The sequence below is a fragment of the Neomonachus schauinslandi genome, chromosome 3, assembly GCF_002201575.2.
Source record: "Neomonachus schauinslandi chromosome 3, ASM220157v2, whole genome shotgun sequence".
Lineage (NCBI taxonomy): Eukaryota > Metazoa > Chordata > Mammalia > Carnivora > Phocidae > Neomonachus > Neomonachus schauinslandi.
In genome coordinates, this window is record NC_058405.1 from 186,177,115 (window position 1) to 186,304,367 (window position 127,253).

Here is a 127,253-nt window from a genome sequence, read left to right on the forward strand (position 1 = left end):
TGGAAGGTTCCCTCGGAGGGGGCCCCCAAGCGGAGCTTTAAAAATGTCCTTAAACAGGTAGAAGGACCCATCCTCTGCTAAGGCTGGGGTGGTACATGGGCAGTTTTGGGGGGCTGGGCTACCCACACTGGCACTGTTGATTGGAACCCATGCTTGGGCCACACACGAGAAGGCAGATGCCCACATCACACATCACAGAGTCTCCTAATGTGGGAACACTTCTGACTGGGGTCCTCCACAAGGCCAGGGCGTAGGTCAGAAGTCCCCGTCCTGGGGCTCTTTTCAGGTACCTGCATCCTGGTGGCTTTGGGCTCCAGTGTGACATCCCGCCTCACCCACCCACCCACCCTACCCTTCGGTTCCTCCCCTCCCGGTGGCCCCACACAGCAACCAAACGGCTTGTTTCCTCCTTGGGTCAACTTGGGAAAGATGTCAGCCTCCCAGTCCACATCGTGCATGTACCCCAGGCTGGTTCAGGAGACTCTAGGGTACCCCCGACCCACAGCCTCACCGCTGCCTACACCTGCTTCTCCTCCTGCCTCTGTCCCTCCTCTTCACCCCACTGCTACCTCCCAGGGGTCTCCATCCCGCCTGCCTTCTTGCTGAGGCATCCTGAAGCCTGACGGATCTTTCTAGAATGCCTGTTTGATCCTGGCATCCCCCTCTTTATCTGGTCGACTCCCTGCTGTTAACATGAAATAAGCCCAAGCTCCTCAGCTCCCAGGCGCCCCCTCACTCCTGCTTCACGTGCTGCCCCCACAGCACCTGAGAGGTCTTTACGCCCTCCTGCTCCCTGATCCTCCACGCACCTCTGTCACCTGACAGCACCCTCTCTGTACCCTCTTTAATCCCCGCAAAGCACCCTGACAGAGGCTCCCTTCCCTCTACCCTCAGCGCCCCCATGGTGATTGTGTCCCTCACAGACATTGTCTGGTCAGATATCCACCACCCCGCTCTCGCTGCTGCCCGAGAGGGTGGGGTCTTCCTGCATCTGCGGCACCCAGCCCTGGTCTAACTTTGAGTCCATCATCACTACAAGTCTGAACTGAGCATTTGCTGTGGCTCTGGAACCCGAGAGTGCCCTTGAGCACCTGCTGTGATTTCCGGTCATTTGTTCTGGAACTTTCTGAATGGAGATAGAGTCCATCCTGTTGGGCAACATGGCGCCCAGAGGCTTGCACAAGGGGTCTCTTGGCATTGGATGGGAAGGAGGGGGGCAGCCTGGAGTGGTGTATGGCCTCTTTATCAGGCCCCTCCGTGTTGGTGTCAGCGTGAGAAAGAGCCTTAGGTAGTGCACACAGAAAGCTCCTCCCTGTGCTTGCACGGATGCGGCCTACACTGCTGAGGTTCGGGTTCTCCCCGCGTGCAGAGCCTGACACAGACGTGCCCTGAGCCGGACCAGCAGGGCAGCTGGGAGCCAGCAATCCCTCGCTGCAGCAGGAAGAGGGGGACAGGGCTGGAACTCAGGATCTGTGCCTGTCATTTGCTGAGCTATCCTCCGACAACCCGCAGGACACTCCAGGGGGCTCCCCTGCTGGGAGACCCTGTCCAGATGGAGGGCAGGCCTTGTGTGCCACCTACTGGGGGGAAGCCTGCGGTGGGGAGTGGGGTGCATTTGGACCCGGTTCCTGGTCCCATCACCACTTTTGTGTCAGCCTGGCCCACCCCCCCCGCATGATGCTGGGGTATGCAAGGGAGGGGAAAGAAGGGAAGGGAAGCAGGGGGTGTGGGGCACACTTGGGGTCCAGCTCTCTCCTGGGGTGCGGTATGATTGCGGGGAGACAGGGACAGAAGTGAACCCCGCATGCTGGAGAGGGTGGACGTGTGGTTCCTTCCTACTATCTTGAACATGAAAAGCAGAAATTCAAATGTGACTAATAAGAACACCTGTAGTCCTGTTTGCTCAGGCACGCCCCTCATCTGGGCTGGCAGCCTCCCCCCAGCTGTCCCCCGGTGGGCAGCTCTAACCCTGTGCCCTTCTCTGTGCAGCTGAAGCCCATCATCTCTGACCCCGAGTACCTGCTAGACCAGCACATCCTGATTAGCATTAAATCCTCCGACAGCGACGAATCCTATGGTAAGCGTCCCAGGACACGTGCTGCCGGCACCTCACCTGCTCTTAGCTGGTGGCCTATGATGTAAGGGAGGCGGCAGCATCTGCATCGAGGGAAGCCCACCATCCTGCTCTCGTGCCACTCCTCTCCCGCTCCCAGGGCTGCCAGAGGGACAAATAACTGGTAAACCATCCTTCCTGCCCCGTCGGGCTTCTGGGAGGAAGAGCCAGCAGCCACAACCCCTCTCGTTTATTGGGTCTTTCCTCTGTCAGATTCTGTGCCAGGTGCTTTGCAGGAATTATTTAATCCTAACAAGATCTTATAAAGCAGATACTATTCTCCCAATCAGTAGGTGAGTAAACTGAGGCTCAGAGAGGTTAAGGGACTGTGCCCAAGCCACAGGGAGTAACTGACTGAGCCCTAATTTGAACCCAGGTCTGTCTGGCATTGCTCAGGGCCCCTACTGGGCAGACACCAGCCATCCTACTAGGGAGACATCATCTTCTGTGACATTGTCTTCAGCCAGTCCGTGGCTCCAGCCCAATGTCAGGTTCACCCTGGACCGTGATACATTCAGTGTGGCTAGAACGCAAGGGAGAGGGGCAGGTGGCCAGAGAGAGTTGGAGGCAGGAGCCAGATCAAGCAGCTCCTTTTCATGAGACAGGCAAGAATGTGATCTGGGTCCGGGGAGGGTGTTTGTTTTCAGTGGAAGGAATCTGAAGGTGCTTAATGCTGATCCAGGGAAGCCAGGACAGGCTGTAGACACAAAAAGTGTCTGTGTGTGTCGACTGCCCACTGTTCAGGCTCTGCCAAAAGCCCTGGGATACACGTATAATTGCTACACTCATTGCACAGGCGAGGAAATGAAGTGACTTGTCCGAGGTCACATGGCCACTGAGGTGGCCTTGGACTGGAACCCAGGCAACCCAGCTCCAGAATCCTGCCCTCCACCCTCTCCTAGTCAGCACCAGAAAGAGGGTCTCTGAGCCCGGGCAGGGGTGGCCAGAGCCTAAGGATGGCGCTGACCTTGGATGGGGAGGTCCTGTCCGTTGTGCTGGGCAAAACAGAGGGATCCGTGTGGAGTCACAGTGTTTGGAGCTTCGGTGGTAGGCCACAGACACACAGGAAGGACGGTTCTGTGTTCTTGTTCAAATACTGCCTTCTTCCTCTGTTTCTTCGTCCTGGTATTCATACAAACAGCATTTCACAATAATAACAGGAAAAAAAGTCAACCCACAGTCTCATCCCCTACTTACAGCCACCATTTTTATTTCGGTCTCATACTTCCTCATACAAGGCATACATAGATTTCTGTATTTATAACCATCTTAGGGATACCATTTTCTATGCTGCTTCCTTCACCCAGTGAGAGACAGGTTAGGTGAGACACATTTTCCAGGATCTTCCTCCCACACAGCCTCCATGATTACTGCATTTAATGGCTCCCTAATATCCCATGGGTTTCCTTCTAGTTGTTTCTGTTCATGTTATCAATAATGCTGAGATGGATCTCTTCGTGAACATTCTTTATCTTCCTTTAGCTACATCTTTTATTCTTTTGGATCATCTCTTGATAAGTTCCCATGTGTGCTGGGTCAAAGGGTATAAATAGGTCGGTGATTCTTGACACTCGGTATCCAACTGATTGCCATAAAGGCTGTGTCCTGCCATGGTGACCTTGCCACGTCCAAGTGAGCAGGTGTCCCCAGATCCTTGCTGGCACCGGGTATCCTTTTCCTTCCTTCCATTTTGTGCTAATTTCCTATCTGTGAGAGAGTCCCTTAGTGCTGCCTTAATTTGCATTTTTGATGGCTAGGAAGACTGAACTAGTTTCCATGTATTGAAATCAACCAGCTACAGTTCTTTTTGTGTGAAATATCTGCTTGGGTTACCTGCCCAGTCATCTGCTGGGATTTGATTTTGAGGCGTTCCTCATGGGGTTCAGGTAAAATACCCTCTTTGTGAAGCCATCAGTCTCTCCCATTTTCCTTTTATCCTCTGTGCAGAAGTTTTAAGCTTTTATATCCTCTTATCTGTCAGTCTGTTTTGTCATTTCTTACATTGCTCCAGACCCTGGGAAGTTATCATTCCCTCTTGCAATCAGATTAGTATTTAAGTCTAGCTTTTCTGCTGGATTTTCTATGATTTAAATTTTTTTTTTGTATCAACTAATCCACATGAAGTTCATTTCACTGTAAGGTTTGAAATGTTTTCCCCAAGTTGTTCCAAAAGGTTTATTCGATAATCCCTGCCTTGGACATTGTTTCGAAGGATCATCTTTGGGCGGTGGAGCTAGATCTGCAGGCTGAATGCAGTTTCTCCTGTGAAATGGCAGGCTCTTGACATGACTCTTGTCCCCACCCTCCCCAGGCGAGGGCTGCATTGCTCTACGGTTAGAAGCCACGGAAACTCAGCTCCCCATCTACACACCTCTCACCCACCATGGAGAAATGACGGGCCACTTCCGGGGGGAGATTAAGCTGCAGACCTCCCAAGGCAAGATGAGGGAGAAGCTCTACGGTAAGTGGGTGCGACTACTCCCTTGCCCCCTTTTCAGTGCTGCTGGGAGAGGGACACGAATGAGGTGTCTCTCAGCCCAGCCATTGACTATTCTCTCTGCTGTGGCCTCCGAACAGAAATCTAGCATCAGAAGGGCTATGAGAGGGGCGCCTGGGTAGCTCAGTCGTTAAGCGTCTGCCTTTGGTCATGGTCCAGGGTCGTGGGATCGAGCCCCACACCGGGCTCCCTGCTCAGCGGGAAGCCTGCTTCTCCCTCTCCCACTCCGCCTGCTTGTGTTCCCTCTCTCACTGTGTCTCTCTCTGTCAAATAAATAAATAAAGTCTTAAAAAAAAAAAAGGATAGGAGAGGCAGTCTGGCCCAATTCTGAGTTGATTCCAGAATTTCCCTATAGAACCCACGATTTGCACATCATCCTTCCCTGACCCCAGTCACCTTCCATCTGTTAGGATGTGAAGCTTGTGAATGTTCCAGGTGCTCTGTTCTTGTCTTAGATTAGGCTCTTAGGCCTTGTCACTCCCTGTTAGCACCTCCACTAGAAGGACCAAGATGACACAAGAAACCTGCCTAATCCTGAACAGCTCTTTCTAGGCTACAGGTGAAGGCACTGGCTGCAGCCGAGATTTAGAATTTCCCAAATTTCCCGCGTGACCTGTTCTTCCTTGTGGCCAAGTGGTGTGCAGCTCACACACACACACACATACACACACACACATGTGTCCACACCCTGCCCTCATGGCTCATGGTGCCTCCCAGGGCTTCTGGGCCTTCTAGGCTGTTTCACACACCATACACACCAATAAGCCCCCGTCCTCGTTCTTGGCACATCCCTTTGGCTTTTCGCTACCGTCCAAAATGGCAGCATTTTGGGGTCTTCTCTTCCCTGGCAGGGTCCCCCAGTACCTCTTCCAGCTTGACCTCAGACCTTTGTGTCCTGAAAAACAACACCTGCTTCCTTCTGCTGGCTGTTGGGAGGAGGCATCTGTCGTGGCTCTCAGGAATGACACCAGTGTAGCCATGCTTGGGAACAAACACTCATTGGAGGTGTTTCCTTACCCCTGTGCATTCCCAGCCTTGGGGAGTCATCTCCTGTCTGCCCCCAAAGGAGACCCTGCTGATTCCCAGTAGGCAACTGTAGACGTCTTATCTCTTAGATAAGACCCGTCGCTGCCCCTCTGGGAAATACTAAAACACTGCCCAGAGACCATGCTAATAGGGAACACGAGGAGGTGTCTAGACTCTAATTTTCTTAGAATCCTGTCTAAAATTTTAAAACTTGGAAATGAACGTGTCGTCTTCAATAGTATCCATGACATTAAAGCCTCTCTGCTTGAGGGCCGCCTGGGTGGCGCAGCTGGTTAAGCATCTGACTCTCGGTTTCAGCTCAGGTCACGATCTCAGGGTTGTCGTGGGATCAAGCCCTGTGTTAGGCTTCGTGCTCTGCGAGGAGTCTGCTCAAGATTCTTCCCCCTGCCTTTAAACTAGGTGGGCTTTGGTATCCAATGCTCTTATGGAGCCACCTTGTTCTATTGGTTTTATTTGGATCTGCCAAGAAATATTTGCCTGTCCCTTGTGACACCAACAAGCTGAAAATGTCCCATGAAATGATAACTCTGGGTCACACATGCCAACTCTTCCTCCCTCTGCAACCATGGCAGACATAACAAGTCAATCACTGAACGTGTGTGAAGCATCAGAATCTTGCTTAGCCCACCGCCCAGCCAGCCATTAGTCACTGTCCAGCTTCGGCTGCCATCTTGCCCAGACTGGGCACCAGGCCTCACGTGCTCTTCCCTGGCTCTTTCCTTGCAGACTTTGTGAAGACTGAGCGAGATGAGTCCAGTGGGCCCAAGTCCCTGAAGAGCCTCACCAGCCACGACCCCATGAAGCAGTGGGAACCTGCCAACAGGTAGAGCAGGGGGTGCTGCCAGGGTTTCCCTACAAACTAGCGTGGTTTTGCAGACCCAGGACCCAGGAGAGGGTGAGTGGAGCACAGAGAAACCAAGGACAGGGAGGAAACAGAAGCTCAGCCCCAGGACCGGCGCTGTCCTGCTGCCCACTCCGGGGAGGCGGGTGTGCCCGTGCAAGGCCTGGGGGGCGCCTGCGTGTCAGAAAGCAGCTCAAGGGGCACCTGCGTGGCTCAGTCGGTTGAGCGTCTGACTCTTGATTTCAGCTCACGTCGTGATCTCAGGGTCAGGATATCGAGCCCTGCGTTGGGCTCTGTGCTAGGTGCGGAGCCTGCTTACGATTCTCTCTCTCCCTCTGCCTCTCCCCTGTCTCACTCTCTCTTAAAAAAAAAAAAGTTCAATTCACTGACATTGGCTGAGCATTTGGTGTGTGTCAGATTCTAGAGAAACCAAGGCAAAGTTGGTGCAGCCCCTGACTTAGGAACTCTCAGCCTAGCAGAAAGACGCGGTCCAGGGGGAAGCCGCTGCAGGGAGGGAATGGCTCCCGTGTCTCCTGGGGACCAGGGACAGCAGCAGGCATGGCACGGTGGTCAAGGAGCCCCATCCTGTTACTAAAGGGGAAAAAAAATCATTGAGGAAAATGCACACAGGTCGCTCTTGGCAGAGCCTGGAGTGGGAATAATGCAGACATTAGTCTCTATGACTAGGGGGCAGCAGTCCCCAATAGTCACCTTGGCTCACTGATGTGATCCCAAGTCCTAGAATCAAGCCAGGTGGCGGGGTCACGGTCTCCATGCCAGCTTGCCTGCTGAGGGGGCAGAGTGGTGCCGGTTCACCGAAGTGAAATCCCAAACGCTGCTGTAGAGCCCAGCTTCCTCCCCTCCTTTGGGTCCTCAGACGACCTGTCTGGCCAGCCTTCGCCCTCACGCCTGCCCCACCCCTCGCACCCAACTCCTGCCACCTCAGCCAGGGCCAGGCCATCCCCTCCACAGTGTTGGGTTAACCGCCCCCCCAACATTCAAGGGTCTAGCCTTGACTTCTGTGACCTCCCACTCACCTTTCCAAGTGCCTGCATGGCCGTCTCCAGTTTGATGCCTCACACAGACGTGCAAGCCGACATATCCCAGATGGAGCCCTTCATTCCTCATTCAGCCTGGCCTCACCAGCCTCTTATCCATTCTCCCCGCTTGCTCGTAGGCCTTCAGACTCTCCTGAAGCAGGTCAAGCCCCTCCTAACAGGGCCTTTGCCCATTCTCACCCATCTCCCTTCCCTTCCTTATCTGCCTCCTCAGGTAGGCCTTCTCTGGCCACCCTGTGCCCCATGGGTCCCAGCCCTCCTGCTGGTCTGTCTCTGCCTCCTTGGTTACTTTCAGACTTCAGCACTGTGTGAGCACCATGTTTCCTAGTCACTGTGCTTGCTTGTTTTCTCTCCTGTCTGATGTGGGTCCTATGAGAACAGAGACGGGGCCACCTTGTTCACGCCCACATTCCCTTCTGGCCCAAGGCCTGGGGCTTACTAGGCACCCAGTAGCTATTTTGTTGTATCAATCAATCAATCAGTCAATCAATCCACTGTCCAAAAAGTGAAGGAGTAGCAGAGGGCCTGGGGGGCCCCAGGGGACCTCAAAGGACACTGTCCTCGTGTGGTGCTGACCTGGAAGAGGGAAGGGAGCCTTGGGGTGTGACTTAGGGTGCCTCTCCCCTGCAGGGTCCTTCCATGTGGCAGCTCCAGCATCACTGAAATAATCAACCCCAACTACATGGGGGTGGTGCCCTTTGGGCACATGAAGCAGTCCCTGTCCCCTGACCAGCAGCCCACAGCCTGGAGCTATGACCAGCCGCTCAAGGACTCCTCCCTGGGGCCCGGAAGGGGAGAGAGTCCCCCAACACCACCCTCCCAGCCACCCGTATCCCCGAAGAAGTTTTCATCCTCGATAGCAACGCGGGGCCCCTGCCCCAGGACGCAGGAGTCAAGGTGAGTGTCCTCTTCATCAAGCCCTCTCCCTTCTCTGGGTTTTCACCACCAGGGAACCCGACCCTAGAATAGAAGCTGCATGAGCGTAGTAGGGTTGTGTGTCCACTGTGACCGTCGACTCCTCCTCGGGGCCTGGAACACAGCAGGCACTCGAGAAATGCCTATGGAATCTCCACGTCCTACCCCTTCGGTATAAGTTTGATAAAAAATAGAAGATTTCGGGCGCCTGGGTGGCTCAGTCGTTAAGCGTCTGCCTTCGGCTCAGGTCATGATCCCAGGGTCCTGGGATCGAGCCCCGCATCGGGCTCCCTGCTCCGCGGGAAGCCTGCTTCTCCCTCTCCCACTCCCCCTGCTTGTGTTCCCTCTCTCGCTGTGTCTCTCTCTGTCAGATAAATAAATAAAATCTTTAAAAAAAAAAAAAATAGAAGATTTCTGGAGCGCCTGGGTGGCTCAGTCGTTAAGTGTCTGCCTTCAGCTCAGGTCATGATTCCAGGGTCCTGGAATCGAGCCCTGCATCTGGCTCCCTGCTCCACGGGGAGCCTGCTTCTCCCTCTCCAACTCCCCCCTGCTTGTGTTCCCTCTCTCGCTGTGTCTCTGTCAAAATAAATAAATAAAATTCTTTAAAAAAAATAAAATAAAAATTAGAAGATATTAAAGATACTGCCCCCCCACCAAAAACAACTTCCCGTAAAAACTACATTTATTGGAAAATACGTTTCTATAACTGGTGAACCTTCACGCAATCTCTCAAGGAACACGTGGGGATTTCCTCCTTCCCCAGCTCTGAGTTCCGCTGCCTTTTCAGCCACAAGGTTCCCGTTCCCATCCACAGCCTTTCCGTCCCCCCTTGGGAGGCCAGTCAGAAGATGCAGTAGCCATGGGGGAGTGCGAAGGGCAGGAGAGCAGGTGGCCTGCAGGAGGAGGGGTTTGGCCGAGAAACTTGGGGAAAGGCCAGGAGCCCAGAGAAAGCCGCCCTGCATCTAGAACCGGTCAGGGCAGGACGGAGCCGGGAGGGGCCCAGGCCGGGCAGCCAAAGCCACAGCCCCTTCTCACGGGGTGCCGCATCCCAAGTGAACCCATCCGTGAGCACCTTGCGGAAAGGCCACGTAGGGAGCCCTGTGAATTTTCCAGTAAGCACAGCGTGACCAGGAAATTAAAAGTGCAGATCCCAATGAACAGTGATTGGACATATAGCAAATATAATGAGCATCGTCTTTCCTTGGTGGCGGTCTTTGGAATGACTGCAGGGGGGCTGCTCTGGACCTCGCTTCCCATCTGTGAGGTCACTGTGTTCCTCAGTGCTGGTGTCCGTCTTGTCGGAGGGGCCAGGGAAGGGAGCACAGTCAAATGTCATTTTTTTTTTTTTTTTTAGATTTCTTAATTTATTTGCGAGCGAGAGAGAGAACATGAGCAGGGTGAGGGTCAGAGGGAGAAGCAGGCTCCCGGCTGAGCGGGGACCCCGGGATCATGACCTAAGCTGAAGGCAGACGCTTCACCGACTGAGCCACCCAGGCATCATTCTTCTCTCATGCCGCCTTTGGCCTCTGTGCACCTGGCCTGGCTGAAGTTTCCTGTGGACTGAGGGGCACAGACGAATGGAGGGGAGGAGGATGCGTAGAACAGGGTTGATGACGAGGCCTGCCCGAGCCTCCGCCTGTCTGTCTCGGTGCCTCTAGCTTTCAGAGTTGTTGATAATGGTTTTGTACTCCGGTCGCTCCGAAAGAAGCTTGGCAGAAGGGGAAACAGCCTCCATTTCCTCCCCTGGGAAAATGAGGACAAAAACCACCGTGCGGAGGGTGCTGAGGTGCCTCTTCGGCAGCCCTGGGAAACGGAGCTGTAAACAACCTCAAAGAACAAGGAGATTCTTGAAGTGAAATGCTTGTAACTTCCCAGAGTCAGCGTATCTCTGTGCTGAACAACTTGCACACAGCACATGGCGTGGACCTGAGTGGGACTCTGGTTCCACAGGTGACAGCCTCAGAGCGGGGACATTCGTAGGCAAGAGGCCCCCAGGGTGAGATTCGAAGCTGTAGAAAGGAAGACTGGAATCTGAGAAGGGAGGTTATTTTACCAGAGGAATTACCTCCGTGCCCTGGATACTGGTGCACTCATTCCACAACCATGGCCTCCTATGGCACTTGGTTTCTTGTTACCTGTGGTCAGGGGCTTTTTAAATTTTGCGTGGTTTTCCCCGGTCTCCCCCACCCCCACCAAGACTTCCCCTCTCTAGGAGTGACAGGATTTCCCTCTCAGAAGAGATAACTTGCTTCCATCTCCCTGCTCTTTTCCCAGAGAAGGAGCTTTGGAATCACCAAAATGCTTGGACCCAGGGGCCTCTTCCTGGCGCTGCCCCAAATCCTCCTGTCTCAGTCACGGAGCTGCCAGGAATCAGGCCATGCATTTTTCTTTCCTACTTCTCACTCTTCATTAGAAACTTCTGGTCAATGCCGCTTGGACCTACTTGCACCTTCCTCCTTGCACTAATTCATAGCAAAGATCTTTGAGGATCCAGACAGGGGTGCGGAGGGTGGCCTGAGGTGGAGGGGCAGCTTTCCAAAGTCTTTGTTCAAGGCCCCAACATTTCTGGTTATACAGCTGCTTCTAGGTCTTTCCAAAGAGTAATGAGCAAAAAGGCGAGTCTACAGTCAAGCCCCCTTTGGCATGTCCCCGAGGCTCGCCTCCCCTCCCCTGAGCCCACGCCTATTCCCTAAAGAGTCGATTAGCCTCGGCAGGCTGGCAACTTTGGAAGAGTGTTTCAGCACACATTCCATCAGTAAGAGGCGTCACAACCTGAACACTTCAGTGGGTTCCAAGGGACCTGCTTCCCTTTTTTTCTGTAGAAAGCAGAAGCCAGAACACTCCCCCAGGAGATTGCGCTGTTGGCCAGAAAGTAAAACGTGTTCCCATTCCTGGTTATAATTCGCTCAGCAGGAAATCACCTCACCTCCGAGCAGCAGTAATTCAGGAACCACAAAAATAAAGGCAGGTCTCATGTCCTGTGAGTTGCAGCGTGAAGTCCCTGCGCTGCCCAGCGTCAGGCCTGTTGGCTCACCACTGGCTTCTCTCCCTGGCTCACATCTCTCCAGGCTCCCTCAGATTTTCAGCATGACCACCATTTTTTCTTTCCCACTCCAAGCGAGGACCTGAAGGAACGCACGCTCACCAGGAGCTCTCCAGGGAGAGGACTGTGTGAAGAATACCGTGTGAATTGGGAGTATGGGGCCCCTGAGCACAGATTTTGTCTGGTTCGTGGCCCCCTCATGTGCCTGGGACAGCATCTCACACATATAGAGGGGCTCCTACATGTCTGTTAAATGGGGCTCCTTGGGCTGGGGCCCTCACAGAGCACATGGTCACTGAGGGGGTCTGGTCCCCTGCAGGCTTCTGTTCTCCTGAGAGTCAGGATAGAATTTGCTAGAAACAATATAGAGGCTGCGGATTCCTTCGAGGGGAGTCCAGGAGAGGAGGTCTTTTGGGCAGCTGCGAGGGGGCAGGGGCAATGGAGGGCAGGCTTCTCTGACAAGGACTGAAGAGGTGATTTTGGTACTGGGCATGCCATGTAAGTGAGCTCCTTATTCCCTTTCTCCTACGAGTCCTTCAGTGAAGTCCCCCTTGCTCACTAGTGCTCTGGTGTGAACAGTTTTTATGGTGGAAACGGTCCAGGCAAGGAGTGGGCTTACCTGTGAGATCATCATTTGAGCAACACAGTACTTGCTCCTCCCATCCTCTATTTTTGTTTAGTTGAAGTGAAATTCCCATAACAAAATTGAAGGAAATCTTTTATATGAAACTCCAGGAAAATCACTATTAGATGCTTCCCCCCCCCCCCACTTTTTAATTTAAATACTAGTTAGTTAACAGTGTAATTTTGGTTTCAGGAGTCGTTATTTAGTGATTCATCACTTATCTTAACACAAGTGCCCTCCTTAATACTCATCACCCTTCTTGCCCATCCCCCTGCTCCAAAATTAACCATTTTAAAGTGAAGTTAAGTGGCACTCGGTACAATCACAAAGTTGGGCAACCCCCACCTCCATCTGGCTCCGCACGTTCTGATCACCCCAAAAGAAAACCCCCTCGGGATTAAGCAGCCATTCGTCAAATGTGCTTCTTTGTGTCTCCTCTCTGCCACCCTCAGGCCCTGCGACTTGGGCAAGAACTCCGCAGAACCTTCCCCTCAAGAGGATGCGCAGCTGACCAAGCCCGAGATGTTTGAGAACCCGCTTTATGGGTCTGTGAGTTCTTTCCCTAAGCTGCTTCCCAGGAAAGAGCAGGAATCGCCCAAAATGCTGAGGAAGGAGCCTCTGCCCTGCCCGGACCCAGGAATCTTGTCGCCCAGCATCCTGCTCCCCAAAGCCCAGGAGGCCGAGGGCACCAAGGGGACAGGCAAGCCGGCGCCCACGCCCTTCCTCAGCCCCACGCCCCGGCTCCGCTCCTTCACCTGCTCGTCCTCCGCCGAGGGCCGGCCGGCGGGCGGGGACAAGAGCCAGGGGAAGGCCAAGGGCGCCGCCAGCCTCCAAGCCCAGGTGCCCGCCAAGAGGCCCGTCAAGCCCTCCAGGTCCGAACTGAGCCAGCAGGCCCCGCCCCCGCCCCCTGCGGCGCAGCGGCCGCCCCTCCCGGTCAAGAGCCCCGCCGTCCTGCACCTGCAGCACTCCAAGGGCCGTGACTACCGCGAGAACGCAGAGCTGCCCCACCACGGCAAGCACCGGCCGGAGGACGCGCCGCTCAGCCGGGCGGCCATGCAGGTGCGCTGGGGGCACGTGCGCGTGAGCCCCGCTGGCCCGGGGGGGGGGGGGTACATGCGCGTGCGCATGCGCGTGGCACCCCGTTCGCCCTGGGGCTTACACTGGGCGCGTGCGTGCGTGTGATAACGACAGCCGGTCCCGTTCAGATCCCAGGATTTGAACCCACGCCTGTCTGTCCCCGAAGGCCCTGCTCCTACACTGAAAGGATTAAATGAGGCGCTGGGGATAAACTCCGAGCCCTCCTGTGTCTGCCCTGTAGGAACTCCGGGCTCCGTAAATAAAAAGAGCCCAGATCGTTTACATTGCGTTATCATCATCATCAGTGTTAGTACTTAAAATTTTCCCGGTGTTTTAGAGACTTCAGACACACTGTCCCCTTCCTTCCTATAAAATAGATTTCTTTTTGAGCAAAACTAAGAGTGCTTACGAACTGCCTCTGGCACCAGACTGTCTTGGGTTTGAATCCCAGCTCTCCCACCTCCTGGCTCTGTGCCTTGAGCCTTTGTTTACTCATCTGTAAAAAGGGGACTATTAATGGAATCTGCCTCATAGGTTTATAGGGAGGATGCAATTTTATTGTATATTATTACTATGTTATAACCTACATATAAACTATATGTTCTACATTGTTTATTTCCCATACACTGTAATTACCACATATGCATATGACCTATGTGCATATATATTGGAATGTATGGTAAATACTTAGAACAGTGTGTTGGCTCTTTTCACCACCGTGTTGAAGGAAGCCTGATCTAGCCCACGGCGTGTAGGGACGTTGGCACCTTTAGTTAGATCTGGCCTCGTGGAGAATTCAGCACTGACGGTCTTCTGTTCTTGTCCCACAGTAAAGCCCCTGGTGAGCTGCCACCAAGACAGGAGCCCAGAGGAGCAGCATGAAGCCACTCGGACCTTCTCCCAGGACCCTCTGCTGGCTCCTCCTACCTAGCTTTCTGCGCAGGGCTTCCTGTTTTTCAGGAGAGCGCCTAGTTTCTGTGTGGTCAGCAGAGTGCCCTGACTGCGAAACTTGGCACCAAGTGCTAAGGGTGGAAGAGAAAGTGTACCTGGGCCCCCAGCTTGATCTTGGTACTTGGGACCCATGAGCCTCGTTCCGGTCATCATTTTGAAGAAAGGAACTAAAGCGCTGATTTGCAGGTGGAGATATAAAATAATAATAATAATATTAATAATAATAATTGCTGCATGTATGGAGCACTCACCACATGCCAGGTCCTGTGCTAAGTGCTTTACAAACATGAGTTAAGTCTTCTTCAGCTGACCAAAACCACATTCCAGACGCCCAGTTCGGAACATGTGTGCCCTGAGCGGTTTGGACAAAGCATTAAAAATTAAGGCCAGTGCCTTGCTGGAGTGAGACAGGGCTTGGGCTTTAGGGAGCTGAAGAGTGAGTGGTTCACTTAGGGTACAACAAACCTGGCTTTGTCTAGCTTCAGTGATGCCAACTGCTTTAGCTAAAGCCCCGGGCTGCAGCAGAGCTGGCCCAGAGAAGGGATCTCTCTCTGTCTTCTCAGTTCTTTAGTCGGAAGGAGAAGGAAAATCAGCTCCTACTCCAGGGTAGAGATCTGGCTTCAACTCATGCTAGAGGTGCCCGGGCCCCCCTCTAGGTGGGTAGCCATCACCAGGCCACGGTTGGAGCCGAACCCCCCGACACTTATCTCATTGTGCTCATAGAAGAGTCTCTGCTGTCGCTCCTGAAAGCCAAGCTCCCCTGCCTGGCTGCCAGGGAGGTGAGCCTCTCGGTTCCGGCTCTCAGAATAGTGCAGGCATTTCTCTCTGACCTCCGTGGCTTTTGGCCCTGCTTCCTTGGTTACTAGGAGAGTAGATTGGCGATGTCTTTTCTTGTGTTGCTTTTTGACATACAGAATTAGCATAGGAAACCAAATCCAGAAGTGTGAGTGCAGGAGAATGGGTACGCACCCCACGTCCCCGTGTGTGTCCGTCTGCGTGACCAATAAATTGTGCCTTTCTCACTCAGCTCGCAGCTGTGTGGCAGTTTTTTCCTGACGTTCAGCCGCAGACGACGCTTCTAGGCTGTTGGGGCTGCAGAGCTGCAGGAGGGGAGGAGGGGTTGTTGACTTTTGTGGTGGTGTTGGGCCGACTGGTCCCCTGACTAGAGGGGACTTCGTGGAACCGGTTACAAGTTGGCATAGCCCAGGAACAGCAGTAAATGGCCACCCGGCTTCATGGACTCCAGGCACCTTGTGGCCAGCCAACTTCAGCCGATGTCATCACCCCCCCCCCACGCACACGCCACCCCCACCACCTGCTGGCCTGCAGCCGCACGTTCCTCCTGGCTTTTCTAAGTGTTCGTCGCTAAGCTCCAGAGACAATGAACACCTGTAAACAACACCCACGTTGTGGGCCTCCAGCTCCCGGCACTCAGGAGCCACACGTACTGCCCGAAGGCCCGGGAGCGGCCCGCACCCGGACGGCCAGTGTGGGGGCTGCTGGGCCCCACTTCCAGGGCACTTCGGCCCAGGCTGCTGTTCCCACCAGCTCAGGCAGCTTAGCTTCTGCCCCGCTTCACGGGCACCAGGCCTGCACTGTGGGCAGAGCTTGAGGGACTGGTGTGTTTAGCAGCCACGGAGCGAACCACTCACTGCCCTGCAGCGGTGTGGCTTGTGGACACGCAGGGGTGAGGCTGAAAGCCCACTGTGACCACAGCTCCTCACCGCACTCAGGCGGGCCCCCCTCACCCTGCAGGCGCACTTCCTGCTCCTCACACAGGAACACCCGAGTCCCCAGGTACCAGCCTTCTGCCTCGCTGGGCCAGGGGCCAGGGGGGAAGGACAGCTGGAGACACCCAGACATCCTCTTGGGCACCCCCCCCCATAGCCATCACCGCACGGCTGAAGACCTGGGCACGATACCTGGGGCTCCTGGGGAGCCCACTGGCTGCCAGCATGGGGTGGCCTCCTGGGTGCTACTGTAACAGCCCCCACCCAGAATGGACATCCAGACCCTCCCCACCATTTCTGAGGGTTCCCAGGAGAACTGAGTTGAGGACCAGCACTGTGAGGTGCACCTTGGGCTCTGCATCATCTTTTGCTCTGAGTTCTAGTGGTCGGAGCAAGTACAGTGCCCCTCATGGGTTTCCTCCAAGCCCAACCCCGGGCTGTGTGAGCACCAACCGGGCTGTCAGATGATGGGTCACAGCCCCACCAGGTTGTCTGGAACTGGAAACTGAAATGTAAGAGCCTTGTCCTCTCAGCTGCTCAGCCCCACACCCCCCTTCCCCCCTCGAGGTCCCTGACCCCCTTCCCCCGGGCTCCGGCCTGCCACCACTCTTGGGGTGAGCTCTCTCTGCTGCGTCTGCCGTGCTTGCAATCCTGCCTCCCAAACAGCCGCCCCCCTCCTACGGGAGGATGACATGGGGACCCAGAAACCCCCACCTCTTTATCACTTAGGTAATTTTCCTTTGCTTTGTGTCAGCTAGTCTTCCCCAGGCTCCCTAAGCGAGAAGGCGGATCGATTAACACGCTTTCCTACAAAAGTGCCCCCCTGGGCGCCTGGGTGGCTCAGTTGGTTAAGCGACTGCCTTCGGCTCAGGTCATGATCCTGGAGTCCCTGGATCGAGTCCCGCATCGGGCTCCCTGCTCGGCGGGGAGCCCGCTTCTCCCTCTGACCTTCCCCCCTCTCATGTGCTCTCTCTCTCATTCTCTCTGCCTCAAATAAATAAATAAATAAATCTTTAAAAAAAAAAAGTGCCCCCTGCCCCGAAGATGAATTCCGTCACCCTCTGAGATGGCAGAAGCTGCTGCAGCCCCTTTTTCTAAGTAAATTTTTCCTCCTTTGCATGGTTACATGAACGCTGGTTGAATGCAGCAGATTTGATGCTGACGGGAAGGTGTAATCTCGGTGGATGTTCCCTAAGGGCGGGTCACCCCCAGCACAGGCGGGGGGCCGGGGGCACCTGCTGTCGCTGCTCCATCCCATTCCCCCAGGGAGGGGGTCAGCCCTGCTGCTCCTCCTTTTCCCTGGGTTTCCGGTTTTCTTGCCATGCCATTTGTTTCCCCACCTCGATAGGAGGGAACTTAGTGAGTCATTCAGAAAAGCTCTCTCCCACTGCTACCTTCCCTAACCGCAGCCTACAAGTTCTCATCTTCGCTTGTGCTCAAAATAGCTCCTTTCTCCTTGCAAACTAATTTCCATGGAGATCCAGCCATCCGAAGGCCTCGAAGCTTTCTGCAAGGCAGCAGAGAGCAGCTCCCAGCCAGCACTCCAGTGGAAAGAGACCTTTATAATGCAAATGCCTGGTCTCACCCCCACAGACGCCCCCACCCACCGTCCAAGAAGGACATCTCCCACCCAAAAAGGTCCCATTTTGGGAAATCCGCGCTGTTCCAGAACAGCGCTGGCAGGTTGTTTCCTGTTCTCTGATTAGGTGGCTGGTCTGCGCTGACCGCCTCTCTCAGGTCACTGCAGACCAGTCCCTGGGTGTGCCCAGCTCAGTCCTTCCCTCAGCCACATAGGTGTTGATGGCATGTGCCGGGCCTTGGGAGCCAGCACGCTTATGAAGGTGGACGTCAAGGGGGAGGGGTGGCCTATCCTGGGCTGTGGGGTCAGACGGAATGGAGTTTAAGTGTCTTGTCTCTCATTTCCTAAAAGTATAATCTCATACTGGGCACTTAGCTTTTCTGAACATCGGTCTCCTTGTCTCTAAAATGGGGAGAAGGACGCCTTCTGCGTGGTGGGGTGGTTGAGCAGATTCGTGAGCTCACCTCGCAGAGACTCAGGGCGTGGTCCAGTGTAGGCTTCCCTAAACATTAGCAGGAGCCTCTCCCTCTCTCTGGGAGGCCAGACAGTGTGGGAGGGCCCTGGGGAGATCACCCTGAGAAAGCTGGAGGGAAAAGGCCCAGGTCGGGATGAGGGAAGGTGCTGAGTTGGGCCTTCTGGGACTGTAGGAATGTCCTGGAGGGTGGTGGGTAAAAAGCTCCCCAGCTGTGGGCAAGAGAATGACTGAACGAGACCTAGGAATGAGGGGCAGGTGGTGGATGGGAAAGCCTTGCCAACAGGGGCCTGGCTGCAGGCAGCTGGGCTAGATGAAGCCAAGGAAGGGCTAGTTGAGGCCAGGGGGACTGGTGGAGTCCGGGGGGAGGGGGAACTAGTTGAGGCAGAGAAACTAGTGGAGGCTGGGGGGAATTAGTTGAGGCCAGCGATCCAGCTGGGTTGCTTGAGCTACACGGCCCAGAGCTGCTCAGACTGCCTAAGGCAGTGGAGCAGGCCTCAAGGACAAGAGGAAGTCCTTGTGCCGGCAGCCGGCCAAAGCTCCCAGGGCAGCGCTGGCCAGCCCCCCTTTCCATCTGGGACCTGTCGGCAGTCCCAGTCACCACAGAGCAGCCTGGGCCCCACAGCAGTTCTGGATCGCCCTGTCCAATGTAAGACTCAGCTCCAGCACTTCTGTTTCTTCCCCAATTGGCTTCTTCCTCCTTCTCTAACCAAGGAAAATGACTCACAGCCCCTGCTTCCTTCTGCAGGCCCGGGCGTGGGGGAGGGGGCAAGGACTGAAGCAGACAGTGACATGCTCGTGTTTTTAGGCAGGTCAAGAATACAGGGGGGCAAGTGAGGTGCCGGGGAGCAAAGGGTGAGGGGCATTCGCTCTCAGGAGCCCACCTGAACTTGCACCACCTTGAATGTAGTCCCCCCCATGCCTCCCTCGCCTCTCCTGGGCCCCAGCCTGCAGAGCAGGTGGTGCAGGGACGGGGGGGCAGGTTGTGAGCACTGCCACTAGATGCCAGGAGGAGTGAGAGTCAGCCACGCTCCCAACCGTCGCGCTGGCAGGGACCCCGGGAAGGAGAGGGAAGGGGTAGTGGGGCAGGCAGGAGAGGCCGTCCTTGGAATTCTGTGGAGTCATGTTTCAGTACGTGACATGTCAATAGAATTTTCCTGTCTCGTTTGAGCATATCCCCAGACAGGGTTTGTCATGCTTCAGTTATTTTAAAATAGTATTCAGTATGGGTAGTAGCTAAGAGCCCAGACTCTGGAGCCACAGTGCCGAGATGGGCCCAAAATGGGCCAGGCTGTGAGGCCCCCTGAAGAATAAGGTAATGCTCCCAGCTTCGAGAAGAGGCACACACGCGGCTGCATTGCCGTCGGGGAACACGTGCATGAACCACAGGCCCGTGCGATGAATCTCCTTCAGGAGTTAGCTGGGGAGACCTTGTATGACAGCATTTAGAAAGGCCATAACCATGGCGGTGAGGATCTTGGGCTCTGGGGTCAGACCGCTTGGGTTTAGCCCCCAGTCCCTCCCAGCTGACCCACCATATGACCTTGGCTAAGCCCTTCACCTGGCATTGCCTCAGTTTCCCCATCTGTAAAAAGAGGAGAATAATGGCATGAGCCTCAGGGGGTGCCCGTGAGGACTGAAAGACCCACAGGGGTATGTAACCTTGGCTATGCACACACCCTCAACAAATGTCCGTAGCAGCCAAGGTGAGGATCTGACAAAAACACGTAGTTCATGTTTCCATTTCAACCTCCCTTTCTCCCGGGTGACTCCTTCATGCCCGGGTTCTGGGGCCGGGTCCTGGCTCCGGATCTGACAACCTGCACGGCTTTGGCCTGGTCGCTCCCGCGGGCCGCACCCGTGACAGCCGGGACAGGAGGACAGTGGCCCGTGCCCATCAGGAGTAGCCGCTCCAGCGCCCGGGGCCCGCGAGGCTCCATCCACAACAGCCTCTCTCGTTCTCCTCCGGTCCTCCTCCGCTCTCTCCTTCAGCCATGGATGGCGCAGACAAAGCAAGATCAGCCCTGGCCCGAGCAAGCCCCCACTTGCAGGTTACCTCCTGGGGAAACTAACCCAGAAAGAACCAGAAAGAAACACAAAGGCTGCTCACCAGAAGGCGGTTTCTCAGCCTTGACACTATTGACATTTGGGGGCCGAGTCATTCTTTGTTGTGGGGCCATCCTGTGCGTTGTAGGATGGTTAGCAGCATCCCTGGCCTCTGCCCACCAGATGCCAGGGCTCCCCGCCCCCCAACACCACCAAATGTCCTGGGGAGGGGAGTGGGAGGGGTGAAATCATCCCCGGAAGTGAAAAACTGCCATCCCACACTTCCCCAGAGAAAGAGGCTCTCCCCACAAATCTGTCAAAATATCACCAGGCCAGTCAGGCTCCTTCCGTTTCAAGGGACAAAGAGGTGGGTGTCACCTCGGAATGGTGTCTATCATCAAGTGCTTGGCAAGTAAGGAAGATTCACAGCTGTGCCTTGGGGGAATGGGAAGAGTAGCCCCTCAGCAGTCGGGTACAAGCCCCACGTGAGCCCGGGTTCAGTCCTGGGGCCCCATGAGATGCCAGCCACCACGCTCACCACCCCGCTGCTTCTTGTCTCTACTTGGTCCACAGTCCTAGCCCTTCGCTCAGTATGCCCTACATTTAAAACTTCCAGGGAGCTCAATTTGGGGTCAGCTTATCTCCACCTGTCTTATTACTTTGGGTTCCCCAGAAACAGGCTCTGGGACAAAGTCAGGAATTGAGAAGAGAAGGAAGCCAATAAAGGATGCTCTAAGAGTAGGTAGCCCCTGGGGCCAACTGGGGCTTAAACTGTCTCCAAAGAGGTGAGAGCTGGGTGCTGACACACCAGTTCGCATGAGCCACGGTGAAGGGCAGCCTCTGGGGTGTGTTAATTCCTCAGCTCCTCTGGCCCATCAGCAAAGACAACTCCATTGGCCAGAGACAGCGTGACATGGGGGGGGGGGGCACCAACGTGCCCATTCCACCAGACTGTAGGGTCAGCACCGCCGGGCAAAGTGCCAGAACCCAGCCAGCCCAGTGGCCACTGGTCTCTCCCATTTCTACTCTGCGCTTTTGGACTGACATTCCTGGGTGCTCAGAGAGACATCTCTGAAGAGATACTTAGTGTAAGTATGTCCCAAATAATATAATGAGAGACTGCAAATACAGACAGTGGTCAGACCATATATAGAAGTAGAACTCTGACCCACAGCCTGCCAGGAAACCAAGCCCTCATCCATAGTAACCGGCCCAGGAAGGCAGCCTGCTGTCTTCTTCTGACCGTCCAGGCAGCCAGACGACAACCTCCGTAACAACTGGCCCCAAAGAGCCAGGACTTGATTAATGATTGGCAGCTTCCCTAATTTTTGTCCCTGCTTCCAACTTAGGACCAACCAGAGAGAGTCAAATATGTCCCCCCACCCAGTCACATAGACATCCCACTTCTAGGTGGCCCTCTTCCAGCTTCCCCAGGACCCAGGCTCCCATCAGGGCACACCCGAAGCCTCCCCATTTCCCCCCCAAGCTCCCCTACTCCTCTGCCTGCCTCGGAGGTTCTGCTATAAAGCAAATGACAGTTATCACAAGCTCTGAATAGATAACCCTGCCTTTTCTCATTCACTCTGTCTTCACTTATATCTACAGTAAGTCGTCTCAAATAATTTACACTAAAAATTTATGGGTTTTTAAAAACTGATATTAAAATTTAACAGGGTGTCTTGAATTTTTTCTGGCAATGGTAAAGCTGTTCCATCTATCCAGGGACCCAGGTCAAGACTCCATCCCCCAGAGCTGGAGAACTACCGTGCTCCCACAGCTGGAAGGAGGCATCTCAAATCTCTACGGTACAAGCCTGTAACAAGCAAAGAGCAGTAACAACAAATAACACTCATTGCAGACTGGACTGTAAGTTCTGGTTTCCCATCTCTTTGATGGGAAATCCCAAATCAAAGTTAAGGGAGTGCTTGTTTTAGGGTAGAAGTTTTAAGCATAGACGAAAATTTAGAGAAGTGGGATGCCTGGGTGGCTCAGTCGGTTAAGCGTCTGCCTTTGGCTCAGGTCATGATCCCTGGGTCCTGGGATCGAGCCCCACATCAGGCTCCTTGGTCAGCGGGGAGCCTGCTTCTCCCTCTCCCTCTGCATGCTGCTCCCCCTGCTTGTGTTCTCTCTCTCTCTCAAATAAATAAATAAATCTTTAAAAAATTTAGAGAAGTAAATATCCCCTGTCAAAGTTATATTTCGCTCTTAAGGTATCTAAAGCTAGCTACCTGTTAGCTGGATTACCTTGGCCAAGCTATTCAACACCTCAGGAGGGACAGAATTGCAATGTTAGTTTACCCACACCACCTGCCCCCAAAACAAACTGACTAACCCGAACAGTCCCACTCCTCAGAGGAACAGAATAGAATTCTTAGAATCCACAGTTTATTGCTTAGATTACCAGGATACGTCATTCACAATGTTCAGGACCCTTTTCAAAATTACTTTATATAAAGGAATCTGCAAAATGTGACCCATCTCAAAAGAAAAGATAAGCAGCAGAGGTCAATCCCATTCCATATGTTAGAATTAGCAAAGATGTTAAAGCAGCGAGGATACTACACCCCAGGACCTTAAGAAAAATACTCCTGAAGTATAGATATAGATAGAGATAGATAATATCTCTAAAGTATATATTTATTACATATACCTGCAGAATATGTATACACTTTAGGATATAAATATCTTTATATATATATATCTATCTTTATATAGTATCTTTATAAAGTGTATATATATAATATATATATTTAGGAGTATTATACATCTCTATCTCTATCTATCTATCTATCTATGTATCTATCATCTATCTATCATCTATAATCTCAGCAGAGAAATAGACATTTTAAAAAGCCAACCCCAGAATTCTAGTCCTGGTCAAAAGAGCCTTCAAAAATTAGGTGAAATAAAGACATTTTCAGATAAAAGAAAACTTCGTTCTAAGATCTCCTACAAAAAAAATGCTAAGGGAATTTCTTGAGGCCGATGGGTTATGACAACAGGTAGAAACTCAGATCTTTAGGAGGGAATGAAAAGCATTGGAAGTGATAAATATGTGGATAAATAGAAAAGACCCTTCTTTTCTTTTAATTTCTTTAAAATATGACTATGTAAAGCAATAATCATAACATTCTGTTGTAGTGGTTGTAATGGATGTAGAGGAAAGACTTATGACCACAAATCATAAAGGATAGGCGAGGGTAGGAAACAGCTATATAACTGCGAATTTTAGACATTTTACTTGAAGTGGGGCAATACTAACCCTAAATAGACTGTGAGGCGTTAAAGAAGTGTATTTTCATCTCTAGAGTAACCACCAAAGAAGGGGATTCTTGGGGAGCTTCTTCCAGTGGCCTACGGTCCCACCTCCATATTTCCTACATATTTCCTGTCTTTTGACCCTTTTCTGTCCCATGCTGGACCCTGCCCTGATTCTTTCACTCCACCAAACAGCACCAACGGAAGTCCTCATGTAAGACCGACTTCGGGGAAAATGTGGGGCAATGAATGATTGCTCCAGCACAGAATGTCACGGCCAAAAACTTACAAATAACTATTAAACACGTTTGTTCTTAAAATTCTTCAGTCACCTAGCCAGTTTTTCTGTGATCTACTTTCTCTGGGACCCCCTGCCCTCCACACTTGCCCTCACTCTCCATGATCTTCTCGCTTTGTCCTACTGGACAATGTGGCCCTGCATCTCCTTCAAAGCCCATCCTAGCCGTGCCTTGGGGGTCAGCTCCCAATAGCCATGATCCTCCAAAATGTTCTGCTACAAAAAGATAGTTTTCTCTCTGAAAAATTCCACTACTAGCTTTTAAACCCATTTTCCCTCCTTCCTACATATAGATAACACCGTGGAGACGTCTCCTGCCTCCCTTCTCTAGTAAACTGAGCAAATGAGCTCCAACGCAAATTTGCATCTTCCACTCATCCAGGTTCTGAGCCAAACAAGTGCCTTAGAAGCATCAAAACCCACCCTTAATGGCTATTGTTACTGAAGTATCCCCCCTGGGATCCCACTCCCCATCTGGCTTATTTGCTTATCCAAAATATAAATTTCTGAAGCACCTCCTACGTGCTAGGCACCCAGCGCTTGTCATGTTACATATACAACTCTCCCTAAGAAGGGTTTTTCAGAAAGCTCCTTAGAGGATAAAAAAAATTCTAGTGTTTGGTATTTCTCTGTACCATCTCCTTGTCACTGGTAAACATAGGGCCACCTGAAGGCCAGCTTAATCCACGCAAGTCTAACCGTAAAAGCTTTGTGCCAGGGGTGCCTGGGTGGTGAAGTCAGTTAAGCATCCGACTCTTGGTTTCGGCTCAGGTCCTGAACTCAGGGTCGTGAGATCGAGCCCCTCGTTGGGTTAAGTGCTCAGTGTGGAGTCTGCTTAAAGCTGTCTCTCCCTCTGCCCCTCACTACCGCCGCAAATAAATCAATCTTTTTTTAAAAACCCAAAAAACAAAACAAAACAAAAAACCTTTGTGCCAGCCATCTATTGCTGCATAACAAACCACCCCAAAACTTAGTGGCTTTAAACAACAATACTCATTTTACTCACAGATAGGCAATTTGGGGGAGCTTGTTGGAAACAGCTTGTCCCGGCTTCCACCACCATTACTGGGTAAGCTTGAAGGCCGGGCTGGGGGCTGGGACCATTGCAGTATCATTCGTTCACAGGCCTGGTGGCTGATGCTGGCTGTCAGCTGGCACCTCAGTGGTGGCAGGAACACCTATGGTCCAGCCTCTGGAGCCCTGAAGAATCACTGTGCTGCGTTCCGTTCTCAGTAAGCCCACATTCCAGGAGAAGAGAATTAGACTCCACCTTTTGTGTTTTTTTTTTAAATAAAGATTTTATTTTTTTATTTGACCCAGAGAGAAAAAGGAAGAGAGCAAGCACAAGCAGGGGGAGCAGCAGGCAGGGGAGAAGCAGGCTTCCCGCTGAGCAGGGAGCCCAATGCGGGGCTCGATCCCAGGACCCTGGGATCACGACCTGAGCCGAAGGCAGACGCTTAACGACTGAGCCACCCAGGCGCCCCTAGACTCCACCTTTTGATGGGAAGTGTCCAAGAACTCACAGGCATGTTTTAAAACCCCATGGCCTTGAAGAGAAATGTTGCTCATAATTGAGCCTCATAATCCACAGGAAGCTTCCTCAACATCCTCCTTGCCAGTTTTCTCCAAAGATCGGGGCATCCTGCTGCTTATCTCTCCCTCCCCTCCTCCCTCCCCCTTCTCCCTCCCCCTCTTCCCTTCCCCTCCACCGTCCCCCTTCCTCCACCCAGACAGATGTCCGGTCTTCCTCACTCTGCTCACTTGGTTCTGGCACCTGCAGTCCCTTTTACATCAAGTTACACTTAGACGCTCATGTGTTCCCTTCCCCTGTGCTCCATTTCTGTCAGTTTCCTCAATGGAACCAACAAAGTCTTCCCACTCAGGGAAGGTGGGGGACGGGTCGGTTGTCCCTCTTTAATATTTCTCATGCTGACCCCTGAACTGCGTGGGTCCGCTTAAACGTGGATTTTCTTTTTCTAAATACAGTAGAGTACCGTAAACGTATTTTGTTTCTTACGATTTTTAGTATCATTTTCTTTTCTCTAGCTGACTTTACTGCAAGAAGACAGTATGTAACACATGTAACATGCAAAATAGGTGTTAATCGATTGTTTATGTAAGGCTTCCGCTCAACAGTTTTGAGGGGAGCCAAAAGTTACCCGTGGCTTTTCTTTTTCAAGATTTTATTTATTTATTTATTTGAGAGAGAGAGAGAGAGAACAAGTGGGGAGGAGGGGCAGAGGGAGAGGGAGAAGCAGACTCCCCTCTGAGCAGGGAGCCTGATGTGGGGCTCGACCCCAGGACCCTGAGATCATGACCTGAGCCGAAGGTAGACACTTAACTGAGCCACCCAGGCGCCCCGACCTGTGGACTTCTGAATGCGTGAGGGGTTTTGGCGCCTCCAACCCCTGCGTTGTTCGAGGGTTAGCTGTATATATATGTGTGTGTATATATATATATACAACACATTTATATATTTGAAAATAAACCCAAGAGTTCACACAGTAATTATATTTGCAAGTTGAGCCAGTATTCTGGATAGACTAGACATCTTTGTACACACACAACCCGTGAATGTAAATAAATGCACTTGAACGTAAGGGAAAGGGCACACCCAAGGGAGACCTTAATGAAGACCCTGTTTACAGAGGCGCAGGCAGAGTGGAGAGAACCAGCGAAGGATGTTGAGACACCCAGGGACCAGTCACAGCAAGAAGCCACCACCTCCCTGAGCTCACTTGTTATCTAAGGCAGTGAGAGTTGGAGCCAGAAAGGGGGGCCCCTGCTAGACACTGCGGCCATAAAAGGAACCAGGAACAGCAGAGAAGGGCAGGGCTTAAAGGCGCCTCTACCTCCCTTGTCTCCTCTTTTCTTCCCTGCTAATTCTCCCATTGCCCAAACCAAGCAGAGGCCAGAGGGCAAGGGAGGCCCTTGGCCCAGGAGGCGGCAATGTCCATAGGGGTCAGCTTCCAGACATGGGGCACACCGAGAAGGGCAGAGAACGGAGGGGCAAGAGAGTGGGCAAAGCAGCAAAATCAATACAATTGGTTACAAAAATGAATAAGATCACTTTTTGACGGCAACTCGTTCACACTATACATACATCGGGAGTAAAAGATGGGGGGCCACATATGCAAACAAGTAAGAAAAATAGACATTGACAGTCATGGGCTGACAGCCGCTCTTAATTACATGAGCTAATGGAGTGGGATTCCTGGCATGACTTACTCCAAAGTAATTTATATTTGGCTTGGAAAACAGAATGGTTTTTATAACAGATTTTTCTAATTATGTTTTGCTTATGTTAATATGAGGATTTGATTCCTCAAGTAAATACCACCTGATCACAAAGCAGGACGGCTCAAAAGCTCACTGAGCGCCAGGTGGAAGACAGGCTGGGATTTCACAATTTGCTGCAAACGATGCAAAAGTAAATGGAAGGTTTTGCTTTGGTTTCCTGGGGTCTGCGCTCTCCAGCTGGCGTGTAGAGGCATGAAGGGCAGCTCCTGTATCTCATGCTTCCTCTGGATTCATCAAAAATAATAGCACTCAAACTGCTATGGATAAGGATCGCCTGTAGAAGCTGCGAGAATGCATATTCATATGCCTGCCGGAGCACCGGGTTCCCTTGGTCGGGATGGTGCCTGGGAATCGGAATTTCAGCAAACATTCCAGATCAACGTGATGCCAGTGGTCGAGACATCACATCTGGGGAAACGCTGTTCAAAGTGTGGGACATGTTCATGCATAAAGGAAGCAAAGTGGGGAATGGTTTGGGGTCAGAGCTGGGTTCAAATCTCAACTTTGCTGTTCGTTAGTTGAGGCCAGTTTCCTTCTCCATCATTTGCAAGGAGGCTATTAAATATACATAAGGGTACGCTTGGAAATCATAAACGAAAAGTGAAGATCATGACTGATTCATAGTGGCACTCACTATTTGTACCCAGAAGCTTCTTGATTGAGCCTTTCTCAAGATAATTGGGTTTTGGGAGTCCTAGTTTAGAAGACCCAGGAACACAGCACCCATGAGGTGTGCTGGGTCGGATGCCCAGCTCTGGGTCCTTGTGCTCACTGAGCACTGCCCTGAGATAGTAGATTTCATACATTCCATGGTTTTCAAGGCGCTCTCTCTCCTTGTTTCTTTTTTTTTTTTTTTAAAGATTTTATTTATTTATTTGAGAGAGAGAGAATGAGAGACAGAGAGCATGAGAGGGAGGAGAGTCAGAGGGAGAAGCAGACTCCCCGCCGAGCAGGGAGCCCGATGCGGGACCCGATCCCGGGACTCCAGGGTCATGACCTGAGCCGAAGGCAGTCGCTTAACCAACTGAGCCACCCAGGCGCCCTCTCTCCTTGTTTCCACCCAGGAAATTATTATTCATCCTGCAGCATATGGACAACAGGTTTTTACCCATTCTCTCTTGCTGCTGGCATTACGCCATCCAACAATATGGTGTTAACAAAAAATATTAAAACTAGCCATCTTAAATTTTTGGTTCTGGTTCATAATGTAACACAATGAAAGGGAAAATCTTTCGCACAGTCCCAGTGGTGCAGAAACATTTAGAAAAGATTCTAAATATAGACTCCCAGATGACAGAGGGGTTGTTTTATGTCATTCTGTGATTTCTTTTTCACAGCATGTTCTATGTGCTGGCATAAAAAATTTTAATGAAGTCAGAATGCTAAATTTAAGTGAACTTTTGCTCTCGTTCATTGCAAAATACAACTCATTGCCATTTAATTGGCTGTGCATCTTGGCATCAGACCAGCAAGCAGCAAAACAAAAATCAGACCTCATAATGCAACAATCTTGATTATGCCCTGATTCTAACTACCACTGTGGGTCTTTCCTAATCTTTTATGTAATTGACCTTCAGTGAATACATGCAAAAAGTGTTTTCAATTGTTCCTCTTAAATCACCCTAATTGGACAGGAGTATGTGAAAATATATGACTTGAGGAATAGTTTACATAATCTAATTACTAATCCTTATTGATATGTGATAAGCTCCAATTATTTTTTGGTCAATAAATAGCCTATGAATACTGCTTATTATGGGGAATAAATTTATACCGCAAGCTGTTCTAAGCAAGCCATTCAAGATGTTCACGTATAACTTAGGTATGAAATCTACAGTAACCTGTTAGTGACTATACAATCCGAAGTAACTCTACTAGAACTATGCTTCTCAAACTTCGGGGTACATAAGGACGCCTGGGTGGCTCAGTTGATTAAGTGTCATGATCCCAGAGTCCTGGGATCGAGTCCCACATCCGGCCCCTTGCTCAGCGGGGAGCCTGCTACTCCCCTTGCTTGTGTGTGCTCTCTCTCTCTCTCTGACAAATAAATAAATAAAATCTTAAAAAAAAAAAAAACTTAAGGATACAAAAAGATCACCTGAGGAAACCCCTTCAAAATGCAGGCCCTGGGGCCAACCACAGAGAATCTAGCGCAAGGGAGAGATGAAAACAGAAACATGCGGTTCAATCAACTTCCCAGGTTGATAGCCGGTTTGTAGCCAGTTGAGGACCTGCCCGTTTTCCTGGAGGACCTGCCCATTCCCTCACCTATGGGCAGACTCCCAACCTTGGCATCCTCCCCTGGCTGGAAGCAGGCGTGTGTCTAGGATTAAGGAAAGTTCTTTCAGCTCTTGGACTTCTCTTGGCCTGACCCCATGACAGTCCAATCACAAACTGGGTAAGTTCATGAAAATCCAGCAGGTTACCTATCTCAAGGATTGCTCAGAGAGGTTAATCCTAGATGCCTTCAGGGCCAAATAAAAATGCACTGTTATATGTGTTCTTTGCTTGATCCTCACTACTCCATAGAGTGAGTCTTACCCATATTTTATAGAGAAAGAAACTGAGGTTCAAGGGAAGGCAGGGCACTTGGCAAAGCTCACAGAAGACAGGTGGAAAACCGAGTCTCCGAGCCGTGTCTCCAGTCTTCAAATGCTTTCTTTCCAGCTCCTTGCCAGGAGTTCGGTTGTATTGCCAGGATATGTGGAGGTGGGTTAAGCATTTTACATAAGAAATAAACTAATTACCTCTCGGAATTAATTTTCTATGTGAGAGGAGATTTCTCTGCATTCACAGAACAGCAGCTACACAGGAAATGATTAAAATTCTAAGAAAACTTTTCCTCCGTCTCTATCTTCAGACCTTTTACAATGCTTCCATCTTTTGGTTAGGTGTGAAAATAGAAAAGCAAGTTGAGTCCTGAGTTACCTCTGATTTTCAAGCCCTCTATCAAGGGCCCAGAGTCCCCTGGCTTGGCTCCCTGGAGCTGGGCAGAGTTGCTGCGGGAACTGTTCCCCAACAGATCAGAAGAGTGATCCTCACAAACCTAACCCTAGAATTTCCTTTTGACTTTTGCAGTTTGGATGGTTTTGTAATTTTGATGGTCTGCTCAGGCTGTCATAAGAAAATACCATACCGTTCAGTTTCCGGCGAGAGCCCACTTCCTGGTTCGCAGAGAGCCGTTTTCTGGGTGTCTTCACATGCACGGCAGAGAGGGGGAAAGAGGTCTCTCTCCTCTTCCTCTTTTTATAAGGCCGATATTCCTATCGGATTAGGGCCCCACACTGATGACCCCATTTAACTTTGTCTCCTAAAAGCCCTTCTCCACTTAGTCACTTAATCCCTTGGGGCTTAGGCATTCAACACATGAATTTTGGGGGGGACACAATTCAGTTGATAGGAGATGGAGTCAGTAATTTTCCAGGAAAGCAACTTTGGAAAGAGGCAAGTGGGCAGTTTTCCTAACTGAAGACAGAAAGTTCTGTGTGAGAAGGTACCCTCCTGACCCTTTGGTGGAGAAAGGGATGGTATATCAAGAAGTCAACGTGTAGGGTTACCGGCCCTTAGGCAGGGCACGAGAAATACTATGGCTCTGAATCTCGTTCCATAGTGTCTCAGGCAGAGTTTTAGGTCAATATGTCTGTATTTGTACATTTCCTGGGGAGGTTTGCTTTAGCCACAATGGCTTCCCTGCTGGTTTTCAGACAAATCAGGCAAGTTCTGGCCTTAGGGCTGCCTTAGGCTGGGTTTCCTAGAAGCAGAGGCTGAGACTGGGATTCTCATGCAAGGGGTTTATCGAGGAAATACTCCAAGCATCAGGAGAGGTGTTGAGGGAATCAGGATAGGTCAGAGGAAGAAGTTAGGCAACTGCAGTTTTAGAGGAAGTCTAGCCTAAGCCTGTCCCATGGGGAGCTTGGGAAGGAACGTACGTTGCATCATGGTGATTGTCCTGCGCGAGGTTAGGGGACTGGGCACCTATGCCCGCTCCTATCAGTCAGTCATTGACCACCTCCCAGGCATCTCTAAGAAGGGAGGTTGGCCTAGGGTCCAGAGAAGGGGACATGTGTGAACCTTTAGGAGCCAACACCCGCTACAACGGGGGGCTCGGTGCACTGGCCACTCCAGAGCATTGGGTGGGCTCCAACTGGACCTGCTACAGAGCCCGCTCTAGCTGAGCCCTCTGCCCGAACGCTCTCCCCCGCAAATAACCTCTTAGCTAACTCTCACCTCCTTCTGGTCTTTGCTAAAATCTCACCTTCTCAATGAGGTCCTCCAGCCACCCTATCGATGTGCAAACTGCACCCAAACCCCCTCACCATCGCCCTTACTCTGGTCCACTTTTTCGTTCCATCCATAGCTCTCGTCGCCCACACACATACATAATTTGCTTCTTTAGTATGCTCAGTCTTTTTGGCTTGTCTCTCCCCATTAGAATGGAAACTCTTTAAGGATAGAAATACTGGTCTAGCCTTAGCACTTGGAATAATGCCTGGCATATGTTAGGCATTTAATAAATGCTTGCTGAATTAATTAAGTCTCAAAGGGGTCCTGACACAAAGAAGAGAGGAGGTCAAGAGCCTAAAGAAACAGATGATATCCAAGGGTTCTAGCCAATCCTTTGGGCATGTAGGCCCTATACCTCTACATCCCTATACCCACTGGGTCCTACAGGAGGGGTACCCTTACCTCCAGGAATACATGGATGATACCATTTTGGGATCCAAATGAATGTAAAGTCATCATTACAATGTGCTCTGTGTCCCACCCAACACAGCTGCTGTGCTGGAGGACTTAAACTTCTACTTGCCCTTCTGAAATAACTTGGTCTTTACTCTCCCTCAGGAGTCTCAACTTCGGAAAACCGTGCCCCACCCCCCACCCCCCCATGATTATACCTTACTTAGCAGAGCTTCTCATTCAGAGATACGTACTGCATCATAAACAGGAAGTGAGGCATTGTCACAGCTTCCTGGGAGGATGCTTCCTAATGCATGCACTCAGAAGTGGAGTGACCAGGTCATCGATACCCACATTCTATCTGCCTGACAAAAAAGGTATCTTGGACAAATCCCGAAAAACATATTTTTTAAAAAATCAAGGCTTCCTAGCCATCCCCCCAAACAACACATAGGAAATTGTTTACTCCTCGCCTGGACAAAATGGACAAAGAATGTAGACAGATAGAGTACCCAAAGAGAATGGATGATGAACACACAAAGAGATGAGAAAATGTTCAATTTTACCAAAGAAATGCAAAGTAAAACAACAGTCAGATACGATGATCATCTATCAAACTAGTGAACTTTTTTTTTCCTATTGTACTACCCAAACTGGTGAAGATATGGTCACAAAGAACATTCTCCACACAAGGAACATTCTACAGCGCGGGTGGAAGGTACGGGGTGACGGCTGATGGAAAGTGTGTGGCCAGCTCTTTTCAGAGACTTTGCTATCTCCATCATCTTTGACCTGCTAGAGTTAGAATTCTACAGAACCCCGTCCTACCAAAATAACCTGAAATTCAGGGAAGGGAGGTCTTTTGAAACCAGCCCTATGGGGTTTTTGTTTTTTAATATTTAGCAGGAACCCTGCTTACAAGGTTGCCGGCCGTTTCCAGTTTTTGAAGGTGGTGCTTCTGTAGCAGAGGCCTTCCCTTATTACCCCATAAAAACATCCACCCAGACTTCATTTGCTTTGGAAAAATTAACCGAAATGTGCTGTTTAGTCACCGGAAGGTAAAGCAAATCCCTACCTATGCATTGATCTCAAGGATACTGTGAAATCACCACAAATGGGAATACAGGATCGCTGAGGGGAGAGGTGGAGCAGGTTCCACCCACTCACTCCCATGCAGGAGACCTGCCCTCTTGGCCTTGCCTGAGAGGTCACCCTGGGGTGTGGCCCAGAGGGCAGGCAGCGCCCCCACACTGCGGCGTGATGGGCTGTCACCTCCGCGGTCATGAGTCAGGGCCTGAGAAAGGGCGCAGAGAGGGTCCTTTCCCTCTGCCAGTAGTCCTCGCCACACACTCACCACCATCTAGGACCGGGAGTAGCACTCTGCGCTTCTTCCAGGACACACAGTGGCTCGTTTCTTCAGATCCTGGCAAAGGTGAGCAGGACGGGGCGGGCATTTTCTGCTCTCAGTCTCTGTAATGGAATGACATCTAAGGGGTTTTCCTGCTCTAAAGTTCTAAATTTCCATTTTAGTCAAGGCTCTCTGCTTACAAGAAGAGAAACTAGCTGAGGAAGAAGAGACCCTGGCACTGGGGAACAGGGCTGTCAGGGGGAGGGCAGCTCCATCCTGGGCCCTGCTCTCTCTGGACACTTCCTCTACCCACCTCTTCCTTGTTCCTGTCCACAGATGGCTCTTCTGCCCATTCCTGGCCTCCCTGGCTTCTCCCTCAGCTCCAGACGCTGAGGTCCAGCTCCCCACACCCAAACCCCTGGAAATGGAATATGGCCCCTCTTGGGTCAAGTGTGCATGGCTGGTCCAAAGAGTGGAGTGGTAGAAGGGTCCAGTGATGTGGTAGAATCATAGCCACCAGACCCCTGATCTTATCAGAGGGAAAGAGAAGTGGACTTGGGGAGGGGAAGGACCCCTCAAATGTCTCCAGCGGAGTTGGCGGCTCCTTCCTTCCCCAGCCTTCTCCTGATACTTGGGTTCCCCTCCTGGTTCCCTGAACAGCACAAGACAAGGAGGACTAGACATGAGAAATGTATTGAGGGAGAGGCCTGTAGGGGAAGATGGGAGGGGCGCTGGACAAGGCTGGTCCTTTCAGGGCCAACGGGTGTCTATCTTCGTCATCTCGGGCTGCAATAACAGGATACCATAGACTGGGGGGGAGGGGGCTTAAATAGTAGTCATTTATTTCTTGTAGCTCTGGAGCCTGGGAAGTCTAAGATCAAGGTTCCAGAGATTCTATGTCTGGCAAGAGCCTTCTTCCTGGTTTGCAGACAGCCATGGGGAGAGAGAGATCATCTCTCAGGTGTCCCTTCCTTTTTTTTTTTTTTCCCAATTTTTTTTTAAGTTTTATTTAAGTAATCTCTACACCCTATGTAGGGCTCAAACTCACGACCTCGAGATTAAGAGTCGCATGCTCCTCTGACTGAGCCTGCCAGGCGCCCCCCTCAGGTGTCCCTTCTTAAAGGGCAGTAATCACACTCAAGAGGGGTCCACCCTCATGATCTTCCAAAGGCCCCGCCACCAAATACCATCACAATGGGGGTTAGGGCTTTAACGCACGAATTTCAGGAGTACGCATTCAGTCCATGACAGCACCCTGGAAGCAAAGTCAGAAGAGGAGTCTCCCGTGTCTCAGGAGCTCCCCTGCGGTGCTCGGTCACTGGCTGGGGCGTCTGAGGGTGGCATGGACACTTTGGATGTGGTGGTGGATTGGGAGCACAGCTGCTGGGGTTGTAAGTCGATTACTCTTCCCCAGTAGGAGAGCTGAGAGGCACAAGTTCAAAGGCCAACACCCAACCACTTCTTTAGTTTAAAAATGCAAAAATTCCTTTGCTTGAAGGCTGTACAAAAACAGAAGGCAAGCTAGGTTTGGCGGGTAGGCCATATTTTGCCGATCCCTGGTTTAAATTGCAGGTTAAGTTTTCTGTTGCTTGCAGTTGAAATCCTCCTAACTTCCACAAGAGGCAAGTATGGTTGACTCCAGAATGCTGACTTAAGGTTGCTTGTCCTTCTAATTCCCAGTGTAAATTAGGACTTGATGCTCAGGCTTACAAATCTGCAGACCATACTTTACTTCTTGCGTGTATAAGCTGGTAACTTAAGGATAAAGTAGCAGGTGTGGAGTGAGGGCAGGGCTTCTGTAATAGACCTGCAAGGACAAAGATACCCTTATAGTTTAACAAGTCACAGGAGAGTCCCTAGCAAGAATCAAAGATCTGTCTGTGAGGTACTTCCCCACTACCCCAGTCCCCAGCACAGCGGAGGGGTCCCTTACTCTTGCCTCCAACACACATACACTCCTAAGTGAGGAGATGGAGCTGAGAATGGTTGAAAAACAACCTTCACGGAGGTGGAGATCAAGTTGGACTCAAGGAGATGGGGCTTTGAGAAAAAAAGAGGTAAAGAGAATTAAAGAAACTGGTAGGAGGGAGGGAGAGTAAGAGACAGAGACAGAGGGAGGGAGTGACACAGAGAGAGAGACACTGTGGACGAGACGGTGTGGGCCACCCCCAAGGTCTAGGGCAGGGCCCAGGGCCCACGGGAGATCTCAGAGACAAGTTGGAAAGACCAGAGGAGACCTTTCCGAATCTCCAGCTCCCGGAAGACTCTGCACGAGCTGAACTAGATCACTGGACCCTGCAGGGAAGGACAACGGAACATTTTCCACGATCCTGCATGGCTTTCCCAAGCTCAATTGTTCTGCCCTGGACTGGACTGCCCCACACCTCCTGGGGAGCAAGGGTGATGCTGGGGTTACCCAGGTGGTTGGAGAAGCCATTTGTCCACATGCAGTCTTTGACAAGACTAAGGGAGCTCTGCAATTTACTTGTGGAAAAGCTTAAGAGCTCGAGGTCCAGTGCACATGATGGGATAGAAAAATTTCCTTATTGGAAAGAAGAGGTGCAGGACAAAATGCTGGAATGCATGTGAGTCACACACCACAGAGTGGCCAGTCCTGCGCCCTGTCCCTGTTGGACTCTGTGTTCCTGGCTGGTTCCTCCTTATTTGGGGATCTGCCTCCCAGAGGAAGTGTCTGGACCCTGGGATTTGCAGAACAGACTGCTATTTCGACTTTAGGTCTTTTTAAAGACAAACGGTCCACTTGCTACCTCAGCAAAGATCCGTATCTCATGACATGTGATATTTACTGATTTACTTTGTCAGAATCCTACTCCGCCGTGCGTTCTCTGTGGTTCTACTGCATGAGAAGGTAGTGTTGGGAGGGGCTCTGCACAGCTATTAATACCCCGTGAGTCACTCCAACGGTGCCATTTGAAATGGTGTCCCTTCACTTTCTGTTGAGGGGGAAGAGAAAATAGTTCTAACATATGGCAACCGTATTTTCCCATATTCCAGGTCTATTCTAATATTTCCAATGGTAACTTTTGGGTTAGGAACATTTTCTCTCACAGACAAATACTATCATTTAGAACAGAGATTAACTCACTCAGAAGCTCAGGAGATTTCTGATCGAGACACTTTTCCCTGAAAGTCTGGAAACGGGGTGCTGATTAACACCAGAAGTGCATGGTGAGAAAAGCAGTGTATTTGTCAAGATTGTAAAGGGGAAAGCCCTGGATTCGTGCCCATCTGTGGGGGCCCTAATCTGGTTTTGCCCACCCAGCCCTAATCTTTTCTTGGGCTTGTCTGATGTATTAATCAGGGTTCTTGGATGACAAGCGGAAATAAAAACCCAATGTAGGGGGCACCTGGGTGGCTCAGTCGTTAAGCGTCTGCCTTCGGCTCAGGTCATGATTCCAGGTCCTGGGATCAAGCCCCGCATCGGGTTCCCTGCTCGGCAGGAAGCCTGCTTCTCCCTCTCCCACTCCCCCTGCTTGTGTTCCCTCTCTTGCTGTGTCTCTCTGTCAAATAAATAAATAAAATCTTTAAAAAAAAACAAAACAAAACAATGTAGGGGCACCTGGGTGGCTCAGTCAGTTAAGCATCCAATTCTTGATATCGGCTCAGGTCAAAATGATCTTGGGGTCATGAGGTCGAGCCCCTAATTGGGCTCTGCACTGGGCATGGAGCCTGCTTGGGATTCTCTCTCTCCCTCTCCCTCTGCCTCCCTGCTTGCACACTCCCTCTCTCTCTCTCTCTCTCTCTGGAAAAAAAAAATTAAAAACAAAACAAAACAAAACAATGTAAGCCAGCTTTAGTGAAATGTAGTAATGTATTGGTTCAAGTAACCAGACTGGGAGGAGAATAGGGCCGGGTTAGTTTCAGGAATGGCTGGAACTAGGGACTCCAACACCATCAAGACCCTCGGTTTCTCATCTCTTCTTCTCCTTGTGTGATTGCCCCGTTTTCTTTTCAGACCAAACTTTTCATGAGACATGGGAGGGGACATGGCGACCAGTGGAACCCGATGCATATCCTCAGACCTCCTACCCGAAGGACAAAAGAGCCCCTCCCCTTTCTTCCAGACCCAGTTTAAAAGTTCCTGTGCAGAACAGTGATTGGCAAGGGTTTCTATGCCCCTTCCTGGGGCCAATTTGTGGCATGAAGGGACAGGGAAATGCCATGAATGTAGTCAGGAGGGCAGAATCTGTTCATAAAAGAATAGGGGGCTGGGCTGTCTGAACAGAAGTTGTGTCCTATGTCTCCCTTCTTCTGAGAACTGTCCCTTCCCTTCCATCTTGGGGGAACCATCCTGGAAGGCTGATGCTGCCCCTTTGCCCCATCGATTGTTGGACATGGGCATCTGCTAGCCCACCAGCGCCTGCTCCCAGGAGTTTAGAACTGGGGCTCGGAGGTGCCAGAGCAGTCTGTGGCTTGCTTGTACTAACAGGCCCTTAGAGGGGCCACGTCTTCACCATCTGGGTGGGAGGACTGAGAAACAAAAGAAGCCCAGCCGCCAGACAAGAGGAAAAGGAAGCAGAAACTTATGGAGGGAAGTAGATGCCAAGGGCTGAGCATTCTGATGGGATTTGCATCCTGGTTCCACTGATTCCTGGTGTCCAGCCACATCCCCACCCACTGCCAGCTCTATGCAATGCCCTGGATCTGCATATTCCCCCCCTCCCTTAAGGAAGCTCAAATTGCACTTTTATTTATTTATTTATTTATTTATTTATTTATTTATTTATTGACAGAGAGAGACAGCGAGAGAGGGAACACAAGCAGGGGGGAGTGGGAGAGGGAGAAGCAGGCTTCCCGTGGAGCAGGGAGCCCAATATGGGGCTCAATCCCAGGACCCTGGGATCATGACCTGAGCTGAAGGCAGACGCTTAACGACTGAGCCACCCAGGTGCCCCCAAATTGCATTTCTATTGCTTGTCATTAAAAGCATTCTGGGGTACCTGGGTGGCTCAGTCGGTTAAGCGTCCGACTCTTGGTTTCGGCTCAGGTCGTGATCTCAGAGTCCTTGAATCAAGCCCCGCATTGGACTCCACGCTCAGCAGGGAGCCTGCTTGAGGATTCTCTCTCCCTTTTTCCTCTGCCCCTCCCCTCCTCTAAAATACATAAATAAATCTTTAAAAAAAAAAGTCTTCTGATACTCTATTCATCCTAAAAAAACAGCCACAACCCTAATGTGCTGAAACGCAGCAGGGCAGCATGGTTAAATGGCGGGGGGGTGGGAGCTGTTTGTTCTGGTGTTAAGGTGTCCGTTTTCCTCGAACGAATCCGAGCTCTGCCTCTTCCTAACTCCATGACATGCACAAGCTACTTGACCTCTGTATGTCAGTTTCAAACCTGTAAAAGGAAAGATTAACAGCACCTGCTTCGTGTAGGGTGAGAAAGAAAGAAGTTAAACCAGGTAGAGCCCAGTCCCTGGTATGTAGAAATCACTCAATAAAGTTTGGCTGTTATTCACAGCAGGAGATGGCAGGAGTGTCTGGAAGAAATTTAAACGTCTGGGTGGCTCAGTGTTAAGTGTCTGCCTTCGGCTCAGGTCATGATCCCAGGGTCCTGGGATCAAGCCCTGCATTGGGCTCCCTGCTCTGCCGGGAGTCTGCTTCTCCCTCTCCGACTCCCCCTGCTTGTGTTTCCTCTCTCGCTGTGTCTCTCTCTGTCAAATAAATAAATAAAATCTTAAAAAAAAAAAAGATCAAAGAAGCAAACCAAGGGAGCTAACTCCCCACAACTCTGGGAGAGTTACCTGGGAGCTAACTCTCCAGCCAGGGCTCATACTCCCAGCTTGTTAGATGTGCCATGCCGAACCCTCCAGCCACCATTCCAGTACTTGGCTGCCAATATAGAGGAGGCATAACAAGGACTTCCTCTAGGAAAATAGAGCTTTGCTATAAAGCTTGTGTTGGGCTACAAGGCTAATACCTACCTCAAACACTGTCGTTGTTAAAATATGAAATCTCATTTTTACTTTATATTCCTTAAATAATGCACATTCAGATCTCCCTTCCTGAAAAGTGAGCTCTGTGATCAGGATCCAAGCATGGGCCATCTGTCTTCCACATAGGGCTCACCCCTGTGCCAGACCCACACTAGGACCCAACTGTTTACACTTGCTGATTGAAAGATAAAGGGAATCAGAAAGACCTAAAGGGGAAGGACCAGAGTAAACAGGACAGTTGTCTGAAAGTTGGACTTGGAGTCCACCGAATTGGAGCATGTTATGTTAAATCTGGTTATACTTTGTTTCTGTGATACTAAACTTTGCACGAAGAAAGTTCTTTATTGAGTGATGCTTCTTGCATTCCTCTGTGAGCAAATCTGCACTGCTTAACACACTATTACAAGAATGTTGGGATATTTTACTTACACCTTACATCCATCAGAGGCAGTCAGAATCCATTTCATAGATGTTGCTTTCCAGCAAAGCATGCTGAATCCTTTAAACACTCATTACTAACCAGAGCAAAACCAGAAACTTTTCTCTTAAGCCTCATTATCTGTCTCCAGAATAGTCAGACAACCTCATTTCCTCCTCCTTCCTATTACTCATCCCCATCCAGCCATTCCCGTCAAGGTCCTGGGAGTACACCTGAGGCCTCCACATCAGACGTTGCTCTTCACCAGGATGCCTTCCCTTTTGTCTAATTTAGGAATTAACTACATATCATTTCAAATTATTCTCTGTTTTAAGTATTCTAGTAGAGCCAAACTGTAGTATCAGCTGGAAGAGACCTGACGATGGAATACAGTGGGTAAGGGCTGCTAGAGTCAGGAGCCTGTGTGTGAGCCCAGGTCTTGCCACCAACTAGCTAGGTGTCCTCAAACAAGTTATTTAGCCTCTCCGTGCTTCAGGTTCTTTATCTGTAAATAAGGATGAAGATGGTAACAGTAGCTAACAATAACCTTACCAAGTAGGGTTGTTAGGATGAAAAGAATTACAATGTGTGAGGTAGTCAGAAGAGTTCATGGGCTAGAACACTCTGGAAGTTTTTGTGCTTATTAGTTATCTTCCACAGAGCTCAGCACCCAGATGAATAAATGGTTTTATAAGTACATGTTCTTTTTTAAAAATATTTTATTTATTTGGCAGAGAGAGACACAGTGAGAGAGGGAACACAAGCAGAAGGAGTGGGAGAGGGAGAAGCAGGCTTTCCGCAGAGCAGGGAGCCCGATGCGGACTCTATCCCAGGACCCTGGGATCATGACCCGAGCCGAAGGCAGACACTTAATAACTGAGCCACCCAGGCGCCCCAGTACATGTTCATTTTTATAACTTTTTCTTGCATATGTAGTACAAATGTAATGGGTAATAATTAGAAAACATATAAGATATAGAAAAAACATAATAAAATATAAACATGAGTCAACTATACTCAAATTAAAACAAAAACACATCAGCAATGCCACTGCCCAGAGTTAATACTATCAGTATTTTCATATATTCCATTCACTGATTAAACAGCATTTACTGGGGCACTTGGGTGGCTCAGTCGGTTGAGCATCCAACTCGGTTTTGGCTCAGGTCATGATCTCAGAGTCCTGGGATCAAGCCCCGTGTCGGGCTCTGTGCTCTGCAGAGTCTGCTTCAGATTCTCTCCCCCTCTCCCTCTCATTCATTCTCTCAAATAAATAAATAAGTAAATAAATAAAATCTTTAAAAAAAGTAAACAGCATTTCCTGAGCACCTAATATACAACAAGCTTCATGCTCTCACTGGCTATGATGTTGAGCAAAAAGAGACACAGCTCCTGCCTCACAGAGTTTACCATCTGGTGTGGGGAGACACACCTTCATCAAGTAATGATATAAGTACGCAAAGCCGCAACCGTGATTACTGCTATGTAGGAGAGGTACATGTGTAGGAGGGAGACCTGACCTAGTTGTGAAGGTCTTTTATTGAAGATTGTGAGGCAGTGATTACTGAGTTGAGAATTAATGCATAGGAATGAACTCGAAGTCAGAAGGGAAGAATGTGCACAGCAGAAGCACAATAAATCCAAACGTCCTCCTGTGGGAGGGAGTATAGAGGGTGGAAGGGAGTAAAAGGGTCCGAGGTGGCTGCAGCATACTAGATAAAGCTGGTGGCTTGGGGAGAGGGCACGCTTAGCAGAACTTAGTACCCTTAGTTTAGAAATCATATTCTCTATTCATCTGACAAATTTTGCCTATGAGGATCCAAGGATGCACTTCTTTTACATAAATTAGATTTACACCATACACTGTTTTTATTAGGAACATTTGTCTGAACAATAAATATACTGTAATTTAATCTATCTCTTATTGTTGAAAATACAGTTTCCAATTTTCCACTATTATGAACAATGCTGTGACAGACGTTCTTGTATGTGGACATTTGTCCAAATATTTAATACAAATTTCTGCAAGTGGAATCGCTGATTCTGCAAATTTGTTAGTATGTTTTAGGCATAATCTTGTCTAGAAAATCAGCACGTTCAACTGTCAAGATTTAATGCTATGTGACGCTATGGTCTTTTGAGGTTGGTACCACTGTTATATTTGGGGGCATTTTTGGTGACATTCAGAAAACTGCTCTCTCATTTTCTTCAGTGTGTGAGAAAGTCCCTCCTATTTCTGATTCTTCCTAGTCTTTCCCACAAATTCAGATCACTCAGTACTGACTGCCAATGAAGTGTCTCTAACTACAGCTCTAGAAGCCTGACTAACCTACTCCCTGGCTCCACAGGAGAGGAAAGCCTTTTTTATCTGTCTCTGAAGGAGCTTCCACTGGACTTGAACCACACTGGAAGAGAAGCCAGGCTCTGATATTCCTTTCATCTCCTCTGGCCTCCTGCTTCGCCCAGTTCCATTTTCATGCGTAAATACACTAACTTGTTAAAGGTAAATGGAACTCAGATGATTCTATTACAGACCATTTCCATTCTACTGAGTTGACAAATGCCATCTTCTCAAGAGTCTATCTTCCATGGACCACCTTCAGTATCCACTGGCAAACTGTCCTTTTACTCTTTCAAAGTCCTGTTCATGTCCCCACCCTTAGATTACCTTCTAAGAACCCGTTTACTGTTAGGCAGTAATTTCTAGGTTTCTAATTATTAACATAGCCAATCTATTCACATTTTTCTTTAACTGTTCTTTGCATTCCATCTCTTCATTGTAAAAAACCTATTCCCAAGGGCAATGGGACACTCTTGCCAAAGAATAAAGCAGCCAGACATTTGGATAGGAAGATACCGGGGGTCTAGGTGAAGTGAGGCTTGCAATGCACCAGGCATAGCGCTCACTGCATTACATAGGTTATTCCTTCTAATCCTCACGGCAACCCTGAAAAGGGTTATCATTAGGGTCCCCGTTTTACAGATTAGGAAATTGAGGCTTTGCAAGATTGCCACTCATCTAGGGTCATTCAGTTACTGTGTGGGGAGTGGCCCCCACTTCTTGTAAAGTGAGGCGATACAGAAAAGAAAGGCAGGCCAAAAAATATATAAATCGGGGGAAGGCAGCGAGGAAACGTAAACTGACAGGCGGCTCCTTCCCTGTCCCCTTCTCGCGAACAGCCGAGGCTCCGGCGTAGCCCGCACGCCTCCCAGCGGCCGCCTCTCTACCCCCTGCGCTTCCGGCCTCGGGAGGGCGTCATTAGCCAGCGCCTTGCGCCGCCACCAGGCACGCGCGTGCGTGTGGCGTAAGACGTCGGGTGAGGAGGCGGGTTTTCCGGCCCTGACCAAAACCCTTTCCGGCAGGAGCCGGAAGACCGTCCCGGACGGCATTGGGGGCGGCCTGTGCGTGGAAGTGAGCTCTGGGCCGCCGGCCTTCCGGCGTCCGCTGGTCGCCTATGCTGCGGCCCGCGGCCGCCTGCCCCTCCTCGGATTGGCGGCGCTAAGGCGCCGGGGCAGCGCGCGAAATGTCGTCGGGCCTCCGCGCCGCCGACTTCCCCCGTTGGAAGCGCCACATTTCGGAGGAGCTGAGGCGGCGGGACCGGCTGCAGCGGCAGGCATTCGAAGAGATCATCCTGCAGTGTGAGCGGCGGGCGGGCCCGGGGGCCGGGCGGGCTGGCGGGTGGGCCCCGCTGCAGCACGCTGGGCGCCAGCAGGAGCCGTTGGCCGACCCTTGGCGTCGCCCGCGCGCCTTGCGGCGGCCCCACAAATCCTGCCTTTTTTTTGGATCTTACCCTCTTTGACTTTAGAGGGCTTTCCCTACTTAATTGTGTGTTCTTCGTGGGCAGGCACCGTTCGTGCTTGTGCTTGTTATCCCAGCATCAATGCTTGTGTGCTTGAATAAGCTCCAGAAACGTCCAGTTCTGGGCCTCGTGTTATTGAAACGGTCACAGACTAAGCATTTACTCGCGTAATTAACATTGTTCTCTGAGTGTGATGAAATGTTCAGCTTTTGATTCCTCAGACCTCTCGTTTTTACTCCATCTTGGTGTTCTTTAACTGGTACACATTTTGAGTCCTACTGGTTGGTTGGGACATCGTTACTGGAAACTTCAATATGAAAGAGGTTTTCTCCTCTCCCCACCCCTGTCTGCAGTTTGAATACAAAAATGTTCGTACCCTTAGATGAGTCCTCATGAGCATTTCCTTGCCCCCTCCCCAATTTTACGTAACTAATGAACGACACATTTGGGGAGAGAAATGGGCTTTCTTCGGTCCTTCGGTACCATCTACCCCTTGAAGTAAGCCTGACAAAAGTCTGGAGTTAATGTTGATGATGAGATTCAAAGTAATAGTCGCCTGTTAATGAATTCTGATTGTGCTAAATCAGTGGTTCCCAAACTGATGTGCACATTAGTACCACCTGGATCTTTTAAAAAATTAAAAAGCCCAGACCAATTAAATTGCAGTAAGTAAGGGTGGGACACGGGTATGAGTGTTTTTTGATGCTCTCCAAGTATTTTTTTTTTTCAAAGATTTTATTCATTTATTTGACAGAGAGATAGAGAGCACAAGTAGGCAGAGAGGCAGGGAGAGGGAGAAGCAGGCTCCCCGCTGAGCAGGGAGCCTGATGCAGGACTCGATCCCAGGACCCTGGGACCATGACCTGAGCCAAAGGCAGCTGCTCAACCGACTGAGCCACCCAGGCGCCCCTCTCCAAGTATTTCTAATGTGCAGAGTGGTTTGAGTGTTTGGTAAATATGCGGCATGTGTTATTTCTCTTTATCTTCTCGAAAATTCTGTGAAGCGGGTCCTACTGCCTTTCTTACACATGAGGAAACTGATGCTGAGAGAGATTAAGACTTCTTTGGGTAGGCAAAACAGATTCGTGTTGGAGCCTGGATTTGAACACAGACTTGATGGCTCCTAACTTTCGCATTTTGTTTTTCTCACTGGGGTTCCGAAGAAATGACCCTTTCTTGCTTTCACTGAACCCACCCTCTTAAAACGATGGGAAGAAAAGCGAGATGATGTACCTCTGTTGTGCTAATTCCTTGTACTCTAAGAGATCCTCACAGCCAGAAGCACAGAAAGCCCCTCCCACTCAAACGTGATGCCCACATGGGTTATATAAATTGAGGTGGTCAGGTGTTTATTGGGTGCTTTGTCTTAAAAGCTAAAATACACTTACAGTCACATTGGGCTGGAAGTCTGACTCCACATCTTACTGATCTTTTCACTTACCTTTCTGAGTCTGGTTTGCTGCATCTATAAAAGGGGCGGAGCTTGCCCTGCCTGCTTTGTAAAAGCTGTGTATAAGTGCTCTGAAAGCCATTTACGAAATAGTCTATAAACAGAAATTGCTGTAATTGCATTGACAGAGATTGAATGGTTTTTCTGCATTGAAAATAGTCATTTTGATGGGAGGGGGGAGGATGTAGGAGAAAGATCAGAAGATGATCATCCTGGAGAGGGAACACATCATTAAACAGCTGTGATAAATAGTGCATGCCTGAGGGGCTAGGAGCCCAGACTGATATGAGAGGCGGTTAGGGGGCTGGAAAGCAAGACAGCCTTTGCCTATTAGAGTTTTTTTCTTTAGGTCAGCGATTGACATTTGGGGGGTCACTTCCATTTTGCCTGTGGAACACCTTCACTCCTCTCCTCTTGCCTTCCCAGGCCAGTCAAGTTCAAGTTCAGCCCCTGCCTCTGAACCTAAAGAGAAAGCTGAAAAGAGACTGTAAGGACAGGTGGCAGCTTCCCTTCAGCTAGATCCTTCTTTTTAGTGAGAGGGACTTTTAGGGAGGGTCCCTCTTGAATACCTCCTGTCCTTTGAAAGACCTCATATCACAGGGCGCCCAGCTCTGGTGTGACATTTTGAAGATCTTATTAGAACCCTTTGATGTGAGTGAACACCCAGGGTTGGAACCATACTTCCCTGTTCTGCTGAACTGCTTGATTAAATTAATCTAAATCAAGAATATTTCTGTTTCTTCCCAGGAGTTCCATTTCCATATATAAAAGAGAAGTGAGACTCAAGACTCTTTAAGAAGAAAAATAAACCCTTCCAACAGCAATATTCAGTAGCATAAACCCTATCAAAATTTTGTTCTGGAGCAGTTCTAATCTCAGACTTTTAGGATTTGTGACAGTCCCCATCAAATGTAGCTGTTCAACAAGTTTCCCATGATCAATCTCTTATTTTGCTTCGTGCCCCCTCCCACCTTGCCAGTTCCTGTGTGACTGTCATTCCTAACTACTTGTACTTTGAATTCCTGCACCATGTTTCCTGTCACATTTGTTATTTTCAGAAAGAAAATTCATATTCTTCCTTAGGTTCTCCACTCTTGTGTTCTTTGACAATTAGCATCTTACAGCCAGTCGCCTGAGCAAGGAACTTCAGAATAATCTTTGACTTCTTACTAGTAAATGTCTGTTTATGTCACTGCCTGCTTTTAAAATCTTTTACCATTGCCACTAAGAAAAGGTCTGAATTTTTCATTCTGCTCTTTCATGTGTTGGTTCCAACTTTCATTTCTATCCACTTGCGAGATAACTGCTAGCCCTCCTGCCTGGACTCTGTCATCTTCACCTGTAAAACCGTCCAAGCATATGAATAAAGATTACTCTCCTAGTTCTTTTTATACTTGATCCTCTGCTATACTTGAGCTCCTTGTCCATATTTGTATCTCTAGTGCCCTGATCTAAAAATTACATTTTCCAAATGTAATAATAGGGTAAAGCTCTTTCACGTTGCTTAGAGGTGCATAACATTTCATTTTTCCAGTGTGTTTGGGTTTTTTTGTTTTGTTTTTTGACTCCTGAGATAAACATAGGTAAGTGCGGGACATTCTTGTAGGGATGTTTCCACAGGTTCCTTTGGCTGGCCCATTCGTGCTTAGGCCAAGAAGCTTCGAAGGAGTGTATGTTCCTGGGTTTTGGACAGTTGCTACAATTGCTGTCAAAGGGCAGCACCTGGTACTTTGACACCTAATGAAAGTGAAACCTACCCAGCTGTCCCCTGTTGGTTTTTTTGGTCCAGATATTTATAGGATATTAAGTAGTTATAAGGTGTACATTGGTTATAATAAATAATTTATTTCTTCTTCTTTTCCTTTTTAATAGATAACAAGTTGCTAGAAAAGTCAGATCTTCATTCAGTGCTGGCCCATAAGCTACAAGCTGAAAAGCATGACATCCCCAACAGGCATGAGATAAGGTATTTTGAAACTATCCTGTGTTGCTTGTGTCTCTTCAGTTGAAACGGGTCTCAGTTCAGCTGTCACTTCTCTCATTGAGAGGTACTGTTTCTGTGCTCCACTTTTTGTCAGTTCCTTTCAGATAAGAACTTGTGAAGCAAGTAACTAAAATCCTCTCTGAGGGTACGTACCCACCCAGAAGGCTTATCAGTAGGTGCTGTAACCCTGAGAAGTCACTCAAGGCAGGTAACTGGGCCAATTCCTCCTTCAGTCTACTGCGTTCGCTTTTTCTAAATAATCACACCAGTAAGCATTCTTGAGCAAATTTACATAGATCTTGTTAATACAGGATTGACTGGTGCATAAAGTGCTTTTTATACAACACAGGTCTATTTGATCCTTTTTAAGTTCAGTGGTTTTCATCATATTTTAATAGAGTGTGAAATTAAGCTAGCAGGTTGCAGCAAGCTTTTTTTTTTTTAAGAAAGGTTAGGAAACACCTGCATTTTAATAGAAAGGATAAGTATTGTTTCATTAAATACGAACATATGTGTTCATGGTGGGGAGTTTGATGTGTTTACGTGGGTCATTCATGCAAACTATTTCTTTTTTTTTTCTTTTTAAGGTTTTTTTCTTATTGAGAGAGAGTACGCATGAGCAGGGGGAGGGTTAGAGGGAGAGGGAGAAGCAGACTCCCTGCTGAGCAGGGAGCCCAACTCAGGTCTCGATCCCAGGACCCCCGGGATCATGACCTGAGCTGAAGGCAGACACCTAACTGGCTGAGCCACCCAGGTACCCCGTAAGCTGTATTTCTTTTTGAGGGTCATGGTCCAAAAAAATCCAAAGTCAGACTTTATCAAAAACAGTTTAAATAAAATCATTCTATAGTCTTACTGTCTTTTTCCAGATGTTTATCATGTTTGCATATTAAATTTGAGGGTCCATATGGGAACAGTACCCATTATTGCTCTAGAATTTATGTACTTTTTTGCATATCAGCTAACAGCAACTGTAAGAATAAGTTGGTAGTAATTTAAGAGTTTTTTTAAGCCCAGAAATGCGAGGTATAGCCGAATTTATTTATACCTGTAGCTAAATCTGCTCTATAACTGCCTGCCATCCATGTTTCCTCATCTGGTCTCATGGCTGACCAGAGGGGGAAAGAGGAACAGATGGCCCAGCCCAGGTTCTGTCCTTGCTTAGTAATAAATTCAAGCAATCGTTCTTGGCCTGTGGCCCTGGGAGGCCTACTGTAGTATTTAAAATATTAGTTGCAATGTTCTGGTCAATATTAGGTATAGAAAATGCCATTTTACCTTTTTCATCTAAATTCAATCAACTGAAAACTTGAAATAGTTTGTTTCTACCTAGTTAGACTCTTGGTGACTATATTTCTCTATCCTTTCTTGGTCAGTCAAGCTCATTTGCTTGAAAAGTTGCTATAAATAAATATACAACAATTCTTTTGACTGAATATCACTGGAATGGTAATTTAATTGCAGGTCCTTCCTTTCCTAAAAACTCGAGTTCCTAATCAGGCCTCTCCTCCTGACCGCCTTGTTTCTATTAATGGTTTTCTTTATTTTCCACAAGTCATCTATGATTCCTTTTTCCCTCAGTGTCCTGCCCCTCCTCGTTGGTAGTCACTCACTCAGGCATGTTCATTCTTCACTCACACGCTCTTGTGGGTCTGTCCCTTAGTCCAGTGGGGGAGACCAGCCCGAGGGGGTGTTTGATGGTGCCATAAGGTGCCATTTACAGAAGATGGGCCTGGTGGTTTCTTTCTCCCTTCTGTCTCTCCTTAAGTTCTGTCCGTATTATCCTAGTTATTCTTAAAACACTACAACCGATGCTTAAAAAGCTTTATCTGGATCAATAATTATCTGAGTCCCTTCTGAAGTGTCTTAATCCCTTTGCTTTCTGCATAGATTGTAGCACGAAGTAGTTAATTCCAGGCATTTTCTGTGTGTGCTTCCTTGATGGTAGCATCTGGCAAATTGTTAGAAATACAGAATCTTGGGCCCCACACCAGACCTACTGTTTCAGAAAGTCGGGGGGGGGGGGTGGTAAAGCCCATAATCTGTAATTGGGTGATCCTGAGAATCACTGCTTTAGACCATGGCTGCTCCGGAGTCCATCTGCAGCACCAGGCGTGCAGTGAGTGCCCTGCTCTTTAGAGAAGGGACTAGTTTTACATTAGGATATTTCACAGTGCTTTGCATTAACATAAGAGGATTTGATAAAAATAATTTCTAGTCCTGCCTAATTTAGGATGGCTTCTTGTACAGTGTGTTCCACTTTCTAATCTCTTGGCTTCTACTTCGTGGGCGAAGATTGGGGAAGTATTAGGTTGCCTCAAAGGATGAGGTATTAGGATGGGCTTAGAACATGTCTTAAAAATACCTTTAGACATCAAGGGTGACGTCAGGAGGGGGTGTCACACTGCTCCCTTTCCCCTCTTGTTTATGATAGGGCGTATGGAAGGGGCTCTTGTCCCCCTCCCTTTGGGGGCTGGTGTCCTGCTTTCCCAGTGTCTCCATCTTGTGCTTTCCCTGGGTGGTGGCTTAAATGTCTGTCATCTGATGGTTCTCCTGTGTAGCTGCAGCCGAAACCCTGGTCCTGAACTGAAAACGCACAGTTCAGTCACCTGCTATTTCTGACGTGGGATGCAAACCCCGCCAAGTCTCCCAAACTACATCGACTGTTGGGGGCGTCTGAGCTGAGTTCTGTGGCTTCAGATATGTCTGTCTGCTGACAGCTTCTACTTGTCCGCCTCTGGCTTGGACCTCTGTACTTGACATGCAGACTCCGGTACCCGGTTTCCACTCCACACACCCCCTTGGGTGTCCACACTGCACTCTTCAGGCCTCCTCCCAAGCCCTAGTCCTCCCCATCTCAGTAGGTGGCATCTGCATTTTTCTCAGTTGCTCAGGCCCAGAGCCTAGGGGTCCTCATCGTCTCCCGCCTTTCTCTTAGACTGCACAGCTAACTCAAAAGGCAGATGCTGTGGGCTGTCTCTTCAGAACGGATCTAGGGTCTGACCGCACCTCACTGCCTCTACTGCTACCAGCTTGAGCTGAGCTGGCCTTTGGACAGCTCGCTAACAGGTCTCCGTGTTCTGCCCCTGCCCCCCCGGCCGTCTGCTCTCCACTCAGCACCATGGCAGTCCTTTTACAACTTGTTATTCCTCTGCTCACAGCACTGCAGCGTCTTCCAGTCATGGTCCCTAGAGGAGCCTGGGAGGCTCTGCATGGTCTCCCCACCTCCTCCCTGCCTGTCTTGTCTACCCTCCTGCACGCAGGGCTCCGCTCGTACTTTCTCCGAGGACACCAGCTGTGCCGCCTTCTCCAGGCCTTTCTGACCCTCGACGTTCCCTCTGCGCGGGAGGGCGCAGCCTCCAGGAGCCGCGTGGCTTGCTCCTTACTTTCTTCCGGTCTGCAGTGATGTTCTCTCAGAGAAGCCTTCTCTGAGTGCCCTGCTCGGAACAGGAGCCCTGTTGCTCTGTCCCCTTTACCCTGCTTAGTTTCTCTTCACGGCGCGTCTGACCGCTGGACCCCACGTGTTTACTTATTTGTTGTCTGTCTGCTCTTAACCGGTTATCGGTCGCCTGAGAGCAAAGCTTTGTGTTCACTGCCTTCTCCCCGGGTCCAAGGTCACCGCCTGGCACATAGTTGGCACTCAAACATTTGTCAAGTGACTGGACCTTGTTGTCTCCTCCACGTTTACCGAAACCTCATCTGGAATCCATGCTTTGTTTCTGACACGACCTGTGGCTTGGGTTGTGGTTGGTTTATTTGACCGTGTGTCTCATGTTTCCTACCTTCTACTTCAGGTCTGTAGTGGCCTAGAACCACCTGGGCCCGGAGAAAGTGAACAGCTTTATTGGCTGTGTTGTCATGTACAGGTTCGAAATTCTGAGGTTACTGTGTCACTGCCGGACTGAAGAGGTTTGGGGTCTGATTTTTTTTTTTTCCTTTCCTCTCTTTTTTGCACGTTCCTTCATCTGCCTGGTTTGGGGACTTAGTCCCGGACACGATGGTGCCTGGAATGATAGTCAGCTACAAGAGATGGCCCAGCTGAGGATTAAACACCAAGAAGAACTGACCGAACTACACAAGAAGCGTGGGGAGGTACCGATAGCCCCTCCTCGCCTCTGCTCTGTGTGGGCCCCGCGGTGGGGAGAACAGGCGGGCGGGTACTGGCACTAGAATCTGCAGCCATTCTGGCTACATGAGGCATCGTACTGTCTCTGGGAACACCGCATCCAGAAAGCTGAGGGCTTTCCCTCCGTCAGCAAGAGGGCAAGCCACTGCGCTAACTGCCGGGCGCCACACTCCCAGGTGGCATGAAAGGTCCAAGTGGAGAAACTTCCGAATGAAAGAAGCCTGCTGCCTGTTCCAGGGCAGATCTCACTAATACCTTCCTAAAGTGTTTGAGAGTGAACCCTGCAATTTCTGAAAAATTCATTATAAAAAAAAGTCCTGGGCTGTGTTAATCCTGGGTGGCTGTTTGATGGCAAATTATGAGAAAATGCAAGTTCTCATCAGTGCAGCTGAATTGATCATTTTATCAGCTGAAGAGCGTGAAAGGTGGCTGCGGTGGCGGGGACAGACGGGTCCTCAGCGGGAACCTGGCAGTGACCTGTGATATTTCCCGTTGTTCCCGTGAGCATCCCCATTGACCCTCCTGCTCCTCGCTGCCACCCAGCTCGTTTCTTCCTGGTGCCTTGGCCCAACCCAGCAGGGCACCTTTTCTTTCTTAAAAATAAAAGAGCCCACTGTTGTTTAGTTTCCTGCTGAGGTCCTGAAATCTCTCACTGATGCAAGTGTTCTTCTCCCCCAGTTAGCTCAATTGGTGATTGACCTGAATAACCAAATGCAGCAGAAGGACAGGGAGATGCAGATGAATGAAGCAAAGTGAGTAGAGACGACACCTCCTCTGGGGCTGGCCATGGAGTTCCACTCTCTGTTTTACTGTACTTTTGTGGGCGGGGCCAGTGGTGATTGCTGACAAATGGTCACCACAGGGGACTCAGCAAGAGTGTCATTTCTATGCCTGCATAGCCTAGGATTTTTTTCTACCTGCTCTAAGGATGGCAGAGGCAAGGACAGTGCCCTCAATCTTCCAGGTTGCCAGTATGCTGCTGGGAGGTACCCTTGGCCCTTGTGAGTGTCCCCGAAGCATTCGTGGCTCTCCCTGTGGCCACTGCATAGGAGAGCTGGCATCTTCTGTGGTGGAGATGGGGCCAGGGTATGTGAGCCTGTGGCCCTTGGAAACAGGGATGAGTTTGTCGGCAGGATAATCCTTGATCAGGGAGAAACCTGGGATTCCAAATCCTAGGACCTTTGAGCTGGAGGGGAGCCTGGGTTTCATCTATGCCTTTTTCCCTTGCTTGGCAGACAGGGGTCTCTAAAGGCTTAGAAAGGCATCTTTGCTCATTGAGTGATAGAACCGATGGAATGTGCAGAATTTCTAGCCTCCTTTTAAGCCCCTGTTAGTACTCTATTTAGGCATCAAAAGTTCCCTTTTCAGATCCTGCTTTTCTAGTCATCCCCTGGATGAATTTCACCCTAGGTAATTCCTCTCCTAATGGGCTTGTCCTGTAAACCACTGGGGCTAGGCTTGGCTAAATGAGATGTTCAAAAATGTGAAGAGTCCTCCGTGGCACCTGGTGTGATGGCTAAGGTTATTGTAGGGGGCCCATGCTCACAGAGCTCCAGCACCTGGCCAGGTGCTCTGGCTCCTCATGGGGCTCCGGAGAGGCCCCATTCCTCTTCTCCACGTCCCGCTTTCAGAATTGCAGAATGCTTGCAGACTATCTCTGACCTGGAGACGGAGTGCCAAGAACTACGCAGTAAGCTTCAGGACCTCGAAAGAGCCAACCAGACTCTGAAGGACGAATATGATGCCCTGCAGATCACGTTTACTGCCTTGGAGGAGAAACTGAGGAAAACTACTGAAGAGAACCAGGAGCTGGTCACCAGGTGGATGGCCGAGAAAGCCCAGGAAGCCAATCGCCTAAATGCAGAGAATGAAAAAGATTCAAGGTGGGACATCAGTCCACAGGTAGTGGTTTCCATTTTTAATAAAGTAGAGCCTGGTTCTCTGAAAAGACAAAAATGAACCTGTCAGCTCTGATGAGGGAGAATGGGACAGCTGGCCAGAAAACACTAATAAAATCAGAAATCGCAGTGGTGCGTGTAAAACAGATTTGCGTGTATAAGAACAGTTTTACAGCTGAGTGGAGGACTACCTTCCAAAAGAGCTTTGGCCCATACAGTTTTTGCCAGTGAATTCTTTTCAGTGTTTCAAGAAGAAAAGCTAATTCTTGAACAATAGAAGGTCAATCAGGGGGCGCCTGGGTGGCTCAGTCGTTAAGCGTCTGCCTTTGGCTCAGGTCATGATCCCAGGGTCCTGGGATCGAGCCCCACATCGGGCTCCCTGCTCCCCGCGGAAGCCTGCTTCTCCCTCTCACACTCCCCCTGCTTGTGTTCCCTCTCTTGCTATGTCTCTCTCTCAAATAAAATATTTTTTAAAAAAAAGGTCAATCAGAATTAGAAAAAGATTGGAATTGCCCCCATCCCTAATTTTATAAAACCATTCATACCCATACCAAGGCTCTTGGTAGTATAACAAGAAGACTACAGTCTAATCTCACGAAATATAGATGTGAAATTCCTAAGATTCACTGGTACCTTTTTTTTTTTTTAAGAGAGTGTGTACATGCACGAGGGGTAGGTGGGGGGAGCAGAGGAGGAGAGAAAAATCTCAGGCTCCACACCCAGTGCAGAGACTGATACTGGGCTCCATCCCACAACCCTGAGATAATGACCTGAGCTGAAATCAAGAGTCAGATGCTTAACTGACTGAGCCACCCAAGTGCCCCAGTACCTTTTTTTTTTTTTTTTTTTAATTTACTGCAGTCCTAGGATTTATCCCAGGAATTAAAAGATGGTGTATCTGGAAATCAATTAAATCTATCACCTTGGATGATAAACTATAGAGCCACTTTAGTAGAGCCCAAAAATGCCATTTGCTCAAATTCAGTTCCCAGTCCTGATAAAAACCCTTGAACTTGGAACAAAAGCTTTTAATAAAAACACCTGTCTGCAACCAACAGCCCATAGGGTTCTTAACAGGGAGGCCTTCCACCCTAGACACCAGGAGTCGGTCTTGGTGGAGGGAAATGTGTGTGTTGAAAATTCCCACGGAGAGTCTAACATACATATCGAAACCAGGAACAGAAGAAGGAAGGGCTCACTGTCTCCCAACTCTGACCAATGTTTTGGCCATCTGACCGGATAGGACACGGAATGCAAGGCCACTAGAAAGGGTTGGGGCTCATGCTCATCCACCTAGAAAGCCTAAGAAAACCCACCAAGAAAACCAACACTGAGTGGTCAACAGATTAGAACATAACGATTTTAAAGCCATGTCTGTAGTTTAGGATTTGAGAAGATTGTTGCAATTAATCTAAAAGAATGAAAATAGAAGTGTCGTAAGTAATAATGATTACTAATCCTACCAAATGTTCAAGTTGATTTCAGAATCTGTATAAAAACTGAAAACATAAGGTAGAGGTAAAAAAATGTGATTATCTGCTCTTTATGAAAAATTTCTAAATAGTATGAGTACTTTCCAAACATTAAAAATAATAGAAATAAAAAGTGGACTGTATAAAATTTTCAGATTTCTTAACACAGAAATAATCAAGGAGGACATGCGATTGTCATGTAAATATCCTAACGTGGAGCTAATAAGACAGGCGAGCCCTCAGACAGACAGACATGAGGCACAGGGAGTTGCTGAAAGCAGGTGTCCTTGCGGTCAGGGAAGCTGGCCCAGAGGGCTGTTGGGAGGAAGGGGGAAGCCCCTTCACATTGTCCATGGGAAGCCCATTCCACCACCACCTGAAGGGCACCTGGGCGTGACCTGAGAAGTGTTCCCACTTGTTGGACTTCATCCTAAGCAAGTCCTGAGACTTGGTCACGGGTATTATTTTGTGATGGCACATTACTCATAGTATTGAAAAATAAGCAGTATCTCCCTACGGGGAGAAATAAATTGTTATATTTTCATACAGTGCAGTTTTACAAAGTCATCCAAAAATACACGTCTTAGGAGTATTTAGTGACTCGAGAAAATGCATATAATTAATATAACTGAAAATAAGATAGGAAATCTTTTCATAGGACATGATGCAAAATTTGAATGAATTCGGAAGATTAAAAAGGAATTATACCGTTAATGGTGTTTATTTCTTCGTGGTGAGACTGTGGCTTTTTTTTTCTCATTTTATACTTCTCTGTATTTTCTAACTTTTTTAAGTTTCTGTCGTATTAAAAAATGAGCTGTCCTTTTTTATTCTGTCTTGTGTTTACATTTTTTTTTTTTAAGATTTTATTTTTAAGCAATCTCTACACCCAACATGGGGCTCAAACTCACAACCCCAGGATCGAGAGTCACGTGCTCTACTGACCAAGCCAGCCAGGCGCCCCTCATGTTTAAGTAAAATAGCTTGGCCTATGCTGTGGAGTCCTTAGACAGCTTAAAGGCAGGGAACTCACCAGGGTCACCTGGAAGTCAGTGCAGTGTGTTGAACACCTGCTGAGGGAGAAGCAGGCAGGCATGTGGTTAAGCTAAGGAAGGTCCTTGGTCATCACAGTGGACAGGAGAATAATACAGACTTGCTATTGAACATGGGGGTGCAAGGCATATTACATGTTTGCCCTTGTTCCTTCCTTTGGAATGTTTTCCTAGGGATTTGCCCCTGGGTGTATTCTCATCTGATTGCGTAGGCGGAGCCTGAGGTTTCTTCATTTTGCTCAGACTTTACTCCTTAGAAGCTTTCCCTCCTTCCTGCCGATCCCCAGGTTAGATGTTCTCCTTCTAGTAGCCTTTGTTTACCTGACTGATAGCATGGCACATTTCATGTTTTGAAGTAGCTGTTCATGTTCTGCCTCCCTCACTAGGCTGAGGTATTTGTCTTCATGGTCACAGTGGCTGATGTATCGGATGCACTTGGGGAATATTTGAACTATTAAAGAAGGTGCTTTCTTTTCGGTTATTTTAATGAAGGAGGAGCTGCTTTGTCCTGCCTGTGACCCTAGGTCTATCCTTTATCCCTCCCTTACAGCAGGTGCCTTTCGGGTAGACTAGTTGTTACATGCCCCACACTGAGATTCTGGTTTTCCCTCAAAGGTGGTTCATGGGTCATCTATTTCAGCTAAGAAAAAATTATTAAGCTTTGTCATTTGTCCTGTAAAACTTAGTTTTCATCTTCCAGATATAAAATTTAAGAATGTAGCACTTAGGTCGCTCAGTCGGTTAAGTGTCTGCCTCTTGATTTTGGCTCAGGTCCTGATCTAAGCGTCGTGAGATTGAGCCCTGCATCGGGCTTCATGCTCAGGGGGGAGTCTGCTTCTCCCTCTCCCCCTCTGCCCCTCCTCCCACTTGTTTGTATGTGTGCACGCGCACTCGCGCTCGTTCTCTCTCAAATCTATAAATCTTAAAAAAAAAAAAAAATGGGGGCGCCTGGGTGGTTCAGTCACTTAAGCGTCTGCCTTCAGCTCAGATCATGATCCCAGGGTGCTGGGATTGAGCCCTGAGTCGGGCTTCCCTCTCAGTGGGAAGCCTGCTTCTCCCTCTCTTGCTGCCACTCCCCCTGCTTGTGCTCTCTTTCTCTCTGTCAAATAAATTAAAAAAAATTTTTTTTAATATAATAAAATTAGGAGTATAAGCTGTGACCTCATCCCTTCCCATGATTCAGATATGCCACCTAGAGGACTTCTCCCTGTTTTGAGAATTAACACTGTGGTAGAAGCTTTACAAAAAAAATTCCAGCAGAATTCTTGACTGGGGCTTAATAGCAGTGCTAGAGTTCTGGATTAGGGGTTCTCCACATAGAGAGTGAAACCACAGTTAGAGATGAAATTGCCATGGAAGAGAAAACGAGGCCAAGGGTAAAAATGGAGGAGATCCTGCATTTAGGACTTGGGGAGAGACAGTTTTAGAAATTATTCTGACAAGGGGAAATAGTGGACTTGACTGTTTGGCCACATAAAAATTTGTCCACAGCTGAGGGGTGCCTGGGTGGCTCAGTCAGTTAATCAGCCACCTACTCTTGATTTTCGGCTCAGTTCATGATCTCAGGGTCCTGGGATTGAGCCCCATGTGGGGCTTCACGCTCAGTGGGGAGTCTGCTTGAGGTTTCTCTTACTCCCTCTCCTTCTGCCCCTCTCCCCCAGAAATAAATAATCTTAAAAAAAAAAAAAAAATTGGTCCACAGCCGAGACGTCTGTGTCCAGCCCTGGTAAGTGAAGCCATGTGCATTTTGACAGTTCAAGAATCTCATACCTCAGTTTCCTTATCTGTAAAGTAGTGCTGAATCTCAAAGCCCTGTTACAAGGATTGAATGAGTTAAACCCTGGAGATAACAATACCAATACCAAGTCAGAGACAAGTAAATTCTAAGTAAATCTTAACTGTTCACTTTCCATGCTCTTGATATGTTGGTGTCAGACTACTTGCTGCAGAAAGCCGGCTCTTGATGGTGACTAACCCTGGGTAAACCTGACTCTCCTGAGAGGCCCCGGGTCACGACGGGCAGGCTTCTCCCTTGCCAGTTCACTGCTTTCTCTGATGACATAATCCCTCTTCGGGGCTTTGCTCTGGAACCCTTTCTAACAGGGTTCCTTACTGATGTTACTGGTGTGGGTTTGGGACTTTGGTATCTTGGCCCAGGGCATTTATTTTAGGTGCACTGATGGAGTATTCTGATGTGTTAGCAGAGCTAGGAGTTCACTGAGGGCTGAGACGCCGTGCTTTGTTGAAGCAGACCTAACTAGTGGCTTCCTTTGCTAGGAGGCGGCAAGCCCGGCTGCAGAAGGAGCTTGCAGAAGCAGCAAAGGAACCTCTGCCCGTTGAACAGTAAGTAGAGCTATTCCAATCACAACTGCTCTTAGTGGTTGGATTTGCGCTTTTAAAGTGGTTTTATCATGGCCTTATTTCTGTAAAACCGTTTTATAGTTTGTAGAAAGGAAACTAAAAGATGCAAGGGAGCCACTAAACACACTCGTTACCTCCCCGAAGGTTGCTGCAGCTCCTCCTCCTCACCAGCTTTGGCGCCCTGTGAATGGATGACTTCTGCACCCTGAATGAATGACTGCCTTGCTGCTTCCCTCTTGACACCTTGATCCATTTTCTACCCCTCGCTGGGCCTCTTGGAGTGTGTCGCTGGGCTGGGGTTCTTTCTTTTGCTCTCCGTTCTTGCATGGTGTGTGACTTTGAGTGGAGGTGTGGGCAAACCTCTGAAGCCTAACTGAAAACAGCCGTTTCTGGGAGCAAAAGGGATTGAATCTCTTTGGAACTTTCCCCGATCTGGAGTTGGGGCGGAGGATCTTCCCCAAGATCTGAAGCTTTGTGTTAAGAGTGGTGGATAGTTTAATGACTGAATTCCCTTTGCTTCTAGTTCACGGTGTGTTCCTTTTCTACTGAAAAAGATTCCGGAATATAGTGTTAGAATTGTGATTTACTGGGTTTTAAAATGTTTTTTGTTTTCTTTTAGAATTTTTTTTTTTTAATTTATTCATTTGAGACAGAGAGAGAGAGAGTAGGAGCAGTGGGGAGAGGGAGAGGGAGAAGCAGACTCCCCACCGAGCAGGGAGCCCGATGCAGGGCTCGATCCCAGGACCTGGATATCATGACCTGAGCCGAAGGCAGACGCCCAACGACTGAGCCACCCAGGCGCCCCTGTTTTTTGTTTTCTTATAAACGGAGGGGACTGGTTTGAATTCAATTAGAGGAGCCATCCACCAGACAAGGTGTTAATTTATAAGGAGAAAAAAGGTTTTCATACCAAGGCTGTGCTTTAGATTTAGAATACGTACACTTTTTCTATACCCTCACATGTGGAAAATAAATCTCAGATGTATTTTCCTGACACTATAAAGTAAATAAATGATTGACCTAGAAATGACAGCTTACAAAAGCATCATTTGTCTGCCTCCCAACTGTAGCATAAACAGATGACTGGGTGTGACACAACTTAGGTCAAGCATGCTGCCCAAGAGCTCGTAGAAAGGGGCCAAGCGAAGCTGACCTGGGAGTGCCTGACTGTAAACGCCTGTTTGTTGTCTCTGTGCTTCCCAAAGAGTGGAGTTTCTGGGGCAAAGGACATTTCTATCTTTGAAGGGTTGTGATAACCAGTTGCCACATCCTGGTATTTTCTTGTGGCCCTGGGTCTTTGCACAGTTCCAAGTGTCTTCATGTCTGTCGCGTTCTGAAAGCGTTTGCATAGGCTCGGCTCCAGGTCGCTACTCTTGCTGTCTCTGCCGCTCTGCTGTCACCCTTGTGTGGACACGAGTGACTCCCCCAAACCGCAACCACGAAGAAAAGAAAGGCCAGCCTTGTTCTCTTTCTTCAGGCCTGCCTTTGTTCTCCCCTACATCCTGGCCTAGACTGGGGTCAGTTGCGTGGAAGCCTAAAATCAATAGCCAAGGAAAACAAATTGACTTGGTTTAACTTGCTTGGTAACAAGTTAAGTATATATTTACATAATCCGGATAATTAATCATGGAAAAATCTTGCTCTCAAGTTCTAAGGAGTCCTAACATTAGGTGATAAAGGCTTGGGTTGTTACGTTTTATTACTTTACTTCTGGTTGCAACTCGGTAGGAGGTCATTAAGACCAAAATAATTACTTGCCTTCCCCCCCCCAACCAGAAAAAAGGGGGTGGGGTGAATTCCAGAGGTGCTTTGTATCTGGCGGGATAAGGCGGGTAAACAACAGGGCATTTCTGTGGCTTGATTATTTCACGTGAAGCATGATGGACTCCCGAAACGTGAGAAGCACCAAGTGTTGCAACCTAAGCATAAAATACCCAGAGTCAAAAATGAATTGTGTTGAGATTTGGCTTTCCTGCTTCTATTATTAAGGCAGTATTTAAAGCCGATGTTAATGCAACCATTGACTCCATTGCCCTTCCAGCAAACCGTTTTCTTACTCACCTGGATGTCCTCCTTGCCCTGTCATTTCCTTGTGCTCCAGAGCCGCCCCAGCCGTCGTCTGTGCCATGCTCAACCCATCGCGTGGGAACTGTTCTTGGCGAGCACTGTGGTCCAGTTGTTTGTGTGCAGGGGCCCTTAGCCATGAACCTGGCCTGAAGGAAAGAATCTCCGTTGGCACTGGATGCCTGGTTCTAGACTTAATAGATCATTCTTTCCTTGCTTTCCAAGTGGGAGCAATGTTTACACCTCAGAGGATCAAAAGATCACTTTTAAAGGTATTTTCAGCTGGAATTCTGGATTTGATGTCAATAGGTTAAACGTTTCTTTTCGTGTCGTTCAGAGCGCGGCTGTTCCTTTTTCTCCAGAGAGCCCTTGGCCGTCTCTGTCACAGCCAAGTCGCGTAGGCTGCGTGTGACCAGGAGACGGTGCTGGCCTTTGCGGAACAGATTCACCACAAAGCTCCTGCCGAGCAGGATCACAGACTTGGCCTCTTGCCCTTCTTTCCAGGGATGATGACATTGAAGTCATTGTGGACGAAACCTCTGATCACACGGAGGAGACGTCTCCCGTGCGGGCCATCAGCAGAGCGACCAGGTAAGTAGCCGGCGTGGGCCAGGAAAGGAGCGCTCACGCTGCAGTCTGACAGCACGTTTGTGGCCGCGGCAGGAGCAGCTCGATGCATCCAGGCCCCTCGCTGGAGCGCCCGGCCCCTCCTGCCTGCACAGCTGTGGAGATGGTGGGCTCCTGAGTGTCTCCATCTTCCTTAGGTCACCTTGTCATGGGAAGCAAGCCCCCCTAGTGCTGCCACCACCCTGTGAGGTGGTGGCTTCCCACAAGATGGACAGTTACACCTTGTTGGGATGAGTATTTAGATCATACTGTTTGCTTCGTACTTGGGTTCCAGGATTTTTTCTCTTTGCTGCATAAAGCAGGACTGAAAGGATGGGGATTGGTTGTTAACAGCCAACACTGTTAGGTCAGATTGCCCGAGTCATTGTCTAAAGCACAGTTTCTAGGACAGTTAATTTAATGCGAGGGAACCTCGTGTCTTTTAAAACTAACGAAGCTGGGTCCTCCCTCTTGCCTTCCCCCTGTTTTCTGATGGTTTGCTCCTCTGAGGGGTTTCTTCGCTGGGGTTTGGGGACTCGATGGGAAACATACTCCCAGGTACCTATTTTTATGGACTGTTTTTATTGATGAATCATGGGCAAAACGTTTCTAAGGTTTAAACCTATCCTCCCTCCTCTTTAGTAAGCGACTCTCGCAGCCTGCTGGAGGCCTTCTGGATTCTATCACTAATATCTTTGGGTAGGTTAGAAAACTTTCACCTTTCCTTGTTAATATGTGTGAATATTCATAAGTATTGTATATGATTTATCACCATTTTTTAAACATATACCAAAATTTCTGTGGTGCCGAGCGTACAGATGCTTTGACTTCAGCTTTTCACCTAGCTTCTTCCTTTTTTCCTCCATTTTCTTTCTCTTACTCTCGCTGCGTGCTGATCTGGCCTTACCTTTAGTCTGTCCGAGTCTCCCCTTCTGGGACATCACTCTCCTGATGCTGCCAGGTGAAAAGAATTACCTTCTCAGCCCGGCATGTGAGCGTGGCTCCTTGATGATTGTGCTGATTGCCGCTTCATCCCCTTCGTTGGATGTGCTTGCGTCTCCCAGGCCGCTGTGCATGTTCCTGGGAGCGCTGTCAGCCTCTTGAGCGGGTGACGGTTAGGTTGAGCCCTGCACAGCAGTCACGCTCTCCTCCCTCTCTCCTCTGGCATGCATTCGACTCCGCCTTGGCCACACTGTACGCTGAGAATGATCGTAGCTAGGTGTAGACGTGACCTTGAAGTAGTCTTATCAGAATACAAATGAGCTCCCTTGGAGCAGGCAGTTATATTACGTTGAGAACGTTTTTGCAGCAGTTTATTGGCTGGGAAGCAGTTCTGGGGGATTGCTTTTCAGTGTTGGGTTTTGGAGTCCATGAGTTAGTAAGAGGTACAGGTATGTGCTGGATCCCTCTCCGGGTATCGTTTGGGTGAGGATGCCTCTGGTTGGGTGAATTGTTCTGTGGTTCGAAGAGTCTAGGAGGGAGAGGAAGCTACTGTCAAAAGTTGTCTTTGAATCCCTCCTGGGCGTTTGGTGGACAGGAAGCCTTGTGTAATCCTAATATTTTCCTTTATGTTACTTCTTAGGAGGCGCTCTGTCTCTTCGTTTCCAGTTCCCCAGGATAATGTGGATCCTCATCCTGGTTCTAGCAAAGAAGTGAGAGTGCCAACAGCAGCGACGTGTGTCTTCGTAAGTGCGGTTGAACCCCACGTGCCACCAAGCCTTGTGTGCTAACCGAGCTTGACCGTTCAAGGGTCCATTCTCTACAGCAGCTAGCTTTCTGTTATTTTATTTAGAGCAATAGCAAGCTTTTACACCTGTTGGCTGTGTCTGATGGAAGGGTTTGATACATTTTGCTTAGGGACAGAATTTATTACAAACATTTTCAGTAATACAGGACTGGCTGAGAGAGAATCGCTAGCATGAGAAGATGGGACACGGGAGAAGGAACTAGGGCTGGTGAGAAGTTACAGTAATTTGTGTCATGTTATCACTGGTGGGCTCCAATCTAGAGTGAGATTCTAGTCGGTAGTCTGTTTTAGAAGGTGGGTAAGGGCAGCTGTTTGCTCCGTGAATTATACCCATATCTGTGTGACTTCCCTTTGTTAGGAGCACAAGGTTGGAAGTAGGAGACAGTCCTGGGCAGAGGACACTGTGATGCTGGGCTCTCAGCTGGAGTTCAGAGCTGGGTGCTAGTAGAAAAGAATAAGCAGGTCCCAGCTGGGGACACTGAGCAGAAATGGATTCAGGCTGGGGAAATGCGGGGTACCTGACTCGGGCCTGGCAGGTGGGGGTCGGGGCGGGGGGATGGAGAGGCAGAGCCCAGATAGCTGGGCTGACTCGTGGATTACATGGGGTGAGTTAGAGGAGCCAGCTTTCAGGGGAGAGAAAGACTCACTGTAAAAGTGGGAGGGAACTTATATGGGGAAGGCTTACAGTTCCAGGCATAGGAGGAATCGAGTAGAGATTTCCCCACAGTGAACCGGCTGAGTGATTTAACCACCTTGTATGTCACAAAGAGAGTCTCCCTCTGGATGAGGAGTTGGCCTGGGGACCATTAAGGCCCCTTTCTGTTCCACTCCTGTGAGTCCCTGGAGGTCAGTGATGATTGGTAAAAGGTCTGATTGCACTTAATGTCACAGCCCCTTCCTTGCCCTCAACTCCCAGCAGCCCATTGTTTTTTCCTGTCACATTGAAGTCGTGTGTATGGGATAATGGAGCAGCTGATAATTTGGGATTCTGTCAGCGTGTGTTTCTGAGAGGATACAGTTCACAGCTGACAAATATCCAACAGAACCAGCTATGCAGGAGATTGAAGAGCGGCAGTCATGGGTGTGATGGTGCATGATCTCAAGTTTTCAATCTGAGACCTCTTAAGTAGAAAGATATAAAAAAAAAGAAAAGGAAGGGAATCACATGGAGGCAAAAAGGTAGGTCACCAGCTTTTCAGCAGTGGGACACGAGGGCTGGGTCAGGATCAGATCACCAAGCAAAATAAAGTGATGTTTATATCCCAGTCAGTTAATAGTCATGCTTTCGATAATATTTCAGACATCGTTTTCAGTCCCAAGCAAATGTGACAATAAGATTTTGTTTTCCCAAAATGATGTTTTAGGCAAGTGATTGATGACCTGTTTATTTTTATTTATTTATTTATTTTTTAAAGATTTTATTTATTTGACAGAGACACAGCGAGAGAGGGAACACAAGCAGGGGGAGTGGGAGAAGCAGGCTTCCCGCGGAGCTGGGAGCCCGATTTGGGGCTCGATCCCAGGACCCTGGGATCATGACGTGAGCCGAAGGCAGACGCTTAACGACTGAGCCACCCAGGCGCCCCCCCAATGACCTGTTTAATAATCTAATATTTATAATCCACATTTTCCACAGTCTTTTTTTTCCCTTTTTATTATGGAAATTTTCCAACATTTGTGTGATAGGGAGTAAAAGAACTTCCAGGTCCCATCATCCATCATCCTGTCAGGCAGCCCCAGTTAGCTGCGTCTGGAAGTTTTATTCTCTCTGCCCCACACACTTTTGCCAGAGCAATTTAAAGCAAATCCCAGACATTGTAGTTCATAAAGATTTCAGCATCCATAGTCTGTTTTTTGTTTTTTGTTTTTTTTAAGATTTATTTATTTTAGAGAGGGTGGGGGGGGGCGGAGGGAGAGAGAGAGTTCCAAGCGGACTCCCTGCTGAACACAGAGCCTGATGTGGGGCTCAGTTGGACGCCCAACCGACTGAGCCACCCAGGCGCCCCCATAGTCCTTTAGGAGAGGTTTTAGTGACATCTGGTATTCTTTTCTCCCATTCTAGGAGGGCATGCTTTTTACTCCATTTCCCTTGCCATCTTGAACACAAAAAAAGATGCCATCTTTTCAGATTGTTCTAGTTTGGATGCCAGTCTCAAAAATTTCCCTGCGAAGGGGTGCCTGGGTGGCTCAGTTGATTAAGAGTCTGACTCTTGATTTCAGCTCAGGTCATCGGCTCGGGGTCCTGAGATCAAGCTCTCTGTTAAGCTCCGCACTCAGTGGGGAGTCTGCTTGGGATTCTCTCCCTTCCCCTCTGTCCCTTCCCTGTGTGCGCTCTCTCTCTCTCCAAAATAATTAAACTTTTAGAGAAAAAAAATTTCCCTGTGAAGAATTTATTTTTTTAAAGATTTTATTTATTTATTTGACAGAGAGCACAAGCAGGGGAAGCAGCAGGCAGGGGGAGAGGGAGAAGCAGACTCCCCACTGAGCAGGGAGCCCAACGAGGGGCTAAATCCCAGGACCCGGGGATCATGACCTGAGCCGAAGGCAGACGCTTAACCGACTGAGCCACCCAGGCATTCTTCCCTGTGAAGAATTCAAATTCTCCCAAGTGACACCTATTTTATTGAAGGCCTATTCACGATCAGGCACAGTCCTGGGTCACACAACTTGGCGGAAGTCCTTTTCTATAGATGAGCAACTGAGCTGAGACTTCAGAAAGTTAAACTTGGCAAAAGTGACCCTACTAGTACACACTAGTGCTGTATCGTTTCCAGAACTGAATAGAATCCCACTGTAGCACTGATGTATAGTAGCAGGACTGGTATCTGCTCGTATTAGGACTCCATATGAGGATATTCTCACATTAGGAAAGCCCATAAAGACTTTATCATGAGAAGCCATGCTGTACTTTGACTACATAGTTTAGCATGTAGCATTAACATAATCTGGACCAAAAGAGAGGCAGTTAATCAGAGGCTTACTTTTAAGCTATTAAGATCATAGTAGAAGATAGACTGAAATTTCATTTTTCTTAAGAAGAAATAAAATTAATGCAAAGAGAAACTTTAGGCAGTTAGTCTACGGGGATTTTGAATACTCTTTAAGAAGGTTGCAATGTATTTAAATAAGTGGAACTGTAACTATAAGAATAAAATGGTAACAATCTTAGGAGACCCTGGGCTAGGAATCCAAGTTAGTTTATGAGCAGATCTCCTTCATTTCTGGATGAGTGTCGTAACACCTTTGGTTAGGCATCCAGAGTGTTCATTTGTACTGGGCTTTCTCTCGGGAATGACCGTGATGGGGGTTGAAGCAGGGTGCTTGTCTTGCAGGATGCTCACGATGGGGAAGTCAACGCTGTGCAGTTCAGTCCAGGCTCCCGGCTGCTGGCCACAGGAGGCATGGATCGGAGAGTTAAGCTTTGGGAAGTGTTTGGAGGTGAGACCCCAGAGTGCAAAGAGCCTGCATTGGTGACATCTGGTTGACCTTGCTTTCAGGCAATCTTTAAATCATTCACCTTCTTCAAATAGCCTGTATTTTGTGTAAGGAATTACCTGACCAAAGCATTATCACCATCTCAGATGCTATAGCTGAGTGGGTATTTGTTCGGGGTTTTAAAGTAGTGACTAGAAAATGCTCTTAAGTTATGGATTCGTTAGTGTTTATGTTTTCTCAGATATAATTAGAACATCTTCCAAGATAATAATACAGGTTTTAGAAGCAAAATAAAAAGTCTTAAAGTCGTAGACTTTAGAATTAAACTATACATTGAGCTGAGGTGTGTGCATTTAATAACACCAGTGGCTTTGGCCTAGGGGAAAAGATTGAGGTCACATCTAAGCTTGAGACTAAAAAGAGGGGTGTATCTTTCAGGAAAAATGTATTCAACAAGCCGCTTATCATCAAGGGCCGGAAGATCAAGACCTTGTTTCAGAAGCGGCTTCAGAGTACTCAGATGGGAAGCATTAAAACAGGAAATGGGACTTAATGCATCTCTTAGAATTCTGAAGCTGGGGATAGCTCAATTTCAGCATTTTGAGATTTAGTTAAATCTCATGGTTTTTTTTTTAATACAGCAAGGTTGAGGAATAAGGCTGAAGATTTTTTTTTTTTTTTAAAGATTTTATTTATTTATTTGAGACAGAATGAGAGAGAGAGAGAGAGCGCGAGCACATGAGAGGGGGGAGGGTCAGAGGAAGAAGCAAGCTCGCTGCCGAGCAGGGAGCCCGATGCGGGACTTGATCCAGGGACTCCAGGATCATGACCTGAGCCGAAGGCAGTCGCTTAACCAACTGAGCCACCCAGGCGCCCCAAGGCTGAAGATTTTAATAAGAACCACTTTGTCAGCTTTCCATAGTTGTAGCACTTACATGCCCACTGTCCAACAAGAAGTAGATCCAGCAGGCCTTTGTCTGCGTTATTTCCCCCGATCCTCACCACAGCCCTGTGCAGTTTAAAAGGTGGGTATCGCCCCTACTTGACAAGACGAAAACATGAAAACTCAGAGACAACTCCTTGATTTACATAGTTGATTTACATGGCTGGTAACTGATTAGGGTGGCAAGGGGGTGGCAGAACCAGGACCTGAACTGGGTCTTCTGACTGCAAAGCCCTTTCTTCCCACTGTGGCCTCCCCTGAGCTATAGAGCGGCTGAAGAAGCATGTGGGTGACTACTTTTGGTATGTTTAGAGCAAGAGCAATCTATTGATCCCTTTGGTTATAATAGATTATCAATAAAGCATCAAATTTGTCTGCCCTGGTCTTTTTTTTTTTTCTGGAAAGTGACTCCATAGTTAAATCCCTGGCAGATACAGGTAGTTGAAGCCCATGAAAATTTGTGCCGTTTTACCCAGAAACACCTTATGAATGATAATTGTGAAAATCGTGGTAATACAATAATAAAGGCATATCATAATAATAGTTTTATGAGATTTGGGTTTTTAAAATCTAAGCAGATCATCTGTTTTGATTATGTCTTGTGATTAAATAAAAATAACTCTAGAAATACTTTTTACTTCCTGGTAGTAAAAGCGCTTATAAGAAAATTAGAACCAGGGCGCCTGGGTGGCTCAGTCAGTTAAGCGACTGCCTTCGGCTCAGGTCATGATCCTGGAGTCCCGGGATCGAGTCCCGCATCGGTCTCCCTGCTCAGCGGGGAGTCTGCTTCTCCCTCTGACCCTCCTCCCTCTCGTGCTCTTTGTCTCTCATTCTCTCTCGCAAATAAATAAATAAAATCTTTAAAAAAAAAAAAAAGAAAATTAGAACCAACCTTTAGTAACAGTGTTAGGTTTTTGCTGCTGTGAAAAGGAAGTAAATGGAAATTAATATTGGCATAATTTGTGTCAATAAAATGAGAACTTTCTACTGGGTCTACAGAAATAACATAGACTGTTTGGCAGCACTTTATATAGTTTTGGGGGCCAAATATCAGTTATGGCCTAATTATAGGGCATTTCTTCTGCAAATCACTTATTCAGTCGGCAGGTTTTTTCTCCTTGGATAATATTTACTGAATCTCGGAAGAGACTAAGTACAAAAGGCCTTTTATAAAATAGTTTGGGGGTCCTATTTTTTACCCTTTTAAAGTATCAGAAGAATGGCATTTTCTGCCCAGTAGGAGCATCTGTCCTTGCTCTATCAAAATTTTGCAGAAGCAGGGTGCCTGGGTGGCTCAGTCGTTAAGCGTCTGCCTTTGGCTCAGGTCATGATCCTGGGGTCCTGGGATCGAGCCCTGCATTGGGCTCCCTGCTCCTCGGGAAGCCTGCTTCTTCCCTCTCCCACTCCCCCTGCTTGTGTTCCTCTCTCGCTGTGTCTCTCACTGTCAAATAAAATCTTTAAAAAAAAATATTTTTTGCAGAAGCTCCATTGGGATGTTGACATACCTTCCCTTGGTGCCCTCTAGGTAAAGAACTTTGGAAAGGATTTTTTTTTTTTTTGATGGTTTGAAATCAACCTCTTATGTAGAATAGTATTTGTTGGTCATTTTTTACATTTTGGCAATGTGTTAACTGCCAGAGAAATAGACTGATATCTTGGGCATAAGCCAAAGCGATATTTCTTAGAATTTACAGCAATATTTTTATAAAGATCTAATCTAAATAAAGACCTGATTTAGTGGATATTGGCCTTTTCTGACTTTTGAAAATCTAATGAAAGCTAGGATCCAAGAAGAGGCATTAAATGTGCTATACAGGTATTTTGCAAATAAATTCAGAGGGTGGGCTTCATCAACCAGTTTAATAATCCTGACCCTAAATGTATTTGACAGTTCCAAACCAGTATTCATAATTATTACCAGTTAGAAGGATTAAGAGAAAAGGCTGTTCTCTGAAATGTTTCCAATTTTGTGCTCTCCTTTTATGAACTTCTTTTTTAAGATTTATTTATTTTATAGAGGGGGGTGGCCTGGGTGGCTCAGTCAAGTGTGTCTGCCTTCGGCTCAGGTTATGATCCTGGGATTGAGCCCTGCATCAGGCTCCCTGCTCGGCGGGAAGCCTGCTTCTCCCTCTCCCTCTGTCTGCCACTCCCCTTGCTTGTGCTCTCTCTCTCTCTCTGTCAAATAAAATCTTCTTCTTTTTTTTTTTAAAGACTTATTTATTTTAAAAAGAGGAAGAGAGAATCTCCAGCAGACTCTGCTCTGAGCACGGAGCCTGACGTGGGGCTTGATCTCAAGACCCAGAGATCATGACCTGAGCGAAATCAAGAGTCGGACACTCAGCCAACAGACATCCAGGCGCCCCCATCCCCTTTTATGAATTTGATTTGAATGATTCCCTAATTGTTTTCTGATCTTGTCATCCTTAAGGTACCTTTTAAAAAGGGGCTTAATCACATCATTTTGAGACTTGTACTCTTGTCAGTTTGTGCCTACATCATTAAAGTTCCCGCATGGTGGCCAGAGATATCTGAGAGCAGGACCCAGGAGCCTCTGCTGGGTCTGTTGGTGAGGGCGGTTGTGGGGAGGAGAGTGCTGGCAGCCAGTTGGATTGCCAGAATCTTTGGTTCTCAGAGATGGGAAGTGTACAAATTCCAGAAACTCCAGACTAGCTTTACTGGCATTCTAAGGACTAGTCAGTTACATGTAACTAAAAAAAAAATTTCTTTTCAGACCCTAATGAGAATTAACACATAGATTCTGAAAAAATTTAGTAGTCAGGTTCTACAGAAGTGATTGTTAAATCGATACAAATAGTGATCAAACGCAAAGGTGTATTTATCTGAATTACTGAGAAATTGCAGAACTAAAGGTCTCTAGACAGATTGACATGTCTTTAAAATTCCTGCACTTAATTCTTTGTAAAGCGAATTGGTGATTCGAAAGTTCTTGAAAAGAACAACATAGTGCCTGCGCAGTGCTGGGCCCTGCGTTGGCTTACACACGCATGGCCCCTCCAGCTGACCAGCTGTCTACTCTTGTCTCACTGCTGTGTTTGCCCCGCTGCTCTGAGATGCTGCCTCAGTGCAGGACGGCTGCTCTTTGTAGCCTCTAATTGGCTGCCACTGTGTTTCAGGTGCCCCGTTGTAACGTCGGTGTTGGCCGTACTTTCCTTTCTCTCCTCTCTCTTTCTATCCAGATAAATGTGAGTTCAAGGGCTCCCTGTCTGGCAGTAATGCGGGAATTACGAGCATCGAATTTGACAGCGCTGTGAGTATCCCGTGTCTGTGGAAATGAGTGCGCTTGCTTAGAAACCATTTAAGACATCCAGTTCCTGAAATTTAAAAATTACTCAGACGATTTCCCTGCTATTCTCAATCTTAAGTCCAATCAGCGTTAGGTCAGGATGCAGGTAGATTATAAATTCTGTGCTGGCTGTGACCGTATTGAAGTCTGGGTGGGGAAGGCAGGTCTGCGGTTCCCCGGCCAGTCAGTGCTTCTGCAGACTTGCTAAAAGCCCCGGCTGAAGCCCTGGCGGTGCAGGGGGAGGGGAGGGGGTCTATCTAGGTGCATGAGAGACGGGCAGATCTCAGGGACAGTAGTTGGGGGAGGTTGTGGGAGGAGAGAGGCCGGTGCCTCTGGGCTCTGCAGCTTGGACAGTGTGTAGAGAATTGGTATTTGCCATTGCTGAAGGGGGTGGAAGGGGTGGCTTATGAACTCAAGAGGACAAGTTCCAGTTTGGGCTGGAGAGTCTGCAATATTCCAGCAGGATGGCAGGATTGAGCAAGTTCAGGAGCAAAGTGTGGATTTACCGCAGTTGGTGGGTTGACAGAATACTGGGGTAACAGTTGGTATTCACATCAGGTATGCAGCTTTTGAGCATCCAGTAAACCTTTCTGGACTTAGCTCTTAGGGAATTTGTATTGTGTGGACTGAAATCCTCTATTTTGTCTAAAATTTGTCTCTCCCCCACCCCCCACTCTCCCTTATTCCCATAGGGATCTTACCTCCTAGCAGCTTCAAATGATTTTGCAAGTCGAATCTGGACTGTGGATGATTATCGGTTACGGGTAAGACCCAGTTAAGAAAGTTAGTATAATCTCCAAACTTCGTGAGGTTCTCAAGGCACAAAATGTAGGAAATGGCAGGTTGATGAATTAGGAGAATCCTGTTTTCCTGAAAATCATACTTGATTCCCCCTGCCCTTCCCTTTCCCCCTTGGGAGAATTTGTGTTTCCGTGTTACATTCTTCCTTCATCTAAGATTTAGTTTCAAAATACTTGCACAAGGAAGCCATCACATTTCACATAAAAGACTCAGGGTGTTCCTGTTCCTAAGAACTAGATACTTGGGGCAGGTGTCCGTTTTAGCGGAACCTCAGCGATCCCAGCATTGTTGTAAAAGTTGTTATGTCTCCAAGTTCTGTCTCCAAGACTAATAATGAGCTCACAGAGTAAAGCTGCAAGTAGGACATAGGAGTACATGAGGGTGCACTTAGGATAGCGAGAACCACAACTTTGACACAAGGTGGAAGCAGGTTGGAGGGAAAAGGGGAAGGTTGGGGTCACGTGAAGGAATTCGCATGCGAACCCAAAGTTGTGGAGAAGTTGCTTGGCCTCCACAACAAAGACCAAAACTTGGTGGTTATAGCACTTTGGTTCTAATGAAAAACAAACAGCTTAATTTGGAGACACGTTTTTCTCCTTAAGCCTGAAGCGCTTTTCACGAGCTCATTAAGCAGAGGCTGTTGAAAGGTAAGAGGGAGGCTGAGCTCTCTATGAAGAAAAAAGTTTGACACAAGCTTTTGTACGTCAGCCCGCACGAGGCATGGCGTTGAGAGCCTCTTCAAGGTAAATCTGCAGAGAGGTGGGGAGCTGCAGCAGAATGGTCTGTTGCCAGTGGTCTGATTTGATGATGCCGGGATGCGGCTAGAAGAATCTTTAAAAATGCACAGTTAACCTATCACATAGGCTCTCCATTTTCTTGAAGGAGCTGTAGGGAACATCATCGGTATTAGATGCCAGTCAGTACCTCACAGGTGGTGGTGATCCTTCATTCTGAGTTGGAAGAAGATCCAGGGCTACACATGCAAAGTGTGGGGCGTGAAGCTGGCAAAGATTACATTCCCTTGTGAAAGCAGAAGAGCCCGCTTTGTGTTCTTGTCTGAATGGAGGAATAGGGACGTGGGTCGCTGGGCCCCCGCGGGCAGGGCTGGACCCTCTGCGGAAGCATAGTCACATCTGTTCCCACACTCGAACAAGTTTTCAGTTGCAGCCCTCTACTTCACCCTCAACAGGGCCTAGCCCGTTCTCGCGGCAGCATGGTAATCGGCCGTGGGCTGTGCTGTGCTCTATTAACCGCTGATCACTTACTGGTCACCTGCGACAGGGTTGAATACGTCTGCGGTCGTTAGTTTGCCTGAAGGAAAAGGGACTTTTCTTGAGTGGCTCCTATGGGTCAGACCCAGTACTGAGATATTGTATGTACCCCATTGCTTTTTCATCCCCAGGGGAACAAGGTGAGGTAGGTTATGGGGAAACCAAGGCTCAGATAAGCCCACAAAATTGCCTAAGGAGCCACAGCTACCAGATGGGAATGGGAACTGGGCCCCGTGCTCGTCTCTGCTTGACCTGGACTATTCTAGTGCGTCTAGAGACTGAGGTACAGCAGAACTGTCTCACCGGGAAGAAGGACATACAATCTTCCTTTCCTTCTAGACCCTTGGAGGAAAACAGCAAGCAGTTGAGGGGTCAGCCAGTTGTGCAGGATGATATTTTTCATTGGTAAAAGAGTTGTATTCAGGTGGGCATCAGCCCTTGGGTTGGAAATAAGGACCTGGGGGTGGGAGCCGGACCTGGAAGACAGAGATCATAATGTTGGGAAACTTTTTTCAAGTGAGCTAGTTTGCAGAGGTGGGCCGAGTTTCACGGGAGAGGCCGCTCAGGGTGCTGGAGCACCAGGCTTCAGCTGGGCTTGCTGACGGGTTGGGGGCTGGTGCCAGGACGGTAGCCTCCTTAGCTGGGCTAGCTGGCTTTGAGGGCATCTGGCCTGCTCTCCGTGTATGTGTGATGAAGATCAGGAGGCTTTTTTAAATGTCTTCTTTGTGCCCAGAGACATGAAACTCTTATGGGGTCCAGGAGTAAATAGGCTCCCTCTTGTAGGAGGCTCTGGCTTCTACTTAGACCCTAGTAAACAGAGGATGTTGGAAGACACGGAGGTCCATGTTCTGAAATTCAGGATCCAAGCCCTTAGTGTTTATGATAAAGGGAATGGTGTTGGGAGAGGCCAGAATGCAAGCAGCAGCCGGCTGAGTGCTGGCTTTAAATCCTTGTAGTAAAGGTGTCCTAGAAACAGCCTGGTATTTACAGAGGACTCCCTTGAATAGCAGGTGTTTTAGACTCCCTTAAAAATCCAGAAGGTCCTTGGAAAATTGCCTAGCTGCTCTCTAAAATGTGACTTGAGGAACGGGGTTGAACAGCCCAGCTTGTTCACTTCTCTAATGTTGACGTGGAAAAAGTAACCACAGTGACAGGACTGGCTTTCAGATGGTGGCTTGTGCTTCAGAAACCTCCTCACCGAGTTCTGCATTTTTCTGGGGTCAGTCGACCGGTTGGTGCTCATGGTGGTTGCCTGCATTGTGGGTGGCCCTCGGGTCTGCCCTGAGGCACGGGGGGTGCCTGGCAGGGCCCTGGAGAAGAGAGGTCCAAGCTGCTCTGATGTCTGAACCCGCTGCCCCATCTCTTAGGAGCCACTGTTTGAAAAAGAAAGATAAAACCTGAAAATTAAATAAATTGAATTGAATTGAATATTGAAAAGAAATATCAGAAACACCAAGTGGATAAAAATTTCACATAAATCTGATGTGCTTAAGATAAGGACTTTGTAAATTATGGAAAGAAGCCTGGAGAAAGCTGCGTTCCATACCTTTGAGGGCTTGGAGCTGGACCCCATCAGCTGGATTTCCTCCAAGGACGGGATTTGCCGAAGGCCAGACTTTTTTAAAAGGCAAGCTAACACACATATGAAGAGGCAGGAAATAACAGTATCCCTTTCCTTTCTTTCATCAATCCAACAGTTTTACTCTGGGAAATAAGCCTGGAGAAAGCTATGTGCCTATAGCCGTTCACTGTAGCACTATTTGTGCTCATGAGTTGGTAAGTGACCTCGGTGTCCGTTGGGCACAGAAATTTCCATTAAATTGTAATCGCCACTTGAAGATGACTTAACTCTCAGAGTAACCATGAAGGCTCTTAGCGGGTGCAGGAAGGAAGAGCATTAATGCTCCCAGCAGTGGGCCTTGTGCACGGATCACCTCGTTTGGTCCTTCTACTGAAACAGCGGGAGGAAGAGGTTCGTCTTTCACAGATGTTCGAGCCCGGCTGTTCAAAACCGGAGCATTGTGACCCCAGAGCCGGAGCATCTTCAGCTGTCACGTGGAAAACTACTTTGAGCAGTGGATAAATTTTTAGGAGTGTTTTCACATGAGGGCAATGAAAGTATTAACTCACAAAAATGAGTGTGCTCACAAGCCCGTTTGTGAGCAGTGTCTCTTCCTCCGGAGTTTGCCAACTGGGATTTTACTTCTGTAGGAAGAAAGAAAACAGTGAATGTACCCAAAACTTTGATTTCTTTGATGAAGTAGTTCTTTTCTCCGAACTTAATTTACATAGCGTGAGGAGTACCCTTCCCAAGTGATCCGTACAGTTTGGCTGACCTGTGCTGAGTGGAATCCTTACTCCTGTGCTGTATTGAACGTAAGCCTTGTTGCTGGAGTGTTCGGGACCTTACGAGAAGGATCCGTGGGAGGTTTTTACACAGCCACGGCACAGCTGCCCCTCGGCTGGCGGCAAGTGTATGTTGTCGTTCCAGTTTCGGAGAGGTTTAAACGTGGGAGAAACGAGTCTTTGAATGTGTACCAGCTTCTCCCTTCGGAAGGGGGGATACGGGTGGGCCCAGGTTTTCCGTCCCTGTGCTGAGGTGGCATGGCTCCATTGAGCAGGGAGGGAAGATTGGTTTCAGAAATTCTCACGCTGAATATCTCACACCAAACTGAGATCTCCTCTTTGGGAGTCAGTGTGGAAACCCTAGAAGTAAGCTAGTGGCTGTAGTGAGTGTATCAGAGCTTTTTTTTTTTTTTTAAGATTTTATTTATTTGAGAGAGAATGAGAGAGAGCACATGAGAGGGGGGAGGGTCAGAGGAAGAAGCAGACTCCCCGCTGAGCAGGGAGCCCGATGCGGGACTCGATCCAGGGACTCCAGGATCATGACCTGAGCCGAAGGCAGTCGCTTAACCAACTGAGCCACCCAGGCACCCTATATCAGAGCTTTTATTTATTGGTTGGTTGGCTGGGTAAAAAGAAAACCTCAGTGAAGGCCTTCTGAGCCTTTGAGATTTTGCACTGAGAAGCATGTTGACCCACACTGAAAAGCATTCCATGGGGAGTAGTGAAAGATCTGACTGCCAGGGTCCCCTCCCTGCACCCTTGGCATCCCCTGGGGCTCCAGTACCTGCCGTGATGGGCAGAACGGGGGCGGTGCTGGGCGGTGCCCCGGTGCTGGCTCCTTGGCCAGCACCCAACAGCTACCCGCCCAGGGGCTTGATTGTTGGGAGTGCTGCTTGCTATCTGTGGTTATGGTCTGACATTTCAAGCTGAGACCTCTGATTAAAAAAAAACCCCAGGGGTTTTGATTGTTTATTTAAAGAGTCCTGATGTTCCCTTTTGTAAATTATGCCTGCAGGGAACCTGTCTGTTCTGGCTTTAAATAGGGCCTGGATTTTCAGAGGCACTGGGTAAAAATCCAGGCTTTTAAAAATTCTGTAATTTGATACAATCCAGACTTACAAAGAAGATTGCAAGAACACTACAGACTGGGGGTATCTGTAACAGAGTTTATTTCAAAAAGGTCCTCCAACTGCCCATCCCTTTTTTTGAGGAGAGAGGCACTTGAACTTGGCACTAGTGGTGTTGGATTTTTTGTTGTTATTTGTGCTGGGAGATTTATGCGCATCCTCTTGATTCCTCACCTCTGGGCCACACCGAAAGATAGGCTTTCTGGACGTTTAGTCGAGCCACATATCCTTTTGTCTGAATATTCCTGACCATACCTCCAGGTGTTTGGAGAAGCTAGCTCTTCCAGCATGGTGCGCCCCCACGGCTTACCCTGGCTGTGTTCTCTCCCCTAGCACACACTCACGGGACACAGCGGCAAAGTGCTGTCTGCCAAGTTCCTGCTGGACAATGCGCGTATTGTTTCCGGAAGTCATGACCGGACCCTCAAGCTCTGGGATCTACGCAGCAAAGTCTGTGAGGAAATTCAGTCTCTCTGTCTATGTGTACGATTAGACGTTAACCTCAAGGTGTTTGTTGCCACATGAAAGCCTACGCCTAGCGTGATACAGTTTTCATTGCAAGTCTGGTTTTATATGCAGAGGGGCGTTGAGGTTGTGCCAGCTTTCCGTGTTTGAGAGTGTGTTTAAATAAGGAGCGCTGGTTACTCAGGGCCAGAGGGAAGCGATGCTCCCTGCACAGCTCCGGAGCGGCCTCTGCTTGGTTACTAATGTTCGCTCTTCTTTCAGGCATAAAGACCGTGTTTGCAGGATCCAGCTGCAACGATATCGTTTGCACGGAGCAGTGTGTCATGAGTGGACATTTCGATAAGAAGATTCGCTTCTGGGATATCCGGTATACTACCCCAGAGCTTGGTGGGGGGCGCAGATGAGAGGGTCTTCCCGTGGCAGAGCTCTGATGAGGTTTTGTGTGTAGGGTGTGCTTTTTAAGATCCCGGAAGTGGCAGAAATGAGCTCCAGTCCACATTTATCTCAGTGCTTTGATATTCTTTACCCTGAAGTAGACTGTCTCGTTCAGCAGTCACTTATGAGCACACTCTCTGTGCTTTCGAGGCGCTTTGCCAGCTGCTAGGTAAACCAAGGGACAGCTAGATGGTCTGCAGTGTCGCAGGGAAGACCGATACGCAGGTCTGCAAGGTGTTCTGAAGTAGAGCCAGGCACCTTGGTCCAAGGACATGAGAGAATGCGTGTCAGGATGAGTCTTAGGAAGTGAGTGGGCCTGACAGACTTTCCAGGCAGCACCGCCTGCTAGGTTGGGCTGTGGGCAGACAGGACTAGCCGGTGGTGGGTTGGGATCAGATGGCCTTTTATAAGTGACTTACTCCCGTAAGCCGTTGGGTGTTTAACAAAGGACCGCTGAGCACAAGTGCATAGAGGTGCTAGTGGTGTTTGGACGGTGTCCTGGGAGCGGGGGACCTCATCCCAGCAGTAAAGGAGACGTGGAGGGGAACGGGTTTGAGGGAGTGTTTGCACTGGGGGGTGAGGAAGGGGAGAACTGAAGCCAGACCGGGGACTGACTTGCCTAGGGCGGGGACTCTGCCCTGGAGTCCATCTCCACACCTGGAATCACCCAGCTGCACTTGGAGGGGCCCTGGAGCTGCACTTCGTAAGGCGGGGAGCCTGCGAGAGGCCCCACGTTTGTCCGTGTACAGTACAGCATCCCAGACCCACTGGAGCAAGTTTATGGGCCCTTGGCCCTGTGGACACGTCATCACCGGAAGAGTACTGAATGGGTAGTAGCCCTGCTTAGCTCGTGCTGAGCCGGAGCTCTGATTGGCAGTTACTATAGCATTCCCTAAATGGGCGAGGAAATTAATTCTTCCCCAATTCAGAGTCCTGGTACTTAAACTATTACTATAGAATGTAGTGAGAGAAAAATAATAAAAGCAGTCCTTGAGGTGATTTCTGTAAGATTGGGACATGTTCACTGTCCTTCAAGAGTAAGGCATTCCAGTCCAGTTACCTTCTTTCCCTCTCTCCATGGAGCATGGCGTCCTGGTCACGTGGGGAAGTTCTGACGCTTCCGTGTTCCGTCTTCTCAGACTTCCCATCACTTTCGTAGATCGGAGAGCATCGTCAGGGAGATGGAGCTGCTGGGGAAGATTACTGCCCTGGACTTAAACCCGGAGAGAACAGAACTCCTCAGCTGCTCTCGCGATGACCTGCTAAAGATCATCGATCTGCGAATCAATGCCGTCAGACAGACGTTTAGGTAACTGAAGACGTGCAGGTTTTGGTTTTATTTGACTCTTGCTGTTTTTCTGGGGGTCGCATGAACACCAGAGGCCCTGACCCTGCTCTCTCAAACCCCGAGTGGTGTGAGCTCTCGGGGTAATGGTGCTGTTGTTGGTTTCAGCGCGCCTGGGTTCAAGTGCGGCTCTGATTGGACCAGAGTTGTGTTCAGGTGAGTAGCGATGCTCCTCCTGCCCCGCCCACCCCCCAACCTGGTGCATCCCAGAGGGGCACGTGTCCACTGTCTCACCCCTGAGGGAGTGTCCAGGAGTGACCTGGAAGCTCAGCACCAGGGGTCACTGTCACTGTCTCCTTCCTTGCTGATGTTCCTAAGAGCTGTTGGAGGAGGGCGCCTGGGTGGCTCAGTTGTTAAGCGTCTGCCTTCGGCTCAGGTCATGATCCCAGCGTCCTGGGATCGAGCCCCACATCCGGCTCCCTGCTCAACGGGAAGCCTGCTTCTCCCTCTGCCACTCCCCCTGCTTGTGTTCCCTCTCTTGCTGCCTCTCTCTGTCAAATAAATAAATAAAATCTTAAAAAAAAAAAAAAAAAAGCTGTTGGAGAGCTTCTAGGGAAGCTGCAGAAGGGCGGCCTCCTTTCCTAGTTCTCGCTCTGCCTGCCCAGCGCTTCTCCCACGGGATGCTGAATTGGGGGTGGGCGGTTGACACTTTTCTGGTCTTGTTCCACAGCCCTGATGGTGGTTATGTGGCAGCGGGCTCGGCTGAGGGCTCTCTCTACATCTGGAGCGTACTTTCGGGGAAGGTGGAGAAGGTCCTTTCCAAGCAGCATGGGTAAGGGGAACCCTGATGATAGCCCCCCTGAGGTTGTGTGGAGGTGCTGTGACTTTATCCTGGGGATCCTGCCCCCTTTGGGCATGGACTGAATCAGCCCCGGGAGGACAGTGTGCGCTCGCTGGCTCCGCAGTGAGCAGAGTCAGTGGGGAGAGGCCGGGGCCGCTCGTGCTTAGTGATGCGACAGGCTGTCCAGTTAGAGCCCTTCGAGTAGTGGCTGCTGGAGAAAGGTTAGGAAAGCATCCTCTCTGATTATCTAGCGCCGCCTCTCCCTCTTTCCTCTCTGCTTCTCCTTCTCCCTTTGGAGAGTCTGGTTGTAAACATAGATTTTCATAGACTCTTTTCCAGTCGTCCCCCGGGCTCCTGTTTTGCTTAGCTTTGTTCTCTCCACCCAAGCTCAACTGCTAGTTGGAACAGAGATGGGGCTTTCCTCCAGAACCACCTCTCCCTGCTCCCAGGGGCTGTGGCCACAGTCCACTCCTCAGTCGGTCCCCCGAGGCTCTTCTCGGAGGGTGGGAGCTACTGCCTTAGGGTAGACTTGGTACGACCTGACTCCTTTCATTCCTAAACTGCTTCCTGAAGTACAGTGCAGGGTTCCTTTGAGTTCTCATGCTCATTCCCAAGGGCCTGCCTGTGAGGGCCAGCAGTCCTGGTGAGCAAGCTGGGCGTTGGAGAAAGCCTTGCTCCCTGAATGTCAGGGGGCCTGGCGTTCAGTTCACTAAGATCTCACAGATGTTTTGACCTCTCCCATTGAAGCTCGTCCATCAATGCAGTGGCATGGTCCCCCTCCGGCTCCCACGTCGTCAGTGTGGACAAAGGAAGCAAAGCTGTGCTATGGTCAGAGTATTGATGGCACCCCCGAGAGAGAGAGAGAGAGAGAGAGAGAGAGAGAGGAGCTGAAGCCGGCGAAGCACAGGAGCCCCTGCGGGCTCTGTCCTGCACGTGGTGTGTTGGGTGCAGCTTCGACCTCCAGAGACGAGCTGGAGCCGCGTGGTGCCGTGGCCTACCTTTGAACAGGATTTCTGAGGATTTTAGCTGAGGTCTCTCATGGCCTGAAAGAATAACACTGAAAAAATCTGGCCCTGCAGTCACTTAGCAGGGGTTCAGGTTCTTGCCTTGCCTTGATTCGGGTGGGAAACACTACTGGCTCTGATCTTCATACCTCAGCGGGGGGAGCACGGGCACCTGCCGGCCTCCTCACTGGCCGGCAGGGCCAAGAACGCCCCACGCGCACGTGCGGCTGTCGGTTCTCCCTCCATGCTTTCTCCCGTCCTTCCAGAGTCGGTTCTGGCCCAATGCATGTCCTGTCACCTTGGGATGGTTTTCCTGGTGAACTCACTTGAATCATTGGATTAACAGAAACCCAAACAGGATTACCCCTGCCCTCAGCCCACAGGGACTGCCCTGATTTCTGAGGAGGTGACAGGACCATGGTCCTCCCTGCTGGTCTCTGTCATTATCACGAGGCTCTTACTCTGATCTCATCTGATTACTGTTGGAATTTCTTAGATCTCCTAAACCGTTCTTAGAAAGCAGCTGTTCTTCAAAGCTTCGGGCTTCCTTTTTTCCTAACGATGCTACACACCTATTTCTTGGTTGAGAAGTAAATCTCAGTTTGGTTACAAAATACTTTCTGGAGGTAGGAGAGGAAGTGCAGAAACCTTGCAGGGAAGCGGGGCTGCTGCAGGAATAGAGTGGCTCCCTGTGGCCATCTCTAGGCTCCCAGAAAGTGGGCGAGGCGCACACCACCTTCCTCCGCCCCGTGTGCCTCGGTGACAGTCGCTGGTGACAAGGGATTGGAAGCCTCGAATGTATTAGCCTGGAGCCAGCAGTTCCGGGTCACTGCCCCTTTGCCAAGCCTACGTGCAATACCCCCTCGGTGCTTTAGTTCGAGAAGCCCATTCCAAGAAGCATGGGAACGTCGTCTTCAAGTTTCAGGAGTTCTGATTGAGGCCAGGGAAAAACTGGCCTGTGGCTTTTTTTTTTTTTTTTTTTAAACATTTATCTTTACCATTTTACCTGTGTATATCATTTTAGTTCCTGAGTGACCGAAACACCAATACTTTCATCACTTTTTAATTTGCACTTTATTTTTTTCCTTCCACACTTGTTCTCTGGACAGCTGTGGGTATGAGTGCTGGAGCTGGGTGAGGAGGGGCGCCGTGTCCATCCTCCCTCTCTCCCTCCCCGGCCCTCCCCCCCGCCCCCCTTTCAAGCTTACTGCTCCAAGAGCTCAAGGGGAGGTGGAATTCACAGGCCAGGGCGCATCTTTTATTTATTTAATTATGTTGCCCAACAGAACTTGATTGTAAATTAAAAAGAAATCTGTTATATACTTTTCAAACTCTGTCTCTTGGTGGTTATTGTATGCCCCTCTGTCCTTCAGAGAAAAAGCTGTTTCTTTCATCTGTTTTCATGGTATTCGTTCATTAGTAAATAACAGCTATTATTTTCCTGGGGTCTCTCCTCATCGTTCATCATTTAAGCCTCTGCTACCACTGCCTGTAAACCATTCCAGTTTCACGCTGCATGTGAGTCTTAACACAGCAAAGGGTCTCGTGAATCTCCACGTCTGTCCTGTGAGCACCCAGCGAACTCACGAGACTCCTGCCGTCCGCTCCACGCTGTAGCCGGTGTGAGCGCCCGGTTCCCCGCTGGAGACTTGTCTGTAGGATTGATGATGAGCCATACCTGTCTCCTGCTGGTCTCCGGCCTCTTTGCTGAAGGGGCATGAATTATTGTGCTAGGACAAATCCTGATCTCCCAGAGGCCCCCCCTCCACTGCCCAAGACCTCTGTCCCATTCCCTTTTTTTTTTTTTTTTAAGATTTTATTTATTTGACAGCGAGAGCAGGAACACAAGCAGGGGGAGTGGGAGAGGGAGAAGCAGGCTCCCAAGGAGCAGGGAGCCTGATGCGGGGCTCGATCCCAGGAGCCTGGGATCATGACCTGAGCTGAAGGCAGACGCCCAACGACTGAGCCATACAGGCGCCCCGTCCGGTTCCCTTAATGACTTTTACCGAGGGGCCAGCCAAACATCCGCTTAGCCCAGCACCTGGGGGCAGGATTCTGCTGTGATCTGAAGTCTCAGAGGCAGCCAGCTGTCTCCAAAAAGCCGAAGGAGCCCTTTGCAGTCACTTTCAAGAAGGTAAGTCATTCTTAAAAGAAGCGTAAAGTAAGCATTGCAGTAACCTCCAATTACCCTGTTTTCTTTGAACTTGGAGGGAAGCTTGGCTGCTCTCTACTTTGAACAGAGAGGTTTCGGTTTGAGATCTGTCTGCACCGTGAAGTTCTCTTCAGGTTACCTGACTGCCAAGTCTGAGCTGTTTAGTGTGTGGGCTCACACAGCAGTGGAATAGGACTTCATCTGACTCACGGTCCTGACGCCCCCCATCTATCAGCTCATCTGGGTCCCTCTCCGCTGCTGCAGGCTATGCTGGTGAGGGTGGGAGGTGGGCAGAGGAGTTTCTCCATTTCCCAGGTGAATCCCAGGCGGTGGGAGCTGGTATGCTCCCTCATAAGTGGTGTCGGCTTTGACCCAGACGTTAATTAACATACCTCAGAAGTTGAGAATTTTAAAACTTTTTTTTAAATGAACTTGAATTCCCTAGGTCATTTCCCAAAATAGTGTGATAAATCAAATTCAGTGCCTTATTCTTAAAGCATGCACCACATATACAGTAGTCTTGTTCTATAAATCTTGCAAAGCCCCTCTGCCTCTTTCCCGTCGTGGCCCACGGGAGATTGTGTATGGACACTGGGGTAAGTGGAGGAAGCTGCTCAGCCGGGAGGGGCCGGCCTGGCCGAGGAACGGCTTGGTTGGGAAGTTGCAGATCTCTTAAGTGGACCAAGGTGTGCAGAGCTGCCTGTGTCTTCGCGTGTCACGGCACAACCCTGCTCTTAGAGAACTGGACACTGAAATGTGCACTTGAAACTCCTCACCCGTGTGGGCACCGGGAAAGAGCAGCCGTGATGAAATTCCCCTCACGATGGGCGCCTGGGTGGCTCAGTTGGTTAGGCGACTGCCTTCGGCTCAGGTCATGATCCTGGAGTCCTGGGATCGAGTCCCGCATCGGGCTCCCTGCTCGGCAGGGAGTCTGCTTCTCCCTCTGACCCTCCTCCCTCTCGTGCTCTCTGTCTCTCATTCTCTCTGTCTCAAATAAATAAATAAATCTTTAAAAAAAAAAAAATTCCCCTCACGAGACTGCCAGACTGCGGAAACCACGGACGTTTCTGGGTTCCTGCGAGGCCTTGGATCGTAATCAGGAGCCTGTGGCTCTCAGATTCTGTGACCTGTGAAATGTATCCCATGTCACAGGTGGGGGAGTCGCCATAGCCTAGCGAGAAGCTGTTCTAGTGTCCTGACCCCCTAGTGGGCGCCCCTGCCTCCAATCTGCCTGCCCCTCCGGGCCTGCAGGGGCAGGCGGACACCAGACGGCCTCGGGCTGGCCACGCGGACGTCTTTACTCCACTGCATCTTTTCTCTTGTGCCCTACGATAATGCCCACTCACCAGAAATCCCACGTTTTCAAGCCAATGATAAACTTCGGAAATCTTGAATAAAGTGAAATGTACCCATTTGTATAGGTTCTGGAAGAAAATCAAGGAAAAGTGATACCATCCAATAAGATTCGTCTCCGGTCAAGGAGATTATTCTTAACCTGCTTCACCTCCGTAAAATTTGATTTTTGTACCTTGGGGAGCTCTGGCTTTCAAAGCACAGCCCTCCTGGTTTCCATCTGTGCTTCCCAGCCCCCCTGCCTTCATTCCAGATACTTCTTCCATCCTCTGTGTGCTCCAGCCATGCTGTACTCCCATAGCCCCACTCTCCTTGGTGACTTTTCCCCGGGGCTGCACAGCCCTGTCTAACCCTGGCTGACCTGCACCGTGAGCACACGCACGTCCGGTGGCTCCAGAACCCAGAGGAAACTGCTGTGCAAGGAGCCCTGGTGCATCTACCCGCCACTCGGCGACTCTGCCCGAGTGTTTGACAGCAAACCTAAAGCATGTCACAGACTACCAAGGACACGGTGCCGTAGTTAGCCTCGTAGGGTTGACAAGAACTCCGTGTCATCAACTATCCGGTCCATATTAAAATGTTCCCAACTGTTTTCAACAATGAGTTTTCTACGATGGGCTTATTTGGATCAGGATCCAGCATAACCAACTACCTTAAAATGTAATGGCTTGAAACAACCATTACCCTCCCGGGCCTGTGAGTGGGCTGGGCTGGTCCAGTTGGGAATGGCTGGGAGAGGGTGGCCCACTCAGGTCTGGCAGGCAGCTAGGGGAAAAGAATGGCGCCACCGGCAGCATGGGGACAGGAAAGGACTCAATTGGAGCCATTGTGGCAGTTGTCTTCAGTAAAGGCTCCATTCTGTTCTCCTCTTGGGTCTTTTATATTCTACGGCAATAGCTGTTGCTGATTTCTTTTTCTGCCCCGCACTGGATCTGGTTGACTTTCCCCATAGGAGCAGTACGTGTGTCCCACGTGAGAACAGTGGTCCTGCACATGGCCATGTACCAGGCTTCCATGGCTCTGGACCCCCTCTTGGTGCTCGGCACCGTGGGCACTCAGGTTTTTATCTAGTAGGACTGAATCAGCAAAAAGCAAACCAGGCAGCCCCAAAAGGGTGGGTCATAACCAGCCAAGGGGACGAGTGAGGAGGAGGAAGGGAGAGTAGTTAAAAACCTAAGAATAAACCACAGAGGAAGCGGAAGTGTTGTGTAGAAACTGTTCTGTGCGTGTATGTATAGGTTTTGGGTCACAGTGTAAAAAGTGTATTTCTTTTTTACTGGTTTTAAATTTATTGAAATTCACATAAAACTAACCATCTTAAAGTATATTCACAGTGTTCAACCACCACCCCTGTCTAGTTCCAGCAAAAGACAGTTTTGAAACTGGATCAGTGTCCATTTTTTTCAAACTTTTGTTTCTTGTTTTTTTGTGGTTTGTTTTTTTTTAAGTATGTATTTGACAGAGAGAGACACAGCGAAAGAGTAAACACAAGCAGGGCGAGTGGGACAGGGAGAAGCAGGCTTCCCGCCGAGCAGGGAGCCCGATGCGGGGCTCGATCCCAGGACCCCAGGATCATGACCTGAGCTGAAGGCAGACGCTTAATGACTGAGTCACCCAGGTGCCCCTCAAACTTTTTTGATGTATAGCAAGCAGCTGATCTATCTGAAGAAAAGCATGGACCCTTGTCTTAGCTCAGGCTGCTATCACAAAAACCACAGACGGTGCAGCTCCGACAACAGATACTTCTTTCTCCCGCTTCTGGAAACTGGAAGTCAGGTCAAGGCGCCAACAAGGTAGGTTCCGTCCCGAGGCCTTAGCTCGTCGCTGCTCTGCTCACCTGACTTCCGAGTGCACTTGCAGAGTGGAGAGTGGGTGTCTCTTACAAGGACACTAATCCTATCAGATCAAGGCCCCGCCCTGGGACCTCATCCAACCCCCATCACCTCCCAGTACCCCATCACACCAGGGGCTTAGGGCTACTTCCACGTGTAGATTTGCGGGGAGGGGTGCACAAACACTCAATTCCTCCGAGAGGCCTCTCCCTAAGTGTGCACAGCTTCAGGAGAGAGCTGCTCAATTTGTGCTCGGCCACAAAATCCTGAAGCTGCTTCATGACCCCTAGAAGCCCCTCTAGTGTTGGGATCCATGTAGCATGACAAGGATGAAGAAGCACTAAGGCGCACATCAGCCTCTCGTGGGAGAGGCCCAGGGGAAGTGTTGGTCAGAATCCTCCCGCCCCCACTCTGCACAGGACTCTCCTTTTAAGGGACTCCTCTGGGGGCGCCTGGGTGGCTCAGTCGTTAAGCGTCTGCCTTTGGCTCAGGTCACGATCCCAGGGTCCTGGGATCGAGCCCCGCATCGGGCTCCCTGCTCCGCGGGAAGCCTGCTTCCCCCTCTCCCACTCCCCCTGCTTGTATTCCCCCTCTTGCTGTGTCTCTCTCTGTCAAATAAATAAAATCTTTAAAAAAGAGACTTCTCTGCACATTTGAGTCATCTCCCCAACCCTGTGAGACGGCAGATCACGGGCTTGCCTTCTACAGAGGCAGAAGAGGAAATAGCAGTGAGCCCAGCTACTTGCCCACGGTCTCAGGGGACTCATCAGGGGCCACAGAACCTCGGACTCCAGCCTCGGGCTGTTTGTCCAACATGGAAACCTGGAGCACCAAGAGCCATTCTCAGCACGATGCCTCAAGATGGACATTCGAAATCTGCCCAGGTGTGGGACCCCAGGGTGACGAGAGGGTGGCAACGTCCATGAGGAATGAACATCTGTGTCCTAATCACGGATAAGTCACCCATGGAAGAGATTAGACTAACTTGGGCAATGGAGGGAAATAGAAGGGAAGCTGAGTCCTTCCTAACAAAGAATTTTCTCACGTGTCACACTGTTTCAAAGATGGTAATGATTTCCCCATCCCTGGAAGCATTCAACAACTTGTTGTGGATGTTGTAGAGGAGAGCCAAACAAGGGATGGAGTGTGGACTACATTCTTTTTATTTTTGATTTTTTTAATTTACTTTTTTTTTTAAGTCGGCTTCACGCTGGGTGTGAGCCTCAATGCAGGGCTTGAACTCACGACCCCGAGATCAAGACCCGAGCTGAGATCAAGAGTCAGATGTTTAACCGACTGAGCCACCCAGGCGCCCCTGGACAACATTCTTTTTAAAGTCTGCCCAACTTGAGAACCCACAGGATTCCATTTATGATTTCAGATACTCGAAGCCAGCCCAACCTATAACAGCCCTCTATTCCTTAGGCCAGTTGACCAAGAGGTCCATGTTGGAATTAAGGTGGCTTTTAAAAGCTGATTCCCTGGCACTCTTTGTAAATAGAGTTGCCCCAGTCTTTTCAGGTGCTCTCTGCTTCAGGGAAACTGAGGCAACGAGGATAAAAGATTTTCATTTTGTAGTTGATGTTTAGCCGGGTATACCGGTTTTCCTCATGCATGTGCCCTAATAAAGCCCTAAGATGATCACCTAAGCCTGAAGCCCTTGAGCTTCTTAAACTGAACATCCCCAACCCGCCACCCCCGCGAGCTGGCTGGCGCTGCGTTTGGTCCCTGGAGGTGAGGCGCAGGCTTGGAGCAGGCTCTGGACCCCAGATGAGCGAGTACTGCTGTCACCAGTGGTTCCCAGACTTGGCATTCATAGAGCAATTTCCAAAATAACTCTAGGGGAAGGCTGGCAACTTTATTTTGGCCAAGTAAGGATTTTCTTTTTTTTTCTAAACGGCCATCTACTCTCATCTTTATTTTATAAAAGAAAGGACATTTTGTCCTTACGCTTAGCAGCTGCATCCTGAAATATTTATGAGTAAAGTGTCATGATGTCTGCAATTTACTTTCAAACGGTTCAAAAGGAAAAAGCAATAGGTGAGCGCACGCGCTGAAGCACTTATTGTCAAATCTCACAGTGGACCACGTGGGCGTTTATTGTATTATTCCAACTTTTCTCTATGTTCTAAACTTCACAATAGATTTCAGAAAATGAAAAACTCGTGGCGGGAGGCAGATCAGTGGTTGCCGGAGATTGGGGGGTTGGTGGAGGAGTTGACCAAAATAGGGGGGCCAGGGAACTTTTGGGGGGTGGAAAGGTTATGTCTTAACCATAGTGATAGTTAAACTCATCAAACTGCACTTTAAAATGGGCACAATTGCTTGTATGTAAAGTCTACCTCAATCAAGATAGGGAAAAAGAAGAAGGACATTTTAATATCCAAAAATTGAGGACTTCATAACCTCAGAAAAAAAGGAGGACAGTCCTTTACAGTGAAGACATTTGGCTCCATGACAAAGTTTACAACTGTGCCCTTGTTTTTCTTTCTCATTTTTCTGCCAAGTAGAGACAAATTCATCACTGACCAGAGGCTGGGAATGACTACCAGAGACTACATTTCCAAAATGCATGAGGTCCGGTACCCAGTCCACCGCCCCGTTTTCCCCACCTGCCAGGAATTGGCGGGTCAGTGGCTGAAGTCCGTCAGTCTGCACCCCCTCACCCCCCCTCCCCCAGCCACCTGGTGCCAACAAAACCATGAGAATTGGTGTCCCAAGAGCAGCCAGAGGTGAAAGCCGGTCCCGGATGCTGCAGCCCTTCCGATGGGGACACTAAAAGAAGCACCCCGGTCATTTGTCTTTCTCTTGTTGGGGTGTTTTTAAGGGGAAAATCAGATACTCTTTTAAATTTATAACAATGTTATCTTTTAACCTTTCTGCTATAGGAGAAGTAAATGACTTGGAGAAAATTTTTTTTCTCCATTTATTTTATTTTATTTTTATTTATTTTATTTTTTTATTATTATGTTATGTAGATCACCATACATTACATCATTAGTTTTTGATGTAGTGTTCCATGATTCTTTGTTTGCATATAACACCCAGTGCTCCATGCAGAACGTGCCCTCTGTAATACCCATCACCAGGCTAGCCCAGCCCCCTGCCCCCCTCCCCTCCAGAACCCTCAGTTTGTTTCTCAGAGTCCATAGTCTCTCATGGTTCGTCTCCCCCTCCGATTCCCCCCCTTCATTTTTCCCTTCCTGCTATCTTCTTCTTCTTCTTCTTCTTTTTTTTTTAACATATAATGTATTATTTGTTTCAGAGGTACAGGTCTGTGATTCAACAGTCTCACACAATTCACAGCGTTCACCATAGCACATACCCTCCCCAGTGTCTATCACCCAGCCACCCCATCCCTCCCACCCACCCCCACTCCAGCAACCCTCAGTTTGTTTCCTGAGACTATGAATTCCTCATATCAATGAGATCATATGATACATGTCTTTCTCCAACTGACTTATTTCGCTCAGCATAATACCCTCCAGTTCCATCCACGTTGTTGCAAATGGCAAGATTTCATTCCTTTTGATGGCTGCATAATATTCCATTGTGTATATATATATATATATATATATATATATATACCACATCTTCTTTATCCATTCATCTGTTGATGGACATCTTGGCTCTTTCCATAGTTTGTCTATTGTGGACATTGCTGCTATAAACATTGGGGTGCACGTTCCCCTTCGGATCCCTACATTTGTATCTTTGGGGTAAATACCCAGTAGTGCAATTGCTGGATCGTATGGTAGCTCTATTTTCAACTTTTTGAGGAACCTCCATACTGTTTTCCAGAGTGGCTGCACCAGCTTGGATTCCCATTGGAGAAAAATTTTAAATTACAGACAAGAAAAAAAAATTAAATACAAATAAAACCTGACATACCTACCACACAGAGACCACTGTTAGCTCCTTAGTACGTATCCTTGAAGATCATGCATATAATGCATATATGTGGATATACATATAGGTATGCGTATGTGTGTGTGCATATATACACACACAGTGTGTGTGTGTTTGCAAGGTGTGGTCGTATTACACATGCCATCCTATGACCTTTGTGTGGTCACAATCTCTACCTTCCTATTCCAGATATTTCTGTCTTACACGTCACCTAGACCCTATTCAGATTTCCTGATGGAGCCAAATGTCCTGTAGATCCTGTTTTTCAACTGGAGATCCAGTCTGGGACCACGCATTACATCTGGATGTTGAGTCCCTTGAGTGTCTTTTAATTGAGTACCTCCCTTTTCTGTGACATTGGCTTATGAAAGACACCAGCTACTTTTCTGTTCATCTGAGAGCTCTCTCATGGTGTCTTCTAGCTTGTTCCTCTGTTCCCCACATTTCCCATAAACCAGAAGTGATGTCAAAATGCTTAATGGATTCCAGTTCACCCAAGGTGATACATCATGTCTGGCTGGCACCATTGTCAATGCTAAGATTGACCATGGACCATGCCTGGTCCCCCGCTGTGCAGCCGGGCTAGCACCTTGTGATGAGCCCAGGATCCATTTGCCATCACTGTGGTGCTAACAGGGACAGCCCTATCTCCATCAGCTCTTCACCTGATGGTTGTGACCCCAATGAATAATCTTTGTTTGAGTCAATCATTTCATCAGTAATTTTAGAGGGAATTTTACGATCATTCAGCTATGATAAGACCAACAGATCAGGAAGCAATGGCCTCTGAAAAGATGATTTGTTACAGTTCTTGAAAGGAGGGGGCAGCCTCTGCCACTTAGGGCCACCTGGGGAAGCACCATGTTTGGTCAGGAGGCAGAGGGTTGGAGGGGAAAACATGGGCAAGAGGCTTCTTGTGGTTTCCACAGGAAACAACTGGTGAGGCAAGATAAGTGGGTTTAAGATTGGAGAGTTTGAATAACTTCATCTGGCTCTATGGTGATGGGCTTTCTCCAGTTGGCTGAATCCTGGTCTGGGGATGATTAGGGCAAAGCACTAGTGGCTCAAGCCTGTCCCAGGAGGAACCAAGGCCACTGAGGCGCCTGGGCTCCGATTGGTTAGTTTGCATATGAAAGGCAGTTTGCTGTCTCTAGGGAAAGGGGTAGCCCTGGGAGGGGCAGTCTCTCCAGGGTCCGCAGAGCCCCGGATGTCAAAGCATCAGAAACACAGAAAATAGGGGGCACCTCGTTGGCTCCATCTGAAGACCATGGAACTCTTGATCTTGGGATTGTGAGTTTGAGCCCCATGTTGGGCGTAGAGTTTACTTAAACAAACAAACTTAAAAACATACAGCAAATCAAAAGTCATGATTATTCCAATCAGAGTTTGTCAAAGCATGTTTTTCTACTTCCATCATTCCTTTTGCATTTAGTAGCTGGCATTTCTCTGTTAAAAAAAAAAGTTTTCTCCCATAGAAATTAAAAATATTGTTTCTTAATTTTAGCTATTACCAGCTCTCACACTGTTGCTGACTCCTCCAGTGACTCCTCCATGTGCTGTAAGTATAGTGAGATCCCTCTTCTAGATGCTGGAGATGGGATAGGTACAAAGAAGAATCTCTGCACTCCCGGAGCTTACATGCTAGTAACGACGGGGCAGGGGACAGACAGGAAACAAGATACACGCATGGGACACAGTGACAAGTGCTATGGAGAAAAATAATGCAGAGGAGGCGGCGAGTTTTGGGTGAAGTGGCGCGTGATAGGCAGCAGGGTGAATGGGGTCACACTGAAGTAAAGACCCAGAGGAACACAGGAAGCAAACCAAGGGGCTCTCTGTGGGAAGAGTGTTCCAGAAGGGGAAGAAGGCAAAGGCCTTAAGGCAGGTTTGAAGAAAAGCAAAGAAAACAAGTGGGCTGGAGCAAAGTGGGTGAGTAGTGAGAACTAAGGTCAGGGGCGCCGGAGTGGCTCAGTTGGTCAAGCTCAGGTCTTGATCTCAGGGTTGTGGGTTCAAGCCCCGCATTGCGCTCCATCCTGGGCGTGAAACCTACTTAAAAAAAAAAAAAAAAAGAGGGTCAGAGGTAACAAGGGATCAAATCTTGGAGGGCTTGCAGGCATTGTCTAGGCAGAGAGGAAACCCCCGGAAGTTTCCACAGATGCTAACATTTCAAATGTTAGAACCAGCTTTCTGCTTAGACTTGCTTCATTCCCAGATACCATGTCAAGTTCAATATGTAAATGTGTTAATGGCTACAGAGTCCCGTCTGTTTATTCCCTGAATGTTCTTGGAAGCAGCTGTTGAACACAATGGTGAGGGAAACAACGGGATGGGCCCCTGCCCTTCTGGAGCCTCGAGTCAAGTAAGGGAAGAGAGACCATACAATAATCTCCCACACAAGGTCAAAGGCAACTGTGCCTCCAACCCAGCCCGGGAGGGAGGTTGGGGAAGGCTCCCAAGGATGGGACTCCTCTCTTCCAGCAACTGAAGTGTGAAAGGAGTCAGCAAGTTGAAGAGAGAAGAGGATTGTTCTAGGCAAAAAGAACAGTGTGGGGGAGCAGGGGGGTGTGGTGCAGGATGATGTGGAAAGTGGGTGCCCAAGTCCTTTCTGAGAACAGCGGGAGATACTAAGCGGAGAGGACAGATCAGGGCTCGGAAGGGCCCTCGTCCACTGTGGAGAAGGGCCTGGAGGCTGGAGATGGACGGAGTCAGACAGCAGGAGACATTATGGTCCAGGAAAGCAAAGGGGGTGCTGTGGACGCAGGAGGAGGCTCTGGGGAAGAGAAGATGAGGACAGATTCCAGAGACACTGGGGAGGTGGGGGTACAGGGAGGGGGAGGAACTGACAACACTCGTCTCCATCATCAATAGGGCGTGGGGTGGAGGAGGGGAACCTGTCTGGTTCTGACGTGTTTTTGGAGTAGTGTTGTTGGGGTCCGGAGCCGACGGCCAAGAAAGAATTCTTGAGACGTCTTCGGTGCAAAAAGGTGCTTTCATTAGAGCACGGGGACAGGACCCGTGGGCAGAGAGAGCTGCTGGTCCGGGGTTGTGAGGAACAACTGATTATATATTTTGGGGTTGGGGAAAGTCAAGACAAAGGGAACTTCCGAAAGGATTTTCATATGCTGAAGAAGATTTACAGGATACTGGAGGCCTGGCTACTGTCAAGCTAAGGTAGTTTTTCTCTCCAGCAAGCCATTAACATTAAGACAGGAGCTTCCTGGAGGAACATTATGCTCGGCCTGCCTCAAGTGTTTGTCAGTGGGCTGCAGGTTACGAGGACAGTGAATTTTATCTGCATTTCCTCCTGCCTTTGTTTCCCACATCGGTTTGGCTTGTGTAACACCAGGGTTCATCTTGAGGTTGACATTTCTCCTTGACCTTTTTGTTTCTATCCCCACACCCAAGGTTGCATTAGCTGCCTGCTGAGTTTAATCAAGTCTGTTGAGCACTGGAAAATCCCCTGTCCTGGTGATACTGGGAGTGAAGGCATAATCAGTCTATTTCCAGAACCCAAAGAGGGTTAGGATAGAAAGGAGCTTTTCTTCAGCTCTCATCCCTCCCACCACGCCTTCCCCACTGGAGCTCCCACATCTGTGAGCCCCTCTGGAAAAAGACTAGAGGCCTTTGCCTAATGCCTAGAACTGCTGAAACCACCAGTTCACCCGTCTCAACCCTAATCCCATTTCCACTCTGCTCCTTAAGTGGGATTTGGCTTCTAGACATTGAGACGTGGGTGTGGGCCCCCTCTCCAGATCCCCTACAAATTCCCCCACACACGTCAAGCCAGGGGCCGTGGCAGGGTCATCTGGTTACACAGAGCAGGGGCCGGCCGCTCACCCCGGAGGGACAGAGCCCCTCTCCTTACCTCCCGGGCTCATCAGGCTGGCTGCACAAGGTACATGACCACCCCCGGCCCAAGGCTTCTCAGACCTGGGGCAGGCACAGGGAGAGCAAGGGGCAGGACCATGGGTGTTTTCCTGTGGTCAGTCTGCCATAGTTTCCCCTTTTCCGTGTGGTTTCACGGACTTTGCTTGTTAACGAGACTCAGGGTGCGCTGAGGTCCAGGCAGCTAAGACGGCCCTTCCGCTGTGTGTCAAGCTGGGGAGCAGTGGGAGAACGGGACAGGACTCCTGGGGATTTAACATATCTTGAAAACGGTATTTGTGAAGTGGTTATGTTGTGGTTTTCGGGAACCTTCCCTATTCTAATTACCATGGGACATCATCGTGATAGAATTTTAAATCTGACCCGGCGAAGGCTAGTCAGGAAGTCAAACCTTCCAGCTGAGATTTACTAAGAAATGTTTGAGGCTTATCGAGAAAAAGAAAACACACGTTCTGAAAAAAAAGCCCCCCAAGGTGTCATAAACGCTAGACAGAGAGGCCTTATTTCATCAAACATCGATATTTAAGCAGATACAAGCAGATGTCTACTGGGCACGCAGGACCTCACGGGTAGGTTTTATACCCAGAATGTGCCTGGCTGCACATGCAGCCTCGTTTTCCCTTTCCACAGCCCGCTGACACCTGACGCACACCCCGAGGTGGGAGAAGCCAGCTGCCAGGGACACGTACCATGGCCGCCAACGCCAAGAGCAGCAAGTCTGCACCCAACCATGTGATCTTCAAGAAGATCTCCCGGGACAAGTCGGTAAGTGGTACAGAAGTGAGTGGCTTGAGGGGAAAAAAAAGGTTTCTTAAAGGAGCTTTTTTGAGAATAGACATGGGGCACCTGGCAGAGCATGCAACTGCTGATCTCATGAGTTCAAGCCCCGCATTGGGTGTAGAGATTACTTAAAAAAAAAAGACACGATCAACACTAAAATCCTGAGAGGCTGAGGGAAGCTCTGTGTCTGTGTTCGTCGCTATTTGCGATGAATGATGAATGAGACGTAATCGAATGAATTGCACACATACAACTTCTTTTCAGTCTCTTAAAGAACTTAGCCCTGAGACCCTTAATTTTCTCCTCATCTCTCAGTCCCCACCCTCTTACTTCCAATTTTACTTGTTTTCCTAGCTGGCCTTGAACCAATGACTTAACCATTTCAAACACTGCTTTGTCGATACTAACTTGCGGGGCCCTTTGTCTCCTTGCTGCCTGCCTGGGGAAAGCCCCAGTGCTGGACTAGGGCAGCTCTGTCTTCCGTGCGCCTACCCCAGCCACCATGCCTTCAATCCGCACTTGGCTCAGGGCCACCGGGTAAGGGAACATGGCTACCAATATCCGGGCCGCTTGTGTATCGGCAGAGATGATGCCCCTGTTGGCTCCATTGGGGGCTCAGTAGACGGTCTAGATGTGCCCATGAACTTCTGGCATGGGAGGCCTGACGGAAGGTCACCCCACAGCCTCCATGGACAGGGTCTTCTTATTCCATTCATTGGCTTCTTAGGGGCCGACAATCTAGCTCGGCGCCGTCCAACTCAAGCTGCAAATGTTATTTTAAAGCGTGTAGCTGCCACATTAAAAAAGAAGAAACAGGTGGAATTCATTTTATCATGTATTTTATTTAACCCAGTATATGCAAAAAACTATCACTTCAACATGCAAATGATATAAAAGTTATGGATGACATTTTACGTTCATTTGCTAAGTCTTTGAAGTCTGGTGCATATTCTCCATTTATAGCACGTGTCAGTTTGGAATGGCCATATTTCAAGTGTCCTGAAGCTACCTGTACCTTGTTGCTACTGTGCTGGACAGGGTGGATCTAGATCATTCTTCTGGTTCACTTCTGAGACATTCCCTTAGAAGTGGTTGAGAATTTTGCTTTCAAAGGCTCTTCATACAGTTGGATTCGGTCGCTCTTTACTCAGCAGCTTAGCCCTGGGGACTGTTTCTGACACTGAGTCAAGGTGCAGGACCCAGAGAATCATCATCAGTGCAATTAGACGCTTACCCAGCACACGCGGTTCTGAAAGCAGGTAATCAAGGGACTTCTCAGAGCTCTATTTTCTGTGCTTTGTAAACCTGAACTTTGGATTTTTTCTCTAGGGTTTCTCAAATGTTAAGCCTATATTGGGCCCAAAGGAAACTCTCTGATCCTCATAATGCAACACAAGAAAAACAGATCTGTACCAGGCACTCGCTGTCCTTTCTACTCCCAGCTGAGGAACTCCACTTTGGGGTGATAATTTGGGGACCCCCTCAACAATTCATTCCCCAGACTCTCTCCCAACTTTGTGTCTTCCCAGCACACTTTGTCTTGACTTCTGGCAGAAGAAGAGAGAAACCACTCCTGCCGGGCCATGTCATTTTCCCACTTCTTTCCCCCCCCCATACCTATAGAAAACCTTTGAACCAAGAAATTTAGAATTGCTGTATATGGGGGGAGAATCCACCCATTAATGTCTCACATATTAAGACTATTCCAATTGCAAGCTCTGTATGGCTCCAGGCATGGTGCACCAGGAGCCCTGGGCCCATTTCTCTGTGATTCTCTGCCCTCTGCCCTCTGCTGTGATCTTCATCCTCCAGCTGGTGGCAAGATGGCTACTCTAGCTCTAGGTGTCTCACCCTCACTTCCTTCCTGAAGAAGGAAGAGGCTCTTACTTCCTGGTATCTCTTCTAAGAGTGGGAAAATATTTTCCCAGCAGCCCTCCAGCAGACTTCTCTCATATCTCATTGGTCAAAACTGGGTCACATGCCCACCCTAAACCAGCCCTGAGCCAAAAGGAATTGGATAATCATAATTGGATCAGGCCAATCAAGAACCATCCTCTGGGGCTGGCCTCTCTTAGCGCGGGACCCCATGGGGGATGGTGAACCCTGAACATAATTGGCAACTTGTATCCAGGAAGAAGGGTGCTTGGTTTGTTGGTTGAGCAAGCAGCAGGTAGGCCACAGTCCCACATTGTTCAGCACCATTACTCTTCCTGCTCTGCCCCTTTCCTCCCCTCCCCTTCCAACTGTAGCAGAGGACATGCCTTTGCTCCCATCTGAGGTTCATGCTATTTACACCTGGGCCTCAGGGTCCACCTCCTCACTAGCGTCCTCCACCGTCAGCCTCTCCCTCCCTACCAGTACTTTGCCTGAGCGTAAAAACAAGTACAGACCTCATGCATCTTAAAGACAACAACCAACAAACTCCCCTTGACCCTATTGCCTTTCCATTTCCTCTTCCTCCACAGCTAAAGCTTGAAAAAGAAGAAAACACACTCTCTCCACCTACCTTCAGTCTTCCCTACTGCCAACCTCAATCAGATGCCTAACTGGCTTTCCCCTCATCCATTCATTCTCCACTTTGCTGCCAACGTCGTATCCTCCATAAAATGGGGCTAATTCCTATCTCACAGAGTAGTTATGGGGATCCAGTGAAATAATGTAGACAGTGCTGAGCTTGGCCCCTGAGACACGATAAACACTCCAAATGCTGTTCAGCTGCAGGTCTTTCATCCTGCTTAAAATACTTCAACATTGGGGACACCTGGGTGACTCAGTCGGTTAAGCATCTGCCTTCAGCTCAAATCATGATCTCAGGGTCCTGGGATGGAGTCCCTCGTCAGGCTGCCTGCTCAGCAGGGAGCCTGCTTCTCCCTCTCTCTCTGCCCCTCCCCTACGTGCGCGCTCTCTCTCTCTCTCATAAATAAATAAAATCTTAAAAAAATGCTTTAACATCTTCTTAGAGTCTTTAAGATTGGGTCCTGTAAGACCCTTTCTGGCATCAGCCTGCATCCCCATTTGGTGGCCATTCACCTGCAGATGAAGCCATTGGTTCCAGAAGCATTCTCTTGATTCTGGGCTTTGTATACACTGTTTTTGGTTTTGTTTCGTTTTGTTTTGTTTTGTCCAGAAAACATCCTCACACCATCCAACACCTACCTCCTTCCCAGCCACCTGACTATGTAGTCCTTTGGGTGCTTCAACATCAAATAACTGTGAAGGTATAGGGATTCACTCCAGGATATCTGATATGAGGGGGTGGAAATAGGAGATGATTGAATGCCAACAGAAATGATTCTGGGAGTTCATGGACATAAGAATACGAATTTAAGAGGCTTAAGGAAGAAGGGGGCTAGGTAGATGTACACACTCACTCATTGGTGCCCTTAGCAAATGTAGATTAGAATCCTGTCATGTACCAGGTACTGTGGTAGAAACTTGATGGCCAAGAGATGAAAGAATTCCTACCATCAAGGCACTCACTGTCCTGTGGCTTAGAGCGGTGAGTGATGGGGAACATGATCCATGCCCTTCCACAAAGGGGGCTGGCAGAGACTCTCACTGCCAAGGGCACAGAACAGACAGGAAGAGGACTGAAACAGCGATCATTGCCCCCCAACTCCCCCGCCCCTCTTGCTCAGAGCATGGGTTCTGGCGTACCTGTCTAGCAGCTCACCTGGTAGGATTTCAGGGATTCTGGGACTCCTGCTTCTTGGCTCAGTTCAGAAATTCTTCTAATGAGGAGGGGAAACCTTTCATTCACAGACAGAAATAAGAGGCTTAAATGTCAGGAGGAGCCTCATTTACATAAGTCTAACTTTCCACTAAAGTATCATCAGTGAATTCAACAAGGTCACCTGGTTAATGTCAGACCTGGGCTTGGTGGGAAAAGGTGGGAGAACAGGGACCATCCAGAGGGGTGGGAAGTCTTCCTTGGAGCAGATTTATGGGGCTGAAGAGAGAGCACAACTTGCCTGTAATCCATAGTCCCTGCCCACAGCCAAGCGGGGAGAGAGGAGGTGCTGGGCAAACTGCAGAGCCAGGCAGCAAGTCTTCTCAAGACTAATCAAAATGTGCCAGTTGTTGCCACGTTTGGGGGGCCTTGGGGGGCTTTTTTGGTTGTTGCTGATTTTTAACTTGCATGCGCTAGTGTTCTTTGGCCACTTAGAATCCGCATCTGTTCTTCCTACAGGTGAGCATCTATCTGGGGAAGAGAGACTATATAGACCATATTGAACAAGTAGAGCCTGTTGGTAAGTTGAGTTTGGAGTGAGATTTTAATTTAATGCTGGTTTTCCTTAAAGCCATTAGACAACTGCTACTTTTGTATTTCTTCACATCATCTCTGCTGATAATCTAATCAAAGAAATGCAAATTAAAACATCAGCGAGGTAGCCACTGGCTGATTGGAAACCATTTCAGAGCATGGGGGAGACAAAGGACTCATTTCTAGACTATATAAAGAAACTCAGCAGTAAGAAAGACAAAATCCAGTTAGAAAATGTACAAAAAACATGAAAAGCAGTTCATCGAAGAAGATATATGGGTGGCAAAGAAGCCCATGGAAAAATGGTCAGCATCATTATCCATTAGGGAAATACAAATTAAACCACATTGGATTGAAATATCATTATACACCTGTCAGAATGGCTAAAATTAAAATAGTGACAATACCAAAAGATGGTGAGGATGTTGAGAAAACAAATCACTCATACATCGCTGGCAGGAATGTAAAATGGAACACCTACTCTGGAAAATCGTTTGGCGGTTTCTTTAAAAATTAAACATATACTGGGTGCCTGGGTGGCTCAGTTGGTTAAGCGACTGCCTTCAGCTCAGGTCATGATCCTGGAGTCCTGGGATCGAGTCCCGCATCGGGCTCCCTGCTCAGCAGGGAGTCTGCTTCTCCCTCTGACCCTCCTCCCTCTCATGCTCTCTGTCTCTCATTCTCTCTCTCTCAAATAAATAAATAAAATCTTTAAAAAAAAAATTAAACATATACTTACCATCTGACCCAGCAATTGCATTCCCTGGCACTCATCCCAGAGAAATGAAACTCACATCTACACAAAAACCCATTCGCGATTGTTTATGACAGCTTTATCTGTGATTGCTCCAAACTGGAAGGAACCAGAATGTCTCTCAATAGGTGAACCAGTTGAAACAAGCTGTGGCAATCCATACCATGAAACTCTACTCGGCAGTAAAAAAGAACGAGCCACTGATACAATAGTGTATGGATCTCAAGAGTCTCATGCTGAGTGGGAAGAGCCACTCTCAAAAGACTGTATGACTTCACTTAGATAACAGTCTAGGGATGACGAAATTATAGGAATGGTAAACTTATCAGCAGTTGGGGGGGGCATGCTAAGGATGGATGGTGGGGGGAGGGAATGACCCGAGAGATAGCTCTTTGGTGAGGGAACTGTCAACCTCCACATGAGATAAAATGACTTAGAACTGTACATACACTGTACCCCATATCAGCTTCCTGGTTTCGATATTGTACTACAATTATCTAAGATGTAACCACCAGGAGAAACTGAATGAAAGATACAGAGGGACTTCTCTGTGCTATCTTTGCAACTTCCTGTGAATCGATAATTATTTCAACTAAAATAGCTATTTTTAAAAAGAGAGAGTGTAAAAAACCTGGCGTTTCTAGGCACTTGAGGATGAGAATGTCCCTGAGCAGGATGCTTTCTGGAAGGTCATTTGGCACTATGTCATTGAAATCCAAATCCAGTTCTACTGTTGATGGATACAAAAATGTATCTGTAAGGATGTTCATCACAATATTCATGATAATGGGGGAAATTGGAAATAAATGCCCTAACGGGGGGGGTTAATTAAATAACTTATGGTATGTCCATTCAATGGAGCCATGTGTGGCCATTAAAATGGTGAGTATGTATTGTATGTGTGTTTGTGTAAGAATAGATGTTTGCAATTTATAGTTGTATGAGAAAAGCAGTTAACTGAACAGTCTGTATTGTGGGATCTCGTTTCTTTAGTAAAAACATCCATATAAGTGTATATACATGTAGTAAAAAAATTCTGCGCCAGTATCTTGACAATGGGTATCTCTGAGTGGTGGATATTTGGGTGACTTTGTTTATTCTTTGCTTAACTTCCCTTTCTAATTTTCCTATAATGAACATGGATTCCTTGTGCAATTAAAAACTGCAGAGAGGGGCGCCTGGGTGGCTCAGATGGTTAAGCGTCTGCCTTCGGCTCAGGTCATGATCCCAGGGTCCTGGGATCGAGTCCCACATCGGGCTCCCTGCTCCTTGGGAGCCTGCTTCTCCCTCTGTTTCTCTCTCTCTCTGTCTCTCATGAATAAATAAATAAAATCTTTAAAAAAAAAAAAAAAAACTGCAGAGAGGGGTACCTGGGTGGCTCAGTCGGTTAAGAGTCTTGACTCTTGATCTCAGCTCAGGTCTTGATCTTGGGGTTGTGAGTTCAAGCCCTGCTTCGGGCTCCACGCTGGGTATGGAAATTCCTTGAAAAACAAAACAAAAACTACAGATAAATATATAAAGAAGGCCTCTGGTCTCTTTCAACTTTTTTTTTTTTTAAGATTTTATTTATTTATTTGACAGAGAGAGATAGCAAGAGAGGGAACACAAGCAGGGGGAGTGGGAGAGGGAGAAGCAGGCTTCCCGCGGAGCAGGGAGCCTGATGTGGGGCTCGATCCCAGGACCCTGGGATCATGACCTGAGCTGAAGGCAGACGCTTAATGACTGAGCCACCCAGGCACCCCGTCTGATCTCTTTCATCTTCTCTGCCCTCATTGTTGTCTCCCTTTTGGTTTAGATGGTGTCGTGTTGGTAGATCCCGAGCTTGTGAAGGAAAAGAAAGGTGAGCCGGGCTTCTCGTCCTCCCAGGAACAGGTCTGGTCTGATCTCTGGGGAGGAGGAGCCGGGAAACAGCAGGTGCTCTCTCGCACACCCATCACCTCCAGGCCCTGTCACCCACGCTCCCTCGTATAATCTTCAGGACACTGTCCTGTTCCCATCGGAGCTCACTGTCCCCATTTCTCAGATGAAGGTAAAGACCCAGGGGAGCCGCTTGGCCAGGGCGGCAGGATAGGTAAACGGTGGATGGAGCATGGAGGGTAGGTCCATGGGCTCCACCAGCTGTGCCAGGGGCAAAACTCAAGAGGGCTCCTTGGTGGGTTTATCCCAAAGGGGGGAAATCGAGCCTGCTGGATACTACTTTTTTTTTTTAATGCTGACCGTGGTGGTTCTAAAGCAGAGCATCCTTGCCGATCTCCGGCAGCTGTGATGTGCGGGGCCAATAGTTTGGTGCTAATAACAGCTGTGTAAACTAAATCAGGACAGACCTGAGTTATCCTTATGACAATGTCACTGACTCAATTCCATTCCAACTACGCTCTTTGGAGTGGTTGCTACTGGCAACCCCAAGGAATTACTCCCACCCCTGGGGGTGCCCATGGGAGCACATCAGATGTTGGGCCGTCAGCACTGAGGGGGCATGGCTCTTCTATTGTCTCTGACTTCCTCCTGGGCGCCGTGCTTCTCTGCGGCACCTGGAGGAGCCTGGTTTGAGCCTGGAAAGCCCACACCCGTGGCCAGAGATGGGCACCTGCTCTGAGGGCAAGCAGTGTCCAGTGAGGGAGGCATAACGCCAGGTCATCTCTGGGCACCTTGCTCTCACAAACACTGGATGAGGGGCAGGCAAGGGATCAGTGGCTCTTCTGAGCTTCGTGGTGAAGACATAGACAAAATCCACCAACTAATGACTTCTAGGGGCTTGGGGGGACCACTTCTGACATGCTTTCTGTTCAAGAAGAATGCACGTTGTGTGCTTTTATTTACCCCATTAAAGACTTGTACACAGTCCACCCTCAAAACCTATAGTTTCGTATAATCCTTTCGGTCCACTGGAGGCATGGATTATGTCTGTTTAATTAAATTGAATTTTCAGAGGTGTTGACTTAGAGAATGCTTGATAAGTTTCTGAGCAAGGTGAAAAAAGCGTTTCTGGGATTTGGTTGCTTCTCTCCTCTTGGTCCACGAGCGCCTGTCCCGCTGCTCTGGCCGATCCCCAGTCTGTCTTGCTCCCTAACGCTGTTTCCCTCTGCTAATCACCTTCACTCTCTGTTAAAAGCCTCCCGAGGTCCCCAAGCGGGTGGGTCGAGAGAAGGGGGTGGTGGGATGGAGGCCACAAGGGAGTCTGTAGGCAAAATAGTGGTTCATGGAAGGTGCCTCCCCATCTTCTGACTCACATAGGTCAACACAAGCCCCAGGGAAGGTGCTGGATCTCCAGAAGGGTGTAGGCTGGCTGGGTGGCGTGGTTCTCAAACCCCATCCCCTGCAGAGGCTGGTGGGTGAGCCCTGCTGGGGAGGGGCGGGCAGGGTCCACGGTTGCCCATGCGCATGCGGCCAGGTGGGGGCGCCATGCCGATGGGACAAGCCTGCCCTCCTCTGTCTCCCTTCCAGTGTATGTATCTCTGACTTGCGCCTTCCGCTACGGCCAGGAGGACATCGATGTGATCGGCCTGAGCTTCCGCAGGGACCTGTACTTCTCTCAGGCCCAGGTGTTCCCGCCCGTGGAGGCCACCAGTGCCCCCACGAAACTGCAGGAGAGCCTGATGAAGAAGCTGGGGGACAACACGTACCCCTTCCGGCTCACGGTGGGTGACTCCTCTCCCCCTCCAGGCCCCTGTCCACAGCACCTTGCAGTGTGACCAGGAGTGAAGGAGAGGGGACGGAGCAATGACTTCACATTTGTGGGCCTTCAAATTGCATCCTTGGAGGAAATTCTAGATTGCACGGGCTGTGATTGTCTTTTTTTAAGCCCTTGAAAATAGCCTCTCAGCCTTTGAAGGCACCACTTCAACCTACGGTTTAAATATTTCCCTTCATCCGACCACCTAATTATACGGGCATGTTATTCCTTCACTCACTCAGCTATAAAAAGAAAGAGGTGCCCCCCGGTTGGCCCGGACGAGCTCTCAACACGAAAGAGCTCCCTGCCGGACAGGGGATCGTACTGAAGTCAGAAGTCGTCCCTCGCCTTGACTGCTGGGCCGTGGGTCACTAGATAAAGGGCCCCACATCTGGCCGGGGGAGTCCTGGCTACCCACGGTGCCTCCAAAAGACTCGGGCGTGAACTCGGCCTGGGGGAAGCTGCCCTACCCTCCCTCTTTCCCAGCGTGCTCATGCGTCTTAAGATTATAAATTTCTCCAAAGTTATAACGGGTCAGCCTTAAAAGGGAAGGGAATTCTGACATATGCTGCAACACGAATGAACCCCGAACAACATTAGACTGAGTGACAGAAGCCAGACACACAAGGACACACAAGTGTCTGATGCCAGTGACCTGGGAGACCCCGAGCAGCCAGATTCAGAGACGCGGAGCCAGAATGGTGTTCGGGGAGTTAGCGTTGACTGGGGACGGAGCTTCAGTGCGGGTGGGTGAAAACCGTCTGGGGATGGATGGTGGGGATTATTGCAGGACAACGTGGATGTACTTCATGCCACTGATCGGTACGCTGAAAACCTAAGTCTTACATTGTGTGTATTTCACAACTTTTTTTTTTTTTTTTAATCACTTAAGAAGACAGTTTTGTGGTCCTGCGTGTTCTCATGATCTGGTCCTGGGAGTTTGAAGTGACATCACCTTGGAGAGCTAACCTGCCAAAAACCTTAAAAATGTGATTTTGACCTACGTTCCCTTTCTAGCGGCATCGCCTGTGGACTTAATTGGGATAAAACTGTGCCGAAGTGGATGAAGATGGTTTATGGCAGCATATGGTTTCTCGTGGCAAAAAAGAGCAAAGCACCATTGAATGAAGGGCCAGCCAACAAAGGGGGCTGGCTAAATTAAATGTGGGGTTAACGAAGCCCGAAGAATGGCGGAACTCGGTGTAGAAAAACAGGCATAATGCATTCTGAGGAGGGTTTGGGCGGGGATGGGAGCAGAGCAGACGACAGGACACGTGCATCATTGGGTCTCATTCCTGTAGCACACACACGTGGACGTCCATATTAGTGTGTGAGGGAGCCCACGGGACACTCGGAAGTTCGTAGTCCTGATGTTATTCCGGGTATTGGCAATAGGGGTGAACACGGGGTTTTGTGGGGGTTTTTTGTTGTCATTTTGTGCTCCTCATCCTTCCTTTCCCAGTTTTGTACATCAAGTGCATATTACGCGTGAGAGAACTGCCTCTGAATGAAATGATTTGTTTCTTCTCACAGTTTCCTGATTACTTACCCTGTTCGGTGATGCTGCAGCCAGCTCCGCAAGACGCAGGGAAGGTTAGTTCCGAAAGAAAGGCCATGGATCCATTCATTCCTTCAAATGACTTTTTTTTAAGATTTTATTTATTTATTTGACAGAGAGTGAGACAGCGGGAGCGGGAACACAGCAGGGGGAGTGGGAGAGGGAGAAACAGGCTTCCCGCGGAGCAGGGAGCCCGATGCGGGGCTCGATCCCAGGACCCTGAGATCATGACCTGAGCCAAAGGCAGACGCTTAACGACCGAGCCACCCAGGCACCCCCAAATGACTTTTTAAAATAGCCTTTTGTTGTGGACAATTGCAGACATGCACAAAAGCAGAGAGACGTTGTAACGAATCTGTCACTTGTCTTCAGCAGCTGTTAGCCAGGCCAGAGCCTGTGGATGGAACAGTAGTCAGTCCCGCCCCTCGGGGGTTCCCCAGGCGACTGGGGAGAATCAGTCAAAAACGAAATAACCAGTGTCTATGGGGCCCATTCAAGGACGGTTAGGCGCTCTGGAGAACAAGAGGCTAGCGAGAGTCTGGGGGGGTGGTTGTTCAGGATGTTTTAAAAGAAGGCCTCCCCAGGAGGGTAAAGGAGAAGCGCCGCTGTCCCAGGGGAGAGGCTTCCAGAGAGCGGGGACACGCTGCCTGGCGTGTGGGGGCAGGAGGAGCAGGGCGAAATGGCGAGAACAGGTCAGGGGTGTGGGGAGGTGCGGGCCCCGAAGACCTTTTTCAGTGAGCGGGGAGCCACTGGTGGGCTCTGAGCAGTAGGTCCCCAAGGGCACCCTGGCCGCTGCCCTGAGAGGGGCGGGTGGGCCAGGCATGAGCTCCCAAGGCGGGAGAGAAGCACAGTGGCTGAGTGTGCGCCAGGAGGAGCCGCCCAGGCGCCCCCCGTGCTGCTTTATTGTTGAACTAGATCTCAGGATTGTCACGATTCCCCGGCTGTAGAACCAACAGGGCTGTGGCTCATACGCCACCGTCAACACAACCGATCATGTCCTTTAGCGGGTGGCACTTTTTCCGTCGGGGCGGTTGGTGAGCGCGGCGACGTGCAGAGATGAGCAGGCTGGGGAGGGGCCCCGCGGGGCAGATGCGGTTGTTCTGCCCACACAACGTACTGCTATTGAGTCAGTTTCAAAATCAGAAGACTTGGCCCCCAATTCCATTTCCGGCTTCTTTGCCAAAGTTGGAAGAGCCACCGGCGCCGGGCCCCGCCCCCGTTCCAGCCGCGCCACGTCTGGGTTCGGCCGACCAGCCCTCCAGGGTTGGTGGCCGGTGTGGGCAGTCATGGACCCCCCCGCCAGCCCCGCGAGCACCTGCGTCTAGTCCCTGCTGTGGGCGCTGTGACCTCAGTGACAGGCATGCGGAGTCACAGCTGGAGGGACAGCTAAATGGCGGGGAGGGCTGGACACCATACGTGATCTCCCTGGGAGCTTGGGCCCACAGCGCGCTCCCCGTCCTGACCTCATCCTTTCCTTACGTGCTTTCCGCACGCGGCAAATCCAGCCTTCGTGGGGTAGCCCTCAAAAGGACGTGGCAAAGACAAAAAGACCCAGGGCCACCTAACATCCCGGTGGGACGTGTGACCCCATCCCAGCTGCCGGGAAGGGAGGTGCTGACTGAACCCTTGTCTCTTCTCTTGCCCCCTGCAGTGCTGCGGGGTCGACTTTGAGGTCAAAGCATTTGCCAGAGACAGCGCAGAGGACAAAGCGGACAAAGTGCCCAGGAAGTAAGAGTGTAGCTGCGGGACGAGGGGCGGCGCCTGGGGTGGGGGGCAAGGAGCTGGGGTGGGAAGCCGCCCCTCACTTGAGCTCCCCCCACAGGACTGCACGGCCAGGGAGATGGGGCCCGCCCGGCCCAGGCAGTCAGGACGTCCACACACGGGGCAGGGTCGGTGGCTCGTCCTTTGGGGGGATAAAAGGAAAATGGTGGAGGAGCTAACAACCTCAAGGTTCACATAAGCCTCTAGCAGCCCCTGGATTCCCTCTCTCTTTAGTTTTCTTCTTCTCAGTAATTCCTCTATTGTGATAAAATATGCACCGCATAGAGTCCTACCGTTTTAACCATTTCTGAGTGTGCACTTCGGAGACATTAAGTCCATCCACTGTGTCGTGGGACCATAGTTACAGCACTGTCTGCTCTCTGCGCCCCAGACTGTCTACACCCAGAACATGTCATCACCCCAAACAGAGGCTCTCTGCCCTTCAGGCAGTGACCCCCGCCCTCCTGCACCCCCCCGGGCCCTGGTGCTCACTTTTCTTCTTGTACCTGGACATGGTTTTCTATTGTGCCCTCAACGCTCTTTCCTCACATCTAACACACGCACTCGTGGAGGTCTGCGGTAATGAATAGCAATTGCAGTAAGTCATGTTTGCTGAGTGTGTGGAAGAACGTCACACGAGGCACACTCAGCCCCTGCCCACCCCGGGCTGTGCCCTGAGAGCCGAGGGTGACAGTGACCTCGAGCCCACACCACCCAGCTGGGGAAACCTCAGAGGAGGGACCAGAACACAGGTCCTTGGGGCCCTCCCGCACCCCAACATGGAGTTCCTCCCTCCTCTGTTTCACCTGTCACCCCTTGGGAGTATTCCTGAAGCATCACAGCATGAGGACAGGGAGAGAGGCCTGGACACCTTCCAAGGAGGCCCGGCCATAAGCCCAGAACTCTCTGCTCTTGTCACCCGCAGGAGCTCCGTGCGTTTACTGATCCGGAAAGTACAACACGCGCCAGCGAAGATGGGTCCCCAGCCCCGAGCTGACACCGCCTGGCAGTTCTTCATGTCTGACAAGCCCTTGCACCTGGCTGTCTCCCTCAGCAAAGAGGTGAGCCTCGGACAGGCGCTGTGTCCCGCATGGGAGCAGGCCCTGGGGCCCACTCCGCTGCGGGTGTGTTGCAAGTCATCTTGTGTCTAGGCGTAGTTAAAGCACCAATGTTTTGTGAACAATTGGCTTTTTCTCATAATTTGGAGCTAGTAAAGGTGACCCTCAGGATAGGGTCACACTGGCCACATCCACTGCATGCCAGTCCTAGACCAACTAGGGAGAAGGGTGGTGGTTTTCGTGTGCCCCTGACCAGGCCGTTTTTGCCCCCCTGGCCCCATGGGTCTCATTTACTAGCTCCAATGGGTGTGATTTTGCAAATTGTTTACTTCCCTGGAAAATGTAAGTTTCCATGTAATGGTGAAGGGGTGGCCAAGTCACATGTGAATGGCATCTCTTAGGGATGTTGTGGTGAAGGAGGGTGAAGAACCACCGGCTGAGGCTGTCTCGGGTCCCTCTGGTCACCGAGAGTCATGCAAACGTGTTAGCAAAGGCTCAGCATACTGTGTGTATATGTGTGCCTGTGTGTGCACATGTGTGCAAGGGTGTGCCCCCCCCACCCCCGGGCCTGGATCACGTGGGGATCACTGCTGAGGAGAACCCTGCCCTTGGGCTCTCCACTGATTCCCCTTCACTGCCCTCATTCTGCCCCAAATGGCCTTCCGATTCCACTGGGGATCCCCCTTGGCCAGCGCTGCCATGACCCTCAGGACTGGGCGTTCCAGGTGTGAGCAGCTTTGCTCCACTCCACCCTGGTCACACTGTCCTCAGGGCACCACAGACGAGGCAGACCGCATTCGGGACCCTGGCTAACGGAACCCTGTTGCTATCCCTTTATCTTCCTTGAAAGTGTGGGAATTCAGCCACTTTGATTCTGGTTAAAGGACGGAGATAAACCTAGAAAGCCGTGAGATTAAAGATACCACCACACTCTGTTCCTCTTTTCTGACTTCCCTGCTAACTTCTTTTTCAGATCTATTTCCATGGGGAGCCCATTTTGGTGACCATTACCGTGACCAATAACACAGAGAAGACAGTGAAGAAGATTAAAGCATTAGGTAGGAACTTCTTCTCAAAACGGGAAGGCAGAGTCTTCTAGAATTTCTCCATCTGGTCATATTTCCCCAGGGTCTCTTCTCTGGGCAGATAAGGCCCTCCTGGGTCTTTGGAACTGCCTGTTTATCTCTGTTGTCATGGACAGCAGGAACTTACAGGAGGAAAGACCCTCAAGAATCGCCTCATGCCACCTTGTGTCCAGCTTAGGGCTGTCTTTTGTCCTGAAACAACATCCCTGACAGGCAATCCTCCAACATTCCATGCCGTGCCTTCCTGGAGGAGCCCCTTGCCAGATCCTGGGGAGAAGCCACGGGAGGAGTTTTCTTTCTTGGATCAGAATTAAGTTTTCTGGACAGAGGTAGCATAGCATAGTGGGAAAAGCACTGGATTGAGGACAGTGGGCCTAATTTGTGGGCTTGCGCCTTGTGCGTCCTCTCTGAAGATCTGGCACTGGTTCCTGGTCTACCTTCCTGGGTTTTGTGAGGCTCCAAGGATTGGAGCCTGGAAGTACTTTTGTAAATGGTAAAGCCCTATTGTGTCTGCTGTTGAGTTACCACAATGTGATGACCAAGCCAGCCTGCCTGCTATTCTACCCCTTTCTTCAGCTCGGAGGCCGTCGAAGTACAGGGGATGGTCAGATAGCGTGGTCTTCGAGGAGCCACATAAAAAAGACACGACAGAATGACCGGGGAGGGTGACCTCTAAGTTCACCACTAACTCAAACAACACTCAATGACTAAGACAAAGTCAGACTCATAGTGTGTTATGGTGACCAACAGTCCTGGCTTGACCAGGATTTTCTTTTTCTTTTTAAGTTTTATTTCTTTAAGTAATCTCTGCCCCTGACATGGGGCTTGAACTCATGACCCCAAGATCAAGAGTTGCATCCTCTTCCGCCTGAGCCAGCTGGGTGCCTCTTGACCAGGATTTTCAGTGCTAAAATGGGCTATTTCCAGGCAGATCAGGATGGCTGGTCACTTACGTTACACACCACTTTCCTCTTCCCTTGTGTGTGTGCATCATAGATAAGATTCAGGAGTTTTGATGCATGCATACTAAAGAATTATTATACGTTTTCCTGATGCTGATGTGCATGCTTATGGCTTTGTCTTATGTTGGTGTAGTTCATCTGCATTTGTTCTTCGTAGGACCTGGTATTATTTAGCATGTTGTGTGTAGTGTGCAATACAGTAGTCCACAAAGTAGCAGGATTGAGAAAGTATCATTTGATACTTTGATTTTAAATTATTTCTCAAAGTTTTATGAGTTCTCACATCAAGGCCATTCATTTTTGAAAGAAGCTGTTGAGCTTCCTGAAGCAAGATGTTAGCAGCTTTCTATAGGCTGGGCACTGTGCTGAGTGCTTCACACAAATTGTTTCTCTTACTTCTCAAATTTGATTTGAACAGAGATTAAAAAAATTTTTTTTTGATCATCACAACAACTGTGGAAGTTAGATGCAGTTGTCACCCCCATTTTGCTGATGGGGAAATTGAGGCATAGAGGAGTTAAATGACTCCCACCCCACGGCTGACGGCTAAGCCGGGGTTTGAGCCCAAGGAGTCTGGCTCCAGAGCCTACCTTCCTACCCACATGCACGAGTCAGGAGTATGATGCTGGGAGGAGGTTTCTAGCTTGGACAACTGGAAGGAGGTGCTCATTAAATAAGAGAGTGTTGGAAGGGGCGGCAGGTTTGGAGAAAGCACAAATGGTGAGTTCTGGCACACTTGAAAGGATACCCAAGGGTAGGTATGGCGTGGGTTCAGTGGGTAGGGGTCTCCTGGGAGGTGCAGTTTTAGGGAGGCTGGCTCATGGGGGCAAGCTTCCACAGAGCAGGTTATTGGTGAACAGGAGTGGCCTGAGGACAGAACTCAGAAAGCCCAGCCTTAAAGCCAAGCTTGAGAAGGACCCTCCATCAGCATTAGAGAGGGAAGACCCGCTGCATCCCCGGCAGGTGCCATGCACATGGGTGGGGGACTCCACGTCGAATCACCCACCCCTGTCCTCCCTTTGCAGTAGAACAAGTGGCCAACGTGGTTCTCTACTCGAGTGACTATTACATCAAGCCGGTGGCCCAGGAGGAAACACAGTGAGTAGCTGCTTGGGTTTCTATTTCATGGGTGGCTCAGGCTTCCTTGTCAAGTTCCCCTTTTGTTCATCCTGAAGAGGGAAGTAGGATGCTTCCCTTCCTTCCCCTTTTCTCACTTTAAGAGCTGCAAGGAAAGTTAGCATCTCAGTTCTGTTCTCCTTCCTAAGAGTTCCCGGAGATCTCACTCACAAGGAATGATGGAAAGGAGAGAAATAAAGATTGAAATGTCACAGTGGGAACAGCTGAAACTTTCTGTTGCTCCTTGGAATAGGTCCAGAGGAATCTGATACGATTTCTGCCCCCGGTGCAGACAAGCCAATGATCTGTCTGCCCAGGCGAGGGTTCTTTGTCTTTTGATCTTCAGCTCAATTTGAAAATGTGGTACCAATGACAGCCAGATACCAGTGGTCTGTCAGTTCTGAGCCCGGCGCCATGGAGCGTTTCTCTCCCTTCATTAGAACTGAAAGCAGAGGCGTACCCTGTGATGGGGGAGCCAGAGACCTGTCCGGTCCTGCTCCATGCTCTTCATTCACACACGGGTTACTGGGGTGATGCCTCCCCCAGAGAGGGTCGCTCGGGCAGGTCTTTTCCTCTTTGCCTCTCTGATGTGTCTCAGCACCATTGTATGCAAAAAATATTACCAGAGCTACAGGAAGGGGGCCGGCGAGGAAACACAAACTGATTCAGCAAGAAAACATGACGTAAACTTTAAAAGACAATTTTGGAATAAACTATTACTCAAAACAGATCTGGCCCCATGTTTAAATATAGGTCCAGAGAGGAGGGAGGCAGGAAAGAGCCGTAGCTCATCGGCTCCTCCCTTCGTGCTGCTGGTGGGGGGGGGTCTGTTCTCCCCTGCAGGTGCATCCTCACACGTCCTCGGGTCCGGGGCTTCCCTGGCTCACCTTTTGGCATATGCTCAATGATGAAAGGAGAAAATGGTCCCTGGCTGAGTTTTCCCCTCAGGTAGCCCATTATCTGGACTTCTTTTCAGCAATTCAGTGCATTTTGGACCAAATGATTCCCAGGACACTGGCGACCGTTGTAAGATCCCCCCAAGGGTGGGAGGCGGGGAGCCTGAAAGCTGAGCTAGATCGTGCTCACAGGTCTCAGGCCAGAAGCCACTCAGAAGGCTGCAGAGCCTTAGTCATTATCCCTGGACCCCGGGGCTCCCAGGGCCCCGGGGCTGACTCCTGGGCAGTGTTTTTAGGGCCACTCTGTGCACCAGGAGTGTTGACACAGGCAGCCAGCTGGCTGGGCCCTGCAGCGGCGTGGACACCTCTGGATGCAGATGTGGTGGAGCATGCCGGTGAACAGCAGAGCTGCCTCTGCAGCCTCCACGAGCCAGGGATGCTCCAGGCCTGGAGAAACCCTCACTTCTGTGCCCCCAGCCCAATCCCTGACCTGCAGACCCACTGTTTGGCATGGGTTCCCTGTGTTTGTCAGAGGCTGAGACACCCACCACCTGACCCGGTGACAGGGAAGAACCGGGAGAGACAGAGCACGTGTGCCTTGAACCAAACCAGTCCGGTCTGCACCAGTCCAGAGGGTCCCCCACACCCTCCTCAACAGCCCCATCCTCCTGATAGTGACAGCTCTCGGTGACAGGCGACTTCCAGCCGAGGCTTCTTGCTGGCACTGGCCAGATGGCCTGCAGCCCAGGGTGTGGTCACGAAGTCTCAGGAGGAGACTGCTGTGGGCCCTGACCCTTGTGTTAGTCTCATTTAGCCCCACAGAATACTCTAGAAATTCAGTGACTCACAGGAGGATGAGGCACTTGCTACCAGCCTGTTTTGAGATGTCACCAATATTTCTTGTAAGGCGAGTGCACAGATAACCTGAACTATCTTCCCCGTAAGTCACAGGGACCTTGGATCTTGGAAAATGCTTGATGGCAGATAGGGTCTCGTGGGACCAATGGTGGCTTTATGGCCCTAAGAATAGTTAGCCAAATATCCCCTCTGCATTTCTTCCTACAGAGAAAAAGTGCCACCAAACAGCACTCTGACCACGACGCTCACGCTGGTGCCCTTGTTGGCCAACAACCGTGAAAGACGGGGCATCGCCCTGGATGGGAAGATCAAGCACGAGGACACGAACCTTGCCTCCAGCACCATGTGAGTCCTTGTAGCTCAGGAGACGAGCCGCCAAGACTCAGTGCAGAGGTGGTACTGGTCTGCCCCGCTTCTTGTCTCACCCCCTGGGCTCACGGGCTCACGTGGAGCCTGATGGCTGTCACTCCAGGTGCAGAGTGCTGACTCGGTGGCCCGAGCGGGGCCCACACTCCCTCCCCTGGTGTGACATGGTGGTTACAGCAGTGGGCTCTGGAGGCAGCCTCCTGCCAAGCCCCAGCTCCACTGCTTAGAGTCTGGGCTACCCTGGGCAAATGACTCAGACTGCCTAAGAACCTCAGTTTTCCCATCTGTACAGTGGGGGTGCTGTCTTTTCTCGTGGAGAGGTTTATAAGGATTACGGGAGACAGTCCGTGTAAAATGTGGTGCTGGGTACACAGTGAGTGCTCCAGAAATGTCAGCCGTTACCTTCTAAAAATATCATTAGTTAGTGTAGTGCCCTAAGCACAGAAACTGAGTAATGCCGGGGCGCCCAGCTGGCCCAGTTGGTAGGTCGTGTGACTCTTGATCTCGGGGTCATGAGTTTGAGCCCCCCATGGGGCGTGGAGCCTACTTAAAAAATAAAAATAAAAATAAATAAACTGAGTAATGCAGGTGGCCTCATGCATGGTGGAATGGCCATTTATTCATTTCCACCAGGGAAGGTAAAGAACAGGAGGTCCTGATAGCTACAGATGTTAATTAAATTTCAATGAAGCTAAGCACTGCTCTGCTGACCCCAACTCAAAGAACCATTGGCTGGCTGAATTTCGCCAGCGGATCTAGCACAAACTGGAGGGAGCCTTCCAGGTCAACTATCCACTGCCATGTCCAGCCATCCTTCAAGGCTTCCATTCCCAGAGCATGTTGGTTGGCGAGCCCTGAGTGGGGGAGATCTTGAGGCCCACTCCCTGCCATCCCCCGTGTGATGCACTGGGGCTCCCTCCATGGCCCCAGTAGGCCACCTGCAAGGGGATGCCATCGGGAAGAGGCTCTCCTGCTTGATCTCCATGACCCCCTAGCTCAGCAGCCCATGGGCTCCGAGACAAGAGTGGGGTCAGCAAACATTTGGCAGGAAGCGGGATCATGGGAGTCAAAGGATTTTCTGAGGAGAAGGGTCCAAGTTGGTATGTTCGATTCTAAGGCTCTCTGGTGAAGGTCTGGGAGAGTGACTGGCAGGCACGCTGACACGAGATCAGTTTATTCCAGGGTGTGGCCATCATGACACCAACAGTGGCATGCCACGTTTATAGAAATGCTGTATGGTTTGTGGACTATTTCACAACCATGTAAGTCTTCCACACTTTTGTGAGGAAGGCGAATTTATACTCATTTTATGAATGAGGAAATTGAAGTTCAGCCAGAAGGAGAGGCTTGACTAAGGTCACCTGGTCAATTAATGGCCGAGCAAAGGCCACTCCTAACCCCGAGTCCCTCCCTCACCCCCAGCTTCAGGGCTGCCTTCCAGGGCCCTGGAAAGTGACAACCACAGCAGAACCTGGATTAGCCAATCTCTGTGTGTGTGTGTGTGTGTGTGTGTGTGTGAGAGAGAGAGAGAGAGAGCAAGTGGGGGCGTGCAGAGAGACTCTCCCATTCAAGAAAGATGGCGGAGGGGAGGCTTGCAGGGTATTATCAGGCATGAGCTGAAGCACATTCTCTCCCCCAGCTGTTTCACTCCATTCAGTACAAGTCAGACAGTCAGTCCTAGCAACGGGGGGGTGGCGGGGTCTCAGGCTTGCACCCCTTTTTGTCCCCTTTGGTATCAGCCTCTCTCAACTGTGTGACCACATTCCATGATTCCAGATAAAGGCATTTGCCCTCCACAAGCAGCTCCAGGCACCAAGGAGCTGATGGAGTATTTGAAGGGCATCATGGCCCTGGGAGCAATGTCCAAGGTGCCTCCCATGAAAGGGATCCCTGGGCTGGGGTCTTTGGGCCTAGAAACTACCCTGTACTCTCAGACCCTTCTCAGACCCTTCTCAGACCTCTCAACACAATCGTGCCCTGCTTTCTGCCTCAAGCCTTCAGCTTTCTTGGCCATGTTGTCTATTGTCACTCACATTGTTGTAGCTAGCCTGTCATGATATTTTTCAGACCTTAACTCCTGTGACTGGGCATCCTGAAATACTCAATGTCCCTGCAATGGACGGCATATGAGATAACAATGTGTTATAATGCCCAGCAGGGTGCCTGTCAGACAGTAGGAGCTCAGCACCTGTTAGTAGAACCTGGAATGGAGCTCCTATGGGGGAAAGTTAGACGGCGCTCTCTTTGGGGGCATGGGCAATGGCCTCACGCACTGTGTTCATTCACCTCAACATGATGCTGGGAGCTGGGGGCCAGAGCACAAAGGAGGGAGACCCATGCTGATGGCAGATGGCCAGGAAGGCTTCACAAAGGAGGGTCAACTTCAACTTGAGGTCTTAGCAGAGGAGGGCATTCCAGGCTGGTGTGTGGTAAGGCTGGTGCATGGGAGACACTGGGGCATAGCGGGGCGTGAGGTGGCAAAGGCAGGGAAAGGCCAGCTCACAGATTGACTGCCAGGCCATGCTGAGGCTTGACCCTGGGAGAGCCCTCTGGCTGCAGAGTGGCTGAGAGCTCAGGGAAGGGGCTGGGCCTGTGGGAGGTAAGTCACTGAGATAATAGAGGCAGGAAAAGCCTACGGAGGACTCAGTGGTTGGCCAGGGATGACAGGTGGGGCAGAGGGAGGAGCCAAGGAGGATGAGGAGGGGGGTGTTTCTGGCTGATAAGCAGGTGGATGAACAACACTGGAGACAGAGTAGGAAGAACCAGGAAACACACTCTGCCCTTTGAACTTCCGGGGCGGGGACGGGGCGGGAGGTGTGGGAAGAAATGCCAAGCTACAGTGCAGGAAAGGAATCCCCTCCCTTGACTATGGAAAGTTCTAGGACTTTGACAGCTTGGTTGAATTCACCAGTTCCTTAAGAAGATGCTCCCATTATAATAGGCTTGTCTGGAGGTGAAGGGTTTGTTCATCCAGTCTTTGCTTTCTGCTGTTCCTCTGTAATTTTCCGCTTTTCCTTTCTGTTTGAGCAGAATAAAGGAGGGCATAGACCGGACTGTCTTGGGCATCCTGGTGTCTTACCAAATCAAAGTGAAGCTCACGGTGTCAGGGTGAGTGTCCAAGAGCCAATGCTGTGGGCTCTGTCTTGGCCTCTCCCCATCTGAATTCTTCCTTTCCTGAATGATTGGGAGCCAGCAAGGAAGAAAGATCTACAAATTCTATGGATGACCAAGTAGAGTTTTGGAGAGATTCTATTTGTCTTGTCGTCATTGATTCTGTTTGATCTGACATCATGTGGGAAAAATTAGAAGGAGCAAACTATGAAATACATTAGTGCTATTTGGTGGAAGTGTGCGCGCTTACGCTCACATGGTGGAGGTTGATATGCCAAAAAGAAAAATCCGTTCAGTGCTACATCACACTTCAGGAAAGAAGGGCAGCTGCCAAACGAATTCTCGGTAGATCTCCATTTTTGCATCTTAGGAGGGAAAGAACTTGAATTCTCACTTTCCTTTCAAATCCCATTGCCAAAGGTTCTGGCCTTTTACCTTGACGAGCCATCAAGGGCAAGTCCAAGCATATATTCTGTGATTCTAAGTCGATAATGAGTTCCCCCAGTTTCGGCTGGGACAACGAAGTAGAGCATGGGTTGATTTTACAAACTGTGTTACCCCCGTGTTTGTAGTTGTAGTGTTTTTCAAAGTGCGTAGCATTACCTTTGATTTTCTCCGAGAGGATCTAAAACGGTAGAGTTTCTTTCAGTAGTCAAGATAAGTGAATAGCAGTGTATTCCACAAAGACCTCTGTGGTCTATTCTTGAACATCAGGGCTTGGACCTAAGTGATTCCTCTTTTTAGCTAATCCACTTGAGAAAGAGATGACATCACAAGTAGAGAGGAAGAGTCGAGTTGAACGTTACGGGTTTGCAAAGATCCCGTAAGTTGTGAGTGCGGAGCGTGCCTGGGACATGTCCACCTCTGAATAATGGGAAATAAGGTTGTGGTATCACTGGGACACTCACCAGCCCTGTTTGCTTTTGCTTCCTAGCTTTCTGGGAGAGCTCACCTCCAGGTAAGCCTGGTCACCTTCCTTCCCTGCTTGATTCTTGGGATATCACGGGGAACCAATCTGGGGTTCAAGATAGTAACGGTGAAATCTGGTTTGCTGGCAGTTCTGCTCAGAGGTGTTATGAAGTGAGGCCCACTGCCTACCAGAGGCATCGTACGAATGTTGCCTAATCGGTGTGAGGCTGGGGATGTTTCCTCGAGACCATAGCTGAGCCTCCCCTGGGCAAGGACACACACACACAGTGCACACGCACACAAACACACGCTCAGAAAACTGGCATGCTCCTTTGTGTCTTTGTGTCTGTGTGTATGTAACATGAAGTTTACCATCTGAACCATTTTAAAATGTACAACGCAGTGGCATCAAGGATGTTTAAAATATTGTGCAATGGTCAGTGCTCTCTGGCTCCTTCGTATTTTTACCACCACAAAAGGAAACCATAGCCATACCTATTAAGTGGTCTCTGACATTTCCCCCTTTTCCTCGCCCCTGGCTACCACTGATCTTTCTATCTCCATGGATTTCCCTCTTCTGGCTATTTCATAAAAGGAATCAGGCAGTATCTGTCCTTGGGTGACTGCTTCTTTCACTGAGCATCATGTTTCTGAGGTTCATCCGTGTTGTAGCAGATGTCAATACTTCATTTCTTTTTATGGCTGAATAATATTCCACGGTGTGGACAGACCACATTTGGGTCCTCCATCCAGCAGCTGGTGCACATTTGGGTTGTTTCCACCGTTTGGCCGTTGTGAACAGTAACAGCTACCTTTTTCAAACCATGCCCAAAGTGGCAGGCCTGAAGCCACGTCCGAGGCAGGCGCTGACCTCGCAGACTCTTTCATCCTGGCTCTTACTGTCTCCATCCCTCACGTGGAACCCAGACCCCATCTGCACTGGGGTCTGACCGGAGTCGCCTTGTACACAGATGTGCTCTGACCAAAGCCGTAATGTCGGGGTAGGAGGCGGTGGGTCCTGGGTGAAGCAAGGAGAGACCCTTGCTCTTTCACTCCTTCCTTTCCATTCTTCCTTGGTCCAGATTTGCCTTCTGTTCTCCATCCTGACCCCTTTCCTTCCTTCTTTTTGTATAAATTCCAAGCCACCCTGAAGCCCTTCAGTTTCTGGAATTTGGCGTGGCGGGCGCTGCTCATTTCTCTTCTGCTCTCTAACAAGTGACTATGTGACTCTTGACATAGAATAAACACATAAAAGGTCATGTACATTTTGGCAAGTTTTGTTTTTTTTTTCCCAAAACTATCCTTTCTGCGGGATTTCACTTCTCTACCCACCATAGCACATCACTGGAACTAATAACCAGAAGGAAGGGGAATGAACTTACAAAGCCTAGCTGTCTCTGCCATGCCTAAGTGAAGTTTCTGGACCGCATTCTGGGGAATACGTTTAAAATTCCTCCTTGACCACTTCCTGATTTCTGGTTTGTTTTGTTTTGAATCTCACTGAATCCTCTTCCAGCTTGGAATCTCTTCAGCCACCACTCTGTTCTGTGTGCTTTACAATCCTGTGTGTCTTCTCATCCATCTGTATTCTCTTTTTTCCAGTGAAGTGGCCACTGAGGTGCCTTTCCGCCTCATGCACCCCCAGCCCGAGGACCCAGGTCAGTCACGCATCGTCTTGGCTTTCTCCAGTCATTTACTACTTGCAGATTTCTTATTTATTCATTGCTGGTCGTTCCTGACCATGGCCCCGGGGGGCATTGCCAGGTGATTGCTTGTCATCCTCACGGTGCCCTGGGGCCAGCCCACAGAGGAGTGTTCATCTCCTCAGCCACGAGCCACAAGCCATGAGCCACGAGCCACGGCTTGTCCACCTTCAGTTAGCATGTGGACAATAGAGCATCCCTGCCCTTGGACACGGACTCTCCTGTTGGGTTTTATCAGGGATGATTTACAAGCCGAAGCTCTGGTGGGAATAGAACTGGATTGAGATTTAAAGAAAATTTAGGTGCAAAATACATTTGAGAGGCTGAGGCTTTTGCATTTCATTTGGAAACATTAACAGGCATTCACAAGATGAGTATTTTGGGCGGTGGCAATTGTGATGAGAGTACAGAAAATACTAGAAAAAGGTGTCAGGCCAGGTTCCTGACGCCTTGGCTCCTTTGAATTGCAAACCCATTGGCTCTCGGATGGATGTCTGCAGTAAATGGAGTCATGGTTGTACAACTCTGTGAATATAGTAAGAACCACTGGACTGTGCCTGTCACTAGGAAAATTGTATGGTATATGAATTAGAGCTCGATATGGCTTTTAAATATGTATCTTTAAAGATTGTTATTTACTTACTTGAGAGAGAGAGAGGAGGAACGGAAGGAGAGGGACAAGCAGACTCCTCATGAGTGTGGAGCCCCATGCGGGGCTCGATCTCACGACCCCGAGACCAGGACCTGAGCTGAAAAAAAGTGGTATAAACAAACAAGATTTATTTTTCTTATATTTTATAGCTTTTTGTATCTTGATCATGAAATGACCTTTAAACACTAGGATGAGCCCCCGTATTCATTTTGGGTTTGTCTCAAAAATATTTTGTCTCCAAGTATTTTTCCAAATATTCTGGATTTAAATAGTCAATGTACTTTGGGGAAAAAGTAGTCTGGCCACATTTTTCTTATTCGTACCTGCTGGTATCATTCAGATACTATTTTTTAACTCTGAGATGCATTCTGGTCCCTTTCAAGGACATTTAAAAGAATATTTTAAAACTATGACCTGAGACGATGCCATCGTTTATGGCAGATTGTTCTCTGGAGCCGTGAACAGACTTTTTGCCTTAAGTTGGGGGAAGTGGGGCTCTTCCTTTTCTGGGTATGACATTCTCATGTTCCAGTCATTCTGGCCCTTCCATTGAACATACCACAAGGTCAAGACTAAACGGTGATCTTTTGTCCTGTGAGATTTCAGGGAGAAAGGACAGATCACCCCGGGGCCTCTGAATTCTGACTTCCCGAGATTTGAGTCACAGGACTTTCATGCACAGGACTGCTCACACCTTACCTGCCTGGTTCCCGGCTCTGAGTCTAGACAGGTAGACTAAGCAGAAACAGCGCTAAGTTGTAGCTAAGAAGCTCTGCCAGAGCCTGGGGCCAAGTAATTTATACCTAATAGACACTACAGAAATGCTACCAAGTTTTTATTATCCCCTGTCAAGAGCATCCACCATGGAATGCAGGTGTTGATTTGATTCTCTTTCAGGCTGACGGTCCCAGGTAGTGTAATTAGGCTAGCACGTGGGAGCCCAGGATGGTTTCTGCCCCGGGGGCCTCTCCGTTGGTCTGTGGTTAGCAGCCCACACGGACACTTCCTTCCTAGTGCCCGAGAGACAAGAGCTGTGGGTCTCCATCACTGTGGTGCTCCCGAAAAACCCTCTGGAGCTGTTTGCTCGGCTCTTGGTGGCTCACCCCTGAGGGTTACGGGACTTTACTAGGTGGACAGAAAACTGAAGGAACAAACGAACAACAAAGAACCACTCAAATGAATAGCAGTTAATCAGGGGCTGCAAAACATATCTGAAAATATAACCCAACAACAACAAAATGATCAACATGTTAACAGAGAAACCAACCCCTGGGGGGCCTGGGAGTGGTTCCCCAGCTTGAGTGCACCCCCCAGCCACGGGAGGTGCTGGTTAGATGTCCATCCCGGGAATCGCCCCTTGGGAGCCGGGCCTGAACGTGTGAGATGGGCCCGGAGCGGGGGTCATAACTGCACCTGGGACTCGGCTCTAGATAGAATCCAAAGGACACAAAGCGAGAAACACTTTGAAAAGAGAAAGCATCCCAGAGGTGAAGGTATGGTTTGTTCTGGTTGAGGAGGTGAGGGCGAGGTGTTCTGTAAAGGAGACCAGGGTTCAGATGTGCAGAGAGAAAGGCTCTGGCAGCTGGAAAAGTCAAAGAGGGAGGGAGTGCACGCAGTTGTTATGAAATGCGTGTACCTAGGTTTCTTTTCCTTCCAACTGTAAAGTCCCCAAAATAAGGAAGAAATTTTCCAAGTGCAGCTATCCACGGAATTTATGCTGATAGGGGCGCCTGGGTGGCTCAGTCGGTTAAGTCTCTGACTCTTGATTTCAGCTCGGGTCATGATCTCAGGGTCGTGAGATCGGGCCCCATGTTGGGCTCTGTGCTGGGCATGGAGTCGGCTTGAGATTCTCTCTCTCCCTCTGCCCCTCCCCCTGCTCACGTGTGTGTTCTCTCCCTCTGTCTCTCAAAAGAAAAAAAAAAAAGAATTTATGCTGATAATTCTCTCTCTCTCTCTCCTTTATTCCATGCTTACAGCAAAGGAAAGGTGAGCCACTGCCCTGAGCTTCCCTGTGTTCTGTGACTTCCTCCTCAGGCACAAACCCCCTTTGGGGTCTTTTTGTACATACCACATGCTCTGAACACCTCCTCAGCCTCTGGTTTTCCTTCTGTTCCCTAGTACTATGGATTTGCACACACACCGCTCGCACATGCACACACACGCACCCTCGGGTATCCTGGGCATGTGTGTCTGCTCTGTGGGTTCCTTCAGTTTCTCTTCTTTGTGTTTGTTAAAGAGACTTTACATGAAAAGCTGTGAGGAGAACGGCTTGGTCCCAGGCTCCATCCTGTAGGAAAATCTTGATCGGTTCCCTTGTTGCAAAGGGAAGACCAAGAGTCTTACTTCGCTTGAGATTTCACTGCGAGCTTCCAAGAGCGTGCCATGATCAAAATGTTCTTTGTTCTGTTTTAGTTTTCAGAATGAAAATTTGGTTTTCGAGGAGTTTGCTCGCCAAAATCTGAAAGACTCAGGAGACCCCGAGGAAGGGAAGAAAGACCAGGAGGCCGGGGATGAGTGAGAAGACCGCTGGGAAACGGGGTAGTTCACAGCGCGATGAGCCACGCTCCAGAGTTAGCCCTTTAGTTATGCTAAATGCTGAAGTGTGAGTCTTCTTCACAGAAATAAAGTTTGTTCTGCTGCGATCTGATTTGAGCTGTTTGGGGCTGGCTTGTTGAGGGGGCTGAGTGATGTCACTGACACGGAAGCTGCCGCCCGCAGCGTCCTGTGTCTCAGGTGGGGGAGGGCAGCACCTAGAACGGGAGCCAGACCTGCTCAGCACTGGCTCATGGAGGTGGGAAGATGGCCCAGGTTTGGTGAGCTCACTGCTGGAGCCTGGTGTGCCCAGGGCTTTCTCCAGGGGTCCTGGGGTAAACTGCTTCCCCGGAAACATATGGGGGCCGGTGGGGAGGCAGTGTTTCTAATGACCTGGCCACTCCTAGCTCCACGGCCCCCCAGGAGCCTCCTGAGATAAACAGGGCAAAGGACAAATGTGGCCAAAACACTCTTCATCACTGATTTAACTTTTGGTCCAAGTCCCTGTTTGAGCTCTGGGTTGTTAGTTAAGTTTCTCCTGAAAGCAAGCAATGAAATCAGATTTGGCTAGTTTAAGGGGCAACGGAGCGCACTGGAAGGACCTTGGAGGGGCTCAGAGAACGGAATTAAAGGAAGAATCTGAGTAGCCGCGGCTGAGGTGGGCAGGGATCAGAAGCTCCTGGGCTGCCCAGGGGCTCAGGGGCCCGCCCTCTGGGCAGCCATCCTCCCGGAATGGTGGCCCCGCACCAGATGCCCTGTCTCCGGGTCTCTGTTTCCAGTGTGCGGGTCCTGAGCAGGAGAATCGGGCTGGCCCAGCTTTGGTCAGGTAGATCAATGCCCTGTGGCCAGTGATTGCAGCACCCGGCCCTAGGAACGGGCTGTCCTGGGAGAGGGGGCTTCTCGGTTAGAGTATCTTCACTGAGGTTGGGTGTGTATGTGGCGGGGGTTGGGGGGAGGCTGCTCTGTGTCAGGGAGGAAGGTGGAGTTGAAGGGGCAATGGGATGACGGAGGTGGCACCAGGGCCCTGTCCTTCAGAGTCCCCTTCCTGGCCCGTGGTACTCACCAGTCTTGGGAGCTGGTACCAAGGGCCACAGAGGCGCTTGGGGGAAGTGTAGGCTCTGGACCATGCTTCAGGGGAGTAGGAACAAAGGGGTTTGCAGGGTTCTGCACAGGTGAAGCCCTTCACAGAAGGTAGGGTGAATGGGAGGGGACATGGGGGGGTGTAGACACTTGGGATCAGGTCTCCGGGACCATGAGCAGTGGCAGAGGGCAGGACAGCAGCTCAGGCTCCATGCACACGAAGGTGCCCACCTCTAGGGTTGTTCAGCAGGATTCTAGGCTGGCTTGTGTCCTGGGGACTGGGATTTAGGCTGGAGGCTCCACTTGGGAACCGTGGATGGGATCCCACACACACAAAGCAAGGTGTGACTCATGTGGGGTTTGAGGCATTCTGATATTGACAGGGATGAGGATTCATTTCGGGAGAAGGACTAATAATAATAATAATACAGGCAGAAGACTGAGCCTTTGGCCTGTGGGTTTGCAGGGTCAGACACAATTTCTCCTTCGTGTTTTCTCCCATTCCAAGGAAACACCACCACTCCAACCCACGCCCCCTCTTAGGACACTCAGGAAGGATCAGGGCGGCAGGCTCCTCTGGGGATCGGAGCCCTTCCTCTGTTTCTGCCCAAGCCAAAGGGCAGCTTTGGTTGGCTCCCGCCAGAGATCCTGGGCAAGCGGGGCACCTGGGAGTCTGCCCGGCAGTGGCTGGTGAGAGGACCAGCATTGGTTCCTGCATTGCTTGACCCCAGGACATCCTAAGTCAGGGTGGATGTTAATGGGCTTGACCTTTGGAACTGTGTGGGTTAGAGCTGGAGAAAAGGAGCTGGAAGGTCAATCCGGCACACCAGAGGTCCGAACAGTCCTTGCCCTCCAGGTTATTTTGGGACCAGAACGCCCAACTCACAGACTTCCAGGTGCTGGCTAGAATATAGCCTGCAGCTGGTCGCCCTGGGGAGGGGGTGGGGGTGGGAGCAGGGAGCGAGCCGACGAATGGGATGCGGAGCCTTGCTTGGGCTGGGCCTTCGCTCGCTCGGGAGTCTGCTGGCATGTTGTCAGGAGGCTGGACGTTCGTGTGCAGGTCGGATGTGTGGCCCAGGGGTTCCCGGGTAGGTGCACTGGAAGAAACAGGGCACAAAGGAATTGAGAGTGCTACATGCAGAGAGTGGTGGCTGGGAACCTAGGACAAAGTTCTGCAACCAGCAACCGGAGGGCTGGAGAGGAGGAATCCCTCCTACTTACCAAGCACCTGCCTTGTGCTAAAGGCACTTTACCCCTTACCTCTTATCACGAGAGCCACGCTTGTAAGTGGGGCCTGTCACAGTCATCTGTTAGTTGGGGAAAGTACAGTTGGGAGACCTTATGCACCTTACCCAAGGTCACACAGATGGTGAGAGTCAGAGTCGAGACCTGAACTCTGGTTTTCCTGAGTCTGTATCATCAGCCCTTTGCTCACCTTCTGATGCTGAGACTTTGGGGGCTCGGAGGCAGAGGTTAGCACTTCTGACTCAGCAATGGCTGCCCTAAGTTCTTTTTTTAAATTGAAATGTTATGGAGATAATTGTAGATGCACATGCAGTTGTAAGAAACAATACAAAGAGATCCTGTATTTTCCCCAAGGTAACATCTTGCAAAACGAATGCATGCTATCACAAAGGACATGGACCCTGGTATGGTCCACCCATCTGCTTCCAATTTCCCCAGTTTTACTTGTAATTGTGTGTGTGTGTGTATTTAGTGAGCTACAATTTTATCACGTGTGTCGCTCATTAACCTCTGTTTAGAGAGTCTGTTTTCCTCTCCCTCTAACACTTCCCATTGCTCCCCTCCCCTTTTGAGGCCACTGCCTTCATGGTGGACCTCACTAATCCTTGGGGGGATGCGGTGGGTGCGGACCCCAGTTGGCATGTTTGGAAATGTAATGGGGGTGGTTTTTTGGTTGTCACAATGCCTGGGGCCAGAGAAAAGATATGCCACATGCAGTGAAGAAATGTCCGGCTCCAGATGTTGATCATAACCCGGGTTCAGGGTAAAATAAGATTATTCCCATATTTTGAAGCACATCATGCATTCTAACGGGAAGTGGTTTTTTTTTTTTCTTTTTTTTTTTTGACAGGAGGTGCATGCACTTTTGCATTGACAAGTCGAGAAGGATTAGGTTGAATGTGAAGTGTGTTATTACTGCCACCTTGATATGCCCTTAAGGTGGGGTAAACTCAGGGAGGCGCACATTGTTGGAGATGATTCACAGTGTGACTCATTCCATAGAGAGGCACCGGAGGGAATGTGCTCTTCCAGGCAAGCCACTTCGGGGGAGATCTCCAAGGGAACAGTGCTCAGCAGTCACACGAGCACAGAAAGGCTTCTCCGCTCATCAGAGGAAATATGCCAGAGTTGGGTTTCTCTGATTTAGGAACATAATACGATTCTTAATGAGCCTAATGCTCTTTTAAAAAATACGCTTTTTATTTTCAAGTAGTTTGAGATTTACAGAAGAGTTGCCCAGTTAGGACGTGAACTCCTCCACACCCAGTTTCCCTTGCTACGAATGTCTCACATTAGGATGGCACATCTACCACGCTTAAGGAATCCATAGTGACACGTTATTATTAAACTAAAGCCCATTCTTTATTCAGATTTCCTTAGTTTTTACTGAATGTCCTTTTTATGTTCCAGGATCCCACATGACATTTAGTTGTCCTGTCTCCTTAGGCTCCCCTTGGCTGGGACAATTTATAGGACTTTTTCATGATTGCAATATACTCTTATCCAGCCACATCGGCTGCCTCTCAGTTTCACGTCTCTGGCTTTTTGCCTCTCAAATGATGGATTCTAGAGCCCAGACGTCCCCTGAGCTTCTGTCGGGTGTAGGCGACAGCTCACCCAAGCACCTCTAATGCAGTTTGTTCAAAACCAAGTTATTCTCATCTCCTCTAGGTCTAATTGTGGTCACTGGGGCGGCATCCCTCTTGAAAGCTGTGTCCCCGGGAGGCATCCCGATTTGTCCTGCTCCTTCATCTCCTGACTAGGAGCAGGTGGTGGTCCCATTTCTTTCCACCTCTGCTGAATCTCCTGCCTGTCACCTCTTCTCTCCACTGCCAGGACCACTGCCTTGGTTCTACCCCAAATCAAGTGTTGCCTAGATTGGTGAATTGCCTTCTAATGCCCTGTTTCTAGTCTTTTTTCCTCTGGATCATTCTCTGTCCAGATACATTGGTTCCTCTGCTTTAAACACCCTTCAGTGGCCTCTGTGCCCGAGGATGCAGTCCTTACCCCTGAGAACAGCACAAGGGGTGCTATGGGTCCAGCTGCAGCTGTGCACCCTCCCGGCTCCTCCTCCCCTCGCCCTCGGCTCAGCAGCAAACTTGCCTGGGAGTCTCTTGCCTTGTTGTGTTTTCCTGGAAAATTCCCTCCATCCCCTCACCTTTCTACTCAAATCTGCAAACCCTGCTGGGGTCATCCCTCCTCTGGAGAGCCCCCCGACACCCTTGACAGAATTAACTCTTAGTTCCCCTCTGTTTTGTACTTATGTATCACACTATTTGTAATTAATTGATACAAAACCCACATTAGTCGGCTCTGCCTGTCATTACAAAGGACCACAGACCGGGGGGCTTCAGCAGAAATTTTTCTCACAGATCTGGAGGCCAGAAGTCTGAAATCAGTTTGGCAGAGTCGGTTTCTTCTGAGGCCTCTCTCCTTGATTTGTAGGTGGAATCTCTGTGTCTCTTCACTTGGTCTTCCCACTGAGCCTGTCTGTGTCCACATTTCTACTTCTTGTAAGGACATCAGTCATACGGGATTACAGCCCATCCTAATGGCCTTATTTAACTTGATTACTTTTTTTTTTTTAAGATTTTATTTATTTGACAGAGAGAGACACAGCGAGAGAGGGAGCACAAGCAGGGGGAGTGGGAGAGGGAGAAGCAGGCCTCCCGCGTGGAGCAGGGAGCCCGATGTGGGGCTCGATCCCAGGACCCCGGGATCATGACCCGAGTCAAAGGCAGACGCCTAACGACTGAGCCACCCAGGCGCCCCATAACTTGATTACTTCTTTAAAGGCCCCATCGCCAAACACAGTCACATTCTGATGTCAGGAATAACATCTGAAGGTTAGTTAGGACTTCAACATGTGAATGTTGGGGCGGGTGGGAGCCCAGTTCAGCCCATAACAGGCCCTTCTCTCCTCTTGCTTCCTACAAGCTCCTTCAGGCCCAGCTTCCTGGGAAGGCTAGCCTAGAAGCATCAAGAACTTTGGAGTCACATGGCCCAGGTCCAAACCCTGTCTCTTTTCCACTCCTTGGGAGAGGTAGCATTCTGAACCTCAGGTTCCAGTCTTCATCTCCAGAGCGGGCCCAGTGACCTTGCTCTGTGGGGCTTGTGTGAGGATTAGAATCACCGGTTAGGTGTCTGCTGTGTGTGTCCCGCGGTCTGCACACCGAGAACCAGCATCACTATCTTCGAGCATTGCAGAACTTACCGTGATGAGGGAAACGTTCTGTATTTGTGCTGTCCCGTGTGGTAGCTGCTAAGCCACGCACGGCTATTGTGTATCTGAAATGTGGCTAGTGCAACTGAGGAACTGAACATTTAATTTTAATTAACTGAAATTGAAACTGAAGTAGCCACATGTGGCTAGTGGCTAGAGCACTGGGCGATGCACCAGGGGCTCTGGGCCTGTCCCAGAGTGTTCCTGCCTTAGGCCCTGAGATACCCTGTCCTGGCTGTGAGTCCATTTCCCTGGCCATGTCCCCATGCTAGATGGGTTCACTTGTTTTGCCTTTGGAAAGTGTCACCCCAAGTAGTGGGGGCCAGAGCATGCTGACCGGCAGGCAGGCTGGGGCCCACCCAGTCTCTAGCAGGAGCCCTCTGAAAGGCCAGGGGACAGTCACGTAGCCCCCTAAGGATTTGCCCCTCTCGCCTGTATGGCAGCAAAAACAAGTGCACTCTCTGTGCCCTCCAGTGAAGGGCTCACCTACCTGGCTATCATCTGGCAGTCCCGGCTAGCACGCTAGGCCTCATCCCAGTCACCTGTGCCTCCTGCCTCCACCTACACATCACTTGGCTCCTGAGTCCACTTCTCTATCTCTGCGGCCCCTCCCAATGACCCAGGGCAGCCACCTGCCCTGATTACTTCAAAGCCTGGATCACAGGCCCCAGCTTTGTGACCCAGCCCTGCCCGGGGTTAAAATCCCTCAAGGGCTTCCTGTTACACTCGGGACCAGCCCTTTATCAGGTTTCCAAAGCCCTATCTGACCTGCCCACCCCCAGGCTCATCTCTTCTTGTTATTTTCTTCCCTTTAGGCTATGACTTCCGTTTTCTTCCTGGACACTTGTTCTTTCTTGCCTCCAGGACTTCCACCAGTCTGGTCCTTCGTCCTGGAACACAATTCCCCAGTCAGGGTTAACTCCTACTAGCCCTTTTCTTCTCTCAAGCATCATTTCTCCAGGAACCCTTCCCAGATGGAATCGTGTATCCCTGTTCTGGCATCCCAGAGGCCAGTCCTTTCTTTTTTCTTTCATGCATTCAGGCATCCATCCACTCCCAACTGTTTACTAAATGACAGACGCTGCTTTAGACGCTGGCGACACAATGCAGGGCAAGACAGGACGGTCCCGCGCCTCCTGGAGATCACTTACGTTCTTGAACGGGAAGACTGAAGATTTAAAAAAAAGTGAACACGGAGACAAAAAAAGAAAAAAAAACAACACACAAATTGTGTCCTAGACAGAAAGCAGACGCTAAGACCAGGGGCCAGGGGACGTGTGGGGGCGGTTAGAGGCAGAGGGGCCCGAGATTGGCTCCATCTGCGGCTGTGCGCGCGGCCGGCAGGGGGCGCGGCGAGGCGGCGTGGGGCCCCGCCCAGGCCCCAGGCCCGCCCCCGCCCCAACAGGCCCCGCCCCCAGACCCGCCTCCGGCCCCGCCCCCGCCCGCTGTGCGCGCGCTGGCCCGGCAGCATGG

The 127,253-nt window shown here is 49.4% G+C and overlaps 3 protein-coding genes and 2 non-coding genes across 8 annotated transcripts in view; all 5 read left to right on the top strand.

Moving 5' to 3' along the window:
• Positions 1 to 15,189, top strand: part of INPP5D (inositol polyphosphate-5-phosphatase D) — a 115,363-nt gene extending 100,174 nt beyond the window's left edge. The window contains exons 22-27 of the mRNA XM_044913453.1: positions 1,990 to 2,077; positions 4,425 to 4,574; positions 6,384 to 6,480; positions 8,187 to 8,453; positions 12,592 to 13,198; positions 14,047 to 15,189. Coding sequence (XP_044769388.1) covers positions 1,990 to 2,077; positions 4,425 to 4,574; positions 6,384 to 6,480; positions 8,187 to 8,453; positions 12,592 to 13,198; positions 14,047 to 14,049 — 1,212 coding nt within the window. The 3' untranslated portion in view covers positions 14,050 to 15,189. The remainder of the gene's footprint in view (positions 1 to 1,989; positions 2,078 to 4,424; positions 4,575 to 6,383; positions 6,481 to 8,186; positions 8,454 to 12,591; positions 13,199 to 14,046) is intronic.
• Positions 15,190 to 42,633: 27,444 nt separating this feature from the next.
• Positions 42,634 to 80,385, top strand: ATG16L1 (autophagy related 16 like 1). Of its 4 annotated transcripts, XM_044913772.1 has the most exons (19): positions 42,634 to 42,885; positions 46,369 to 46,462; positions 50,467 to 50,572; positions 51,285 to 51,358; positions 52,238 to 52,489; positions 57,306 to 57,371; positions 59,958 to 60,044; positions 60,702 to 60,758; positions 60,973 to 61,020; positions 61,642 to 61,744; positions 65,139 to 65,244; positions 69,382 to 69,452; positions 70,181 to 70,252; positions 75,367 to 75,487; positions 75,760 to 75,865; positions 77,093 to 77,242; positions 77,387 to 77,434; positions 77,949 to 78,050; positions 78,807 to 80,385. In XM_044913772.1, exons 1-19 carry the CDS (start codon positions 42,771 to 42,773, stop codon positions 78,898 to 78,900), a joined length of 1,872 nt encoding a protein of 623 aa, XP_044769707.1. In that variant the 5' UTR covers positions 42,634 to 42,770; the 3' UTR covers positions 78,901 to 80,385. The 4 variants fall into 4 exon arrangements, with proteins under 4 accessions (XP_044769707.1, XP_021534705.1, XP_021534706.1 ...); XM_021679030.1 differs by lacking the exon at positions 60,973 to 61,020; XM_021679031.1 differs by lacking the exons at positions 60,702 to 60,758; positions 60,973 to 61,020.
• On the top strand, positions 62,652 to 62,926 carry LOC123324495. Its single transcript, XR_006539858.1, has one exon.
• On the top strand, positions 74,613 to 74,840 carry LOC123324496. The gene has a single exon (XR_006539859.1).
• Positions 80,386 to 92,047: 11,662 nt separating the features above from the next.
• On the top strand, positions 92,048 to 120,334 carry SAG (S-antigen visual arrestin). The gene is made up of 16 exons (XM_021678944.1): positions 92,048 to 92,204; positions 92,825 to 92,959; positions 97,164 to 97,224; positions 99,788 to 99,832; positions 101,437 to 101,630; positions 103,199 to 103,258; positions 104,875 to 104,951; positions 105,910 to 106,045; positions 107,016 to 107,100; positions 109,115 to 109,187; positions 111,167 to 111,304; positions 114,356 to 114,433; positions 115,371 to 115,394; positions 116,948 to 117,003; positions 119,677 to 119,686; positions 120,113 to 120,334. Exons 2-16 carry the CDS (start codon positions 92,885 to 92,887, stop codon positions 120,216 to 120,218), a joined length of 1,218 nt encoding a protein of 405 aa, XP_021534619.1. The 5' UTR covers positions 92,048 to 92,204; positions 92,825 to 92,884; the 3' UTR covers positions 120,219 to 120,334.
• The last annotated feature ends 6,919 nt before the right edge of the window (positions 120,335 to 127,253 follow it).

What these genes read in the sequence shown, in the direction of transcription:
- SAG (XM_021678944.1), top strand. Translation starts at nt 92,885, where the DNA reads ATGGCCGCCAACGCCAAGAGCAGCAAGTCTGCACCCAACCATGTGATC. An exon ending in AGATCTCCCGGGACAAGTCG is followed by an intron (nt 92,960 to 97,163) that starts GTAAGTGGTACA and finishes TTCTTCCTACAG; the next exon opens with GTGAGCATCTATCTGGGGAA. An exon ending in TGAACAAGTAGAGCCTGTTG is followed by an intron (nt 97,225 to 99,787) that starts GTAAGTTGAGTT and finishes CTTTTGGTTTAG; the next exon opens with ATGGTGTCGTGTTGGTAGAT.
- ATG16L1 (XM_044913772.1), top strand. Translation starts at nt 42,771, where the DNA reads ATGTCGTCGGGCCTCCGCGCCGCCGACTTCCCCCGTTGGAAGCGCCAC. An exon ending in GAGAATGAAAAAGATTCAAG is followed by an intron (nt 52,490 to 57,305) that starts GTGGGACATCAG and finishes TTCCTTTGCTAG; the next exon opens with GAGGCGGCAAGCCCGGCTGC. An exon ending in GCCGTCAGACAGACGTTTAG is followed by an intron (nt 77,243 to 77,386) that starts GTAACTGAAGAC and finishes TGTTGGTTTCAG; the next exon opens with CGCGCCTGGGTTCAAGTGCG.